At 37.5% G+C, this 144,179-nt stretch overlaps 1 protein-coding gene and 1 long non-coding RNA gene across 6 annotated transcripts; one reads left to right on the top strand and one right to left on the bottom strand.

The window, feature by feature from the left end:
* Window positions 1-31,707: 31,707 nt before the first annotated feature.
* Window positions 31,708-52,454, bottom strand: LOC124285008. The gene is made up of 3 exons (XR_006900701.1): window positions 52,245-52,454; window positions 49,593-49,752; window positions 31,708-34,357 (listed from the first exon to the last, which is right to left on the bottom strand). It is a non-coding gene; the product is annotated as an uncharacterized LOC124285008 (long non-coding RNA).
* On the top strand, window positions 46,888-104,401 carry LOC124285007 (homeobox protein Hox-D10-like). Of its 5 annotated transcripts, none has more exons than XM_046721149.1 (4): window positions 46,888-46,985; window positions 54,492-54,565; window positions 72,445-72,952; window positions 102,125-104,401. In XM_046721149.1, the coding sequence occupies exons 3-4, from the start codon at window positions 72,460-72,462 to the stop codon at window positions 102,406-102,408; spliced, it is 777 nt and encodes a 258-aa protein (XP_046577105.1). In that variant the 5' UTR covers window positions 46,888-46,985; window positions 54,492-54,565; window positions 72,445-72,459; the 3' UTR covers window positions 102,409-104,401. The 5 variants fall into 5 exon arrangements, with proteins under 5 accessions (XP_046577105.1, XP_046577107.1, XP_046577104.1 ...); XM_046721151.1 differs by lacking the exon at window positions 46,888-46,985 and adding an exon at window positions 52,716-52,737; XM_046721148.1 differs by lacking the exons at window positions 46,888-46,985; window positions 54,492-54,565 and adding an exon at window positions 71,783-71,943.
* The last annotated feature ends 39,778 nt before the right edge of the window (window positions 104,402-144,179 follow it).

The raw sequence follows: 144,179 nt of genomic DNA, 5'->3' as shown, positions 1-144,179 counted from the left end.
TACCTACATACATGGTCCATTGTACATTGTCCAGAGTATTGCTGCTACTGATGAAGATATTTCAAAAGCTCACTGGTGTTCCTATTGTGTCAACGATCACATCCCCTGGACATGGTTCCCCATCTATTACCTTTGAAATACTTCAACATTCACTAACGTGCCGATATATCAATACACTTTAATGTTCGGCAACACCTACTACACGTTCCAGTATGCCAAACACCCACTTGACCTACCCGTGACGATCCTGGTTAGAATTGGTCTTCAGTAACCCATGCTTGTCGTCAGAGGCGACCATACTTCAACATCAGCTGATCAAAAGGGATTCAAAATGGAGTTACACATTGAACTCTCATTGAACATGCGCTGGTATCCACTGCCATTGAACATCCCGAAACTCTCGCTATTGTTTAATATCTTGCACCCTTGTATCTTGTTATATGTTGTAACCTTCTAACGTGCTAAATAAAGTTCCTTGTGACACAAAGTCACAATTAAGACTCCTGTTCAAAGAACTGATATTCCTTACAATAACTTTCTTTTATACGTTAAGTTAGTTTTTTACAATTACCTTAAAAACATTTTTAAACGTTTGACCTTTGCACATGCTTTAATATTATAATATATACCTTTTACGGACTCATTTCATGGGCTATTGTTGACCATTCTTTAATGTCTAACATCCTTGCGAATGACTCTGTACCCCTCAGCTTCAGTATACAACTTGCACAACCCTCGAAGATGCTTCACTGTCTGATATACACGTACCAAAGATCCCCTAACCTTTGCATACGAATCATCTCCCACATTCCAAGCATCAGTTGCACCTAAACAGCCACTGCTTTGGAACATTTTCAAATACATCGACAGCTACGGCCATGCTATCAAGTTTACCTTCCTTGAAGGCCGTTTGAGTGTAGATATTTTCACTGATTACAATTTGAATAATGACTCTTAATGATTTTTGTGCGTATATGCTTCAACAGCTGACACTCTTGGGTATAATTAAGCATTAGCTGCCCTTGAGCGTACTGAAATATTGATGGCGCGTGAATATGCTTCAATGCCAATGCCGAAACACTCACTTACGTTGAATAAGACCTATTATTTTCTTACCCTTGTGCGTGAAATTTGACGAATCAGTGACAGAATAGATGTGTAAAGCAATTTCATTTTTTGACATGTGTCATTTGGTAATGAGGAATTGATTCTTTGATTTAAAACTGAGAATATTCAAATATTTTGAAAGATTGACGTTTGTGAATGTTCCATTCAGTTCCTACCTGACAGGTATAAATGTATATCTGGATAATGGTCATGTAAGTTAATTTCGGAATGTCGTTCGGAATCGGTTATCACTGATGGTAAGTAGTGATTTAGCAGTGTTTACTTTCTGTCAGTTGTTATGTATAAGCCTTGAGCAATCAGAACCCGTAAAGTGAAGAACAGATTCTAGTAATGTTGTTGGTTGAGTTCCTTCCGGGATTTAAACCAGTTTGAGAGACAGGCACCTATTCGCCAGCGCACAAATTCAGCTATCTAACCCACTCAGCCTAAATCTGTACTGAGAAAGTGTAATCCCTAATATAACATGTGTTACATTTATTTATTATATATTATTTGTTTTATACATATGCTACATTTAACCACTCTCCAGATGCCATTGTGTATCTTTGCGCCGTGATATCCGTCATTTTTTAAAACTTACCAGAGGGTGATCAAGACTACCAGTTGTCCGATTTCAGTTTTTCGCGGAAGCTGCGGTGGCTGAGTGGGTTAGATCGCTAGTTAGTGTGCTGGCAATTAGAGTGAGGGTGTGGGATTGAATCCTTGATGGGACTCAAATTACAGAGTTACTACAATATGTTCTTCAATGAAAATGTTCTGAAAATGTTCAATCCCAAATATAACATGTGCTACAATTGAGCACTTTTTAAATAACATTGTGTATTCAACAGTAAGTGACTTAGTCACATACGTACTACTTGTGTATTACATACGAACTCATTTAGCAAACAACCGATGTCATCGTATACGTTCTGGATTCTCATCAAATTGTTTACACCGAGCGAAATTTATTTCTAAGGATAGTCAAGACTGGGTATTCCTTTGCACAGACGTTCAATATTTATTTCACATATTCTAGACAATGATATAGCATATCGACTCTGAGGTATAGCACCCTTGAAGAAAGATCTTACTTTCTGAACACACCCACGGTGTCCATAACCGTTTAAGTACAATCATCAATGCTATCAAAGTTATGGAAGCCGTATAGTCTGACAAGCTATACAGGTTACCAATGTTATGTCAACACTATTCAAGGGTACACTAATTAGTCATCTGCGTACGGGCCATCTGACAAGGTATGCGTCTATGTACTCGCCGACAAATTGTTAAGACTGACTGACTGCCAAGTTATGTGAAAACCGATTCCTTTCCAAGCTATAAGAATAGTAACTGTCACCCAGGTTATTGGAACACTGACTCTCCGTTAAATCTTTCGGAATATGGACACTTTGAAAGTTATGTGAACATTGACTCAGTCATGTAAATAATGGCATCATGACAAAGTATCTATCCCCCACACCCTATAGTACCTCTCTCCCATCTGTCTCCCATCCATCTCTCTCTCTCTGCGACGTGGCTGTGGTCAGCCTAGCTTCCTAGAGTGAGTGAGTTTAGTTTTACGCCGTACTCAGCAATATTCCAGCTATATGGCGGCGGTCTGTAAATAATCGAGTCTGGACCAGACATTTCAGTGATCAACAGCATGAGCATCGATATACGCAATTGATATACGATAACATGTGTAAACCAAGTCAGCGAGCCTGACCACCCGATCCCGTTAGTCGTATCAACAAGCATGGGTTACTGATGATCAATTTTGACCTGGATCGTCACGGGTCAAATCATGATACTGATGTCCCTGCTAAGATATGATGTGATGAATCTCTGCTTACTGACTATGAAGCTACTGAGTACATGTTAAACTCTGTTGCTATTGGATATCTGATAGGTTTGGAGGTACACGCTCTCTAGCATATTAGGAGAATATTTAGTCTCAGGCACGTAATGGGGGCATTTTGATGGTGTTAGTTCTGTTATGTTACAAGAGAATTGAAATCCTAAGTTCTGATTGTACACGAGTCTCCATAGTCTGTCGTACAGACCCTGAAGTAAATATATCCAAGAAAGCCAACGCAAGTCTAGAAAATGTGGCAAGTCTAGATTTCCTCAGCTTCTGAAAATGAAGAAAATCTGAGGGCTCCTTTTCATTATATATTTTTTTTACTATGAACTTTTTTTCAGTAAATATGTTCATTTCAGAGACTAGTTGTTAGTCTAGAGACTCCACTAAGTTACGATTTACCCGAGTCTCTGCTGAGTTATCAGAACGCAGCTTCTCTGCTAAGCGTAATATAGTATTATGGCTCTCACATGTTAATCGTGTATCACGTCTCTGCTTGTTGATGTTGATATGTATAATCTCATCTAAGGTATGTCGATATTGTGTCCCAGCTCAACTATGATAGCGAGTATTCTCCGCGATGATGGTATTAGGTTATTGCTTCGTTATGAGAATATCTCAGCGTCGTCAAGTTAAAGAGTATTGGGTCTCTGCTATGTTGTGAGAGCATTGAGCCTCTGCGGAATGATGAGAATATGAAGTCTCTGCTTGTTTATGTTGAAATATGTAATCTCTCTAAGGTATGTCGATATTGTGTCCCAGCTCAACTAAGGATTCTCTGCGGTGAAGGAAGTGAAAGTTATGAAACCCCGGCTGAAGGATGAGAGTATTGAGTCTCTGCTGAAGGATGAGAGTAGCAATATTCCAGCAACTGACGGATTAGAATATTGAGTCTCTGCTGAAGGATGAGAGTATGGAGTCTCTGCTGAAGGATGAGAGTATGGAGTCTCTGCTGACGGATGAGAGTATTGTGTCTCTGCTGAAGGATGAGAGTATTGAACCTCTGCTGAAGGATGAGAGTATTGAGTCTCTGCTGAAGGAAGAGAGTATTGAACCTCTGCGGAAGGGTGAGAGTATGAAGTCTCTGCTGACGGATGAGAGTATTGTGTCTCTGCTGAAGGGTTAGAATATTGAATCTCTGCTGAAGGATGAGAGTATTGAGTCTCTACTGAAGGATGAGAGTATTGAATCTCTGCTGAAGGATGAGAGTATTGGAGTCTCTGCTGAAGGATGAGAGTATTGAGTCTCTGCTGACGGGTGAGAGTATTGAGTCTCTGCTGAAGGATGAGAGTATTGAGTCTCTGCTGAAGGGTGAGAGTATTGAGTCTCTGCTGAAGGATGAGAGTATTGGGTCTCTGCTGACGGATGAGAGTATTGAGTCTCTGCTGAAGGATGAGAGTATTGAGTCTCTGCTGAACGGGTGAGAGTATTGAGTCTCTGCTGAAGGATGAGAGTATGGAGTCTCTGCTGACGGATGAGAGTATTGAGTCTCTGCTGAAGGATGAGAGTATTGGGTCTCTGCTGAAGGATGAGAGTATTGGGTCTCTGCTGACGGGTGAGAGTATGGAGTCTCTGCTGAAGGATGAGAGTATTGAGTCTCTGCTGAAGGATGAGAGTATTGAGTCTCTGCTGACGGATGAGAGTATTGAGTCTCTGCTGAACAATGAGAGTATTGAGTCTCTGCTGAAGGATGAGAGTATTGAGTCTCTGCTGACGGATGAGAGTATGGAGTCTCTGCTGAAGGATGAGAGTATTGAGTCTCTGCTGAAGGATGAGAGTATTGAATCTCTGCTGAAGGATGAGAGTATTGAGACTCTGCTGAAGGATGAGAGTATTGAGACTCTGCTGAAGGATGAGAGTATTGAGTCTCTGCTGACGGGTGAGAGTATTGAGTCTCTGCTGAAGGATGAGAGTATTGAGTCTCTGCTGACGGGCGAGAGTATTGAGTCTCTGCTGAAGGATGAGAGTATTGAGTCTCTGCTGAAGGATGAGAGTATTGAGTCTCTGCTGAAGGATGAGAGTATTGGGTCTCTGCTGACGGATGAGAGTATTGAGTCTCTGCTGAAGGATGAGAGTATTGAGACTCTGCTGAAGGATGAGAGTATTGAGTCTCTGCTGACGGATGGGAGTATTGGGTCTCTGCTGAACAATGAAAGTATTGGGTCTCTGCTGACGGGCGAGAGTATGGAGTCTCTGCTGAAGGATGAGAGTATTGAGTCTCTGCTGAAGGATGAGAGTATTGAGTCTCTGCTGACGGGTGAGAGTATGGAGTCTCTGCTGAACAATGAGAGTATTGAGTCTCTGCTGAAGGATGAGAGTATTGAGTCTCTGCTGACGGGCGAGAGTATGGAGTCTCTGCTGAACAATGAGAGTATTGAGTCTCTGCTGAAGGATGAGAGTATTGAGTCTCTGCTGAAGGATGGAGTATTGGGTCTCTGCTGAAGGATGAGAGTATTGAGTCTCTGCTGAAGGATGAGAGTATTGAGACTCTGCTGAAGGATGAGAGTATTGAGTCTCTGCTGACGGATGAGAGTATTGGGTCTCTGCTGAAGGATGAGAGTATTGAATCTCTGCTGACGGGTGAGAGTATTGAGACTCTGCTGAACAATGAGAGTAATGGATCTCTGCTGACGGATGGGAGTATGGTCTTTGGTTGGTCATTGTATTGCGTTCCTGGTACGTTGTGAGCTTAATGACGCTGGTATAACTTTTGATGGTATCCAATCATAGTTAAGTAATGTGAATACTGAGTCTCATTTTTTAGGAATTTTTATATTTAATATATTACGATGTCACGTGAGTACTGATTCTTTGGTGAGCTATGAGTGTTTGAAAGGTCCTGTGAGTTATAGAAAAATTAGCCGTACTGCTGACTTAGCAACATATACGCTCTTGGTGTATTCCTGTACGGATACCTGAAAACCTAATGCTGACTATTTCTACGCCTCTTCAAATTCAATGTCCAGGATGTCCGATAAGCTATGAAAGCTACGAGTGAGAAGATACAATATTCTTTAAAAGTACTAAGCACTTACTGAGTGAACTAAGAGCCTACTGCTTGCACTACGGCGTTTCAATGTATCTGTGTACTGTTCCATTTATTGCTGTTGGTTCTGTGAAGACACTTGGGACTCTCTGCAGATACTCAAGACTACTACACCATGTAGGGTTTAGTACCATGTCAGACGCCTGTAGACCCTCATACACCTCCGCGACATCGTTACTTCTCTCCAGCATAACCTGTGAATATCGTCGAGAACATACCTGTATTGTACTTTTGTGTAGGTGTGTAAGTCTCCGATACTATTTTAGAATAATTAGGAAAGATTTGCCTAACGGGCTCCAGTACGAAATTCAGGTACCTATACCGATTGCTTTTAGTGTCGCAGCATTGTATGACGTTAAGACCTCAAGTAATATGATATATACCTGCTCTTCGTATGACTCTTGTTGTACTCCCATTCTCACTGAGTGGTTCCGTAAGTAGATGATACGACAAACTCAGTATCTCTGATCTATATCCAATAAACATTGATTTATGAAGCATTTGTTAATGATGTGGCCCTTCACTATCCTGCTCACGCGCCCAGCCTATCCATGTCCGAATGTGGTTCCATCTATGTCTCTACACTACAGAGATATACACTTTGTCAACAATCTCAAGATTAATCTACTTAACAAAAGCCATTGTACCACTGTCATGTGCACGTGTCTATCAAACACAATACAATAATGACGATGCCAAGTGTATCCTTTAAACAAACGCTTACAAAGGCAAGTCTAGTCCCACAGTCCCTGAACCACATTATTTTCACTACTGCCAAGCCCTCCCTGCAGTGCTGAAGCCCTAAATAAAGCAAGCTCAGGTTCTGAAAAGTCCTAAATAAAGCAATTTAAATGGGTTTACATTTACCTCAAAAGGTTCTGAGATCTAAGCATTGGTCTAAGGCCCAAGGGGCTCCTTTTCAATTTAAATGATTTGAATGATCGTTGTTATATTTTATCAGAATTTATATATTCGAACCGTTAAGAGACTAAGCATTAGAAGTGTCAAGGACAATGTCCAGTGCAGCGTCAATATGGAAAGCCTGTTGACCTAAACGTTTAAGGACATGTAAACACATCTGTTGGTGTATATCAGCCCTGTCCCCACGAGGTTGATTCTACCCCTGGAGATTCCATCCCCCATCAAGTCCAAAGCTATGGTTCCATTTTATATAAAGAAATCGTAGGACTGTCTCCATGATCATACTCGGACTCTGTTCCCTGTCCCAATTGAGTATCAGTGTGTCCCCAGTCCATCTAAAACGATCCAGTTCATATCACCCGTATGTGTCTCTTCCATCATCCCCCCCTCTATCTATTTAGTTCCAATACTTGTGTTCAAGTTCCTATTCCAATCCCGCTTACATAGCCCAAACCAAATTTCTACCAACCATATCTCGCCCTAGGTCTTTCTAAAAAGGGATCCAAGCTCTGTCCCCATCCTGCAAATGTCGGACCACCTCCATATATTTCCCCCTTTTCCCCACCCTCCGTAAGAAGCCCCTTAACCTCTCAGCGGGAATAGTTTGATACAGGAAGAGTGATTTTTGTCTCATCAGATCCGTTTGAAGCAACGTCACGCGACGACAGCGTTAACGCTATGAGATGGTACAACCTAGCGTCAGCGAGTAAGATTAATGATAACATATAACTCGATGATACATCGTAAGGCGTCCTCGTGACATCGGAAGCATCTTAAGTTTCACGGAATTCACCTTCTCTCGTGCGGAGCTCGCGACTCGTCGATTGGGGAAGTTTTTACCTTCCGGCATACTCGTGTGTGTCCATCGGCCATCGCAGTGATATATTATCAATTTCCTTCCAAATCAACAGAACCAGTTCATGACATCTTAAAATTATCAATCATCACACCATCTTATTTAAGGGGAAAGCAATCGAGCGATATGACTCAACGGAGACTTTCTTAGGAGCAATTTTCTTGAGAACAATTAGGGGGTTTCTAGTGTTTCAGCTACTCGGAGAGATACCCTTTGTCAATATGGCCTGGAAGTTCACAAGTTGACGCATTTTATAGCTATTTCAGTTAGTTTGCTTCTGTCATTAATCTTCCGAACTTTCCTTTCCCTTTTCACATTGTCTAGGCTAATTTTGACTTCACACGCCGGAGAGTTCCACTTCCCGCCCTGGTCGCGGCTAAATCACGCGAGACTTCTCGCGATCGATCATGGGCAGACGACACCTCACCTAGACTCCCGCATTGAACGGCTAAGGCGAGAGATGTTCATCAACGTTGACATGGTGGAATTACGGGGTCCTATAAGTTTGATATGGCCTACCACTTTACAGGCTCTCATCACGCTATCAACAGGAAAGAGGCGATTTTGACACAGGGGAAACTCCGCGGACTCACTACAACCGTTTCCGACAACTGACGAGATGGGCCATGTAGGCAAACGAGTAGCCACCATGCAGAAAACTAGAGTCGCACGATCGTCGAGTTCTCCTAAACAGGAGCTCATGTTATCATTAATACAGTTAAAGACCTGATTAAAAGAAGCATCTTCATGAAATCCCTTCTTCGAAATGGTCAACGTTGTCCAAATTAAAGACTGACCCTAAGCGCTACGCAGTTCTAAACCAGCATTGGCCCAATACCCATGGCCTCTTAAACAACAGTCCAGTTCATCTCGTAAACAGTTCGATACGTGATTCATATGTATAGACTTCATGAAAGTCATCTGTCTAAATGGTCAATGTTGTCCAAATAATAGATGACCTTAAGGTCTGAGAAAGACCTTGCCACTTACTAGTTCAGTCAGCCATTATGGATACAGTGAAACTACCCAGAGCGACCTTGTATCACGCATGGTTAGATGTATTATATGATGTGAATATATGAAAGAAAGAATTCATGCATCCGGTATAATTTTGAGCCACAGATGTTGAAAATTGCAAATATACCTATTGAATTACCAGAAGGAAACTGCAGTTGCACGTATAAGGGGTTGCTATGGGATTTTGCAAAGCTCAACAAGAAAGCGACCGGATCGTTATTTGTGTGTGTGAGTGGCTGAGTAAGTGAAAGGGAATAATGCATCTTAAACACATTTTGCCCAAGGATGACTTATCACATTTGCAGATAAAGACTTTGGACGGTGGACGGGAAAAAGGGATGCAATAAGGATGTGATATATTGGAAAGGAAACATTTCCATAATCATGAGAAATCCCATATCATATCACATAAAATATGAAATATCAAAGCAAGAAAAAACACGTCTTGGTTCCAGACATATGTCACCAGGGTGAAGGGTTATACATCTGAGAAAATTGTATGATAGATCACTGAAAATGACAGAAGGTGTTCACAAAAGGGTAAGGACGCCCTTCCATGCCTGTAGCGCCAGCAACTTCAAAATTTGCATTTAAAACGTACGTATTAAATGCATGAGGCAAAGAGTGTGTTTATGAATCAATATCAGTGGTATCCCACCCAACTGGTGGCACCTGTCACAAGCACAAATTGTTTACCTGAAAACAAAACACAGTAACATATGGGACAAGTCAATATAGGGAACTGTGCAGGACATCACCTTGGCTACCGATGCGTCAAATTTAGAACTTCACACCACGTGCCAATCATAAAAGCTTTTCGAAGCTTTACGAAGGCATTGAATTTTATACGATCCAAAACCATTTGAATACACAGCAATGCCTGTAATATAAAGCCGACTCGAATGCATATTACCTACACTGGAACATCAAGCAATGCATACAATTGTACGAGCAGTACAGTTTCAGAGCAGTTCTACTACATGGTGTACAAGGTTCTTGATACTCTAAGATTTAACAGAGCGTCTTGACCTTCTGAGCCTTCTAGAAGACTAATTCAATTTTCTTGGCATGCAAGGAGATGAAATTGCGCTTGCCTATGGACTTTAGAGTATCGTGAAGTCTCATTGGCCATCGCGGATTTAGGAACTATCATGTTATCTACGACGTTTAATATCTAATATCCCATGCCTGTGACATAGTTCACAATAACTCACAGATGTACAACCCATGGGGTCCTAACGTTTTGGAGGTCTAGAACCTTATCTTCTGTAGGTTATGTATCCTTTTAACAACCCAATGAATTATTGGAAGCCTCCCTTTTGCTATCGGAACCAGAATCCAACCCTCCTCTTCTCTGGCTTAAGTGGATTGTGATGTTCCATAACCATCTCTCGTACGTTGTAGGGCTGAGTCATCACTTCCCGATGGTTAAGCTCTATTACGAAGGTAAATGTCGGAACGGAAATGATTTAACTTATGCCCAGTCTTACAACGTTTTGTGTCGCTGACACCTTTTCAAGTAGATGACAAAATGAGAACCTTTTACTCAGGTATTTTCATGATTGGAAACACCTGTGGTGGTGATGATGGGATGTAATTGTTTAGATAGCCTTTGAAATACTTTTTTGTAAGCTTTTAACTCTAATATCCTTTCATGTCTTTTCAAGGCCGCGTGTTGGTAACGCTAGACTTGAACCCGTGATTTTCTATGTTTCATAATTTTACTGAACAGTGTTGTATCATTGAACTAATTAGAGTTTCCTTCTTTCTACATGGCTATTATAATTATTCTCTGAAGCATAACACTTAGCAATACCGGCACGGTTTTTGGATTGCTGTTAAGTTTTTTGTAAGGGTTGGGTAGTTTACAAATATTTGTCTGTTTATTCTGAAGTTGAATTTGAATTTTCACAACGAGTACATAGTTTGTTGGATCCGTGACAAGTAGATTCAGATTCAGTTTATTCGGTAATTCTGGCCTTAAGGCCTACATTGCAATTGTTGTTGTTACAAATTGCTATGCAAGTCACGTGAACATATGGTTACATTCATGGTTACATTTATGGCTACGCACAGTGAAAACATGTTTGAGATAAATTGCTACAGACTTAATGGTCATAATATTCTTAGAATTTAACAAATTTGACAGTGAATGTTTGTCTATTACAGTGTTTGAAAGAAATGGCACATACGTTTTTCGAAAACTTAGATACTTCGTGCTTACACACATGACATGGAACTCATCCTCTATAGCGCCTGTAGTACAATTAAAACAGATCAAATCATTTTAGTAATAATACCATGTTTACGTGCCCTATTTACGTGCCCGTGACAAGTACATGTTTGTTGAATGCTTGAAATTTAATGAAAATATATTGAACTTATGTATTTTTACAGTTTATACATAGTGAAGATGGTGGCATTATATAAAATGTAGATCAAATGGCTCACATTTGTGAAACGTCTTATAAAAATATGTGAAAGACGAATTGAGATACGTTTTCTTCTTGATGATACCTCGACATGGGCAGACTGCAATAGCATTATGCATTGAGCAATCATTATAAAAAATTCCCCCAAAGGCCGTCTATAACGAAAAAAATGTCCAATTTCCAACGGAAATGCAAATATCTCAATTCAGTGAAATCTCGGAACAGATAAAGTCAAATCATTTGTTAAGAATCATGAACGACGTCCGTTCTAAAACAAAATATTAAACCCGTCAATTTGAAATTCGTTCACGCAGCAAATTTATTTCCATTCTGTTGATTGGTTGGCTTTTAAAATGTGACCATGCATTTAACGTAATCACTGAATATGGACAGAAGTTTATAGTCTGGAACAAATACGGTGCTGGTGAGACTACCCACGACAAAGGACACGAAGGTTGCTTCGCTATAATTGTGCAAATAGCTATAATTTAGTCGTCAGAGAAATTAAAGGTCATGACCTTCTGATATGAAAAGGTCACACGTGCAGTCTCGCTCCGTCCTGAAATGAAGTGCTGTAAACGAGGTTTTACCTCTAATCGGTCCGTAGCTATCTACTTTTAAGTGTTATTTAATTTCATTCGGTGTTTAGGTATTCATGTAGGTGTATCGACCTTGACTGAAACTGGTTCGCTCATCTAACCTTCATACATTTTATTCATCAATACATGAGTGGTTATATGTACGCCGAAACAAAAATACTCATCGTTTAAAAATGAGCAGTTATTTAAAGGAATCTCTTTCCTAAGACCGGACACCTGATAATCCGGAATTTAATAAAAGTTTGATTTAACGAGGTTGTTGTTTATAAGATAAATATCTGAACATTTGCACACGAATCAACGATTTTAACTATATTTGAATTTAAATACACTAATATTTATCTAATATATTGCCGTGTAGTAAATACTTTTGTTCATATAAACATGTATGTAATTAGTGAATTATGCAAGACGTTATTTTACGTAAAATATCTGAAATATGGAAGAAGGGGAGTAACTCTTCTTTTCCTGCGCATTAAAGCCTCATTTTGTAGTATATCCCACAAAACTTTATGAGAGAAGTTTATTCGGCACAGACGCTCATTAAACCGACATATTCTCATAAAGAGCATACGATGTCAGTTTCAAACGAAACCTTTTATATTCGAGTAATTGTGCTTATTTTCTATTTTCATTGTCCGGGGACAAAGGTACAGAAGCATTTCTTCGTTTTTATTTTGCTCTAAAGCAAACAAAATAATGATAACAAATTACTAAACATATTCGATCGACTGGAGACCAAGGACCACTGAGGAGAAATGAACCCTCCCTCTGAAGAGCTCGATACAAAAGATGGTTTGTTCATGCCGTGAATCACAATAAAGATTCTTCGATGTTTCGTTTCATACCGGTTACAAAGCTTTACATTGGTAGAATATATAGCAAGGAGATGGTTGCTGTTACCATTCCTTTCATAGTCGAAATTGTACAATCGACTCTGCTTTTAGCGGCGATATCTTATCGATGTGGAAAGGATTTTTTGGCTTTTATTGAAAACATCGATGGATTAAAACGTTAACGTTTCTGTTAATTTCCACTCCGTTACTTTTTTCCAAAATGTTTCTGCAAAAGACAAAAGCGATGAAAGGAAATAGCGCACACGTGCAAGTCTAAATACGAAGATCACGTGACAGAAGAATTAAAAAATTCCAAGGATGTAAGAATGAATGGGTGGTCGAGGAGAGGCCATCGTAATGCTTAGATAATATTTCTCTTTTTACGTCCCCGTTTTCACTCTATTACGGAAAAGAGCTATTCCGGTTATTTATTCCCGCCAGCGTGAATCAACGTAACGAAATACGGGCGTCACGTGATTCTCATTCTGACGTTAAGACAGATAACTCCTGTCAGCACAACACATTTTCTTAATTTCTACCCATTTAGGTTTTAGGGTATGTAGTTTTGGGTTCGACTCCCCGCTATGCCTCCCCGTAACATTCGTGAAAGCCAGGACACATCTATCTTGTACTAGGACCTCCTGTCGTACCCACGTGAGCTGCCTGAATAATTCTATCAATTAGAGGCACGTGTTGGCAATTGATGAGATATTGACTAAATTATTCTCGAGTTACACAGTGTCGTTTGTTTTCTTCATGTCATACATGAAAGCTGAAATTTGGGGAAACTATTCTCTTGACAAAGATATAGAGGAACAGGGCATGGGAAAAAGTCCTTTAATTGAAATTGATGATCCCTCAATTGACATTCTAGCGTATGGATTAAGTTACTTTCGTAGTTTTATTGTAATTTATTAGTCTCTTAGAGATTTCACGTTTGGCTTTTCATATAGGTGATGTCTGGTGTTGATTTTGGTTTCAGTATTTGTTTTGGTTGTTTGAGTTTCTCAGATTATTGAGAGACTGTTCGGAGTTCATTACGTTTTCTGGTATATAAGGGACGGGGTACGTATTGGCATTTTCTTGATTCAATTTCTTTTCTATCCTTTGCACATGTATTTCAGAATGTGAACTAACTACAATTAATCACATGTACCAGTTCTGTGCTGAGATACCAGTATTTTAGTTCATGGTCAGTTATATTACAATGAACTTATATTATTTTCTTCCTTAAGTGGCATGTAGAAGCTGGTATGATAAAGCGGAACACTTTTGTGGATAAACGACTTCTTTATTGCAAAAGATGCGACGTTTCGGTGTAGTTCATTTGCTTGATAACAGTGTTAGGATATACACCGAAACGTTGCATCTTTTGCAATAAAGAAGTCGTTTATCCACAAAAGTGATCCGCTTCATCATACCAGCTTCTAAATGATCAACAAGTTACCAGTTTGTGGTTAGGTTTGTTTTCGATATCGTTTAACTAACTTTACAGTAACATTTCGTCACACAAAACATATTTGCTGACCAATTGCTTAGATAAACCATATCAGCTTTCAAAACACACAATTGGCACAATACGTTCAGTCTTTAAATGTAGATTCGTTGAAAGCGAGTATTTGTTCAGCAACCATATCCATTAGATGTGAACAGGATACAATATTTGCATACAGAAGTTATTCTCTGTAGTCATTAACTACAGAGAACGAATGCATTTTCAATATGATATTAAATCTTTTTTTTTACCCATTCATTGATCAAAATTTAAACAAGTGGATTATTGACCACATTAAAATGCTTTGGTTTATTGCATGCTCGGAAGATCAAGGAAAGGAAAATAGTAGTACAAAGGAATATAGATTTCGTCAATTTGACGTCCAGTGTGACCCCGGAAGCCCTTGCAATAAACTAATGTTTGCGCCAATAGGCAACACACATTAACGACAAATGAAGTACACAATAACATGGCAATGGCATGATGTAGAGGAACTTTTGTTTCGTCATCCTTGCGCGTCATCTTTGGATGCAAGTTTGAGGATACAATCAATATGCTTTTGTTTGATCCTTATCATCAAATCGATAAATAGGACGTTCTTTTAGCTTAATGTTTTAGTTATTGTCAGTGTAAGGCAATCCTGATGCTAATGTAGATAATGCATTGATAATCTATTCGTGTGTGTAATTTTATACTTTGACAGTTGTTCCAAATTGTTGAACCTATTTGCTATGTGCATTTTGAGTTCCAAATATTCTGCATTTGGCTGACGGAAAATCGAAAAAATAAAATATTTGATTTACGACAGCGAAATTAAATTCTATTCCAGGGGAATGATAAATTAACCAGACAGCTTGTTGAGATTTCTTCTTTCATTCCAATAGTTTCCATAGTTATTTTGCCCTTCACGCCAAATGAAATTTGTTTCGGTGAATGATCAAGACTTTCCCAGTTTATATTCCAATGACCATATAGAGATATGTTTAATCATTAATTAATTTGTTTGGAAATGTGTAATTTTCTACCATATCTGTGGCTGAAATTCCACAATATATGTAACAATGTAAAACAATTAATTTCTATACTATCCCATTTGTACACAAATTGTCGCTAAATCAAAGCATCAACTTGTTGCTTGTGCAAAACCAATCCTTCATTGTTCAAGCATACAAAGGAAATCACAGCCACAACTATGGATATTAAAAAGCAGTACTCCATTTTACATGCCGAAGTAAAATATCCACATTCCTCCTTTTTAATATTTAAAGGTATAATGTCAAACTATGTACAAGAAGTCCTGTTTTACAGTTGCATTTCAATTCCTTGTGTTGGCATAGAGGATTGCAATGAATTCGTTTTTTAATCAAATGAAGTATTGGTTTTAATGGTTGGTCTCTTTGCAGAGGTGAGGTTTGTGTACAGTGTACCGAGGGAATAACCTACCCACAGAACATTTTGTTTTGATATTAATTTATAATTGTGACTGTAAGGTGGTTCATTTATGAACATATTTCAATAAGACACTGCTTGTATTTTTGACAAAAAAGTATATGCAATCCGTAGTATTAAGGTTAGAGAGTGCGATGCTATGTCTACAATTATACACTGAGAACAGTGGTGTTGAGGTATTTTTATGTGTTTTTGTGATAGCAGCGACACTTATATGTCTCTATGGGACTTTATGCTTACCATTAAATTTTGATATGCTAATACATTATCAGCAGGATTATGTTTATAATGAAGAACAGTGTGTCTAATGCGATGAAACCTCCCCACTATCACCAGATGCCATCGCTCTAACAGGTGGGGCTCTCAAACGAGCTTTAAAAGTCCACTTCTTAAAATGTTAATAAAAGTTTAGTTTTTAGGATCCGAACTAAAGTTTCACAGGGTTCAATTGATGCACTTCTGGAGACATTTCCTTAACCCAATACACTGCAATCAACATATGTTTGCCCCAAATGTTATCTCAACTCTTTGAAATGGACATAAATGTCAAATTTTAACAACCTTGAAATGCTCTAGGGATATTTGATGGTACTAACTCTTTTGAAACCTTCAGACGCCCCTACATAGGTCATCTGGGGTTACAAAAAGTAATTTTGCAGTAGGAATGGTACATGGCCTTATAATGCTCAAGTAATTAAAAAAGTGGAAACATATAATGCGGACGATAAGCAATGGATAGATAATTGTTTTACAGCTTGTTGAAATGAACTTCCTGATTGAAGATTGCTGGAAACAAAAGGAAGGAAGTCGAGTGATAAATGAGTATTGATGAACATCGGTGTTTGAGAGATGGGTCGTAATCAAAGCGTACATAGCTGCATCAGGAAAGGAAGCGGGTGTCAAATAGAAGCACGAACCTGAAGAGAATTGTAGCCGGAATGAGGAAGATGGTGCTTCAGATGTTGAGATGTCGGTAGTACAAGTTAGGTACGAGCACATCTGTGTTGGATGGTTTGTTTTGTTGGCGTGAAGGATGTTTATTTCCAGGGGAATATCCACACAGATATTTGGGATTTTAGTCGTATTGACGGACAACAACGGGTTAACGAAATCCAATTACAACAACGTTACATGCAATGGTATTTCAACATGAAGAAAGAATATTATCAATACTACCATTACTGCCACATCTTCGACTCACACTACTTCTACTACTACTGCTTCTGCTGTTGCTACTACTACGTGGCCCTCAAGTCAAACTGTGCATTCCAAGGAATCTTGTCGGAGAATACAATGCATCTTTCACAAAGCGTGCTTTCACCAATACCACCATCACAAACACTACTATTTGTTCTTCTTGCTGTTTCTCTTTCGACTACTACTACTGCTGCTGCTGCTGCTGCTACTACTGCTGCTACTTTTGCTGCTGCTGTTTCTACTCATCTAATACTATTTTTAGCACTAACAGTAGATGTAGTAGTAGTAGTAGTAGTAGCAGTTGATGTAGTAGCAGTTATTGTAGCAAAGGGACCATCATCATCGGTAGTAGTAGCAGCGTTTAGTAGCAGTAGTACCGCTGCTTACAGCGCTCTATTACAATTATTTCTCATCATTGCATCCACCCCCACAAAACTACAATGGTTATTATCCTCCTCCAGATCCTAAGTTTAACAGATTAACAAGAATATATATTTACTAGGTCAAGAATCAATCTTCCTGCAAATGCACACGGGTGTGCTTCCTTATGTAAAAGGAAAATGGTTCGAATAGTTTCAAACTTCCCCAGATATTTATTACTTTATAAATCATGTTTTACAATAGCAAATCTTTTATGTCTCAGACGCCAACTACCATATTCCAGTCGAGAGTGCGTTAGGGCTTGCTTCGTTGGGCTGCTTCTGATTTCTCCGACTCACGTTGCTCAAAATGGACTTCTAATAGAGCCTCCTTATCGATTTTATTGCTACATTACCTAGTAAATCTTGTTTTATTTGGAAAGGCCAAACCCCAATAGAACACACTGGATATCCTACACTTGCCCTGCCATTCCCAGCCTAAACCTGACCAACAGGCTGGTATAAATGAGACACCGACTTGATAACTCCTTTGAAGCAACAAAGAGCTGTTCTGACGGGTCTGGGTGGTTGAAGGAAGAACGGATAAGGCAAAAACAAATTGGGACTGATATGCTTAGCTGGTGATTTCAAGGTCACAGCGGAGTAAGGGGTGTTCCGTGTTTGTTCCTCGATGGTTGTGCTTACATACGTTTACGAAATGTAACATGGCTCTGATAAATATGTGATGTATTTAGGATAATTAAGATGAGTTGTATCGGTGAATGCTTGTTAAGTAAAAATGTGACGAAGTGCTGTTTCTTTATGCTGTAGCAACATTAGTTGGGTAAGTCATGGTAGTAGTTCCTGTGGTAGTGATAGTGGTAGTATTTATGATAGTGGTAGTTCTAGTGGAGGTAGTTGCAGTAGTGTTTTTAGTATATGTGGTAATTGTAGTAGTTGTTTACTCGTAGTGACATTGAACGGGAACGAATTTTTATGGATAGACAACTTCTTTATTGCAAAGGATGCACGATTTTGTATTGATAGACAACTTCTTTACTGCAATGGATGCACGATGTTTTATGAACAGACAACTTCTTTTTGCAATGGATGCACGATTTTTTTATGGACAGACAACTTCTTTTTGCAATGGATGCCTGCTCATCATACCAGCTTCTAACTGCCACTCAAAGACGAAGTGATGTTATAATGATAATTATAATTGTAATTAGTAGTGGCAGCAGCAGCAGCAGCATTAGCATTAGCATTAGCAGCAGCAGCAGTAGCAGTAGCAGTAGTAGTAGTAGCAGCAGCAGCAGTAGTAGTAGTAGTAGTAGTAGTAGTAGTAGTAGTAGTAGTTGCGGCGCTTGCTTCTAGCTGACTGCTCTGTGACGGTCTATAAATAATTGAATCTGGAACAGACAATCCAGTGACAATCATCATAGGACCTCGATCGCAGTCAGTTGGGATACGATGAGGTGCAATAACCAAGTCAGTTAGCGGTATTAGGAGAGTAGTAATTATAGTAGTAGTAGTAGTAGTAGCAGTAGTAGTAGTAGCAGTATTAGTTATAGCATGATAGTAGTTTTTGTAGTTGTAGTAGTAGTAGTAGTTATAGTAGTAGTAGTAGTATTGGTGCTATCAGTATCAGTCGTAATGTATAGTAGAATGTATTGTAGCAGTATAGTAGTAGAAATAGTAGTAGTAGTAGTAGTAGTAGTAATAGTAGTAGTAGTAGTAGTAGTAGTAGTAGTAGTAGTAGTAGTAGTAGTAGTAGTAGTAGTAGTAGTAGTAGTAGTAGTAGTAGTAGTAGTAGTAGTAGTAGTAGTAGTAGTAGTAGTAGTAGTAGTAGTAGTGGTAGTCGAAAATGTAACAGCAAGAACAACAAATAGTAGCGTTTGCAGCAAGGGTGGTGGCATTGTTGAAAGCACGTTTTGTAAAAGAGGCATTGTAGTCTCCGACAAGATTCCTTGGAATGCACAGTTTGGCTTGAGGTCGAGGCGGAACGCGTATAACTTGTGTTGTTGATTCATAACGGCTGTCTCATAGTGTAACGTAAACAACGAGCAGAGAGGAACATGAACTATGAATACAGTTTAATTGTCATCATTTTACAAATACAGATTATTTTTTAAACGAGTGTCGTTTCACAAATATGTTTGATACGGACTGCTTCCATCGACATGAAAAACTCCAGCTTCTGTCTGGTTCATGACGCCGTCATGACGTCATGCTTGAACCGACTGTCAATTCCAGCAATTCAACAACAACCACTGGAAAAATATAATCATCATAGTCATAACATACAGAACGTGTATTAGTAAACAATGCACTTTCACGGCTCTTTTCATGACAACAATAGATTCAGGCAGGTGCTCGAATGTAAGTCCAAACGCGGAGAGTATGTCAGAATCCTAATGGAAAGAGAACATACGAATGGTTATCCACGGACAGGCGGAAAACGAGTTTGAAAATGTCTGGTTGCTTAGGGCAACAGCAGCTAACCACGCAAAAACGCCAAAATGTCAGACAATAATGTAAATATGCACAAACCATAGCCAAGCTTAGGTAAAAAAATTGACCAGTTTCATAACATAGAACCAAGAAAATATAGACATGCTCGCTTCCCCGGTGACTACCAAACTTAGGAAGGCGATGGCGATTTACTTTCTGTTTCACCCAGGGTTACGAGAACTTCATGAGTTAAACGAACCTTGTAAAACGGCCATTTGCACAAGTGCAAAGGGATTTGAAGAAACGCGTGGCTTTTATTCCGGTTTTTTTGCCTTCATGAAGCATGTCTTAAGTGTATCTCGAGTTATGGTATGAATACGTCCCGTTCGAATGCCATATGTTTGCTATTTTACGGGTTTTAATGCTTGGAGAGTCCATATTATTAAGGGGTCCAATCATATTTAAGGTAAAGCTATCTTGAAATATTACGAAAATGATGTGATATAGTGAGGCCAATATATCGACCGATCATCAAAGTTTAAAACATGTATATTTTCTTTGCCCTTTATCGAAGGGGGCTTTACACTAATTACCATAAATCAAGACAAAAAAGGGGCTTAATGTTAAATTTACTCGAGCTAAGCACATTGCTTTTCGCTCGAAAAGGGAAAACGAATAGAAGTGTCGCCAACTTTGCCCTCAAACGATAAATTACAACCCAACGCTAAGCCCAGCAAATCAAAATCATAAGCACTTTTGCGAGTGTCAATTTCCAGAAATGCTGGTCTTCTGAAATAAATCATTCCACAACAGGAAAGTAGTCATACCCGTCACTCACTAGCGCTAGGGGTGTACGTTCAACGATGAATCCAAGGATGGAAGAATATTAGCAATATATAACGGTAGTCCTCCTGCTATCCGATGCTTTACGCCCCACGCCAGTCTCTACTTGCCCTGCCGTCACTTCAAAGCACCGACAGAGAGTTATATATATGAATACGACAAATACTTTTCAATAGAGCTGCCATTTTTGAATTTTCAGAAATCCTATGAAGATTTCTCCAAGCCTGTTGCCTCGGTGTCTAGGTCGGAGCGCCATAAATCATTGCCCCATAGCCAGAAACACAAGTTTTCCGAGGCTATTATTCTCACCCCAAAAATGCCTATTGATATTTATCATAGTGTTAGACATTCGAATAAATAATACATAATTACCCACATACAGTAAGCGACCGTGAGACGACTTGTTACATTTTTGCCTCCGGGTAATCATGGTGTTCCTGAAAAAAAGTATCGGAAATCTGTGTTATCTCGGATCGGGTTTCTTTGGCGATCTCAACGTTTGGACGATGGAGTTACAAGCGCGTGGTTTCACCCCGTGTCCGACCTTGTGTTAGATGGGAAACCTTGCCAACAGAGGTATTAGTTCTAGTCAGGCCTGTTTATTTAACAACCTTCGGTAAATTCACTCGTGATACTAATGTTTGTTTATTATTCTATGTTTATCTTTAGATCCACAAATTTTGTCATCGACATAATGTCAGTGGAACAAGCTAAACGTAGATTCTTTGAACTAACGTGTGTTCTTGACAACTGACTTTTCAGAATATTCTCTAAAAATCCATCCATCCATCCATCCATCCATCCATCCATCCATACATACATACATACATACATACAGACAGAGATACATACATACATATATACATACAGACACACGCACGCACACACACGCTCATACATACATACATACAAACATACATACATATATACATACAGACGCACGCACGCACGCACACACACACATACATACATACATACATACGCACAGACGCACGCACACACACACGCTCATACATACATACATACATACATACAGACAGACAGAGATACATACATACATACATACATACATATACATACAGACACACACGCACGCACACACACGCTCATACATACATACATACATACAAACATACATACATATATACATACAGACGCACGCACGCACGCACGCTCATACATACATACATATATACATACAGACGCACGCACGCACACACACATACATACATACATACATACATACATACATACATACATACATACATACATACATACATACATACATACATACATACATACATACATACATACATATACTATACAGGCTAAACATCAAAGCCTTAATATGTCCATCAGTATATATACTCTTCATCTGATGTTTATTTACGCCCGTGACACAACTTTCAGGCTCCTTCTTATAAGTCCTACCACTAGTGTGTATATTATCCAGAAAGGCCAATCCCCACGTTTTGCTCAGCTAATTAAGTCCGCTTCCGTTTACTACTCTGTATCTAGCCAAAATATCTCATACGATTTTTCGCTTCAAGAACGTGATCATGGGAAGGCGCTATATGATGCTTCGACTCCCTAACACGTGTTGAATGTCGATACAGGTTGATATCTTTCCCACTCCCAGCCTTCAAAGGAACACGATGCCTGAACACAGTCTGAAAAACCTAGAAGCTTTCGCTGTAGCAATTGGTTTAGGCGCGTGTGCGTTCTTTTACCAAAAGACCAAAAATAATCTTCAAAGAGAAAATTCATTTCCGAAATTCGTCCATTCCAGCATTTAAGTAGTTTTGCATATTTTTCAGATAATAATATATTCCACCTCTACTGCCTTTGTGGTCTGGCATACTTGATGTAAAATAAAGTCATATATTTTCAATGACATCTTTTCTAGCCTGTACCATCTGGAGAATATGTCTAAATGTAATGGCATCCTATATTAAAGCAACATATTGGGTATCCATGCTTGTTTATTTCAAACCATGTTTACTTGTAAAACAAAACTATACCCCAGTTATATTTCCTTTCAAGTGGTGTTAAGAAAACGGAGAAATTGTAGGAAAACAAATAAAACTGCTTCCATGTAAAGCAACGTGCCCTTTGGAAAAAGAGGAAACACAAACGAGATGCTCCACTGTGGAACATATCGTGTATGAGTTTAAAATAAAGCAGGTTACATTTCTCAAACGTATGTTTGCTGTTCTGTAACATAAATAGTTGGTTTATAACGACCCGACTGTACATAACTCACAATTCACACACTTCTTATAACCTGTAGCGACAGAAATTATACGGTTGTTTGAAAATTAAAAAAGTTACATAATGTAATTTGCATATTCAGTCAGCAGAGTTCACCTGAAGCTTGACACTGGTTCAACAACAAACACAAACTTGTGGATTCATCACGTGTCGCTTCCTTACATTTGTTCATATTAATTTTAGAGCATTACTGAAAGTGGATAGAACGAATAATCAGAGGTGGTTTGATTTCAGAAGCAGGATATGATTACCAATTTCGCGAACACCCGGTGTCACCAATGAGTTTCAGTGATTCAGTCACATTTTCATAGCTGTTTAGCCTTCAAGGCCAAATGGAATCGTCTTCTGCAAATAGTTCATTATTCTCTGTCGTTTCATAATATCTCTGAATGTATATTTACTCGTTCGGACCAGGGCTATGAGCTGCGTTAGTGGACTTAACATATATTTTATGTATATGAAATTTGGAAAATGTAAGTTGACTCCGAGAAAAAATTGATTTTTCTTGAGTATAATGATTCTGCAAAATGGATTTTTTGTTATGGCCTTAATTTTCAGTTGTGTTGCATTATTCCCTATTCCTTTTAAATAAGAGCGACAAGAGCGTAAAGAGCCGCTTTCGTGGAGCGATTCCTACTATAATAGAAGCATGTGTTTATGAATCACAATCTAACCGATTACTCCAGTACTAACACTCAAAAAGCAATGTGTTCATTTGTCACCAAATTTATATCAAAATGATATTTTAAAGCACACGAAGAGCAGTTAATTTCCATCGTGTTATATGTTCCTGTTTCACTAAAATGTAAAAAAACAACGATATCGTTAAAGGATCCTCTTTCTTATTATTTCGTCACTCTTCGAATCTGTTCATAGACACTACGGTAATGAATACGAAATTTTCGTAACAAAGATGTTTCCCTTACAGAGTCCGACGTTATCAAATGTTTGAGATAAATGTGAATGGTTTGAATATTTGGTGTAAATACATGCATTTTGCTTAAGATTGACATCTCATGGCTCGACTATACTCGGTTCCTATCGATAACATCATATGGCTCGATCTGAAATCAGAGTTAGCTCACCGTGATTCCTATTTCATTGCTCATCATGCATGCAAAAACATATGTATGTAATAATCAACACTTGATTTTACGAGGTGTTTTATCTTCAAACGAAGATATTTTTAATAACAACGTTTATAGTCGTGTCGATTCATTATCGATTAATTATCTTTAAACCAGCTTGTTTTGCAACAGGTGTACAGCTGTAAGTTGCTTTTGAAAACATATTGGCACGCGTCACATCTGTCTAAAAGGAGACGGAAATAATTGATCATCCGCAGTGAAGCTCCCTGGCTAAAAATACCTGTAATAAACAACGATTCCTAAAAAACTATCCAAATACAACTAAATATACACAAACACCCACTAGAGTACCATCAACTGCAAGTTTTAATGTTTGAGCATCAGTTTTATGCCTGTTTGATCGGTGTTTTATTATTTCGCATGATAAAATGTAACATTTGGGTGTTAAGGAGCAATCAGCCACACATAGACTGTTATGACTGTAGTTTATTAGGAAATTGACAAGTTTTACTCGCTGTCAGTCAGTGCTGCTGACAGTGCCTCGGAGGGGTTTAAGCATTACCTTGGCTGAAATATACAACCTCAGCTCATTGTTTTCATTCTTCTTCTGAATAGGTCTTCTTTCTAAAGGCCATACAGCTGTAGGTGCCGTTGTTGATTGCTTTGTATTCTTGTCTTGAAACTGAGCCTTTGAAATAAACAAAAGAATGTCCAGCTGTTTCGACCTTGGGTAATTGTGTTTTTCAAGACGTTGATAAAGAGACGGCTGCATGAAGTCATTTGTATTTAACATTGAATATCTTGTTCAGTGTATCCAGCTATGATTTGTGAAAGAACAGAAAGTGTGTTCGCAGCATGATGGAGTTGTTCTTATCGTCTTCAGAAATGATGTCTTGATTCAAGGTGAAGCTATTCCTAAGAGCGAGTCGGGGGAAATATTTTTACTTGCTCCCTACCATTTTCACATTGGTTGGATAAGATATTCATGGTATAACTGAATTGTTGCATATTTGAGCAAGCTAGAGCCGTGTGTCTTGGCAGCAGGTTATGCCTGTGTTGGATGCAAATATGAGCCGTAATTGCAAGTCGTATTCGTCTATCTCAAAAGTGTCTATCTGTAAGTGTTGATGTTGTCTATTTGGTGTCTAGTTGAAGGTGTTGATGTTGGACTTCGTAGGTGTTGTGTCTAGTTGTAGGTGTTGATGTTGTTGGTGTTGGACTTCGTAGTGTCTAGTTGTAGGTGTTGATGTTTGACTTCATGGTGTCTAGTTTGTAGGTGTTGATGTTGGACTTCGTGGTGTCTAGTTGTAGGTGTTGACGTCGAAAGTCGTGAGTGTCTAGTTGTGGGTGTTGATGTTGGACTTCGTAGTGCCTAGTTGTAGGTGTTGATGTTGGACTTCGTAGTGTCTAGTTGTAGGTGCTGATGTTCGACTTCGTGGTGTCTAGTTGAAGGTGTTGATGTTGGACTTCGTTGTGCCTAGTTGTAGGTGTTGATGTTGGACTTCGTTGTGTCTAGTTGTGGGTGTTGATGTTGGACTTCGTTGTGTCTAGTTGAATGTGTAGTATGGCATGTGATGTTGGAGTGTCTAGTTGACTGTGGTGATGTTGGACTTCGTAGTGTCTAGTTGTAGGTGTTGATGTTGGACTTCGTAGTGTCTAGCTGTAGGTGTTGATGTTCGACTACGTAGTGTCTAGTTGTGGGTGTTGATGTTGGAAGTCGTAGTGTCTAGTTGTAGGTGTTGATGTTGGACTTCGTAGTGTCTAGTTGTAGGTGTTAATGTTGGACTTCGTAGTGTCTAGTTGTAGGTGTTGATGTTGGACTTCGTAGTGTCTAGTTGTAGGTGTTGACGTCGAAAGTCGCAGTGTCTAGTTGTGTGCCACTATCTTCCACCCGTTCGCCCCTGTGGTAATCATTGCTACGTCTGCACAAGATCCATCCTCCTGGGTTTCACAAACTTGTCATTTGCAAATTGCTATATCCTATAACACCAAGATACCAAGACATTATAACATACGTTTGTTCGAAGCAGCGTTTAACCACACTCACTAGCTCCACATATAATATATACTGTATTCATTTTAGATGCCTCAAACCCTCAACATGTTGTTATTACAACGGCAAAATGGATGCGTGTGCTCACGATTTTTACTCTCACCTCTTTAGGGAGCTGGAGAGTATTCAGCTCAAAACTCCCCGTGAAAGGCGAAAATGTACATAACATCAGGTACCACCGGGTACCCATTCAGTGCTGGGCGAAGAGAGTTATGTTTCTAACAAAGTAATAGCCCATCTACGTTCCGCGACTAATGTTAATTTGTGATCAATGCGTTGTACACAGAACTACAATGATAAATAGAAAGCTATAGAAATATAAGACGTCAATAATCCACAACTGACAAAAACTCACAAAAACATATCATTTGAACCAAAATACCTGCAAGAGACAGGAACAGCATACCGGATCAAACAGTCGCATCAGCCACGCTACATGCCGTCGGTCGAACACGCGGTGCAGTGTTAGGCGGGAGAATGTGCATGGCCTGGCTTCATGGCTTGGTATTGTGCTCTTACACGATCTATTTTCTCAATCGCTGTCGTAACACCTTTGATGTGAATTCCTTTTGCGAGCATTCCAGTTGGCATAAAAGCTCAACGTAGCGTGTACTTCTGGGCCGCGGTGTGGGTGTCGTTTGCCTTGACCTTGTCTCATTTAACCTTGACCTGATTTTGAATAGGGATGTTCGCTTCTTGAGACTGAGATGGCAGGTCTGACATTTCCGTTTTCATTGCAGCTGAGGAAATACTGATCAACGCCATTAGAATCGGGAAGCATAGTTTGATAATGACATTATGGACACGTAGTCAGATGAGATAAATTGAGCTATATATGCCAGTAATATAATAAAACTTCAAAAGGCGTGATGTTTTTTAACAGAAAAAAAGTCTTGACCAGCCACAGTAGTAAGCAGCACCTATGCTTTGTTCTGTTTGGTAATGAGAGGTTATCAAGCTATAAGGCGGTGGCCTGTAAATAATCCAGTCTGGACCTGACAACCCAGTGACCGACATCATAAGCATCTACGCAATTGCATACGGTGACATGCATGAACCAAGTCAACAGATAAGTACTAAAAGTCACCTCTATGTCCTTACATAATAGAGTGTTACATTATTTGAAATGGTTTCCGAATCGCGAAATTAAATATTGAAAAGAAAATCTTTAAAAATATTGTTAAAAGATATTGAATGTATTCGTATGACTGACAATCAAGTGTCAGATTTGGACGTGTCATGAAACTCTCTTACGTTTACTGGGGTGGTGGGGTAGCCTAGTGGTTAAGGCGTTCGCTAGTCACGCCGAAAACCCGGGTTCGATTCCCCACATTGGCACAATGTATTAAGTCCATTTCTGGTGTCCCTCGCCGTGATATTGCTAGAATAGTGTTAAAAGCGGCGTAAAACTAAACTCACTCACTCACTCTTACGTTTACTACCTTGGCTAAAAATAAAGTCTGAGTATGGTGCTAATAAACCAGGGATTCGAAATCACGGTAGGTTACTATCAATCCTAAGAGACACAACTCTCCAAAAGTAACATGGTCACACGCAATAAAAATTCTGACAAAATCCGGCCATAATGCAGTCAACAGGTATGTGCCAGAAGATGACTTGTAATGTTTTCATCTGCCTCTGACAGAAAACACAGTGGAGAGCTGCGTCCGCTTAGCACACCAGGATTCTATGAGAGTGTGTTCGAATCCCACGCAGCCCCATTTCTATTTCTAGGTTTTCTCAGCACAATTGACCAAATTCACCAAAGACCAGCAACTTCTAATACCTATATCACTTCATGCACTCCCACATTGAGCTCCCAGTGCCGTGATGTAACTGGGATACTGTTACAAGCGGCATTAATCATATCATTAAGCCTTCAAAAGGTTCTGTGGTAGATATTTGGGGGACATTTTAAAATTTATCTCTTCAGTGACCAAAATCATGATGTATTTTCCTACATGATTTTTACCGTAAGTCCTCGTGTCGCAATTGACATGCCTTTGCGTGTGTTTGTGATGTATGTAGTAGTCAACTTTTATCAGTTATTTTTTTACCATGGGAACGTTTTATAGCTCCTATTTCAATAATAAGATCAAATTGAAACGCATATGATGACCCTACATGTGTGACACAAAAGAAAAAGACTCAGAGTTTTGTTCACTATATCAACAAAGTTTATGAATATCTAAATATAGTAATGATGTAAATTTAAAAAGTATTGTATAATTGAACGGGTAAAGGTGCATCAGCTTGAGTCATGCCGTAAGCATTTGAACATGTATCGGTTTTGTCCGTTTAACAGGATTAGATTTCCACCTTCAGTAAACTCTCACTTAAACAAAATTGTTGTCTTCAATCTGGAAACAATGTTACAGTGTGGATCAGGGTTCACGTGTTAATCTCTGGAAGCCAGGGTACGCGTGTCCTGTTGTAAGATGTTAAGATGTAATGCTATGAACGAGTTGTCTGATGGACACACTGCGCGCACAGATCCCAGGGCTTCGACGAGTATGTGTGGAAGTCGCGAAGAACGGTATCCTTAGGGCTAAACTTGTTCTGTCTCAGGTTACAGAGCATGCTGTCCTCGTAGAACGACTTTCACACAGAATAACCGGTAGACGTGTATTTGAAACAAGTCTTTGTCTTTGTGACGACATCCCGTGATTAGTGGTTGCAATGATGAGGATCTGTCTACGAACACCGGGTGTCATTACAGATCGTTCATATTTTCAGTCTTAAACAAGCTGCAAAATAAACGTTTACCTTTCGGTTCAATGGTGAAATTGTTTTAACGCGGTTTGCATATCTGATTCTGTGTTTTTGAGAACACCTGGTGTCATCTCTGATTCTCACTGACTGTTTTGTTTAAATAATACCAGCATTTTGTATTTCATATAATCACGTCCAGTGAAATCGTGTCGGTGCGCAATCAAGGCTTTTTATTCTTTTGTTAATACTAAGAACGTTACAATTAATTTCCCTGTTCAATATGTTATTATGGTTGTTCTACAGAATTGTGGTTTCGTTTCGTACAAAGATATTTACATTTAAGATAAGCTTACGTTAACATTGCCGGATTATGTATTTGACTGATCGTATTGTGTTGGTCTCATAAACATCGACCCACGTGCCATTCAAAACTAAGTACAAGATACAATCACTTGCACCTGCCTCCCCATCTGATGATTTGTCGGGCAAACAAATTAACAAAAACGCTTACTGAAAGACAGTGTCTCCCCAAGATAGTCACTATCACTGGATCTCCTTTATTCTACCAAATATGGTTTCAAATAAAATTCTACCATGTGATTACGTTAAAACCATTACGAGAGATGATGAATCCTGGATAGACAGAGGGAGTGAAAACTTCCAACAATGGGGAGTTTTAACGCCAGACCATCGAAGATTTAAGATAGCCCATTTTCGGGTCTTTTTTCACTATGGGCCTTATAGCTGTCTTTGAGTTGATTATATAGATAACACCTTCTAGAAAGGAAGAGAACACAAACACGTGAATGGCTTCAGGATTGTAGGATACTTGCAATATGTCTTCAATCCAAGACCTCACACTAACAAATTGTGTCCAAAACGCTAACGTTATTTTATCACCAACGGGCAAGATCCGAGGAAGGCTAAATTAAAAGCAATAAAACTCCATTCTTAGTGTTAGTTCAAAGCCAAGAACTCGTTCTGCTTCGTAGTCAAACGACGTGCTATCCCCACCAGACGGTAAAATATCGGAAACCATTGTTCCCGACGCAAAGGGGTTCGGGAAGCGGCGGAAAATTTAACGCTAGGGATGCCCTCTTCTATATACCCCTGCTATGAGAAACACGGGTTGGGTATCACCTGGGGTGTAAGGCATATCTTCCACGTGGATGGAGAAATTTATTAGGGTCTTACAGGTGGATGAGGGTATATTGCAGTGTAGTCTATTGATGGGTATGATCCTTCAACGCTGGGCAATTTAAACCACACTAAAATGAACACTGTCGTATTTGCCATTAACATATTGTGACACTGATTGCATTGATGAATGGTCCCAGATTGACACATTGCCTCTCTCCCCATGTCCAAGCTGACCGCTGACAGAGTTACGTAGGCCATAAAACATTAATTCGGCCAGTAATTGACCCTAATTCCGTGTATATTGTGAAATAACGATAAAAAACAAATGGTTACTCATTTAATTGACGTAAATAGCTGGCATCGTAAGGTGTTTGCTATAAAATGACGCTCACCGAGTACTGTAATATTACAATTTCATCGTAGATTACTTGTGACAAGTTGATGGCCTACTGATTGTGCCAATCAGCTGGTCACGTTACGTAAAGGGTTAATACCAAAAAGTATACAATTAACAATAATAAAATGCATTTAAGTGATTGTAAAACTCGTTTCCCGATGTAGTCATTTCTCAAAACGAGTTTGGTATGGTACGTTAGCCCCACAATCACTTCAGTAAAACATCTGGTTTAAAGGATTTGTAGAACGATAAAGAACCCTTTGTCAATTTTCGCAATACGAAAAACTGACATGACATGCCTGTTATTCCGTATATTGAAATCGCTAACAGCCAACCATCTTACTTCTTACACTAGCAAGTGTATAGGTTTCGTTTTGGCATTTTCTTATAAAGGAACAGAAAATTCCCATTGTAACTTCTTCAAAAGGATTTCAAACTTCGATCACATAGATGACCCAAGAAAATGTTCATTCCTTGTTTCAACTACCATAATGTGCGTCTCATAAGACCATCAGCGGTTTCTTTGGCTGGCTCATGTTCAAATATTATATTAATTTTTTATATAAACTTCACATTTAACTTTTCAACGTAATTTAGCCTTACATTTAAGTCCTCACTAAAGCCTTCCAAAAGGTTTATGGTAGACACGTGGACGATCGTTATTTCCAAATCTGACGCATCAGTGACAAAATGATGCCCGATGCAATTTCCTTTTTTACTTGTACATGTTCCCATGAGTTTTCTCAGGTGAATAATTGACCAGCCTTTGCATGTATTGATGACAGCTGGCGCCAGTGGAGCAGGATACGCTCACCATTTCGGGAACACCCGGTGTCATCTCTGTTTCATAGTTATTGAGTAACACATACTCGTGATATACATGTAGTCAGAACTGACCAATCGGCTCAGTAGAGATTTCTTATGGATGTGGAAACCTTTTTGTCTCTTCTAATTACGTTTTAATGTAGGGTTCTTTTAAGTACAAGTACTCATATATGAGCACGGAGAATTGCTATTTCCTAAACATTTGCACATATCTGCCATCTAAAACATAAACAAACCCCAACAGTTTTGCTTAAGTGATTCTGAAATTGTGTAGATTCTGCGAGCTAATCACATCAACTGGAGTTATAAATACCGAGAATATAACTGTTACTGTTCTTCAAAGCACCAATCCACAGGAATGCTAGTTTTCATGCGGAATACATAGAATAAACTTTGAAGACGGACTGAAGCCGAAATCATTGGACACAATAATGCTGATTATTGCAACTGACTGAAAAACGTAGTTTTCAGTTTTTCAACCCGTCCTTCTTTAGTATCTGTTATTGAGATCGATTTATCCCTTTGATCTCTTGCTGACCAGTGAAGCGGTGAATGTAAGGCGATAAGGAAATATCTCTGCATTGAAATAATAAAATATGCGTGGTTTACGCATGCGCAGTAAATATTCATTTATGATAAAATCTGCGACCCCGCAAATGTACCAGCTCGAACAATGATCAAACTATCATAATATATTTCTGAATCTGATAACTCTCATAACGCATTGTCACATGGCCCCAAATCAATACTTGTCACACAATACGATTACTACTTTTATTGAATTTATTACAACATGCTTTGCGTCGAATTAAAGTACTCGCTTGGTAATGATTCAACCACATAATGTCTTATATTAAGAAAAGAAATCACACACCTCGTATATTCATGTGTAACATCTGTACGCACGTCTAACCTGAGATCTCATAAAGTTATAACAACTGAAACATGTTTCCTAATACAATACTATGTTCGTAAACAGAGTGTAAAATAAGAACTATATATCTATGAATCATCTACTATTTTTATGTACACGTTTATTGCAACGATTGAGGAGACTTAAAAATTGAACATACAAATGAGTTTTTTAACTAAGAAAAAATATAGTTACACTAAGAACATTTACAAAAGCATTCGAAACACAATGTACACGATATGTACAAACTGTGTATAATCATGTAAATTATATCAATATAATCGACGTTGATTTGGATAACTGTGAGTTTGCTATTTCCAGCTATGCTTCTCAAAGTTTCTTCCTCTGAGACAATTACTTTTATAGGCTGTACATCTCATAAAGCCGACTTGAAGGTTTATCAAAACGTCACGTGGGATGACCGCAAATGTCCCGTGGAATAGACCCCCGTAAAAGAGAAATATACTCCAACAATAAACCCATGTCTGAAAACATCTACATCTGCTACTTGAGACGTACCGATATTTTGTCATCTTTGTCGTTCATATGTGATTGATTTTAATGATTCTTTAAACCATTTCCATGTTGGAAATGCCTGCTTCCCACAGATCTCACCTTGACACCTTACTTGCCATTCCATGACCTTTATTAACTAGTAGAAAATTCAGAACCCATGGATAATAAAATCGACTTCCCTCTGCTTCTCAGTTGGGACCATTTTATGACTTCGTTCACTGTCCAGGTCTATTATCTTTATGCCCACAGGAATGGCTTTGTGCCGCGGGATAGCCGTTCCACAATTTGTAAATCAATTCAAGATTTATCATGTGCCATAGTTGACGACAATACCACTTTTGTTCGATATGGAAGTTCTATGTACAATGTCGGCTTATACTGAATATATAAAAGTTAAGATTTCTTTGACGCTTTTGTATTTTTCGTTTTTGAAACTTAATATTCAACGAAATCTTTTCCACGTTAATTTGGTCACAAATTGATATGTCATTTTTCAACAAATTAACTGTGTAATGTATTTTGTAAGTCCGATTTAGAACCAGCTGAGAGAAATGTTCTTTGGTATTAATGAATTACGTAACGCAGAGGTACATCTTAGTTATGATTCATTTTTGAATCAATGAATTTATTAACCTGAAATATGATACACGAGAAACAGCAGCAATGCATCTCATGTGCACTTAGACAGATATAACTTCATAATTACATGACGTTCATTTTCCTCGTGGCTTGTAAATCATGATCTAATTTCTAAATCTTGGGTCGTTCTACAGACCCGTCTTTATGTTAAAGTAATGGAAACTCCATCACCTTATTATAGGCATACTGCAGTCGTAATTATAAGATTGCTTTGTGGTACAGGATCCTGGTAATTTTGGAACGAAATGATAGCCAGTAAACACTCTCATTGAAAAGTCTAATCAAACTAATCATTAAAAACTGGTGGCACTATAAGACAATTGCACATTTCATATAATGTTCAGTTTATAAAAAGCAACCAGTGTAGTGTCCGTGATTATGAGAAGGCTTAATTATATATCTAACTGGTTATTTTCTTTTCTTGGAAAGAGGAATTCACGCCTATGAACTAAACAAACTCATGTGTCATGTTGTCAAATCAGTTATGCTGACCTACAGTGTGTATTCACATGTCTTTCCTTTCATAATTCGCTATGTATATTCCTAAAATACTGTTTCATTACATACACACATATGTGTGTTATTCTGCGAACCTGTTCATAGTTGTTACAGTATTTGCAGACAAAGTAGTCATGGCCTCTTTGATCTGCGGTACAGCTCCCTCTGGCTCCTCTGCCTCTTGCAGTGTACCTATATCGACATTAACTCACGTGACCATCTGTTCGATATATGCTGGTATATGTATTGCTGTAATCGATTTGTTCTTGAACCACTTCTGTCTGCGTAAAACATGTACTATAAAAACGTTTGATCTCCATACGTCATATCCGACAATTACAAGACAGTACAATGGTGGGTATAGGATTGTATATTATTTTCTTATATACAACGACAGGTCAGTCAATGAGTTGGTCTAGCGAGTTCTGGCGATTCAATTTACTTGTCTCTTCGTAATTTAGCACTGACTGGTAGCAGTATCTTTCGCCGACCAAGCTAGACGTCGATGGAAGGCTTGCCAGTCCAACCGTTCAACTGACTGCCCAGTTGGCCAGTCGGCTCTCTGCAGGCCAGCGGTCATTACTCATCTCTCCGTCGGCCCTCCGGCCACGGTTTTGTGGTCAAAGGGTCTCGTTTACATCGTGGCAGACCACAGCCGAAGCAAGATCTCATCATATTATTACGCCTCGTCTGTCATATTTCATCCTCTCCTTGGCAAATGATGGGACGGAGTGAAATCCATGGCACCACAAAGGCTAGCCAGTTTCTCGGACACGCCACGGCAAGCGTTGCCCGTCTCCATCTCACTTCTCCTTTAATGGTCCCGTTTCCTGAAACGAAACAAGAGTGCATGACTCGTTTGCTCCTAAGTGCTATAAAATCTTTTGAATAGTTTATTGAAAATGTTCATTTTTCGAGTGACACGATCACATACCATCGGGACAAACTGACCAAGTGACGAACATAAAATGGACGCATTTTAAGCCAATGCAAGAAGCATATATTTTAATTAAATGTGTCACTGTTGATCTCTGCATTTGAAGTAGTTGCAGTTTTCTTTTAAAATTATAGGGGCGTGTTAAAGTGAAATTGAGTGTTAGGATATTGCAATCACAAATTTCAGCTTAATTCATGCTTACTGTCATTTGATTGGGTTTAATGATGAAACATTCGCTCCGAGCATGGTCCCCAGTCCTTTCTTTGTTCACTCTAGCAAACATAACACGCTATTTATGTTATGAGGGCAAAGGACTTTTTTTTATAGACCCAACCTATTTTCAAACATTTGATGAAACGGCATACGGGTACATTGAACGAGTCACATATTTCTGTATCCCAATCATGGATGCTTACATAACAAAACTATTTTATTTCTTTGTTATTTTCTGTGTCATTATGTTAATACAAACTACACAAGATTTTTACTATGAAACCTACATTAAGTGCAATATTTTCATTTGTTTGTGTTATTTTGTGGAAAAAACCTCAATAAGCCACAAACAGCGAGCCGTTACAGAACATATGGGAACCACCGTTCTTATATTGGTCCGGTGTAGCGTTTTTATATTCTGACTCCGTGCTCCTTCAGTAGTAAACCCTGAATATGCTCGAGATAGTAAGTAGATCTTTGACACGAGACATAACTAGGTCTCATTTACAGTATGTGTGCAATGTCTCACCAGAGACAATACGGCAGATAAATTCAACCAGCCTTATAGTCTGAAGGAGTAATATAAATAATTCCGGGGATACAAATTCACTTTCATGAATGTGGATGCACCGCCGGCTTCAGTCTGTCATTCAGATAAGTCTCCGATCATAATTCAGATAAAATATGAATATTGAACAAAGCGAATCACTTGTTTCCAAGAGACAATAATGTGTACATAAGAAATGATTTCTTCTATTTTGATGGGGGTATTTTAGTATCCGATTAATGAAAGGTCTGGTTTCCCTGAAACGCTGAGATTATGTCAAGACGATTGTTGACTTGTTTACAATGGTTTTCTTTTATATTTACATTTCAAATGCACTAGAAACCAAGACAAACATATTGTGTATTGTGTACATTGTTACATATGATATTGTGCACAAGCAAGCTGAATGGTTCTATAGATTTTTCAAATGGAACGCCGTCAATTTGTTTGCTTGTGCGTTTGAAACTGAAATTCCTGAAATTGATTTTGGCCGCATGTCAGTTAAATTTCAACACCAGACAGGATGGTTTACCTATTGATAGCTGTAACATAGATGTAATAGTATCACTGACAGATAAAACCTGCAAATGAGCAGTTTGGAATCATAAAATATACATAAGAAAATAACAATTGAAGGTGTTCGAAAAGGATTTTATGACGAGATGTTTATGTTGCCTTCTGTCTATAGACACCATTATGCTAGTGTTAAACTATATAGGCACATAATACAATGCGATTTCTACGATATGTATGTGTATCTGATTTTGCAAAACAATTTCATAGCATCCATCACATTGTTATATGTAAAGTATGTTCTTTAGGGAACCAGTTCATCAATTACAGCAGCGGTCTATTTCCTAATTTCCACAAACAGTAGAACATGCTGCCACATATTTGAACGTAGTTTTTACTGAAAAACAAATCACTTTAGCTGTATATTACGTTTTGGTTCGTGGTTCCTAGCTACATTCTTGAACATACACTGTTGATAGAGATCTGAATGAGTATTAGGTCACCGACCTTGCCAGGTGTGCAGCCTCTGGGGCAATATACACAACTCCACAGATTATTAGGTTTGAAAATTCATTAATGTAAAGCCTTTATCAAATATGATTCTAGTTTCCGTGATGGCTGTATCATTTGTTTTAGAATGCAATGACTTTTGATCTGAAGATAGGAAACATACATCATAAAGATTGGCCCACACGGGGGCGTTGCAGCTTTCATGTTTTATCATCATTGCAACACCTGCATCTCTTAAGTTATGGTGAATACTTTTAAAAAGTTGCCATCAAAGTAATATAATTGTGGAGAAAATTATTACCCCTTTCTAAGTTATGACTTTGAAAAATGAGAAGTATTTTTTGAGAAAAATCCCAAACATATTGACATGTGTCGATTTGGATACACATCATAATTGCTCGGAGTCGTTTGTAGTTATTACATTTCATTCAGTCCTTTCAGGTGTCTTTTTAAAAAAATGTAATACAATATACCAATAAACAAGGCTGGATATCGTTTGTTGGGTGTGAATCGTTACAGGGTGGAACGACCTACTGAGCATTTCATAGACCTGGAGCAACTACAAACACATAATTAATGGGCCCCAACTGTAATTCTCTCTGCTGAATTGCTCAAGCCGTTAACCACTTTGTACAGCAGAACACCAACACCAAGCACTTCAAGGATAGGGACCCAAAGCAGACTCTACTCCATGGCTGCTCTAAATGCTATCCGCTAGAAATATCTTCGATCCTCTTGGCTTAGTCGAGTCCAGACTGCTGACCAGCTCAAAGAAAGTGTTCCTTCAGAGCTGTTATCTACCTTGTGGAGTGGTACTCATCAAAGAGCTGTGTCCAATGTGCAAACGTCATGGAATCAAATCCAAACTACTACCCAATTCAAACCAAATGGTAAACCACCTCATGGAGCGGCACATCCAATACTGCATACATCTTAGAGTTGAGTCCAGTCTCCAAACAAACTTCACGGAATCAAATCCAAAGTCCTAACCAATTTAAAAGACGTGGACCAAATGGTAAACCACCTCATGGAGCGGCACATCCAATACTGCATACAACATAGAGTTTAGCCCAGTCTCCAAACAAACTTCATGGAATCAAATCCAAAGTCCTAACCAATTTAAAAGACGTGGACCAAATGCTAAACCACCTCATGGAGCGGCACATCCAATACTGCATACATCTTAGAGTTGAGACCAGTCTCCAAACATCTTCACGGAATCAAATCCAAAGTCCTAACCAATTTAAAAGACGTGGACCAAATGGTAAACCGCCTCATGGAGCGGCACATCCAATACTGCATACAACATAGAGTTTAGCCCAGTCTCCAAACAAACTTCATGGAATCAAATCCAAACTACTAACCAGTTCAATGGACCAAATGGTAAACCACCTCATGGAGTGGCACATCCAATTCTACCCACATCACAGAGTGGGGTTCCAAACAAAATACGATGCGTAACTGCTAATCAATTCGAAGAATGCCGTTGAAACTTCTAACCAGCGGGGTATTACATGCTTAGACCTGTATACAGCTCTGTCTAGACCAGCAAACCACGTCAAAGTGTGCATCTTTACATTGTGTATGTTACCGTCGAATGTGTGTCTGTGATCTAAAACGAAGGTTTTCAATTGAATTGGTCGCTTACACGCAAAAGGGTTAACCTGCGTGGCACATATCCAGAGAAATTCATGAACCGTAATTCGTACCACATCCTTTCGCATTTCTTTGCTTTGCTTTTGGTACCTAATCCATTATAGTGTTGACTCGGTAAGGACCCACCTTAGGATACACATCTGTACAGAAAATGTTATTAAGCTCAGTACGGATGTTCGTGAGCTGCACGAAAGAGGTAAGCGTAAATGAACTGTATCAGTTCTGGTTTTACTAAATTATATAGTTGACAGGCCGTGATATAATTGAAATATTGCTCAAAGCGGCCTTAAACCTTGTTCACTCTCTGACTCTTGAAGTCTCCTTAATGATGTACTACAACAATCTCTAATGCCCTCTACGCAACTCTCTCAAATTGCACTAATAATCGATAGGCCGTATTAGACGATGTTCAAACCTCAGACAAAGGCACTTATTTTAAAACCATAACGTGAGTTCCGACAGAAACGTTGTTTACATGTTGTTGTTTGTGTAGGTGAAATGGTATTAACGTGATTCTTATCAAACAGTATTTACCCTGAATACAGGTTTATGAAAAAAGCATGAATGTCGAAATGGGTTCTTATTACTTCTATAAACGTCAGTTTCGATCACAAGACCAGTCAGTCGTTTGTCCCATTGCAAAATCTAAATTCGACTGTAGCCATGTAGGGATTCAGGGCTAGATTCGGATCCAAACAAAGAAGGTTTGCCGTGCCAGTCAACTTAATACATCCATTCGGTGATATACGTCACTCATCCCAACTGCTTGGTTGTTGTTCATGATATCAATCACTGGTTTGTCTTGTGCAGACCGACTGTTACAGACCTCACAGACAGATAGCTTTAAATATCAAAACATGAACTTTTCATGAAACATTTATGTTTGAGATAACACATAAGTTTTTATTTTCATGATTATCATATAACAAAACTATAACATGTAAATAAAATGTAAAACTCGTGTTATATGACGTACGTGCATAGTAAGTAATATTATACATCACATTTTGTGTCCTTTCATGGTACTGTCAACTCAACCAATTCACATGGCATGAATAATTAGCCAAATGCAGTGCTGTGTCAACCACCATGGTTCAAACCTCATGGAAATGCTCTTATTTTAGAACATCAAATGATCTTAAACAATGTTAATATTTTGTTGTTTTCTTCTTGAAGAAATACTAAATAGGAACTGGTTATCAAATTCACACAAGTTCAAGCAAACGCGTCACTATAGGAGAAAACGCGTTTAGTTAATTTAATTTCAGACATACAACATGGAAATAAATGTACAATCGTTTAAAACATAGGCAGGTTAGTTTCTAATTAATCCCAACACTTGTTCCAGGAAGTAAAATTTGCTGTAGATTCAGAAAATTGATACACTACCGGTGTCTGACATTAGACAGACCATGACACAAGGGACAGTACGTTCATGGCTCACTCTGCCCTGTGAATTTTACACACTGCGTTGTGGGGAACACTTTTGACCGTAATTAGATATTATTGATTAGCAAGGACATGGTGGAAGAAACCTTGAGTTAGATGGATCTAACCAACTATGTACAACAGTCAGCAATACGAATATTATGTTTAGCTGCTTTTGGATATTGTCCTCATATGAATCCACGTGGGATTAACACATGTAATATTTATTATTCTGTTAATGCTTTGTTACGTTCCGTTTAAACTGGTTCGCATGCTTGACTGTCTGTGGATCGGGCGATGGTAGCATCGTGTAGCAGAGGTCTCAAGGTTCTGGCGGTGTGCTTAGTTCTGGCACTGTGTTTACTCAGTGCCTATCGTGCTTATGTCCAAATACAATTCTGAAGAAAGAAATGACTTTTAGATATTCCTTTAGGAAAATGAGAGGACATCTTGTTTATTTTGCATAGTCTGATAACATCACATTAAGTACTTTTAATGCTTGACGCTTCAGAAATAGTGAAGTCTCCTTCTATTTGCTGAGTACAAAGTGTGAACATACGTGAGGATCGCCACAGAGCGTTAAATCTTGCAACAGAGATTTAAGTGTAGTCTTCATTTCTTTTTTGGTGGTATCAGTTGTAACGTATATTATGTCACCTACTGATGCCATTAACTGAATCACAAATACAATACCTGACACAAACGTAAATCCCCTATCCCCTGTGTCCACAAAACTGGGATCATAGTGTTATGTTGCGTATCATTTTTCACAATAAACAAATCCATTCAGTTGTCTACAATATGTTTTTGTTTTCTCGCGGTTAAATTGCTCCTTTTAAGTTGCTTTAAATCACTGAAATTCAGCTATGCCAGCATATCACAAAAGTCCCTATTCAAAACGTCAAACAATAGTTCTTGCAGATATAATTGGTTTCTTAAGTCCTAAATATGAACATAAATGTCGACAATGCGCTCTTTGTGAGGTTTAGTGTTTAAATTCGTGCATATCTGATTTGAGTTGATTGCGTTTAAACACATAATAATATGTCATGATCATAATAGGAGTTTATATGTGTGGTGGAAATACGTATGACATGCCTGAACGTTTAGCAGGTTGTATGAAACAGATCTATGCTGGTACATGTAGAGACAATGGAGGTTTCCATTTGCTAACCACCATCCAAGCTGTAATTGTCTCGGGGTATGGTTTGTCCATTCCCCATTACTCGTGTTCCACAAGGGAGTTTGTCAATCAGGTGATTTAATAAAACGTGTTTTCCTTCAAAATACCTTATATAACAAGATCGTGTCAGAGCATCATCTGCTAAGGCTCTGTACCCAACTGTAATTCGGTGCCTTCGTTCAAGTGTTCTCATTGATTCGTATTGTTTATAACAACATCATGTTTGTACATATCTCGAAGGATGACATGTCAGGTTGGTCTGACCCTGGCGTTTACACAATCCTCGTGGTTCATATATACACCACTTGGAACATTGATTGTCATGCATTGTTTAAATGATTTTCCGTTTGCCTAAGGCACTGCAATACTGATACGGAACCCGTATCTCGTGCCAGACAAGAGTGCAGGAACTCTCTTTGACATATCTTCCATTAGAATGTGCACCGTTGGGATCTATGTTACTGTTTCCAGACTTCCTTTTGTCTGCTTTTAGGAAAATTTCCCTTATCTTCAGGGTCTACTGCAGGCGTGATAGGTTTCATATCATGACTTCTGTCAATTTTGTTAACACAACAAAGCGTTACTCCGAAACAAATCATGTTAGGATTCTTGGTATATTTTAAAATTATCGAACGCTTTGTACTTCAATACCAAATGTGAGGTTAATTAGCATATAGGTTGATATTTTGTTCATAATATCAGACAATATAATTCAAAACATATAGTGGAGATACACTTAACCTATATATCTTCCATAAGTCCAATTATTGATGGTACTGAGTTCATAGTGAACGCAACATTGATAACAGCTGCTTTTCCATAACCTGAATGAATGTGTATTTTATCAACGGTTCTGTCATGTGAAGATGTTTCATATTTTCCGGCTAGTTTCGAGGCAGTAAGTGGAATTCTTATTGATTGATCATCAGCATTTTAATTCATAGTTGCGGCTATCCTTGTATCGCTTCCTTGAACAAACTTCACGAATGGTTTGCATGTGGATAGATACGAGCTGATGGAATCTCATCATTTAGGGGTCGTTGCCTACATGCGCTATTTCTACTAATCGTAATGAGTACACTGGTGTAAGGTTTAACTGTGTGTTCTTCGTGTATTTAACGGATTAAAATTATGATTACAAAAACAAACTTTTGGCAGCTGTGTAGAAGTATTCGTTCAGAAAAACAAAACAAAAAACGCATACACGTATTTGGCTGAAGAATACAGCTGAGTTGGAAACTTATAAAAATAGTGGCCAGCTGTGTTGCAGATATAGCAGCTGTTTCATAGCAATAGTTGAACTGTGTTGCTTACATTTCTAATGCATGTGGTGATTGTAAAACCCAATCGTATATCATATCCAGTACATTCACAACAACTGTCGGACGTTAGGGATCATACTAGAAGAATAACCTTTCTGCAACTTCAGGTCTAAATGCATGTGTATATTCATAGGATGTATTTGGGAATACATGAAGAAACTGCTCATAACTGATTGTCATTCAATTTGCATTGAGAGGGAGAGAAAATACATAATTTTACCTTGTGTTATGTTAAATAAGCACAACACGAATGTGAAGTATGTAATGAACAAAATGTGCACGTTTAGATAACCATGACATCTTGTAATGAATGCACACCAACTGCAGCAAGTGTATTAGGTTATGATTACAATCATTGACGATGCATGGATGACTCGAAATATGATTCTACAAATGATGAAAGACCCTTACTTCCTTGTCGTAATTCATTCTGAGGAGAATTCTAGACAAGCAGTTTGCACAGTGCCTTATTTCTATAAACAAGCCTTGAGTAGTATACTTAGCTGAGCTCAGCCAGATACCAACCAGACATGCCCACACAATAAACAGATCTTGTAAGGATTGTTAACCTACTGGTTCATTTTGATAGCAAGCTTGAAGCTAACCTGCAATTTAAAGCTTGGTTCTTAAACTATGCGCATGCCGGTGTGGTCTTAAAGGATGACATGGTTTGTGAACTCAGCCGCACAAATGCGAAATTGCATGCTTTAAATGATACCACAGCTTGGCGGTTTTTGTCGTTAAGTCATCAGTACTGTTTACGGCAGTGTGACACCTAATTTCGGCGAGTGATCAACAATAGCGATATATGAATAGGTTTGAGGTACAAATAATACATTCTTTACATCAGTGAAACTGAATGTATCTTTTGCGAAACAAATTCATGTACTAAATTGAATCATGATTTATTACATGAATGCATGATGACTGCCATAATATATGTTATTATTTTGTAAGAAATGAGAAAAAGTGTAATATATGTTTCCAAATCGTTGCATTTGGTGTAATTATTTTCAAGATTAAAATAGTGATTGAGTGAGTACGGTTTTACGCTGCTTTTAGCAATATTCCAGCAAAATCACGGTGGGAAATAATAAAATAAAAAAAAACATTGACAAATGAAGTTAAGCATCTGTATATTCACTTAATGATGCTATAGATCTACTTCATCCCAACGTCCACTCCACGACAACACATTCCACACCCCTGTAAACCCAAACAATCCAATGGAAGACTTGCTGTTAGAACCACTGTGAGTTATTGATTTACCTACATATTTATAAATGATCACTTCGTAACATATAAATATAAGCTTTAATCAATAATTTTCCCACCTTCGATGCAATAAAGCTGGCCACATCTGGTGGTAAGTATTGTTCTCTTTCTCTGCCTGGTTGTGATGCAATCACGCGGAAGTGCGACAGATCTCAAGATAGCTGAGCTGCGCGTTCAGGTATGTGATGGCGAGGCTTATCCAATAACCGAAGTTTAATTGTTCACCTGACTAATCTCCTTTCCACAACTCTATCAGTTGAACGGAAACCCACGTGGACTTGTAAAGAATAAAGAAACTATGCCCGCAAATAAAAAGGATTTTGTTGTTTGAAAAAGTATCTCGCAATTTTTAAAGTTTCATTACAGGTTTTAACTAAAATGTCATCAGAGATGCTACGATTTGTGATTATAATACTGACCAAAGAATTATTATCATAATACTGACCAACAATGTATGATTACTGTAATAATAACCAACAATTTTCATTTTCATTTTGACCAAATCTGCATTACCACATGTATTAGCAAATGTATTTTAAAACATTGAAGCGTATAACATGATTTGTGAATTTTGATAAATTATAGAATCTTTCTATTCTTTGATATTGTTATCCCTAAGTTATGTAATTAATCGCGCGATGAGTTTTTGCCGGACTTGTCATATTGAAAATATTTATGTTTTAAAAATCAATGAAGTACCTACACTGGCATTGTTGATAAATATACACAACAATAATACAACCGTCTTCAGAGGGTAAAAACCAAAATTCTTCAAGACAAAACCAGTCACAGTGGGCAGCTTCTGTCACCTGTCACATATAAACTGCGACAATGTTGACGAAGAAGCAAACACGCCACATAGGTAATACATTTCCTGAGTGCAAATACATTTCATTGTTTACACGTAAATAATATTTTTGACAGACAAGTCCTGTAATTAATCACATAGGTTTCTCAACATATGCATTCGGGGTTGCCAAAACGTAGAAACGCTAATTACTTTCGTTGACAAAATAGCGATATATTTCATGTTTATTGCTCCCGAAGAGAAATATATGTACGCGGTATCCTGAACATAATAGGAAAATGTTAGCTTGGTCCATGATGGGAAACATGGGTGTGATATTAAAATAAATAGTAACGATGATGAAACAATTAATTCATTGATATAACAAAGTTTTGACTATTCTTGCTATTCATTTGAGAAGTGTCGCGAACATGTTTTTGTTCACATGCAAACTGATAAAGTATTTTTACAATAATTCCGAACAGATGTCTGAAGTCACAATGACATATGTACATATAAAAATTACAAATACTGTATCTGCAATTAAAATTGAATTATGTGTCATCTGACTTATAACTTTGGAGTGATATGTTATTCGTTTCCTCCACATTGTACGGAAATCATCCCTTATATAGAAATCCGATTTAACAGTTAAGAAATATTACCATTTACTGAAGAATATGAAATATTTACACGTGCAAGTAACTACTCCAGAAGTCTGCTTCTTTGGATGCCTTTAATGCTGGTACTAGATCCCGATTATGTGAATTCGATACTGAGAATAAAATATATACATATATGTTTGGACTTTCTCTTGTTAAGAGTAATTAACAAGCCTTTCCTTGATAGTCCGGGTTTAGATATGGCAAATAAAACGTATCCTTTGCGAAGCGCTGTTCTTCTGCACTAAAATATGTCAATTTCGTACACACTTGGATGTATTTAATTAAATTTATTTAATTACATAGGTAACGTGTGTAAACATCTATTAACCAAACGTCTATTCCATATAAAGTTACGAATATAAAACAGTTCTCTTTCAAATGGAGGTACAAATAGGGGCGATAGAATTTAAATCCTTAAAAAACGAATTTCCATTCCGGTTTTAATTTGATAAAAGATTTCTGATTTGTATTATTTGTGATGACACGACGTGAAAATTTAAAAGACAGTCGTGATATTAATTTGACATATTGACAATAATTTTACTCCAGATCACTCAAGAAATCTAATTAACCGACAACAATTTCCCCCCACCTGACATGCAAGGCTAACTAGATTTCTTCCTCTGGTAATCCCATGCTAAATAAGACAAATAGAAGTTCAAATTGACAGATGGACGCTTGGAATTGGAATTGTGAAAATGGCATTGGAAATAATATGAAATGCACACAAACTGTAAACTGTCATAATTCAATAACTGTATTCAGTGAAATAAACACTTTTGAGTTGTAAATCAAGGAAAATATAAGTTCTCTTAGAATAGCATTTCTCACAAATTCTGTTAAAATTACAGTTAGGTTAGATTAGCGAGTTTTACAGAAACCCTTATTTTCAAAATGGGATAGATAATATTAAACTTCTGGGCTTTTAATTCAATTGATCGTCGCTTCCCTTGTGCCGTAACAATCGTGAATGATAATTATGTTTCCCAATCCCTAAGCCCTATATTAAAATTTTACTCAATCAGCATTAAATTGATTTATTATAATACTAATTGATAGGCACGGAGAAATTGCCTAAATGATACATTTTCCTTTCTATGAACGAACCACATGTTATCTACACATTTCTTGCAAACAAACATACAATCGGTTAGTCTTAAAGGGACCAATATTTAATCATTTTCAAATCTTTTTCATTAATATCTTATATATGTCACATAGAAGAGAACAGATTCTTAGGAAGTGCGACAAAAGCGTTCAACATATCTATGTTACCTACATGCTTCCTAGAAAGATATATAAAACGTTTTTCAGTATTTCGTTATAATTAGAAAACAAGGCAATTTTACAAGCACAAAACTGAATAGGAATCATATATATGTATAATTTTTACGAATGTGTTTCAGTTTGAAAAAGTTTCATACTTTGAATACACAAACAATTATCATCTCGTTAAGATAACAAAGCATTATTAAGAAATGGCAGTTTCGGCATTCATGAAATCAGGGGTCGTTCTTACCGATCATTACTTACCTGCGTGTCTCCATATTTTGCACAGATGATACAAACTCTCTTATTTTATCTCAAAATCAAACAATGTCCCCACGCTTGCCTGGAGAATGTACACAAAATGACAGGAAAGCGAGGAGAGGGTCCCTAGTCTGTTTTTAGTTCCGCAAGCTAGGCTTCTACGCCGCGCTCTATCATTTAGGATGGGTTGTGTGTTTTGTACCCTAGGTTGAGTTGAAATATGATACGGGCACCGATGACTTAAAGCGCATTGTAAAATGAGAAACTGTGGAAAACAAGTACAACAAAAAGCGAGGTATTTTGTCCGAAGATTTAAGGATCTATATTCTATTGCGGTAGCATCAGTCGTGATTCAGATTCACTGCGTATTAGTTTCTGTGAGAGGTGGGCCGACTGATAGAAAATTCGGCCCGGCTGTGTTATTGTTTGTGAATATACCTCCATGTTTCGTAGAATTGTCTCCCGCGCGAGTCCTGTCTATGTAAATCCTGTCCCCCCGACGCTGTCCCTCAACGCTATGAATCACGTTTGTCGTAAATCAGAGTCCCTTAACCGCTGACCACTGTCGGAGAAAAGACCGTTGTCATCCTGCATCGCGACTCCATCTTTCTCTCTATCCCCCACTGTCTTCTATTCTAATTCAAAGACGTTGTCAAAAACGCATAGCGCCGAGGGGAAGCCATTTTGTTGATGTTATTATCTCAGGAGCTCGGTGGGCGTGCCGCATTCGTAAACTCCACCCCCTCTGACCTATGTTCGGCTCTGGCACAACCAGAGGTTCGAGACTGCTGTTCGCTTAGACCGTTTGATCTGGTAACCGAGGAAAGTGGGTAACTTGTCTCACTACAACACAAGAAACTACAACTAGAGGATTCGCTTTTTACTTCGGCCGGTAAGTGGTGACAATTTTCACAATGTCAGGACGATTAATTGCTTTGTCTTTGCGCCCAGTCGGATAACTCAGCTCCTGTGTTATGCTTCGATTTTTGACATTCATATTCCGAAGCCAGTTTATGGTAGCTTTTATGTGTCGTTTATGTACGCTTTTCGACAATTCCGGGGCTATACGTCCCGCTCTGAGGAATTTCATTGCACCCTCAGTAACTACAGAGTCCTGTTAAAGGACGGTCTCCTGTGATATCCCGAGCAATGTTTATACTCACCAAGTACTTAATAATTTTTTAACATCATTTCATGCTAATTTTAATTTTGCGATAATTCTGCGTTAGTGTTTTATTACTTATCTTAGGTATTCTGTTAGTGAGCTCGAAGCAGTGTTATTACTTTATATTATCTTTATAATTTGTAGTAACACTGCCATAATACAGTTTTACTAGACCGGTCCTGTACCACGTGGTCTTTCGGGAACCATATAGCTATGGGAATTTCATAGCTAATGAGGTCTGTTTACGTTTATCGGGTTTCAGATTTAGTATCATGTTTACTGTTGATATAAAACTTTAGTGTATGTTTACAGCACTTTATTTCATTCAAACATCCCATGTATTGGACACTGCTGTGATAGTGTGCTTGTGGTGATTATTTATATATTTGTAAACAAATAATTTCATATTGTCGATGGACATGAGAATAAAGTACTGTTACAAATACTTAAATAATTTGATGATAGTTTGAGACAGAAATTAATTAAAATGTTTACATAACATTTAATCATATATGATAACGATGAAGTAGGATAGGATATGTATATTCCCCGTTGTGTTTATGCATATTTTACTAACTTAATATTTCATTAATAAATCATTATGTATTTTTCATGTTTTGAAACACCAGTGACATTATCATAAAAACAAACAAAATAACAATAAAAGCTATCTAGCTTGCTGACATAACACTGTTTTAAAATTACAAGTACGCGATTTTCATGAAGACAATATTTAATAAATATGTAAGTATTCATTCCAAAACACTACCGACGTAAATAATGAAACTCTGCGTTGTCTGTCATGAACGATCAGAAATAATGTGATGTATGCAGAAGCTACTAAAGGCGAAAGAAAAATCATATTTCATCATATTCACACATACACGACCGGCAGACATGCAAGGGTTAAACTGCTTAATGAATTTGACATTTAATTTGTCACTTCCTGGATCTTGTCAATTTCACTTGCGCGGTGTATGTAGCTAACTCTCCTTGTAAATTTCATGCCAAACTCCACGTAACATTTGCACATTACAGCTGTTAGAAAAACCCTTTTCCGGAAACCCAAAGCAAATCTCAGAGAAAGTGTGTAATCAGAATAAGCTATCTTATAATCTCTGATAACCTCAATGTTATTTCTTCGCAAAAAGTACCGTGTGAGAAAAACACGTTTTTCCTCAACTTTACTAAACTGTATCATATAGAGCACGTGGGATGTTATGCGATACAGTTAAAACGTAATCTTCAGATCTTAAAAGAAAATAGCTGATATATTATAAAAAGGTTAATTTTCCCCATTTCAGATTTGAATATTGGGCATATCTAGGGTACAGTATACACAACGTCCTATATCTGAAATGCTGTATGTCTGTAGAATTTCAAGACAGATTTATCAAATTTGAATATGTCTCTGAATGAAGATGGGGTTTACATGCTATGGATCAATTTGTATATTTTGGACTTGAGTCCTGGGGAGTAACGAGATTTGAGATTCATCGTGGCAAATCTCCAATCACACGTTGCTTTTTCACCCCGGGGTATACCCGAAGTATGTCGTCACAATTGTTTGAAACCAAACACTAGTTTTCTGTCTCCCCATCTGATTGGTGAAATTGATTAGATTGTTTTGACATATAATATTCCACTAATACAACTGATAGCATGACCCGCAGCGCGATTCCGAGTCTTTCAATTCATTTAAGAAATTGTGTCTAATATCGGAACATTACTCATACAAAAAAATGTGAAATCTAAGCAGGCCTGTATCAAAAACGACGATACGTAGCATCATATTCATCATAACTTTGGATGATTGCGATCGGTTGTCAACGACTGACTATCTGTCCCACACGACCCGACAGGGATTTAATTCTTGCATACAATTACATAATCAGTACCATATAATAGAAAATGAAACATTTTAAGATTCAGATATAATCACTACTCTAAACGTAGTTTGAATATGGCATGCGCATTTTCAATATGGCACATGACCTGGCTTCGAAAACCATGAAATATTATCAAACTCTTAAGAACATGCTCTTGAGAAAACATTGACAATAAAAACACAAAATCAACGTTACCCTTTTCGCATTTTGTGACGAGAATTGTGGAGCCCTCAGATGACTTTATCGATATATTTATCTCTATCTAAATGTCTATATTTGAAAACTCTCCCTTCGGCTATACATTTTCGAACACACACGAATCATAGTTTATAAACAGGACGGTGATGACAATAAATCCCAGCCTCTGTATACAATGCGCTTTCAAGTACAAAAACCATCAGTCCTCGAGCCAATAACAGGAGAAAATAATGCACGATGTACTTACAGCAAGGAGAAAATAATTCGTTAAGGCATCCCGTTTCTGCATTTCCAATGAGACAGATTGTTTTTCACTGCTAATAGAAAAACCGTTGACAGAGGCCTTCGATTCAGTGCATTCTGTTCGTCATTTGTCATGTTCCAAGTCTCCAATAAGACAATATTTCCTGTGTAAATTAGAAAATCCTAATTAATAAACTGGACACGTGAAATGAATGACCTCGTATATTTGTTGTTGATTTCGGTTGTCGATTTCTCATCCGCTGAGCACCGGAATCACCTCTGTTTCATTACACTTTATACACCATCACCAATCCATCGGTTTCTATATTTCATCCTTGTTCAACTTCATTATTGTAGAAGACAGATTGTCCCGCATAGATAATCCATGAAAGAGAGCATCACCTCAATATAACGCGTTTGTTTCTAGTCGTTAATACAATACCAAATCGCCTTATCCAAACTACGACATATTACAACTACCTAGTCCATTAAAATATGTTCATATATATGAAACAATAATACATTTTGCAACGAATTTATGAAGTTATACAATGTACGCGTTATTGCGAGGGTGGTGTGTGCATTTAATTAAGTCACTGCACATGCATGATGGAGAATCGTCTACACAGTTCCTCCAATTAGAAGAAAGAAATGACACAGGGAATATCTGCGCTAGGTCCTAAAACGTCGCATCTGCTGGGATCAAATGAATTAAGTCAGCGAATCAGGCGCGGGACCGAAAAGATAAAAACAGTCGTTTTTATTTGAATTACTTAACCCCCTTCATTAGCTTGCATGGACGATTCTCTTAAAATATGGCCAAGACTTCATTTATTTTGCAAAAGTGTCCCATCCGGAATTTTCTTTGTTTAGATTAATAAAGATATTTGATACGTGGCCAAGGCTTGAGCTGGGCTAGGAGGCGGGGCGATCCGAGTCTAATCCCAACTTGATTGCAGTCAAACTACTATGACTTCTGCCCAAGGTTCATAGCTCAAACAGCATTAGTACCCATAGAAAATACACGAAAAATATGCTAATCTGTTTTCATGGTATTTTTTATACAATGATCATCATTTATATAAATCATAAAAGTGCATAATAACATTAACCAAGTCAATGTATTAATGTAACGTGCCATAATAATGATAAATTGATAACATATCAGTTGTAAAAAACTAATAAAAATAACTAAAATGATTGATAAAACTTACCCTATGTTTCTTCTGACTCTTTTGACAACGACTTTTTTGGTTTTTATTGTAAAGTGGGCAGTTGAGGCAAAAAGGACGCCACAAAACACATCATAATAAGGCGGCATTTTTATGACTGAGAACCAAACGAGACCAATGAATGACTAACGAACTAAATAGATGACTCCTCAAACGGATTTTGAAATTAATATCTTAAATAATTTATGTGAACACTATCGGACAATGGAAATCGTTCCCTCTCACCAGAATGACATTATTTTGTTACTAGATTTAGATAGGCTCCCAAAGAATTTTATTGGCCAGTGTATTTAACATATAAACTTACCGAAAATGATATGGCTATTTAAATTGAAATAATTCTGTTACTTGTACTAATGTCATTTTCAGCGACACGATCGAATGGCACATTAACAAAATGACAATAAAAATACTTGAAAATTTTATTAAGAGTTTTATGACTTTTTAAGTGCCCCAAATGAATTGGTCACAATTCGAATCATATTTAGCAGAATGCGTGGACAACTAAGAACAATACTTGATTGATATTTTTCTAAATTGATAAAAAGGTTTTCCTTTTGTTGATAATTCTTAAATCCTGTATTCTATCCTGCATATAAAATTATATTGTATGGATACTTTATGATATGGTGATATCAGTTCGTGCATATTGGTTATGATTAAATATTCCCCGTTCACGACTGACGTGTTTCAGAGTCGTTGTTAGTTCAGGCGCTGTGTCATTAGTCCTAGAGGAATATTTCAATGATCAAGTCATGTGAGGATGAATTTTATTTAACGAAGCTCCAATATACACAAACACAAACACACTTATACATTTATGATAATTTCCTAGGTGCTGAAACAGCATGAACTGTTTAACTCATTTGCAGGATCATGCTGCATGTACTATGAATTACAAAATATGTGAATTTAAAATAACCCACTGAATGAATAAACGACAATGATACACATTATATTGTTTGGGTGCGAAAACGAAAAGAGCGACTCCGCGCCAGCCATTGTAATTTGTATTTAAAAAGTTTTAGTTATTTGTATTTATCTACGGTTTAATGAATAATTACAAGACAGACATTCTAATGGACACAGCATTTTATCTCGTGCAACCGTCCATGTGGCAATTTCAAATACGTTATTACCAAACGAGTTCTGTTTAATGGAGACACATAAGTAGGCGGTTTTCGTTGGGGTTTAAATATCACATTTTCAGCCTCAATAAGCAGTACAAAAATATTTCTGAATGACTATCCTTATATCGTCTTATGTCTAACCTACTTTTATTTCATGGGTAGTTGTGAATGGGATTTTTACGGTCGACAAATTTCAATACAAATATATGATATATACTTTAATATACCGAGAATGCAGAGGTCATCATGTAGAAACGGAATATATCATACAATGTAAAACGAGCAAGAGGTTACCTTTTTTTCCTTGATGTTCGACCAAATGATAATTGCCCATTTAAAAAAAATATGGTGTGTAGAATTCCCAGAGCCAAAGTGCTATTATTTCTCTTGAAGCTGAGCCAACCCAACGCTTCTCGTTTCACTTTTCACATTGATATGAACTGCTCGGCTACCAAATGATGTTAGACCTTGCTATTGTGTCTACGGCGAAATACGCGGGCTGCCCTGCCCTGGGACTTCGCCGTGTGAATCACGAGTTTTATTGTCGGTAGCCTAATTACTTGACCTGTTGAACCGCAGTTAATAGACATAATGTTTATGTAATCAGAGAGGACCATGTCACGTGACCCTATGCTGTAACATGTGCGCATGTCTGCATCGAAATCAGAGACTGGAGAGTTAAACGTAGGGGAGGTAATCGAAGCGAGACTATCAGCGCTTGCGAGCAAGAAATATGACAGGAAGATAATGCGGTGCTTATTTGAGACCAGCGTTTGTCGTTGCCATGGTGATTATACATTAATGATGCCACGTGATTCAATGGTCTGCTATGCATTGTGTGGATTATCATTTTAGTGTTTAGATGAGGACTTCTCGTGTCTGTTCGACGTAGTCGAAGGTATATTAGGGAAACACGGCTATAGATAGCTTCGTTGTGCTTTCAAGTCATTGATTAAATCTTTCATGTTTATTTCATTCACTAAGATGTTTATTGTTCAAATTTACAAGTAAGATAGGCAGCGTAATACGTTTGTGTCGCTAGGACTTAACCTCACAATACACAAACTCAACCATAGGAGTCACATGTATTAAACAATTTAAATCAATTAGTCAATAAATACCAACATAACAGTAATGTTTTGTAACAGATTGTGATATTTCCTGAAACATCTAGTGTGTTTAAATATGGTCCTAGGTAAAAATAGTAATGCATATAAATACGCGATAAAATATACATCATAATCATAAAATAATCGACTAAATGAAATATATTGTATGATATTGACTTAAACATGAGCATGTTTGTGAATCACCAACAAACAGAGATGTAACTAGGAGTTCGCGAAGAGTTTAACACCTTTTACAATCAACTACTACGGTTAATTTAAAACAGCTTCAAATAAAATAATTGAACCATATTGCATTGCAAAAGCAACAAAACAAATATGGCAAAATAATTGTATCTTTTTTACTAGGCAAACAAAACCAACATAAACGTGCAAATAAGACATATAATTTTTTTGTAAATTGTAAATATACGTCTGAAGCTATTGATTATGTGCCAGTTGCCCCAAGTCATTATACGTAGTGAACTCATGAGTGAACGCTCTGAATATACCTAACCAATGAGTGATGTGAATTATTCAGTTGAACACTTAGAATTGGTTGGGTGGTTAGGCAATAGCTTCGCCACGTCAAGAAAACCATCGACATGGAAGAAATGTTTTGTTTCGAACAAAAGAAAATTTTGCTCGTGAAATTATCGACGTTTAATTACGAGTATATGCGGTATAGAGATATGCCTACTATTTTAATAATAAACACATCACAGTATTACGTATTATAGCTTCACAGCATACTTTGCATGCCTACTATTTTAATAATAAACACATCACAGTATTACGTATTATAGCTTCACAGCATACTTTGCATGCCTACTATTTTAATAATAAGCACATCACAGCATTACGTATTATAGCTTTACAGCACACTTTGCATACTAATGAGCAATGCCAAAACATATTGAAGCATGATCAAATATGACTTGGTTATGTAAGTTAATATAACAAAGATAAAATGTCTATATTATAAAAAACATATGGTACCATAAATATGCCAATCGAACCAGACGAAAAAACAAAAACAACAACAAACAAACCAACACGACACAAGATACACAGAAAACACAACATGCCAAACAATTTTAATAAACATTGGATCGAAACGTAATACATGTAAATATAACACATTCAACATGAACACATAACATAAAATCCATTAATAACCTAAAGTAATAGAAGTTAATACAACAATATATTTTTGTTGTTAGATTTGTTGTATTGATACGATAGAATGTAAACAATAAACAACATAAGACACTAAACATGACTCAATGATAAGACGAACACAAAATTAATGGATACAACACAAGAATAGGTTTCATAACCATTTCATATTCATTTGGAAAATCTTCTTATTCGTGTTGTACTACCTAATGTTTTACTCTTCCTTGGACTAAATTCGAATCCAATTTCGTTTCAGAAGCCCAGGGCCAACCTTGGTATTAGCCTCACGACAACTCATCTACAAACCACGTGATCAGGAAAAGGTGTCAGGTAGAATATTTCATTATCTTTATTTGCCGACAATGAGCAAAAATGCTATCAACGTGGGGCTCGAGGGATCATAAGAAGCGAAAGCAGCAATTTCTACTTTTACAATGATCTTTTGAAAAATCCAATCACCATAACCTTGCGAGGAGTTCAGAGTGATGTGGAAAAGTAAGCCTAACAAACTTTTTGTTAGATCACATTAAGTTGTGTTTTTTTAACTTGATAATTTATCCTTCCTGAACACGTGGAATGGCTGAAAATTACGTAAATAAAACCAACGAGTTGAAATATGGTCTCACTGAAGCCTTCTCCTCCAAATACAACTGTTTGGTCACACGTTTAAAAACGCCATTGACTGTGTGCCGAATATGAAGAAAGACTGATGACGTAATTGACAAGGGCATCAATTTTAGTTTCAGTTTAAAAACGTAGCAAACATTGATGTACCCTAATGATAATAAACAACTGAAATCCTGTATAATCATAACAATAAACAATGCAAAATAACCTGACATAAAATTGCATACATTGTGTCAGCTTAACTGGTTTCCTAATGTTACAGCTTTAAACTGGTCTTAATTAATTCCTGGTATAGTTGTATAGAAATATATAGCGGTTGCACTGTTGCGCATGGCAGTATGTTCCTACAGTGTCCGAATCGCCATGAACACTGTCTTTGCAATTCAAGGTGTTCCACTCATCTGTTCCAGTTGACCATCTATGTACATTCTTTGTAAAATTAGACACTACCTGGTGACACCTTATCCAGTAATCTTGTACTCCGTGTAAATACGGTCTTGTGCCGGAACAACCAGTCTTTTGTCAAGGCTATGTTTTATTGCCTGAGTAAAACTCTACACCGGTGGCGCGTTTTGGTCACCGGACCAGACAAACGGGAACGCGGGGAAACGTTTTAAGAAACAATTATTGAACTTTCGAAATAAATAAAATGAAAGTGTTGGGTTTTCTTGAAATGTAGAGCATAATGTTCTCGAACAGTTTTCTCGTCACGCAGAAGACCCGGGTTCGATTCCCCACATGGGCACAATGTGTGAAGTCCATTTCTGGTGTACCCCGCCGTGAGATTGCTGGAATATTGCTAAAAGCGCGTAAAACCATACTCACTCACTTTTCTTCATTATCATATTACCTTGTCACGCAACAGATACAATGTGGTGGTGCTTTTTAAGTATGGTGTAATGATAGAATTATTATAAACATTATGTTTTACTTACTAAGATAAAAAATAATAACAGGCAATGCCTTTCACAGAGTGGTCAAATGTAACATGTTATACTTTTTCAGGAAAGTACAGATTATACTAATTTTTAGAGTGGAGTCTCCCAATTTGCCACCCAAAGAAGCGAATGAATTTGAAGTTGGCTACGAAAGTGCAACCCCAGCTATAACAAATGTGAATATCAATAATAGTAATTTAAAATCAGTATATCATTTAAACATTGACGTAAATATTTTTTTAAATAATATTGTTGTATAAATTGGTAATAGTGGTAATAATACATTATAAACACATTATACAAAATAGAAGTCATTACAGAAACTGAACCAATTAATCTGTGTCATAGAAACTTTCATATTATGTATTGTGTTTAATGTGATTTCATCTTATGTATTAGGCAATAAACATTCAATATATTACGGTAGTGCAAACAACGGCGACGTGGGCGACGATAGGAACTTCAAAACAACGTCAACATTGGTCGCCATGAATACATGGCCTTACGAGAATTGAAATTGATTTTTAAAAAGCAGCATTAGCGCTAACATAGCGCCAAAACACTTCGGTGTTGTCTATGAGTGCCGTACAACATAACTGGGAGGATTGCACAGGGGTTAAACGTAACATGGAGACGGTTGTGTTTGTCAGTTGGAAGGCAGCCGGCTGTAAAACAAGGTGAATTTGGACTCCCCTTGTTGGAATCGGAGACAAAGCGCCTCTGTGAGATTGTGGCTATGATAGTGTTCTCACACAAAAACCATCACGATCGAGTCGAGTTTCACCACACAAGGGTAGAAACTAACACGGTTTGAAGCGCATTGTAAAACTTAAGATCTATGTCTTTAGCAAAAAAGGCAAACACCTGTTAGTTGTATTTCAATACCAGAATGTCTTTGCAGTGTCTAACTGACAAAACAGAAAGGCAAGCACACCGGGAGTTGTTATTTTTGTAAATATAATGAAACAAACAATTTGTAATTTAAGTTATATTGAATAGACATAATTAGAAATATGTAAGCGATGGCTTTTTGTATTTTGATTTGTCAGTTAACCTGGAATGCTTTGCATATATAGAACGTGGTTTTGACAGAATAATTGATAAATATTGTTTTAATGAATCAACTGTCCAATATTTACACGACACAATGAATCGTAAGGCGTCTATGACTAATCAGCTAGTAGCTTAACTTTACATGTTTAAAGTAATCTATCTCAAGGTCATATAAAATATGATCTCTTCTGTACTTTAACAGCGAGGACAAGTACATATGAAACGTACTCATTAATACATTTAGCATAAAACAAACCAAGAATTGTTAAATGAAACAAATACATGCTTATCATAAACACTCAGGTAATTGGGACTGTTTTGTAACGAGTTAAGCATTATAAGCCCAGCCTTAATGTCACCAAGGTCAAATCAACCACGTAGGGCTGTCATATGATCTATTCTTTAACACTGTCTCATGGTGATTTCAAGTATACATCGCCATTAGAGTACACATAGCCCAACGTAGGTCTATAATAACACGCCCAAGTCTATCCTTAATATGTACTTGTCACTCAATCATGAAATGTACAGTTGTCGTTTATTCACCGCCATTAGTGACGGTTTTCAAAAGGGCTCAGATTCGTGGTTTGGTAACATTAGCGGAATATCGAATATCTTTGATGTCTTTAAGCATGACAAATGTCAACAAACGCGACTTTATCCTGCGTATTCAATTTACCATTGAGTACGCAGCTTGTCCACTTTGAAGTTTTCCATAGTAACATTTTCCAACAAAGGTCCTTTCAAAAGATTCACGCCGTAGCACATCGATAGAGAAAGACTTGTTGAATGATTGTAAGGCGATACAACCGTTTTGTATGTATATTCTATGACAGTCAAGAGTACCCAGTTGGACAGTCTTGTGATCGTTTCTTCCCCTCTTCACCCCCTCGTTCTTCTATAGACAAGTTCAATTGGAATCAAAAAGCCATTCTGGCTATAGAAGCCCCAATCCAAGGGAGTTAATCAGCATCATAGGTTGACTCGACGGTTACTTTGGGCTCGTTGAATGTGTGTCTCAATAGTAAAAACCCAAACGGCCATGACAGTAACGCACACGTATTGTGCTACCTCATACCTTTTCAGACGCGACAGCTTAGCCGTACTTCTATCTCTGTGTTCCAAGAAAGCGCAAAACGGGAGCGTTTATTCAAATGTTCATAGCCCCAAACAGATTTCAAAAGCACGATTTGCTGACGTTATGGGTCGTTCGGTGCTTTTCCGGCCGAGGGCGAACATTTCCCTCACCTTACAGAGCGGCCCCTTTGATGTTCGTGGGCCTTGTTGTAGGTAGACTTATCGAACGGTCACCAATATGCTTGACCGAGCTTGATGCGTGTCGGAGTGGACATGGCGTGATGAAATGACCAGATAGACACCACTGGACATGCAATATAGCACCAGCGAGCCGGTCACACTGGTCTGTCGGATCGCCTCAACTGGACACAGGGTTTAATGCGTGGCCGTAGCAACAAATCTCCCCTTTGCATATAATAAAAGAAAGTGACAGTTGATTTACACCAGATGCAAATTATTGTCTTAATGAAATGATATAATAATGCTAATTGAATCTGATCACACACAACCAGATGTTCATATCGTTAACATGACACAACTGCAGTTTTTTTCTCACAAATATATTTAAAAAAACCATCCAGCTTACAAGCATAAACTTCTAGTATCTTCTGCTATTTTGTTTCAGCCTAGGTAGTGAATAATAGATAAAATCGATAGCCGTAATGTCTGTTTTATCACTTAATTACGATATTAAAAGAGTTAAAAATGTTTTAAAAGTATTTTTTGTGTATAAGGGTAATGCATATCGATGTACATTTTACAATGATACGTACATTAAAAATATAAGTAAACAAAAGATCACCTCATACAAAAATATTCAATGTATCAAAGCGTTTCAGATGTAACTACTGTTGATGGAAAGTGATAGGATCATGGAGTGCACGTGATGATGAACCTAGGAGTCTGCAGTATCAACCTTTGTTGTGTGGACATACTTTGTAAATTACTTCGATTATGTCAAAATTAAACAAATGATGTTTCAATGTGAACAAAGGTTTCAATGCTGTATCGAAAGTCGTTCAGGTAATTAAGCTATACAGTTTGCTCATTGTTGAAACAAAAACATATTAACAAATTAGTTTGACTAAGATATCATTGTTCCAATTTCCCAGGTGGCTTGACCCAGAGTAAGATTCATGTTAGTTAGATCCTGACACGGCCTCAAATGTACAAGGCACCATGTGATCCTTTGAACTTCAACAAAAGTTAACCTCTAATAAAGTATTGTTGAAGTGCATTGTCATGTCCACTATAGCGCAACGGTTATTCAACCATATGTCCAAACTGCCCCTCCAATTTAAGCCATCGAAGGTCAGGTAAAATGTTTATGTCCGAAACATCAAAGGACTGTCCACTACAAATGTCGTATCATTTGCGTAATCTGTAAGCTTAACGCTATGTCACAGCGGAGTAATATTGTCCAATGAATACCCCACACCTCTGAATAGCTCACCCTAATTGAGATAGCGATACCTCACGGATACCTTAATTATTAGGCGGCGTCTTATAGGTAGCATAAACTTCTTTGAAAAATTATTTTATGGTCTACGTCTTGACCATTGTCCAGCCGCACCTGAGGACCCTAAACTGACCACATTAGAGTGACCAATTACCCCACGAGGCTTCTTGTACACCCCGCTGGTACATGTCATTGACCCTAATTGGTGGAGTACAATTGGAGTTGTAAATGACCATGGATACATATAACAGCAATTGTATCGCTATTCAACTAATGGCTATCCCATTGGCCGCTGCATACTGGACCGCAATTTTGGACAGATTGACCGCCACGAGGTTCATTGTTGTTTAAATTACTGGGCGGGAAACTTTTCATTAAAGAAGAAAAGGTCTATAAAATTCAACAGAACTTTAAGAAAGAAAAATCCAGAGAGAAACATTCTATATTGTAATCAAGATCTCCCCTGTGAATACATGGCGGTGGTATCTTTGAAAAAAGATTAAGGGTCCCGTATCATGTATTTGTTTTTATTTGAAACACGTGCGCAGCGTATTGAATGACGTTGTCAATTCAATCACTGATGTTCGTGATTGAATTAGGCCATTGCACTGATAAATGTAACCAACAGCTTGAGCTTATAGGTTTCTGTACCTTTCGTTTTTCATCGATCAGTTGTTTAAATTGATCAAGAATAAATATCATGCTCGTTTGGAACGAAATAAGACGTTACATGGCATGTGTGTAAAAACGTGTTTATTGGGAGAACTGCTTATTTGCGTGCTCACCCCAGGGTTGAAACGGTGTTTCTTACGACATAGAACGATAGCATGCCCAGTTGTAGAAGAAATATGTTCTTCTGTAACAAATTGCTGGTCAAGAAAATGCTCAATTTAGAAAACTGGTCAATCGGAAAAGGACAGAGCAAGGAATCGTCAAACAGTATATATTCGGCTCGTGTTAATATTGTTTAACGACCCACTTAGCAAAATTCAAACCAGTGAAACCGGCCTGTAAAAAACGGTCGGGGCCAGACAATCGAGTGAGCGATATTGAGAGCATCGATCCACGTTGAGATTTTAGGGCTTACTATTAACCATATGTGTTCGAAGAGCAGGCGTTCGTAGAATGGGCAAGCACATCTTGCCCTAACGGCACCAACCGCTGCGGGGCAACTGAAGCGACAATGGAAGGTGGCGGTTGCAGTTGTTAATTAACCTTAAATAACTGATATGGATTTGAAAAAGGGTCTAAACATGTGCAGTATGATATCTGCATGCACACACGATTACAGTCAAAGAAGAAACATTATACCCGAAACATTGTGTAAACCTGAGTCTATTCCCAAGGACAGGGAGTTTATCATTGTCTACTAGATACTCCAGTTCAAAGCGGAAGATATCATATTGATGATATACAAGAAAGCAAACATTATCAGTCTTTGGAATGACTTTGGATGGCATGTGTTCTGTTTGTCCTTACCTTAAATCAGTCTCCAACAATTATCGACTGGGTTCCTCGCCTGCTGACCAGACAGATAAAACACCCAGAAGCATTGCCCTCGTAAAGAATTTGTATCCAAATAAACATTCACGTTGTAAGAAGTCCTTCAATGTGCTCCAAATATTCCCCAGAATGTTAACCATCTGCTTGGGCTCCAACTTCCGAAGCCTTCAGTACATCTCCTAACCCACGGTAGGTTGGAAGAAGAATACCGCTTGGATTATATAGGACACGTTTTAACCGTGCGTTTCGCCCATAAGATATACGTCGCAATTTTCATGTTCTTCCAAGTATTTTTCACAAGCGTTGAAAGACAATAAAATTCTCATATTCGACACAATGAATCGCTTGCAATGGCCAATTTATACCATAGTTCATAGTCGTTTTATACCAGTCTAAAACCAAGGCTCATAACTGTGAAACCTGACTTACTGTCAATTTATTAGGGTAGTTTGGTATTTGAGTATGGTGTGCCGACTCCCTCGCTATACCTGGTCGCGAACAAACCAGCCTAGCGTTAATAATTGTCATGTTTTACCATGACTCTTAAGTCATAAATGTGCTATATGATCAGGTCATTTCCCACATTTTGTCTGCAAAGCAAGCAGCCCACGTTTCTTGTGTGGCCTCATTTGTCTCTCTGTTATGTAAACGTCATATTCTTGATGGAATTTACTAATGTACTTGCAGCGTCCAGCTTTCATATTGCGTGTGGCTTTAATCTTAACATAAACCGCATAGCTGTCTGGCGTATCTGTGCGATAAGTCAACCAGTCTGAAAACACTACCGGTAATGTTGTCATACACATCAAGCTGTTTGTTTGAATTATTGTCATACAGTATGATATGTGTTGACGGTTTGTGTGTATATGTGATATAGTAACCGTAGAAGATGAGGAGCGTTCATAAGTCATCCTAAGTCAAGAGACTATCTCGCTAGGGCTAGTGGTCATATGGACAAAGTTGGAATAATAGACGACAAATGGGAAATTGGAACAAACAAGCAGCCTTACAAAGACATTGAATACAGTCTAAGACAGATTTGTTGATATATCTAAGTGGGGTGAGCTAAGGAGGTCCTTCAGATAACCAAAAGTTTACCATGGGATTTGTTATGTTTTAGAATGCTGATCCTGAATCTTAATTCGAAGAACACACTATTTCGAGATAACGGATTCGGGACAACGGGTTGATCGAATAACGTTTTATACATATCCTACGTAGATATATGTATATCAATTCAGTCCAGCATATACGTAGTACTTTTGAGGTGATTTTAACAAACCGTGTCCCAAGACAATCACTTCATAACAAAAGGGACCAATTTCGCGAGAGGTTGAGTCAATACTGGTCGTATTTTATGATATGACGGAGATCTTAATTTTCGCAACTTGTGACCGAAATATTGACTATCTGTCGAAATCAATTTTCACTATTATGGTAAATTTGAATAAAACACATGATGAAATATAACACCCGACTAAAGCAAGCAAAGAAAATCATTATCTGTCATGATTTGTATGTGAACTATTGTGTTCACACTAGAATGATTTAAATTTTGCTTCACGTGGTTTATATTTTTTAACAGTACATATATAAAATGTTATCAAGATGAAGCCGATGTTTCTAGTAACTTATGCCCCACATTCCCTGTCAGTGGAGCATTATATTGGCTACATATCACAGTGTTTCGCCACTAGTTTCCCAGTAGTCCTTGTCAATAAAGATCTCTATCGGTCGGACAGGCAAGCTAGCGGGTTTGATTGCAGTCTACAGGGGGTATGTGGGTTGTATATCACTCGGCAGTCAGTCTGACCGGAATGGCTTGAGTAATGCTGGACGTTGGTCAGTCGTAAACTCGTCTCCCTCTGTGCTGTGGAGAGAGAGAGAGAGGTCAAAGTGTTATTACAACGCTTAGGGTATTAGCTATACCCCATAGACAAACAATATTAATGAAATAAACATGGGTTGTCAATTGCATATACGGAAGTAGAGATTTGCTATTTACATTTCCGGAAGTACAAAGTAGCTATGTTTCTCTACTTGTCGATTACAGATATTGTATTGAAATGTAATGTTTTCCTGATGTAAATACATGACCAACATCTCAACCGAAGAATCTCCTCACATGTTGGCCTACTGGATAAGCAATGCATATTTATGAGTTATGAATATGCAAATTTATCAAGTTTATCTGATAATGATCGTTTTGTATATTACAACAGTCGTATAAATCATATCATAGAAGTACGGTCTGCTTATTTCACGTTTGTTGATGAATTGATTGGCGTCAGAGGGAGTTACAATATTACTGAATCATGACACTACGAATAATTAATATACAAAATGAACGAATAGTTACATTAATATATGCAAAACGTACACACAAAAATGGAAAATTCATACAAATCTCACTGGTACCGTTTCCCTAAATAGACTTTTCAACCATGGCTACTGTCGTTTGTACTATCAGTCCCATCACTGAGCTCTCATATCTAATTTTACAAATATGAACACTATCTCTGTAGGACTTAATCATATATTACTGATGGGCGGGTACTGCTTAAGATTTAGCGATTAGTACTGCCTTTGTGGAGACGCGGTGTGATTTACTGAAAAAATATGGCCTATTATTTAGTAGACTTAAGGAATACCGAGGCCTAGAATTACAGCAGTTTTAAGGATTCCGTATTTTGCTTCAGTATCCTTAATAAACCAGCTTTCCTTAAAGTACCATTTAACTGAATACGAAACGATGGGGACATTTTGCGGAACTTTATGGCGTTAGGGCCTCATAAAAGCTGCGAAGATGAACTTTTCAGAGCACATTGTCATAGGAATTGGTTCCCATCCCTTTGAAATTGACAAAAGTAGAGATATTCTTCACAAATAATCAATATTATGATGCTCATGTTTCAAATATTCCGTTTATATTCTTCAGATTTATATTTGCTTAAAAACTAAATGACAAAATGCTAAATAGCTGAGTGAAAGTGTGTGTCCAACGAGAGCTGAAATGAAAGGACAGAGAGGACGTTTTACTATGAAATGATGAAAGGAAGTGTTTTAACATTCATTCATGTTTGACTTCGTTTGAAATTGACAAGGCCAATGGGATGAAGTAATGGCCACTTCTCAATAATGACATTTGTAAATTTCAAGTATAGGGTTTCTGAAAATTCGGTTCGCGAATATGAACATTGATAAGAACTTGATGTTTGGAAATGACGTAATATTTGTAAGCTTAATTACATTAATCAGTTTTAAAATGTCTTTTTGAATATGAATCAATTCCAACATTAATAAATGAAATTTCATTTGAAATAGTTTTCTATCCGAAACAAGTAATAGTTCCAAAGGCAATGTTACTTTTTGGCTGACATAAATCAAAGTATTTCTGGGTTTGGATACAGAATGTCAGTTAATGTCATTTGTCAATCACTCATTTCAGCATATGTCAATTTCATTAAAGTTACTCATAACACTAGATGACTATTGCTTGCATGGTTTAATGAGGAACTTTTAAGTGTCAATTACTTAAAACCCCTCTCCCCCAAAACTTACCGGCGTTAAGTTTTAATAACAATTTAATTATAGTTTAACTTTAATCTAAAAGCTTTCGTACCCACTATTCTGAGAATCTAATCATCGAAATTCATAAATCTTCCATTTCTGTACTAAAGGGACAAAGAAGTCGGTAAAAGTTGTGAAGTTCCTCCGAATAGGGACTTGAGACTTCGTTTGAAGACTTGATTTAATGGGAAAACCTACATAAAACTCTGTCTCTAATGTTCAAAGGAATAATGGTAAGAGACAATTAAAATCTGTCCGTACTTTTCCAAACGAAGACAGTTTGTTCTTTCGCCTTTGAGGACGACGAAGGATATTTTGATGATTTTATGACGAAATATGGCTATTTCACAAAGAGAAAGACGGTCCACCTTACACAAGGAAGACCTATGTCTTGGTCTGATGAAATGGCCACATTAAATTTGGAATAGTCCTTTCTTTCGCTATGGTCCCTTCTCTGCTGGCTTTAGCAGGAAGCGACTGTCTAATAAAGAATAGCAATTTCAGACAAAATTAGGCGGAACGATGATATTGACAGAAAAATTCTACCGTAATGATAAGACAAAGTTGGCTTCAATCTCGATATTACGGCGAATAAGGAACAAGGTTTATATTCTAGCAAATCAGTTGACGCCGCTTATAAGCGAAACGGTGAAACACCATTCTCTCGCGACCGTCATAGGAGATCAAAAGAGCCGTCAAGAAACGCCAACCCATTTGGGCTCATTTATGAGAAGAGTAGAGTTGGCTGTTACGCATTTTGCTTCTAGGCCCTCCTTCGGCCACTGAGCACGTTTAGGCCTAGTCTTGGCCGCTGAATATAATTGGATTTACCTTTAAAATTGCTTATATTTTCGTTGAGGTAAGTGTTATTCTGTCATTGTTTTATGACTATATAAGTCTTCTTGATTTGTCGGTGACATTTGTGGCAAGTTATATTTTATGAATGTTAATGACGGATGTATATGATGTTGTAGTCGCATGTGTATATCGATAGTTTTCGATAACCGTTAAGATCAGGCATTTGGGTGCATTCCGTACCAAGTATATAGGATAACTCCTGATTTATTATGCAAATGGAGTAAAATGTAGGTATTGATTTTACGAGTATTATTGTGTCTTTTACCGTTTTTATTTCGTTCAGTGCAGTGGACCGATTACAGTTTCTAAATTACACTGACAAGCACAGAAAACTTGTGTAAGTGACACATTAAAAACATTCTTTTATTATACTATAGGCACATAAGTTATTCATGGGCTAGGTATATGCATTAAGGAAATTAACCTAATGAAATGAAATTGTACATTACAAATTTGTCATTTAGGTTGATTTGAGATGACAACTCATCTAAAATTGATTTTTTAAACAACATTTGCTTGCGCAGTGTTCTACATGGGGGTTCCAACAATTTAACTTCGCGTCAATGCACTTAAGATTCGAGCGTTTGTTTTGACAGGGCAACTGACCGCGATACAGCAACTTAGAGAATTTTCTTTGAAATTCCTACTCCTAAATCACAATTTCGGGCACAAAGACTTGTCGACATCAAAATCCGGCACGGGTCATATGGAGACGAAATCTGGTATATCTTTACCCGCTAATGACTTCTGTATTGAAAGAGCCATGTTGATATAGCGGCACACTCGCGTGTTACTCTATGTGTGTGGCGAGCAGTATTCGCTGGGTAGATTTACCGCCCTTTGAACGCTCTTCGCTCTCCAGAAAACAAATCGGGGCTAGTTCCGTTGCACTTCAATTGCATTTTGGAAGATGCTTTTTTACCTTTTGTGTTACAATTTAATGCTCCACGTCAAGTAAGATTAAGAATTTCGAATATTGTCAACAATGATATTTCAATATCAATGCCATTGTCAACTGGGAATTCCTAATCGCGTGTTATTTGTCGAATTTTTCAAAATATAGTATGGGCCGCATCGATATAATTTGTTAGACATAGAAATATCTATGTTTTAGCAGTCTGTACATCTTAATCGTCAGTTTATATTCATATATGCATTAAATATAATACAATGAAGAGCGTATTGTGAAGACACGCATCTTCCACTTAATCAAAAATGTATTCAGGTTAAAAAAGACTGGAATAAAAAAGAAATATCTTGTACATAGAAACTATTTCTTTCACGAAAATATTCCGCGGAGCATACAAATGCCGGATTTCGTGTGATAAGTAGAAAGAAAGGTTCACCTGTCTTCTTTTTTATGCTATATTGCCCAACAAGCAGAGATATTGAAATACTTGCGCTGCATTTGATATTCACCATTGAACTTTAATATTACAATCGCACATAAAAAAATCTTAAGAAGTCACTTTAGTGCCCTCATTTCTACAGCTGCTACTGACCAATTTCGGCGATGAAAATTAAAAAAAAGAGGTTAATTAAACGACTTTGCATCATAATTTGACTTGGATTAGCTCTGTGTTTATGTATTCTGATGTCTCGACAGACAAGCAAAGTTTAACAAATTTGGTCTGATGATATCTGAATAAGAACACCCGGTAATTAAGGGTGATATTGATGATAGTAATAAAATATGCAAATTCGAGTTACCACATATTTATCCCCGCCTGGCAACTTCATGACATTTCTAATTTCACGCACTAACCTTTCGTTCAAGATTTAAAATTTTCGAACGTTTTGAAATGTAACCTTCTCATTATTTTCTGTTCTGTTGACATGTGAGAAAATTCTTTTATTACAACAAGCAAAGGCTCTCTTTGAAACAAAGATCAAATTTCAACTAAACATCATACGTACGGGTTGAGTTTGAAAGCGCCAAGTTTGGTCCGGACCGTAATCATTTGCGCAACTTTATTCAAATATCTGAAAATTACATGTATCGCATTTTCAAGTTCCCGGCGCGTCCTGTGTAATCTTTAGGTCATTTGTACATATCTGTCCCCGCGCCTGTTGCCTGTTGTCATAATTCAACGACTCCCTAATCACGGATGGGTTAATTGAATGACAATTTGCCCAGCGTTAGGTCCCTTACTGGTTAAAGATAGCGATTTCTATAGCAGAACAATGCAAATGGACAAAATCTGTAAGGGTACTTAGTGATTAAGTACGTATATATCAAACCACTGACCATAAATGCCTCGTAGACTAAATTACAAGTTAGAGTATGTTCATTTCATCAGTGTTTTCCCCTCAGGATACGCCAGTCCTGTAGAGTAGCGCGACATGAATGTCACGTGATATAATATGATTGACACTTTACTATTGTCAATTACATGTAGTTTATGGCCATAACGTTTCATTTCATTGTTATTTTATACGTGTGACAACCGTGATGCGATGTCTATTGCCGCTATACAGTGATCTCTGGTAGAATACAAATGGTCTACAATCAATATACATATATATCAGGTTAGTACTCTGGGCTTTGAGGTACTTACGTGTCCCATCATATTCACCTTTTACTGTCTTGTTTAAAAAGTTACAATTGTCAACTATATACTTCTATGATCCTTAATAAATGACAGATCTTTTTCGGCGATAAAATACCAAACTCGTTTAATTGTTAAGCGGTATTAAAGAATTCTCTTTAACAATATAAAGCATACAAATCTAATGAATTTTGAAAATTATTAGTACAATTATGTTCCAATGTGTATGATGTAAACATAAAATACGGGTTTTGGTATGAAACGTTTCAAAGATTCCTGATGTTTAGGAAATTGAGCAGTCACCTTCAAACTCACAGCGCATGTTTAGCATTAACTTTTAATTCTATTGAAACCGCGTATTTAAATCTCCCGTTATCAAAACCACCTCAATGAGTGATGCCGAGAGTTTCTTTTACATGTGTACATGGTTTTACATACATACCCGGCTGATTTTGACATCGTTCATGACGGGTTAACCGTTATATAAATAGTTCTGTATTCTTGGACATCCTATAAACGAGGCATATATGATACACTGTGGTGCCCATCCGTTCGTACATTATAATTAGTTTCTCTAATTATATGTAATGAGTCCGAGAGCAGTTTGGTTACAGTGCCAATTAGCGTAAAGAAAATTATAACGATATTTTAAAGTACTGTTGAAGAATCCCGTGTTTCATTTTCTGGGCTCGTGTGCTACTACATCATTCTTCGGAGTGACATCTCATCCCTTTCATATTGTCACGTGATAATATTTTGGGTCAAAGTTTATTTCTTCAACGTCATTTAAACTTATTATTTGTATAATTCGCATCGACTGCTGAGATTTATATTTTAGTATTTAATGGCTTCGTTTCTTAGGTTGGCCACGAAGGTAATAATCGTCATCATTAGTGTATATATTTGTTACTTCAAAGACAATAAAATATCTCGTAACTGTATAATAAAATATTCTGTGTTTTGTGAGACATCATTGGCTTTGTTTAATGAAATGATACATCGTGTAGATTTTCGATTTTTTCTCGGCAATGATTTCTGTTGCAGTTAACATATTTTGCAGCCTCGTAGATTTGATTTATGACCGATGCGCAAAATTAATCGATGGATTTGGATAGACACGGTCCATATTTAGGACAACGTTGCCTTCTTTGACCATTGAAAACCCCTTGGATAAGTTCATCAGCGAATTTTGTTGTGTCTGTGTTCACAGTTTTATCTGTGATTTTTCGACAAAATATGGTTTGAGAAAAATGAAACGATAAGTCTTGTTTCGAAAACATCTGTGACAAGAAAGTATCTTGACCCTCGTAATAATTCAGCGGATTTATTCCTAATTCTCATAAACATTATACTAAATTGAACAAGATGCGTATCTTTGATGGAAATATGTCGCTGTACTGACCCTCGATTACCATCGATGGCAAGTTAACGTTTTCGCGCCATACTCTCTACTGACACAAATGAACTTAGGAGCCTTGTGATAAATCATTCTGCAATCTATTTGTTTTGTTTTGAAACGAGCACTCTTTTGTCAATATGAGCGAGCTGTCAATGTATTTAATAATTGATATAACCTCACAATCGATGCTGATTTCGCTTTTTCTTTTAAATGTCTAAAACCGTAACATTAACAACACTTCGGTTCTATATCAACTATAACAACAAAAAAGACGCCACTTTCATGTTATTTATGATATTCATCGTTGATAACACGGAGTTAGCTCCCTTTGGTCGTCTAACAACAGAGGGCGCGATTTCAAAATTTATGATATTGCACGAATTGTGAAATGTAATGTACAGTTTATGCTCCTTGAGACAAGACCAGGCCTTGTAAACGACGTTATAAAGATTTACGAGTGATTATGGTATTTACTTTCAACAATACGCGACCTTCTTGGTCTACTCATAATTTATGATACTTTATCTTCATAACCTATGATTATTTACGTTTAACTAAACAAATATTAATTAAATTCAGTTTATGTATTCCAACAGTTAGTGGAAAAATCTACATTATGTGATATTTTCATATCAAATGCATTGCTGTTAAAACGATCGAATAGTTTGTTTTTAAATTCAAGAACAAATGTTTGTTTTATAAATGAAACAAAAGATACGGAACTAAATCACCATTGAATACATAGCAATGAATCATTGAATACATAGCAATGACAAATGAATCCTATTTTTCTAACGGGTCGTGAATGATATAAGCGTTTATAGTGATGAACGGGCGCATGTGATATCATATAAACAAGGTTGATTTGACATGTTTATTGCACGTGAGTGTAACATACGAATCAATTAAACATAGTGATGAAAATATAACAATGGGTTTCAGATTTCGTAACAATAATGTTTGACTTGTGTATTTAAATATTCGTTGTCAAATGTTAAATTTATACTATTATTGTATTGGTATTTTGTTCAGACCAGCACATCCTTGTCAATCGATTTGAAACCTGATATCATTTCTTGGTTGTTGCTGCATTCAAATATTCGTGGTTGGCTGTAAAGTTTGGACCTTTGATCTGACAGTAATATGATGCCTTCAACATAAATTTAACTTGTTTTTTAGAAGACATGTTTACTTTTTGGGTGGTTGAGATGCAGATTGGGGTGTACGTTTTATCATCATCTGTTCAGAAGATCGCTTAATGTAAAGTTAATACTTTTCATATTTGCGTCGGAATCAATATTTTCGTCTTGTTGATAAAATACTTGTTTTTCTTGATACACATGAACAGATCAACATGGTTGACGAACAAGTACAAAGACCCACAACACCTGATGGGCTTCTACTCAAACTGATGAACTGGGTTATAGTTCCTTTCACACACACAAATAAAAAACACACAATCAAAAATGTCATTTGACATGCATTCCGCCTTGATTTGCTTCTGCAACGGTAGGGTAAAATTCACGATCTAGCATATTTCACAGTCCGTCACTGGCTCGTTACAAATTTCCGAATATAAACGAATGATAAAAACCCAGTGAAGTGATATTTTAGACAAATGTCCTATCTTATTAAATAGTTAGTAGGGTATAAATTGCACACAGCCCACAATAGGTGTTGAGCGAATAAAATAAAACTTGAACCAGTGAGTGAATTGTTAGCCGTTTATATGCAGTAAATGCGGAGATAACTTGTAGTCGCGAGCCAATAAAATAAGCCAACGCATGGCCGAGGGATCGCCCCTCCGCCAAACAAGAAATGCCTTTCTTTTGGAATTTTTTAGGGTTAAATGCCCCACTATGAGATATCTATTAAGCTTTTCTCTTTCATAGGAAAATGTGAAATGACATCAAATGAAATTTAATGTGGCTTTTTCACTATTTTTTACCCCATAGTTATGTGCCCCGAGCTGTGTATCGTCTCTCTGGAGTATTTCAAACACTTAGGGTTACGGTAGTGCGCCAGTCATTAATGAACCAGTTATCAGTTTCAACGAATGTTTGCCATTCAGACATCAAATGTTGATGTTTATACCGTAATTTTATTCAAGCGATCACGGATCACATGCTTGTACTTAAGTCTATGACCTGTGCTTTCCTCTCGGTACCCTAGAAAGCGAAATAAGCTCAGTGTCGGGAGTCACATCGTGACAACTCAGTATGCAATTTCATTGGCTTAGAGCTCCACTACCGACCCGGTTGTTTAATTAGCTGGCTCGCACGATTCGGCACGTACTGCAGGTCTATTCTCTCTCAAGTGCGCTATTTTAATAGGAAATTTTGTTTCGTTCATAAGCTCTTTTAGATTCCCCTAGTTCGATTATTCTTTCACAAATGCCTGTGAGTTCTACTGCTTTTTAATCGCGGCTGATGTTGTTTACAGGAAATCGGTGAGCGCTCCTACACTGCTATTGAAATAGACACCGCGTTTCATTGGCTACTTGACGTCACATGGTACTCGCCGTCTAATGCATATGAGATAGCACAGCTCTCCGTCCTATAGTTGCTTTGGTGATATAAAGAGTCTGTCGTTCTGAATGTTCATCGTATAATAGGATATATACAGCACGTGTTTTCCAATGCTATCTTCAGCTTTCGGTACGAGACCGATACAGAGTAGGTATGATGTTCATTTCATGTTGTAGGTTGCATATTATTGTCAATTTCTTATTTGGGATGTCTGTTTCTATCATGTCAGTTTCAATGTAAGGGAGACGACTGGGGAGGCCTTTGCTGGGAGCTCTCCAGTGATAAAGGATAATTAGTTGCTTACAAATTAACATCGTTTTAGTTTTGATTTGCGGTTCTGTGATATTATTTATTGTATGAAATGCGTTATAAATGACTTGATCGGCATCTTAAAATGTCAAAACTAAACCAGTTTGCTTCCATGTATATTATGGGACACTGTTTTGAGTATCTTACATCACGGTTATGACCTTTGTGCATAATGAATGTGATTAATGGTAATTAAACAAGTTCCTTCATTCCGCCTTGACACAGATGACGTGTAGCATGTCTATTTCAGTTGTACATTGCGCACTTCATGTCAGTTTCAGCGCGATTTCGACTGTTTGCACCGTGACTAAAAATGTCGTAATATGTTGTCGATTGCAGGTGGAATGAACTAGGATGGAGCCAGCCAATAACATCCTGGCGCACTCGGGGCTGTCGTTTTACCCCTCGAGTGTGACTTCGAGTGGGATCCTCCCCACAAGCCCCGGGACACAAGACTCTGTACCGCGATCAGCTCTTACCGTGTCGGGCCAAAACGGATGGGGAAATTACTCCAACGACGCCGCTCTTGCTCATAATTCTTGCGCTATGTCGACCTACCAGCTAGGAGCATCTTTTTCAATGAACAGTGCCAAAGGACCGTACAATTCCTTCTCCAGTCAAGATTATCTGAACAATTGTCGTCAGATGCAGATATCATCTCTTGGATCTATGAACTCGCTCCCCATGAGAAACTATGCCCCATTATACGGCGATGTTTATCAACCGGGCCACCCGCCCAGCTATACAAACGGGGGTTTCTACCCCGAAATGACGCCGGGCCTTCCCCCTTTACCCGGCCGGGATCCTCTAAGCTGTCCTAGCGGGCAGTCCGATTCCTCAGTTCAAGGTAGGCATATACAGAACTATATCGTTCTTTGTGTTAGTTGAGATTAAGTCACGCCAGCTCTAATTAACCATAAATGATACATGGGAAAAGTTATACCTAAGCACAGAATATGAAAAAAATGGACATTTTCCCTCTTAACCATACACTTGAAATAAAGTTTTAGTATAATTTTTCACTCGGTTAATACTTGAATGAGCACCCAATTATCCTTGTCGTATTGTAGTTCATATTGTTTATAGTATTGTCAATGCATCTGTAGTCAGATTGAGGTCAAAGCAAATCCTAACAATGCTAAAACCGAGCTATACAAAAGAAGTATAACCGTGTACATTTTGAAATGGACGCCATTCTTTTCTGGGAGATCTATGGTCATAACCTGAACCCCATAAGAATCATTAGTTTTATTTGAGTGCGTTTATCGTTTCCCACCTGTCCCTTCAATCTCACCTGCCTTGAGGGACAGTGATTGAACAGGCCATGTACATTTCAGTCTAAATCATGTCAATTACAAAGGCAAAAAAGCATTATTATCCAAAGTACGTTTGCAAACAGCATCTAACTCTTGATACTATTTTTTAATAATATAATAGTTGTGCATTCACATTTTGTAAATGAGATCTTACATGAATGATTAAAATGTCAATTTCAGTCTGCCTGTATATAAACATGTGGCATAGGACAAGCTCATTTCATATATCCTTACTCGAATGAAATTGACACATAAAGTTTTCATTGAGTCTATTATAAAAAAGAGGTGTTATTTAATGTCAATAAACTTCATGAGTGAACAGTAAATGACATATGATATATGACATGTTGGTGTATTTCACAGTGTCAATTTCAGTTATTGATTACATTTCTAAACTCTTAGTTACAACAGGAAATTAATACCACATTTTTCAAACTGTAAAAACTTGTTTCTTTAACAAAAACTCTGGTATGCTGCAGTTATGTAACTAAGGATTGCCTTCAGATAAACATCTAGAATCGCACTCAGAAGTAATACATCAGTCGAGATGTAGATTTCAAAACTCGAGGGTTAACGTTAACAGTTAAACATATTTATTATCTGTCTATATCCACGGGCTACTAAACGCCTCTAAAGTCGTTTTTTTATTGATGGGATTTTAGTAGAATCCTAAATATGAGGACACATCACATCAACATTTATGGCACTTTCATAGCATGTTTAATGATAACAAGGAATCAAACTATCATAACTTATGACTGGGTGTAAAATAGAAAGCAAACAGTGATTACTTACAGCAAACCAGTTGTCTATTTTATGTAAGTAATACGGGCAGAATTCTTACTCAAACATCTTACCGATTTCATGATTGTGATTACCGTGATGTAAAAAGTCTGTTTAAAATATTAACTGAAGTGCTGTAATGGGTTTATTTATGTGTACCAAAATTCGTACAATGTAATATCAAATATATGTTTTTGAGTTGAAGTAAATTGATAATTCAACGTATAGTTTAAATATGAGTTCAAAATACACCTATTGAAATCCAGGAGTTTAATGTAGTTTCAAATTTCAAATAATTACAGATGTTTTTATAACTGTTCAATTAAATTATTGATCACACGTATAAATGTGCGGCAGGTTTGCTAATGTAACCACGTGTTTTCCTATCTTATGAAAAACACCATTATTATGTATAATAACAAACATATGGTTTAATGATGAGATATATTAATATTTAAAATATTCCTATGAAAGAAAGATACTCATAATGTATTCATGATCATGCATTTTTCATTTCATTATATACTATCGTAATACAGGGCATTAGGTTACCGACACTTACATTTCTGTATGAATTAATATGCAATAAAATTACATTGATTTACATACCCTTGTTCAGGTAGCCATTTTAGAGTAACTTGGGATTTTTAAAAATCTAATAAGTGTTTACTAGATGTCTTTTTCTTCGTGAACGTCCAAACGTTGAATTCAGAAATGAGTAATTGTACCAAAAGGAGTAATGTTTCACAGCAAAGAAATGGAATTTAGTTCTCCGTTCACGTTTGTATTAGTGTGCCTTTGGTGTGGATTTTGTCGAGTCGAATTTCGTCAGAAAAAAGTCATTTTTTACTCCCCTGAGAAATAAGATAAACAGGAAAAAATGCAGAAAGTTGAAAACATCACGAGGATTTTGCCAACATGAATCAATTTCAGTGACAAAACCGATGGCCCTTCCGAGTAAACTTGTCGTTTTCACTTAAGCCAGGGTCATTACTGTGTTAATAAAATTTCCCTTTTGATTTGTTTATGTCTCAATTGTATTTGAAATGGAACAAGAGGCAAATGTACGCAAATGAGATAGAGAAAGTTGGAATGGAAACGTAAAAACCAATTCAAACTAGCTTTTCGTATAGTTTCGACACTGTGTTAATGCTCACAAATCAAATAAGGCTAAATAGATTTCGTTCAATAAATGTAGTTGAGCAGTGCAATCGTTGTTAAAGCATTCATGTTAAATATGTTACAAAATGGTGTCATGGTAGGGTTATTTCGTGAAGGCATGTTCAATTGCGAAACACATGTTTACCTGTGTTCGATATAACCGACATAGGTGACCGCTGGTATATGGGGCATGTATCGACGAATAATTAGTGTTTTGGAGCATGGGGTTGCCTTTTTCCTCCACAAAACGTATGGTATAAAAAGTGTCTCACCTATTTTATGATAATTCACAACAAAGACTGATATGTTTGTGACATAAGATATCCTCAGTTGACGAATGCGCGGGCATATTGACATGTGTTATCCGTGTATATTACATATCACATATGAATCTGACTTGTTTTCTGACAGCCGATACCATTATTATAGTAAATGTAACTATCCGTTCCCGTTTCATGCACATTTCTTGTTTTTCAGTTACAACACCAATCATAGAACAAAATTGTATCTCCATAAACTATGTATCTAAATCATTACATATTAAATTCATTCTAGTAATGGGATATATATCCAAAGGTTTACGAAACTAACTACTAGTTTTCGTATTGATTGTATTGGAACATGCTTAAAGCGTCGAATCATGTCTCTCAACAGAAAGGAAATTACAAGTATTTCACGAACACAATTGAGACAATTTTGCCCTGTCGAGATCCTTCGCGATGATAGGTCTACACCCTTGTGCTATTGACAACACAATAATGAAATTGACAAGTCTAATCCAATACCACGTATGTATTAGTATGATGAATAGTTATCGGGGAAGTGGGCTCATTATGGCGTCCTTAGTAAGTGAGCTGGCACTTTAGGTGGACATCTCGGCCAATTGAGGTAAACAGGATTGCTATTGACATCTCGCCGTGTTCATTTCACTGATAGAGACACAGTCTCGTCAAATGTAGTGTACATTTCACGGGGGTGTTTATTGCATTTCTAAGCCTCAGTTCACTTCAGTGGAATTAAGCTCTCTTTGCATCTAAACCAGTTTACGCTTAATTAAAACACACAAGTTAATATTGTTAGGAAAAACTTTGCATAATTATCACACATGAACCAAAAATGACAATTTAGTCTTTTTACAAACTCATCGGAAACATACGCAACATTTTGTAAACACATCTTCCTTCAACATCACAGTACATGCGATCATACGTCACACCTGGAAAGTACAAAAATCGTACCTTACATAAATCTATTTTCACACGTTGTCTTAGGTGCATCTTCATTCCCAATTACACAGCCTATTACCACTGCCCAGCCTAAAATAAGATATTCATATAACTTCTATATCAAAGGCGGCATATTACTGGCATTAACAGGAAGGCCAACACAGACATAAGCACACGATGAGATGTCGGTTATTTATGAGAAGATGGCACAAAAGACAACGTCGAACAACAAAGCCCATGGGCTTGTCATACCCAGAACAAAAGCCCCAGCGCTAATGGAATCCCCCCTCGCTCACAACAGTCCCCGTTCCTGATTAAGCCAGCTCGGAAGGGCCCTGTTTGGATTAAAACGCCATGGACATCCCCAACTAATTCGAATCTCCTCGCTCATTAAGGGAATGAAGTAATAAGCTCACTCGTCGCCAGAAATTGGCCGGCGTATGAAGCCTTTCGTTTAGCTTTGATTTCAAAATTGTTAATTTTGTTCCATAATTTATTTCAGCGGTTTACGACACTAACGAAACCCGTACAACTTCACTGCTTTTGAGCTATACGTGCCTGGCGCATAGTTTGGAAGTACTAATTCTATTGTTTGTCTTGAAATTTAGGCCTTTACCTAAACATTACCAATGTTTCATTGACACCGGTATTTGCTCACTAAACAAGTTGAACACACTTTTCTTTATCGGACTTTTATGATACCTGTATACTGTTGTAGAACATCCCGGCAAGGTAATAATGAAGAATATGTTCTAAACCTAGTTACTAGTATTCATTATAAACAAGATAAGACCAACAATTTTAAACCATTACAAAATGTTTATTCGTGTAATTAACTTTGACAACTATTATTTAGTTGAAGCATTGCACCATTAATGCCCAATTTGAGATACCAAATGAATACATTTATACCATAGTCTGGACGCAAACTTGAAACATTTCAAACCAGATAAGGCCTGAATCGTTGAATTCATTGAATAAAGTAACGAAGGCGGGTTGACCCGTAGGTTAAATCCAGTCTGTAATTATAATTGTAATCCCAGAATGTAATGAGATAATTAGCAATACCATCAGTGGAATGACTGGAGTCACAAGGACAGAAAGACAATCCAATAACCAACTTTAAATATACAAGACTACTGATCATTAAAGCAAGCACATCTTTACATTTTACATTATTTGTGAAGGAAGGAATCAATTTTCATATTTTCTGCACGAAAAATATGCAATGTTTACAAATCAAACATGATAATGATACCCATATATCACATCCATAACTACAATGTATCAAATACCAATATAATAATGAGACATTCGTTCATTTGTTGTTATCATGTTTGCAACCATGATAAATTAAGATCCCAAATTGTTGTAAGTTCATGAAATGAGACGAATTACGATTGTCACCTCGGCGAACAGACGTAACACCAAACATGCAAAAAAAGTAGATAACTCCATCAAAAATATGACAGAGAAAAACGACCCGTGTTGCCTATTAACCCTTAGACGTATCAGAAAAAAACAAATGGTTGTGAAAAACAGTGGATCAAAGGAATGATTTATATTTAAATTTAGAACTGTCCCTTTCACCTTACAACAACTTTGACCCCAGTGCGTGGAACAGACATGTCAGGTGACAGCGTGTTTGAAGTAGAGACAGTGACCAGTCACAGGGCTGGGGCTAGACAGCTGTCATTGGTGTGACTGGAGGGTCTGAGTCGCACGTGACCCTCGCTCAATGCTATCACAGAGGGGACGGGATTCGCGCTTTGTGGTCAGGCCCCAGTTGTATCATTCAAATAAGGCGGTTTTGAGCTTGGAAGATTCACGCCTTGAACGAAATGACGGCATTTGCTGGTCTTATAAACACAACCTTGTAATCAAGAAACAATTCTTGACAAAACTCATTTCCAACAAGTATAGAAATCAAATAGTCTCAAATCACTATTTCAAACATGCTTGTCGGTCTTTGATTAGGAAGTTCCATTGTAAAGCATCTGACCATTATATGGAAGGTCCTGTTGTGTCCGTAGAACATGACAGTCATCGATTGAAGAAATGGGACCATCAGTATGTACAAATATAGATACCGTCATCTTGTACATGTCGAGATCGATGCAATGAGACTAGTGTGAACCCTTGGTCTTCTAGTACAGGTCATGTACGTTTGGCTTGATACAATGTTTGGCCAGTTGTTGGCACTGACTCCAAAGTCATTAGGTCGACATCAATTTAGGCCCAACCGTTTCTCAGCATTTCGTCCCACTCCTAAGTTGGAAATTGTACAGGGAATCGTCCGACGTTGTGTGGATCAATAATCTAGTCCCCCGCGACATTACTAAGTTCCACTCGGCCCAAGAGGTTCTAATTAGTTTATAGTATTACGGAAATGAATAGATAATTTTGCAAACAGTCTTCTCATTCTCTTGGTACACAGAAAACCAATTGAGAATATTGAAGACGAGTCCTGATCAAGCTGTAGTCTCTCGGGATTTGTAGCAGTTCTTTGTGTCGCTGTGTACAAACTTAGATGATCTAAGCGACTTTGTTAAGCCCCGTTATCACCAGTGTCAGCTTTGTCTTAATGAATGACGTCTAATATGATTTGTAAATGTTTACAGTTTAAATCTGCTGAAATCATTTAGAAAGGAATGGTAAATGTTCATTGAAGTTAAATAAGCTGGTTAGCGTACCCTTTTAGGTGTTTAACCTGGAACCCAATGTTTATTGTCTCGGAGAAACGTAAGGTTTTTTATGAGCTGTCGCAATGAATGTGGAAAAACAGCTATCGTTAAGCACTATGGTGACTAAATCGTTGTTTTACCGTATATAAGCTGATGATAAGAAGGTATATATTCATTGCTGTCGTCAAAAATAAGAATGTCTCATGTTCATTGTTGAATTCATGGTTTTATTCGATTATGGTTTATATAGGTTGTAGAACGTACATTTTACTGCAGTGAAAGCTCATAAAAGTCGAGGTATTAGAATCATTTCGATCCGTGTTACTTCATATGATAACTTGATGGTAAATGTTGACATCTATATATTTGAGTTATCATTTTCGCTGACTATGATAGCTTCATGCATTTTAACATGCCTTGGACGTCACATCAGTACTGACACAACAGAATAGAAGATTGATGATGTGCATATGTGTACAAGACCAATTCCTTTATGGCTAGAGCAGGGCAAAACAGCCACCCATGGTATGAGATTCGACAGAAACCGAAAAGCATCTTCACACGAAAACTCAAAGGTTACGATAAGGTCTTGATACTCTCGCCAACGAAAACCTGTTCGTATCGTCTTAATTCCCCCATTTAACTCTTTATCAAGTACTTAGGCGTGTAACCTTTTACTAATAACTTTTCTCCTCTTTCTGTAATCAAACCATAGTATCGTCATGTTGGGGAAGAACTAACCGTATCTGGCCACTGACACTAAGACCCAGTGTGTGTTTGCAGTGGGGCAACATCGGGCGTAGCAACTACATGTATATGGTAGTTTTATTAGCATGTGAGAGAGATTTATCGTCCCCTATTATGGCCAAAGGTAATAAAAACAAAAGACATTGTGTTTCGCTTGTTAACCTTCGATAAAATGGCAGTGAAATTTCGGAACCTTTTCGTTGACTCTGAGAAAGATTTAATTAATTTGAATTTGTCTATTGTGAAACAGCGATACTTCTATGTAGGGTATTGGCTGATATGAATATTTTGGTGTACATTGGGGTTTACGGTTTGTTTAGGATTTCTATTAAACCTATGAACCCATGTTAACACATTCCATTTTTTGACGGCTCTTAGTTGGACAGTGTTCAACCGAACATACTTTTTGTACATTTGAAAGTACTTTTGTTGTCTTGATTGGACATTCCAAAGCACATCGAACAATAAGTACTTTATGAAGATCGAAAGTTCAACCAGTATGAAATAATTGAAATTAAGTTTAAAGTAAAGATCAACAAAATCATTATTTTCACTTAATCCAGTTTAAGGACGGCATGTTTTTGTATTGCATGAAAAGAGGATATCAGCATAATCTAAAAAAATCTAGTAAATGCCGTAACGCATATCTTTATTATAAAAAACCTATTAAATATGGTATATCTGTGTGTGTTTTTGCCTTAAACTATAGCTGAACTGAAACGACCTCTTCTGTGCCTTAGAGAAATAATTTAAATGCGATAGCCTGTAAGATATAATGGCGTAGATAGCTACATCGGTATAACGGTACACTAAACAAATGACCCCGTAGTACATGTCGTTGTGTCTTTAGTCGGAGCGTTGACTCCGAATGTCGGACCGGCACACTGTCAACCCAAACCTCTGACATGCCGGCTTGAACGAAGTACACCATTTATTCTAGGAGGGAAATTCTACTTCCCTTTCGCTGTCAGTATGATTGATAGACAACGTGAAACATGTTGATTACAAGTTCAAAATGGCGGCGCACGTGGCACGCCACTGATACTGCTTTCTTATATTCAGAGTTATCTCCCTTGAATATAGATGATGTTTACCCCAGTTTCTAAGAGAGAAAATATTATATATAATTGTTTTTACCAGATAATGCTTTGGATATTTTGAAATGTTTCTATCAGTGAACGATTTGACGTTAGGAAAGGATATCTTTTCATATATTAGTGCATATTAGATTTAAATGGTCAATGTTAATATATAAAGGTGCATTTTCGGAAAAGAATATTGAAACAATCAACAACCAAAACAAAATAAATGATAAGTGTGAAAGTTTAAAAGACCGATTAAGTCATGTAAAGTACTGAAGGCTCTGAAGGTGATTACTGGTGGATTAAGTTATTCAAGAACAAACGCCACTTACTTAGAATATTTCTTTTGCACACACATTACTTCTTGATATATAAACTGTAGTAATCATACGAGCTAGAGATTCATTCTGAAACATTACTAAATCATTTTGACAAATTGTGTTGGACAGTGTTTCCGACTTTGTTACGCACATCAGTATTGAATCATACCACAAACGTGACATGCGTTCTTCATGTCACCCTCACGTGCCCGACTCTGGAGAAATAGCAAGCATGATTATTTCATGGACAAAGTAAATTTCTAAAGAAGAAGCCTTCTTAAAAATCATTTTAAACCTCCTATCAAAACCTAATAATGCAAGTGATACTGTGATGATCAATCTTCAGAATTTGATACAAAATGCATTATTTTGTGTCTCATCTTTAATATTATTAACTTAAGGTGCAATTCTATAAAAATTAGGCTTTCTAATTTTGTGAGAAAAAACTATCTTCATTACATTGATTAGCTTGAATTCGTTTATTCGACACTTCAAACGTTTTTATCAGACGCGTCATTCATTTTGCAACGTTTTGAAAAGAACTCAAACGTTCATAATGGATTGCATTGCGAATTTCAAATGTTGTATATGCTAGCTTATGTCTTAATCATTACGATTTATGCTTTCGATTGAGATTGTTTGTATACAGCTAAAACAAAGATGACACTCCAAGTAACATAAATGCCTAAGGTAAAATTAATAAGCATTTTAATCGAAATTTATTTCTTTAAAAAAAACCGCAAAATATATTAATATACCATCGTTCAAAATCACCAACATACAGCATACAAATACTATTATACTGATGTACCTTACCAATGCAGGTATTTCGGTTCTTTTGTATATTATTAAAGCAGTGTCACTTTTCAACACTTCATCAAGGATACGTCTATGGAATGTAGGCAACGATATGTCTATGCCAGTGACCTCAGTTCGATTAGCCTTGAGTGTTTTGTACCGCATGACAGAGACCCGGGCTCAGCTTATATTCATAAGGTTCGACAAGATTGTAGAAAGATGGGCAGAAAATGATAATGTGTGGAAACCCTGACAGCATGATCTTCTGTTATTCTGTTGTGTTAGGCTAACTTTTATTTGAAGGTATGTGGGGGTCAGTCTTGATACTGTAGCAAAGACGTTTGGCTACAGCATAACATTATTGAAAACGCTGAATATTTTGAAAATATATATCACCCAAGAACCGTTTTGGGACGAAGTCACATTTCTGACATACATATATATATTTATTTAGACATATTCTCCTGATGCGGTATTGGAGACCTTACACAGAAATAACATATGATATTTATTGCACATAACGTAAGGTCTAGTAAAGTTTTATTTGATTGCATAAAAGACTTAAATGGTAGTTATTGAAATTAAATTATTCGATTATGAAAATGTGTCTTAAAGAAAGGGTATGTTAGGCATTGCAACAGGGATTACATTTACGTGTACACACTCAATTTCCTTGATGTTCCGGTATAGGAGGCAATGTATGTCAAATATACATTAATGATATTTGTTCTGAAAACATGCCTCACTTTGAACTGAAAAACGCTGCAGTAAAGTTGATATATTTTGTATTGGATTTAATAATGTTGAAATGGTACATGCAATGAAATGTGTAAGGATATGTTAGAAATATGTCATTTCTGTTCATGAAGTATACTCAAATGTTATATAGTGCAGTATTGCGTTAAAGGAATGACGAGGAAGGTACATGTATATGTAAGAGATTCTCATCACAGGGCGCTCAGGTTAAGTAAATACTCACGGTTTAGTTGAAATGTATGTTCGGAACATCATATCCGTTTCATATACATAACAGAGTGAGGAGTCATGTCTCAGAACATCTAGTAATGGAAAGGAATATAACCAATATTCACGTTAAAACTATAACAAACTACACTCTAACACCATTGTGTCGAATAAATTTTGGTATGTCGAACGTTCACTTTTCTCGAAGTAAAGTTTGGTTTCTGTTCATTCCTTAATCGCATGTTTTGGTTGTGGTCAAGTTCGAATAAACCGCAGTATTTATGTACGTCATCTTTACATCGACATAACGGTGTTTGACTCCACATTCGAGTTATACATATCATTTGAATGCATTGTTTGCCCGAAGATGAAAAGGGGCCGGGAAGAGTATGGACAATGTGTGACGTGAAGTAACCTGTACTATACCAAGGTTTCAATACCTTTGTGACGTCATTCGAACAGGTAGATGTATTTGGGAAGAGAGGAAAATAGTGATGATGCTGAAAATACACTGTATAGACCATCTTAATAAAATTCTGTCTGTACATAGAAGGTAATCAGGTATATCTCTCTATTGAAAAAAACGCAAATTAACAACAGTTACTGAAAGAACCTTTGACAATACCATGAGACAATGAATTGTTGTGCATTCTGCATATTTAGTCAGTTACATCAACATCAATACATCTTACTGAGTGTGCTAGTTTTCTATGTGCTGATAATTCGTACTCTCTGAAACTATATGTCACTATTGACATATACAAATGTAACAATCATAGATCAATGAGTATGGCAAGGTATCGCATGGGCTGTCAAGAATGACTATTGGAAATGCACTCCTATCGATTGCAGGTAAACATAATCACATTAGCCTCAACAGAACGTATGCGTCTCTTCCGTATTGTTTGAGGAACACACAAAGAGATTGGTATCATGTAACCTAAATTATTTAACACCATTGCAATTGCACGTACGGATCGTTTGTTAAAGGTGTGTGTTTTTCGTCTTTGTTAGCTCATCTTGATTGCTAAAACTTACAACTCTCAATAGTAAGCATCTGGTAATAAGCCTATGCTGTTGGGGACCCTTCTCAAGCATAATTCTCCCTTGTGAAAACATTATGACTTATTCATATTAATGCAATGCGTTACATTATTGTCACAAAGGCGTCTATTACTTATTAACTATGCTTCATTTCACGTAATTAATTTTACTGCATTCGCTTTTGTAGGTAGACAGAAGGGGTTTAAAACGATTTAAATCAATGCATTGGTAACTGGTATTTCATTAAGTATTATGATCAGCTGATATTTGAGAAGTGGACTGAACAAGAAGGGATTTCAACAGTTTGAGAACATATGTCAGCAGTATGCGAAATTCATTTCAGAATCCTAATGACATAAATGACATTTAGTTGTAAAAGTGGCTCAGTCCTTAAATAGCAAAATTGTACATTGTATGTGAGAATAGATAGCAGATATCACTTACCACAAATGATAATAACTCCAGACCCCAATCCACATCTATGGGCTTTGCAAATGTTTGACAATTTGACAGATTTACCTCCTAGTGTACCCCTGTTTGTACCAAGGTACCCCTCAAGAAGCATTATTGGGCTTGAATAACGATTATGGTGTGGAGACATATGTTCAATATTGTCTGCCAAATCTGCGATTAGTCCTACTGATGTGTATTTAGTTCATGGGGGTAATTATCAGACATTTTAACTTTACTCCTCAATGTCTACAATAATTCAACCATGACACACTCAAATAAATATAAAATTTTCTGACATTTTACGCAATTAAAGTTTGTACTGCCTACACACGCGGATTAGAGAAATAATGGGGAACAACGGTGGAATTGTATGGAGACGGGAGCGGTTAAGTGCTGAATTTATATCCATTCTAGTGTTTTCACATGCATGGCCTGTTATGACCTTTGTGAAAAGCTGCGATGATGTCTCATGATAGTTTGATGGGAGAATCATACTATATTCAAAAATCTGATTGCAAGTGTCAACGTTTAAATCACTCCATGACAATACTCCTTTGGTGTTTTAATTCCAAACAAGAAAACATTTGTGTACGTTTGATAATCGGCAGGGGGCGTGTCATACGTTCAGGTATGTCTTTTTTGCCCGCAATTAGTGCTATAAGTGTTAGCATTTTTATGAGTTGCACATTGTATGTGTGCCATAGCATTTAAATAGTTTATAGCCTGAAATACATTTGCATTAACTTGCTCAACGCACGTAGGCCTCAAACGATATGTACCTGACTAAGCTCGGGTGGTTTTGTATACGATCAGTAGGACGACGTAAGCTTCAGTAACATGTAGTGTGTTTGAAATTCGTTCACAGTCTTTTCTACGAAAAGTTCCTTTAGTGCAAGGATTTCATCTTTCTGTTTGAGGTAGGGATCGTGTGTAAAACGTATGTACTATACCGTGTCAGTAGGTACATGTCATTGATCATTTAAATTGTCACCAAAATATGATATATTTGCTCATCCAGGTTTATTTATGTCGTCGACAATAGTCTCGGAATGTCGTTCCGCCTTTGAAAGTATATCCACTTTTACTTCACGAAATGTGTTTAAATGAATAAATGGGTAGGCTGCATATGGCCATTAATGTTTTGGAGTGTAAGTTATCAAGCGAATGTTTAACAGTATGAAATATACAAGAGACTTATGTATGCATTGTCGGTTTAAGAAGCAGTGATATGACAATATTGCATCTCCTTAACCGTATCTGCCTGTGTCATCCAAAAGTCTCGACCCTGCGTCGAGGTAGCATATTTTCACAAAAAACTAAAAGCATCCATTAAAATATAATTAGCATCAGGTGAAGTAATTTATGTCTTTGATGTCATATATTACATTGATTGATTTGATCTGTTTAAACCTGCGTGATAGAAGATGTAATATTACAAAAAAGTAAATGTGTTTTTATTGCTAATGATTTCACTCTTGCTTTGGGCAACGTGCACATTTCAAACTTGAATTGGTCATACATTGCATATTCGTGTAATAAATCATGGCTTATATCACCGAACACAGAGGAAGGTTGAAATGCATGGGGAGACACGTTTGATTATTATACATAATGATGACTTCCATAAGAAACCAGTGCGATGAATCAGCTTGATATGATAATGGATACGAGGAGAGAAATGAAATATATGTGGGCTTGAACACCGCCATTGCTGTACATTTCATTTCGTTGTACAATGACTCATTGCATCCAAACGGATGAATAGTAAATGGGAATATGTGAATTTCTGAGAAAGTAAAGTTGTGAAAACAGCCTTGTTATAGTTGATAAAACAATAGAACAATTGAGTAGGTTGGATTTGATTTTGTTGAACGGTGAGTTAAGTGAAATTTTAAAATGATATCCTCATCACTGGTCCCATAATCATCATCATCATCATCATCATCATCATCATCATCCTTATCAATACCATTCGGGGAATTCTGGTACAAAGCTCACAACAGGTCGACTTTCATTGTTCTGTGAATCATATTGAAAATGAGCTTGAAAGCAAATCCAAATTTTTCTTTCCTCATTGTTTATTACAAATTAATCCAGAAAGTGATAAAAGATTAATTCATCTCTTCACCCCCTCACCTTTACATTTCACACCTTCTGCCCGTCATATCTCATGGGATTATCCCAATACATTAATCTTCAGTTGACAGGATATGAGTGGTAACGGCTAACTTCAAAGGGATTGCTAATTTTCCTCGTTATAACACACATGTGCTATAAGGCGGACATACAAGATATAGAAACAATGAAATGTAGGAAAATGAATTTAAGATTCTAATGTGATACACTGAGGAGTTTCTTGTACACGCATGCCTTGGTTTACTAGGGTTATTTACGAACACAAACTACCTCGTTGTTACGTACATTGGGAACGAAGCATGGGCAAGTGCACAGTAGACAAGCGATATACGTACGAAAATCGTTTTATTTCTATTTTCACTTTCACCTCAAGGTACGCAGTTGTTAGGGAAATACCATCTTTGGTATGTGACCCACCTTAGTCTTTGTGAATATACATCACACCAACTTTTGTTCTTAATTAATGATGATATGCGCAATTGCAAACAATGGTCCTGTATACTTCACGCCAGACATTGTAGTGTTGACAAAATGAAATCTACAAAAGAATACAAGCAGTTCAGGCTGCCCACCCAGGTCGGTCTATAAATCAAATATGGCCGCCAAATTGAAAACGAATCCAGAAACTGGATATTTCTTGGCACAAGCATCAATGATGAAGTCTGCAGCTCATGTAACACGCATTCTTATACAGATATCGAGTCGGCAGTTTCATTGAAATATGATAGTCTATAGTAGGCTAAGAGTAGGTTTAACACAGCTCCGACGGTAAAGCTGGAGTTTCCTTATAAGACTACCCCAACTAATTTATGGGATCTTCTTTATTCAGGACAAACGTGAGGTTCCCAAGTATCAACTTATGTACAAAACTTACAAGTAACCGGATACATCTATTAGAACCGTTCTTGTAAAAGGCTGTTTTAATTCCAAATTATAGTCAGATTGGATGATGTTAAGCAATACTTTCTCATCTTACACACACGGAAGGCAAAAAACTAACTCTTCCTAAGTAGTGGTTATGTTTGATCTTGGCCAAATCGCTCTAGATATGATTACATGTTTTTAATAAACATCCCATCTATCCGTAAACGAAACTAGGTTTACTTTAAACAGTTTTTGTATGCTAAAGACCTAATTGATTTGTGTATCTTGAAAGGAAACAGATGCATGCAGAGCCATTGACAAGTTTAAGAAGAACGATAGCTCCGTCTGAGTACAAAGGATGTTTTTAACCAAATGTACTCTTAAATATAGGAATTGATTTGTCATTGCATGAAGAGACGCTATTCACAGGCGTTCAGTTCGATTTCTCGGGTATGTTTTTATAATGAAACTTGGTATATACAGGCTGTTCCCTACAGGATCTGAACATCAAGCGGAACGTTTTGAATTAATTTGAACAGGAGGAACACCGTAGAATCTGTCTTAAACTTGCTCTGTTCATTACGTTTTGGAGGATTAATCACCATAATATTTATGGATGGCATTCTCTGTGATATTAAACTCCACGATGTTGATTGCAAGGAAATATCCCCATTGAAATACAACCATACACAATATATCCCCAGCAGCGATTCCAAATGAAACAGACAGCAGCTGTTATAGATTATTAGCTATGAAAACATCTCCATCAATCGACCATATGAAGATGGGTAATATTGTGGTGGATAGTGATCTATCCATGAAAAAAGAAGATTATTTTTATTAATCGGACATATTAGTATAAAATGTCTCGTTATTTTTTGTTGCTTTTAATGTTTATACACTTTTATGTATGTTTATGTATGTAAAACAGAAAGAAATACAAAAGAACTCAATATGTATATCAGAAAAAACCCATCCACGTCCAAAGCAGTAATGGTAAAGGCAGCATGTCAGTTTGACACAGAGTTCCTGTATCCTGTTGAAGAACAGATTCGTCAGATACACAGTAACATTTAGAACACTTATCTTAATTCCGAAAGCAATCTGCCCTTTAAAGATAAAAAGTGGAATAGCTGAGGATTTTGTTTCTTAACGAAATTTTCCATTTCGTTACCAATTTTCGTGATTTTTGGAAAAAATATCAAACAATGTGTAAAAAAGGCAGAGTATCTGTTTAAGCTTCCGGGCAGATATCAGTACGAAAATGGAATATGCAGATGTCGGTGACGATTCAAAAGAAAATATTTGATGCTATAGCTTTATGAAAGACGAATTATGAGAAACACAACTCGGGATCAAAGCAGAAGATAATTTCATCCATTGGTCTAATGGTAAAAGTTCTCCTGATACTTTCTGAAAATGTCGGCGCGAGAGTCTGGAGTTTCCATTCTCTCCCTCGCTTTCCCTTTATGTCGCTGTGTGGTATATCCCCGGATCCTTTATTATGGGATACGGTTGAATGAATCACCGTGTGTGTGATCTAAACGAGGGTTTCAAAGAGAATTCGTCAGCGCGTAAATGGAAACATCCAACGACCGTTCTTTTCATATAGTTTGGAAAAACATCGTTTACCTTTTTTTTAGGAATTTCTCTCCGCCTTTTTTTCGGCCAGCTAGAACTTAGATATGCATATTTATTATTTCATGTCAGAATGGGGGGCTTTCGAATGATGTTTTAAAAGCAAAATCGACGCTTACAACCTTTATTAGTTTGGTCATTTTGTCGTATTTTGAAAACACAAACTGTGAAAAATACTATGACATCACGTTAAGGAACTCATCAAATGTGACTCAAGATAAATAAAGTCACCCAGGACGAAAAAGTATATGTTTTGAAATTCCGGAACAATAATGAGAATTGAAACAACAAACATGTAAATATTTTACGTGTTTTCCATCTTTCTGACAACTTTTGACTCCCGTAATTACATACGCCGCAGGCTGTTTTAAATTATGCATTACTTTTTTAACTTTGAAACTTATGCACAGTAGGGGTGGTAGCGAGCTATGTTATCAGCTAATCAATATTTCAAGGCATTCTTGACTTCTAAATATCTGTGTATGAAATGAGATATTCGGTTGATGAATTCTAATTCAAAGCTGAATGCTTGCTAAGAAAAAAAGTCCATTGAAGGCGTGCTGCACGGCATTTTACCATACTCCATTCGTTTCGTTTTAAAGAATTTTTCAAAATACTTTAATTCAATATTTGGCAAGGGAAAAAACGTTGGTTTTAAGTCACTGATGTAGAAAATGACTTTAGAATAACAATGATGAAGTAAACCTGGATAATTGTGAAAAGTGTTCAATAGAACGACAGTGTGTTCCCTGGAGGTTTTTGTTTAAATAAGGAAGTAAATATAATTATTGAAAATAATTCAAAGCCGTTATTTTAATTTAAAAGAGAGAAAATACTAACATCATACGTCTACCCTAGGGTAATAATAACATTGTGCAAGAACTCCTTACAGTGCATGGATCTGACGTTCTTCTATCAAGTATTGAGGAGATAACCGCCCTTTGTGTCGCTCCGCGGGTACAGCAGTTGCCAAGTCGCTGCAATGGCCTTGCTGAGATAACTCCATACAGCCTTTGAGTTATCATTTAACAAACATTCTCCATACACAACACGAAGGCTGAAAAACTCTGCGTCTTTGCCAGACTAGCTGAATGTCTTGGGGATGTTTAGCCACTTTCAAGACTATCACATTACAAATGTCGTAATTGGATGATTACAGAGTTGGCAATATCGGCCTAAACTCGCTACCAAGCTGTTTTCCCTTGAAACGAGAGAATCCCTTCCCCCAGCAGTTACTCCCCTTGTTCGTAGAAAATACCAAAGGTGCGAAACGGTTTGAATTTTATCGCGCTTGAATTAAATAGGCCATTATGGTAATATATGAATATCGTTTACGATGAACATGTAGATATATTATGATAATACTTTCTCTTAGCAAATATGAATCTAAGCTGATTGATATTGTACAAAAGAGAACATAACGGTAATAAGAAAATTGCTGTTACTTTATTTACTAGATTACATCTCCTTCCGGCTGCGTGATGCTCTACAGATATATTACCGTTACGGAGATGGAAGTATCATTTTTGGGTAGTAATGGTGTCCTCCCGTAGAGTTTCAATGGTTGGTCTTTTCTGGTGTATTCCTTCACACATGCTTTGCCTTAGCATTGATGATGGGTTCCAATTCAAACTTTTTAAAATAGAAAATATAAAGAAATAACTAGGGAACATTACGTCATTTACTTTTTACGTTGACGTCATTAACCCTGTATATAACATTACAGATGTGTGTCAAGATATGCCTAAGTTGTAAGGCACACCTCAAATGTGCAATTTCCAACGCCAAAGGATTACGGTAAATTATGTATTTTATTATTTTCATATGGGGCTCACCTTTGTTATAAAATCGGCATGACACATGTCAGTGACGCATGTCAAACGTGTTTGGTCCAGCCCAAATCCAGTGTGATTTGCAGATCTTGATGTCCATAACATGATAATCCGTAGGCATTATCAAGATCAACATGAGATTATCATTTCAATCCGTCAAAACGGGAGATGTACATGACAGAACTTCAAAGACCTAAAGACTACTGCCGACAATGTGTCTAAGATTGGGATTACAAACAGCAGTGTATTCACTGACAGATGACAGTTGCAAGGGGGTCACAGAATAAGACATGAAGAAAGTGACAAGTTTCACACATGGGAAAGGATTTGCCTTATATTTCCTCGATTGAGAACAAATACAATTGTACGCACTTACACAATGAGACTATATTCGGATCATGCCCCATTTTCCTGTATTTTTGCTTAATATTACTATATTTATAACCACTACTTTGTGTATAGCTTTAGTGTTTACAGATAATGTGTTTGTGTCAATCTGCTTCTCATGGACATATTTAAAAGTGAAGATTTGTAAGTTCCCCAAACTGCAGAAATGGTATTTTGTTTCTGAGAATGAAGATTCTTACTTCTCTATGATATATTAAGGATTGAGAGATAATGGTAAGTTGGAACCGCGTACAATGGCATGGCCAATATAAATAAAGTATGGCCATAGTTTTGAATCTAAAATTTACATTATTCATATTTCACTTAAAAGTTGAAGGTAATGACTGAGAATAAACGTTGCAAGTAGAAAGATAACGAACAACAAAATGTGTAATTTAGCAGATTTGCATTAAATTTAATTAAAAACGCAGCTGCATAACCCCTTATGTGGTTTGTCAGTTTAATGTCGCGAGATCAATCCATGTATACTACCGTTTATCCAAAAGTCACTAGATGGATTACAAAGCTCTCGGCTTAAGACGCCCATGTCCCCCAAAGATCACACTGTCCCACCCCTTTGCTCCAGGGGGCGAGCCACCCCGCCCACAAATAATGGGATAACAGCTAAGCTTACTAAGGAGAGACAGTTCCTCTTGAAGTCCAGTGAATTATTGGGCAGATTGTCAAGAGTCTTGTTTATCGCAGGGAATGACTTGGAGACACAGCTTTCTGGGTGGCTGGTTATCGGATAGCGTTGAAGTTTGTTTTGTCACTTCTACTATGAGATTATTTATTGATTGATACTTCTGTTAGTGGTTATCCAGGATGCTTGGTCCTTATCAGTTTCTGTGCAGGTTCTGTTTCGTCAAAGTTTTGTTTATCTTGATGTTAAAAAAACGGAGATGTAATCTAATAAATAAAGTAACAGCAATTTTCTTATTACCGTAATGTTCTCTATTGTACAATGTATATTTTACATTTCATTCAGCTTATTTATTATGGATGGGAGAAAGAGGAAATGGAGTCCTTATGATACACTGTGCCCATATTCTTTGAGTCAGTATTTCAAAACATTTGAAATCAGTCATACTTGTGAACGTCATTTTACTGACGTTATATAAACGTGACGCTGATGATAAACGTTGACCTTGATGTTTCTGATATTGTTAGGATTAACTTGGAACACACCAATAGATTTACATGATGATGATGATGATGATGATAATTTCGGTAATATTGTCGATGTTATCAATACTTATCATCATAATCACGTGTTTACACAGAACCCGGGATTCTTATTACCCGTGATTCCTGAGCACTCCTCCTATTCGGATGAGTGAAAACAGAGCACAGAAACACTACGTGTGTTCAAAGCGGTCCCCGAATAGTTTTAATGACCCCAGACATGTTCCACATTCACCGGTAACTGCCCGGCTGTTTCCTTGACGAACACGTGTTCGGAATCCCAAAAGCTACTTGAAGACCGCTAGTAAATCACTTCTCTCGTACAACAATACACTAGTCAGACCTCAAGAAAGATTCGTCGTGTTTCCCAGTCAACGGAATATCTGTTTTGAGACTGAAGTCTCTACTGAACTGTCGTTTCGGGCTATAAAGTAATCGCAATATTCTAAATATAAATATTATTTCAAACAATTTGGCGTTTTCTTATAAACTGTTCTCTCATACCTTTTGCATAACGTTTTCAGCTACCTTTCACAATAAATAAATAAATAAATAATGGATGGATGGATGGATGGATGAATGAATGAATGAATGAATGAATGGATGGATGGATGGATGGATGGATGGATGGATGAATGAATGAATGAATGAATGAATGAATGAATGAATGAATGAATGAATGAATAATAAATAAATAAATAAATAAATAAATAAACAAGAAGCCAACTTTCCCAGAAACATAAATACTTAACGCTAATACGAGTAACATAGGAATTCTATTGTTAACCGCAAATACATTAAGCCCCGTCTTGATTACATATTATTAACGCATAGAGTGTAAATCTGTATCTGTTTATTCAAATCCAACTATGTGCATTAATCTGTCATAATCAGTGGCCTATAAACCGTATTTATTACTCACGTCATAAAACGTCAATTATTGGAGCATTTATGTCTTTTAGAGTGCATATACGTTGCGCAGTCGTGTTTAAGTCTAACCCTTTATAATCCTTTGTGTTTATGAATTAGGTATGCAAGTACTTCCCTACAGGCACAGTTTGATATATCTATACCTTGTCACACACTACCTTGATATACGTCAGATTCAAAGGGTTCTATATTTGAACACGAAATGACCCGTGAAATCTCCAGATAATTGGTTAATGCGAGTAAAAACCGTTAATGGAAGAAATAGGAACGAGCAGAGTATGGTTGGGTAGAACAAATTAGTCAAATATTAAAACATTTAACACCTTTTGTGAACACATATTTTTTTCATACGTGCAACATTTCATTACTTGGGACTATTATGACGTTATAGATTACTTTTATTTGTACATAAACCATACATTAAAATTACATGAAGTCATATTCATGTTTTCCGTTTCTTGATTGAGCCGTTATAGAATATCCAGATACTTTTTATGTTTAAATCAGAACAAAGTGGCTTTATTAGTATGTATATCTCGATCTGGTGATTTAATTCATATCTATTTATATTGGACCATATATATTTCAAGTTCGAGGAACGTGAAATGACTTTTCTAGTTGGTGGTTTACCATTAGGGTTAGTTGATGTTCTCAACTAATGGTTCTTTGTTAAATAACTTGTCTATCAAACAGACTATAATATGATTTACGTGCATCTGTATCTAAACAAAACCTATCCCTCCTCTATGCAATATTACCACGGTTCTGTTTGAAGGTATGGGGACAAATTGTGTGATCATAACTTTATTTATAAATATTTCTATTTGTAATATTACAGTACAAATTCAGGAGCTACGGTTTACATTTACTTGCCTTTGCGTGTGTTTGTGATGCAGTATGGAACAGCATCTTACCTTTTCATGAACACTTTTTACACGGGACAGACTCGTACAGTGAACTCAGCTTTTAGCAGAGATTGCTTCCGAATACAGAAAACATTTTACACGACACATAGTTTTACGTTTTACGTGTATTACCTTTTCAGCATTATTAACATGTCATACAAATGTTTTGAATGTGAGTTAATAAATCATCAGATTGATTGATAGTACAAACCCTAAGCAACTATTTTGCAAATGAAACACAAAAATTTGTAAAATATGAACGTTTCATCAGAAATACCAATTGTAAGTGGTATCTGCCAATCAGACAACAAATTGTAAAACATACAGACATTATCGGGTATGAAAAACTAAAAAAAACAAATGGGCTATCATCAAAATAATACCACGTTATGTATTTCTACTGAATTCAACAGATAATATTGACATCAACTGAAATATAATGAAACATCAATCATATTCATTAATACACCAGTATACGAGTTTCAATTGTCAGTGGTATGTATATTACAGTTTGAAGTTTGCAAATATAAAATTATCCCACGATCAGAGTACATATTCCCGTATGACAGGTGTCAATGGCAGGTATCTTTCACCTAGCGCACATTTAAGTATTATAATCCACTCATGCGTCCTTCGCTGTCTATTGCTATGAACACGTCCCCTCGCAGCGACGTTGTCTATAGCTGTCTATTTCACACGCCGCACACACACGGCTATCTAGAGACAATATAGGCAGTTCGTGTCTATTGCAAGTCTCGTGAGTTTGAGTACCTGCTAATTTCATTGTGCTCTAAGTCCACATCAAAGGCGCCGGTCAGTCACTTGGAATCATAGCGTAGGGCCATGTGCTCCAGCGCTTTGAGAAATTATTCTACGATACATTAAATTTCAGTCATGCGTTTAGAAAAATTGACGGAACAATTTAGCACACGGCTGATGAATTGTGTGTAAAAGGTCTGCATATCTCTCGTATATAAATCAGTTGGCTAGAATCCGCGTGGAACAATTGAATTACAAACGTAGTATAGCATAGGGTTATCGATGGGAAAGGCCGACGCTGCCTTACTCGACTACTAGACGACTAAAGCTATTACTTAACCCTAGGGACAATAAAGCTGAATAGCCAAACATCATTTTAAACATTGACAATTATATTGACTTCAAAACTGTCATCTTATAGGTTGATCGTTCAGTTCCTTATGACCACGACTCCTTTCAAAACTGAATAAAACTTGAACGCTATTTGAAATTATATTTATCGCTTTTGTTATCTACAACAAAATGATTAAAACTTCAAAAGTAGGAAGCGTTTTTAATGCCAGTCGTTTATTAAAGACTCTATGGACATGAAGACTTCTACAGAAATTCATAATCTCTTTTAAGCTTCCAACCATTTTAAAAAAACTACCTCAAATGTTCATCCCGAAATTGGTGTTTTTTATGCATGACATGACCTTTAACACGATGGGACTTTTCTAGTTTGCTATTAAATCGCACGGGTGAAATTTACAAATCCCATCAAATTGTAGCTTATTTACTCGACTTTGTGCGCTGTAAATTCAGCCCTAATCGTCACTATAACTCTCTCTGACCGCCGAAACATTGATCTTAATGTTTCAGCCTCTGAAAACTATTGATTTTCCTGCTCCTAACACAACATCAAAGGAGTGGCCTCGACAAGGGGTGATTTCTAGTTATATGGATACTCCTGCCGAGCTCACAGTGATGTTGTAGGTTTCTCGCCTATCCAAATGGAATGAAATCGACTTCTCGATATTCAACTTGGGGATAGGCGAATTATCCGGGCTGTTATTTCAGGGAAAAAAGAGCCGGCTATATGGCCTTTGACCCTAAAAAATCAAATTGAAGAGTGTTGTGTGATTTTTTTTCTCTTTGGAGTCGATCTTCGTGGATTTTGATTTCGTAATTCGTAATAATTGAAAAACGTGAATTTTATATTTAATAATCTTATTCATATCGATTGTTTATGCTCAGGGGTGATATAAACTCCACATGATGAAATTCATATTTTTTGTTGGGACAATGACACGTATTTTTTCTCCTGATATTTATCTTTAAAATCTTGCAAAGAGTTATTTTGTTGGGAAATATTACTTTAAAAATATGTCTGTTGATCTAAAAACATGAATGTAGGTTGAGCAAGCAAGAGCTGAAAAAACAACCTAAAGCAGATAAGGAAGCGGTTCTTTAAGGTACCGATGAACGTGTAAATGGATTATCAGAGATGGGACGCGAAGGAGATTGTTATAGGGGAGTTTTTATGGCCTCTGCAGTAATCTGGGGAGGCTTCAGACAATACCAATTGTGTCATCGATTTTCTATTGAGAAATTGAAATGTCACAGTTTTAGTTCCGTGTCTATGAGTGGCATGATTTGGGATATCACAGACAGAAATAGGCTACACTCATTATGCTATAGACCTGAAATTGATTACAGGCCCGTATACGTAAGTTCTTCCTATCAAACGTTCATTTCAGGAAGCAATCCTTTGATTTCTCTTGCGTGGAAGTTAAACTTGCTCTGTGTGTACATCGCGATTTAAGTGCGTTTATAAATCAGCGAATTAGTAAGACGGGAAAAAAGAGAATTCTTGATGTCAATTTCAAGAAAGGAGTTGATGATGAGTGCGCCACTTGAAAGCTGATGAAATCAACATCGTGGAAATGAATGAGAGAAATAAACCACCTTGCGTGCTGAAGCTTGTCATCACAAAATGTTAACTATAGGATTTGACGTAGTAGATTTTCGCGTGATATCGACACATTACCACCTGTGTAGATAGCTTTACTTAACTCGAATCCAACGTGTCCTTCTTCTCTGCTACATGGGGTCATGTCTATGTTCAGTCGTGTCAATTGCCTGTTACGTTTGCCTGACGGGTTTTCAAGCGTATTCACTATGTGGGAAGAATCGAGTAAATCACACCTGGTCTTTGATCTTCCCCGTGTTTGGTGCTCAATTTCACCGTCGTCTGACATTGACATACGCCAATCTAACCTGAAAGAAATATACCTGCTAAGTAGTGACCTGTATAAAGCAGGGCATAGATGAGTCGTGAATTATTAATGCTGATATCATTATAATATCTCGCATGCTTTAATTCTAATACACCGAGCACTTTCAGTGACGTTAATTGGTTTGGTGAGCCTTGTCGTTATCTCCTTGGTAACATTATACATATAAAACATGGAAATATCCAGAAAAATAACACTACTATTTTCCGCCTTATCTGAACTTATGAATTGATAAAAGCAGTTGAATTTTTCAGATGCATTAACGCACATCAAATACAACACATTTATCATGATTGGTGGGTATCTGTATCTATGTAATGTTAAAAACAACTCAGTGCTAAGAAAAAAATAATTTGTTTGGCGATATGTGAGAATGAGTTTCTGTACGTCAGCACGTATTGCCTTCTAAATTCGGAAACCTAAAACTGAATTGGACATTTAGCCGACAATATTTACCCCTCTGAATAGTACAACTGATTTATGCACTGTACGTGTATTCTCGAGTTTCCAAACTCTGGGGTATCGCGTGAGATGGAACGGAATTGAATTAAACTTAAAAGAGCATTGCAGGTGATATTTCACTGCTTATCGCAACCTCCGTCAACTCGACTCACCAGACACATATATAACCCATCTTTAAGACAGAACATCCTATTTCCAGCATCATTATTTTCAATTTATATTTTCATAAATTATGTCTAATATTTCATATATTATAACCTAAGTGATGAACCGAATGTGTGGTCAGATAGAACAATGTGATGTATGTATTTGGGATGCATTAAAGGACAAAATCATATAATAAAAATAGATCGCAAATAGTAAACCTCATTTGCACCATTTTCTCACATTTTGCTGCGTCAGCAAAACAGCCAAAGACCTGCAAATGGGATATATACTTTTAATATTCATGTCTGATTTGGTTAAGTGGCATTAATGTTTTTTGTCACTTTGTGAAATTCCGGAACTTTGGCTTGTCCGGCCCGGGCAAAGGTCTCACGATTGCGTGTAGCTCGAGTGCGGCTACACAATCGTGCAATGCATTTATATTTTAATGAAATGTAGCTTGGAAACTATGCCCTACGTGTCTAAACGTTGGAGATATGACACGTGACATTGTGTTAACTTTTGTAACCGACATATCAGTGGCAGTGAACAAAATTGCTATCCTGCTATGAGAAAAAGAATCTAAATGGATTTTGGCAAGTAAAATACAATTTAAAGGCAATCAAAACACGTTTTATTGTCTTTGTTTAACATTTAGCTTCCGTTGAGGGCTAAAAGTTGTCGCTAAGCTCGTTAATATGTTCCCAAATCTCCAATGCCTCGTTACTTTCGCTAATTTTACAATTTACCTAAAAAAGATCAAAAACAGTTTTGGTGCCATAGACTTGGGAAATACTGGTGTTTTTACACAGACGAATGATCTGGGATTGTTACAGTATCCAACCCATCAAATCATTAGCGATGGGCGATCTGAACACTCGTATAGTCTTTTCCACGTTGTGCCACTTAGAAAAGACGAAATGGGCTGTAACCCGTTATTTGTTTAATGCCCAACAATCAAAAGGTCTGGACACCATAGTAATTGAAGACTCGCTCGAGAATAATTTGCAATTTTGCACCATCACTAGGAGTGTGGAGATTCTCTGATATGAAATGCCACTCTCATTACGACATTTCAGAGTAGGCCTTTTAGAATCCACACATTGGGAATTCATCCTCATAGCGCATGCCTATTAAAGAACCGTGCTTCGTTTTTTGTTCATAACCTTGCAGTGCTCAATTTTTTATCGAAAGCATAAAAAATCAATGAATAAGGAAGCGGTGTGTCACCTACATATGCTTACGACTTATGAACGTTTTATCCCTGATTAGAAAAAGTCATTTGAAAATATGCTCCAACGCATTTTGTAATTATCTAAATTTTGCATTTCGGTCTCAGAAGAAGAAAAAAATAACCTCGTCGTGCTACTGATTAGGATCAGTCGTTAAACAGATTTCGATTAATATCCCTCTGCATTTTAAAACATATAAACTTGCATCCATTTCCAGTTCGCAGGACAATTGTGATGCTGACAGTGATTGGGGCAATGATCGATACTTTAACGATGCTTCTCTGACCCGTCTAATCGCGAAATTGACACGCTAAAACATTTCATTAATACAGGGATCACAACCAAACAATATGTAAATGAATCTTGTATATCCGTATAAACGCTCGTAATTGATCAAAGTGCTGATAACAGTTTCATGCTCCTATCCTTAATTTCACTATTACTCATTTTAAATTATACATAAAGCAGCGTTTTGGAACTGAAGAGGGACACTCGTGATCGGGATCTGACACCAAGCCACTATTACATGCACTGCTATGAAGTCGATTGATTTCGAAATTGATTGCAATGTACAAGCTGAAATGTGCAACATGTTTTCATATACACGTGCTTCTAATCACTTTGCCTCCTACCGGGCCTTGCTGCTGTTTTAGCGCATATTGCCGGAATTTATTGCCTCTGGGTGAAACAAATATGAAATAATAATCACCAATCCGAACAGTATCGTTGACCCCTGTCGGGATGAAAGAATAATAATGCATTAATGGTTCTGAAATCGGCATAAAGTGAAATCAGCAAGGCTATTTTTATTGCATGTACATTATGAAATGTATTACGATGTGGCAGGGGTTCCCACCCTACCTGCCACCTGGGCTAGACTGTTTGATAATGTAATTAAACAAGGTCAGGGGTTGAACGTTCACAGTATCAACGGAGGTACATTTTATATTACTTGAAACTGATCATAGCAATTAATATCAGGTATAAATGATTAACGGGATCTTAACAGTCGAGCATTTAGTAAATTACTGTTCCTAGGTTTATTGTTCCTAGTTATATGATGTACAGTAGCACAGCCACTGCACTCACAGCCCCTAATAAACTCTCTTTATACAAAACTTACCATCATATATATTTCATATAACGAAATATACGTTAATGACCTTCAATGGGTGGGGCTAAAGATGGTATGTATATGCTTATATACATCAATAATGTTTCGGTGTTATAAATATGCTATTGTTCTATTAACATGGATTATATTAATACATATTTTTACAACTTCAGAACAATTTATTTTTTATGCCCATTCATGACATGCACAGTTCGAATGGTAGATTTCAAAGCAGGGGCACCTTACGTTTGTAACAAGAACTTACGAAACATATATCACATTTCATTCCCCGCGTGTCGACAGGCAAAAAAAGATCATTTTTCAATCCTTTTTCCCATGGGTGAACCGGATCGCATATTTCATGGGGAGATTTGTCAACGAAACCTGTGTTTTCTACAACAAAGGGCACAGCGACGTTCCACTGGTCTTACTTTTGTCAGCATATGTCATAAACGAGGAAACAAGATTAATTATGAGCTTATATGTGGCCCATTTGTCATCGGTCCCGGTCGGTGGGTGCTTGCAGCGTCACTTGACAAGTCTTGGTTACAGCCCGGATTATCTCCCTTGATGACTGGGCTTAACATGGCACTGGGAAGAGAACGTTAATTTGTTTGTCTGTTAGCTCAAATATTATGACGCATATCACTCGGGAAATTACCTGTAACCTTAGTTACCATAATTGCAATGTAGCACTAATAGTTAACAGATCGTTAAACATAGATCTGGTTAAAAACAGCAAATGAATTAATTTGCTTGTAAATTTCATACATTTGTTTCACCCACTTTACGAGGAAGGTTAAATCTACTAAGTACAACAAGCTGTCAGCGAAATATTTATTGTTGTTTAACAATAAGAAAGAAATACTGACAATGAAAATAAATATTAAAAACAGTAATATCAAAGTGACCCAGAAAATGAGAATCAGGAATGATACGTCTTTTTCTACATGGTTATACATTCCAATATGCTTTTCACAAAAAATATACCCCCGCAGTTTTTTAAGCGCAACGTTGACAAAAAATATGAAATCACGTGAACTATGTTTGAATAATTACCATCAGCGTCATGGCAATTACCTAGCAAATTCTAAAAAACGATGTTTGCCTGTTGATCGAAACATTGTCAACGGTAATTGGACTGAGAAATTTAATGATGGGTGTCTTGAATTGCGCCACAGCGTTCAGTAGGCCACGGTGCAATTAAAGTAGTTTCGCCTATGGCATGCATGCATTACAATGAAAGGGAACGACAATTTGATTTTGATATCAGTCATCATAGTATCCGTTCATAACATAAAATGTATTATTTGGACTTTTAAAAATCTGAGCTATCTTACACATGGCTGAACATCCTGCAGAAAGTATTCGTGTTCATGCTATGAACACATAGGTAGTGTTCACTGCTCTTTTTACAAAATATTGTCGACCTTTTTTCAAATTTGAATTAGTGGGGCAGCTAAGACAGTAAACACTCATTGTAAAATTGTTTTTTTTTTATTCTTCACAGACTCTATTAACATTATTAAGTGAGTTATGTTTGTGACATTTGCTAATGGTTCGTTTTTTATATTTCAGAAACAAAGGGAAGAAAAAAACGGAAGCCATACACTCGCTATCAGACGATGGTTTTGGAAAATGAATTTTTAAACAGCTCATATATAACACGGCAAAAGCGATGGGAAATTTCTTGTAAGTTACAGTTATCTGAAAGACAAGTTAAAGTTTGGTTTCAAAATCGACGAATGAAACGGAAGAAATTAAACGAAAGAAATAAAGCACGTGTACGAGAAGATCAAGAAAATAAAGACACTCTCCAAACACATTCAGCTCAGGGGGATACACTATCTGCGCAGGCGTAGGGATAACAAACACTTCCGGATGAGCTATTCTATAGGAGCGTACACAGAGCTCCATTTGCCAGAGGAGTTCAGCCATTGATCGACTGAATTATCTCCCTTTGCTTGGCAACACGGGTGTTTATCATGTTGTTCTGTGACATAACGGATGTACACTGATGCCGCTGTGCATGCCGGGAAGAGACGAACGCCACAAGGTCGAACAGATGTCCAAGACCACAGCATAAGTACTTACAGACATTCTGTGTTACGACAACGTGGCAACCGGAAACAGAACGGCACCGGCGCAGAACCAATGCGTGCTGGTATTGGTGACATAATACGAAACTGTAGTGAGTGGCTCAGTTCATCTTTATTATATGAGTAGCCCTAACTTGTGAATGTCCCGAAGTGAGACAAGAAGATGTAGATATTAGTTGTGAAAGAGTCAATGTTCTTCAAGAAACTCAGTGGACATTGACATTATATGGTAACGAAAAGTGGACGTATTGAATATGCGCGAGATTGTGATCTCATCTGTTGACATTTTCCAGTGAAAACAAACTTTAGTCCACATAGCCAATAACACAAAGCCTCAAAGGTCACGTGGTCTGTTTTTTGAGGCAAGAAAACGAACATTTCCCCTAAATATTAGGTTTGGCCTGAGTGTAGAAACAGTCGAAGTATCATAAACTGCATTTGACGTCATCTCATCTCACTGCATACCACTTTACGGCAGTTTCCAAGACTGAGTACGGATTGTCGTAAATATCATGCCGGTTTACGACAGGCTAATTGTTATTGTAACATTACTCTCTCTGTCCTTTCTGTGTGTTATGATTGTGTAAGTGCGTGAGATTATCCTCGTTTCATCACAGTTTTACCAAGACAACACGCTCATTTATTTCCATTGGTGTTTTTATGAGGCGGTAAGACATCTGATAGGTCTGTAGAAATAACAAAGTGTCCGGTTACGTAAAAGTTTTCATTTTGTACCACATGACATGTCTCAGATTACTTTTATTGGTCAGTTCAACATTTTTTTGTGTTCTCGTTTAGCGGAGTCTACTTAAACACTGTTTCCAACTTTTGACATAACCTTCTTTAAAAGAGAAATTTGTTTTTTAATTTTCAAACAATATTTTAAACGTCACCCTCTGAACATATTTAAAATCATAAAATTACTATTTTGATATATTTATATTAAAAAATCCATGCGTACCATCTTCCTTAACAAACATGTTCCTTTAAGGAAATATTCTCTTCATGTATTTAGTGTTAAACGCATTCATTCCTCTTGGTCAGGCAGCTTTATCCGTGAATTCAAATTAAGGAGAGGGTCAAAATGCTGATTATCTCGCCTTGGCTGGTATACTTCTCTAACATATGTATCAGTAAAATCATTTAATTTGTATCGTTTTTAAATTTCTGGTATTTTGCAAATATCTAAGTGCTGAATGATAGTGCTATAGCCATAACTGTACATTGATTTTTAAAAAAGAAAATTTTAAAATGTTGAAAAGAAATTTCTTTTCTCACATATTCTAAAATGTCTAACTGAAGATAACATTTGAAACCTATCGCCACATAGAATGTCACGGTACTCAAAACTACACATTTTACTTTCGTTGGTGAGTGTTTCTTACATAATTCTGTTGCTGTACGTCACGAAACTTGATTAAAGGTGATTGTATTACTTTAGAGACAAGTGTTTTTCAGTAGCGACATTTTGTCTCAGACAACGTGTTTTATAAAATAACAATCGACGTAGAAACACATTATATTCATGGCGGTATAATTACTGCAATGAAGGTTTTAATTACTTAGTCTTCGTCAGTTCCCGTAACTTAAGTTTATGAAGTTGTTTTGTCTGTCTTGAAATGTTTCGCCTATTATTGTCTTTACGTTATAAGTGCGCCTCACGACATCAAGACTACATCATTATTACGTCATTATTACGTCATAACATGTGACCTCGCCAAGTTTAAAATGAGGAAAAAATAAATGTGTTGTTGTATTTGCATATTCTGTTATTTGTTCAGCTGTAAGGTTCTTTTTGATAATGACTGTATGCTGCGTCATAATTGTTTGTTTCATCCTAGCGTTGAATGAGTGAGTGAGTTTAGTTTTATGCCGCACTCAGTAATATTCCAGCTATATGGCGGCGGTCTGTAAACAATCGGGTGTCAACCAGACAATCTAGTGATCAACAGCATGATCATCGATCTACGCAATTGCGATACGATGACATGTGTCAACCAAGTAAGCGAGCCTGATCCACCGATCCCGTTAGTCGCCTCTTACAAGCATGGGTTACTGAAGATCAATTCTAACCCGGATCCTCACGCGTCCCTTAGCGTTGAATGTCTCTGGGATTTCACCATTCAACCTCCAAATTTAACTGACATGTTGTTGAAACATCATTTAGCGGCGATGAAACAAACAATGAATCTCATAAGCAGGAAAATGAGACAATGGCGATGAAACAAAAAATGAATCTCACAAGCAGGAAAAGAGGACAATGGCATAATAAACCAATGGAATATTCTTAACGCATAAGGACCAAATGAATCCTGGCATGAGATAATTTCATGATATTAATGGCCACTTCTACTACTACTACAACTACTACTACTACTACTACTACTACTGGCCACTTCTACTACTACAACAACTACTACTACTACTACTACTACTACTACTTCTACTACTACTACTACTACTACTCCTACTACTACTACTACTACTACTACCACTGCTACTACTACTTCTACTTGTACTACTCCATCTACTACTACTGCTACTACTACAACTACAGCTACTACAACTACAACTACTACTACTACTACTACTACTACCACAACAACTATGACTACTGCTGCTGGCACTGTTACTACTAAAGTCGCAAATAAAACTATTACATCTATTAGCACATAAGGCTTTATTTAACCAAGCCATTCTCGTCTCATTCTGAAACATGTCACCATTGCAGTTTAATCTGAATAGGTTTATAAGACAGTGACATGTTTGTGAATCCCCAAATACCATTGACGTTCTGTTGTTCAGTGTCAAGAATATTAACCACACGAGTGCAACAAATACCATATTCTTCTCCAGCATCATCGTTTTACTATTATGTAATGACTGATCGTCATTTTCATTGGTAGCGGTAGGGTAGCCTAGTGGTTACATCGTTCGCTCGACACGGGTTCGATTCCCACATGGGTCCAATGTGTGAAGCCCATTTCTGGTGTCCCCCTCCGTGAATTTGATGGTACATTGCTAAAAGCGGCGTAAAACCATACTCACTCATTTTTATTGGTATATTCTGTATGTAAGCGGAATATGGTGAAATAACACCACAAACATAAAACAACAAACCCTCTCTCGGCTACTAGGTTTTAGAAAAGGTGGACTTTTGTCCAACATTTATCAAAAACTTTGAAATGATGATGCTAACATGTAACATCTTGCAAAGTCAGCATTGTACAATACATTTGGTGCACCCTTAAAAATAGAATGACTGAGTGGGAATCGAACTTCTCTTCCCATGCAATGTTCTACTTAAAATATCTAATTCATGGCTTGGCTGTCAGATTCCAGCTGAAAAAGAAAGAAATGTCTTGCAATGCAGCAACGACTGCAAATTTATTCTTTCTCAGAAAAAGCATTTTTGCTGTCTATTTCTATCATATGGGTTAAACCAGAAGGTAAATGAAATTTGATGTTCATGAATGATGCGAATTGATGTGAACATTTTCATTATTAGTTTCATCTCAATAACACACCTTTGTTAAGACTTACATGTCCGTAAAAAATCTGAACTGAAATTATTTGGCTATTTAGAATTGGTAATTAATATATATATATATATATAGTGTAAATTTTGCAAATAGTTAAAATATTTTCTTGCGAAATCAATCTTTCCATGACCAGTTGCTGTTGACATACAAGTATTAAAAGCATGTCATGTGACAATACCTGATAACCATGGGGATATAATATGGTTGGATAGGTATATTCTATCTTCAGTGCAAATATGAATGCTCTTTCTTCAGAAAAAACATGTTTTTACAGGGTTTAGGGTTTTGCCTATGCTTGCATCGAACTTAAAGAATCTGATCACAAACTTACAAGACTCTTGTCAATTAATATTCGGCTTTGCTCTCAGATAGAGTGGAGGAGACAGTTTTCATCTAAATTAATCCATATTTAAATAATAAACGATGTATTAAAGAGGTTTCACTAATGACGAAGCCCATTCCAAAGTGCATCCAAATCCTTTAACTTACGAAAGACAACAAGCCATCTTGGGGTTTTATGAACTTTCTCGACAACTCCACACTGAAAATGACATTATCTAAAATCTTCTTCCAAGAAAGCTACATCTGGTCGGTTGCAGGGTGTTTTGAAGGATCAAGTGATTGTGACCTTGACCTTCTCGCAGGCATGACCGGACAGTTGTTCAAGAGAGTAAAGGTGGCTTTATCAAGATTGTGAGTGACGGATTCTTTAAATAGCTGATTTCCATTCTGTTTTAGGTATGTGTTATTACTCTCACTCTCACTATCTGAATTTGCTACCGGAAAAATCTTACTCCCGCTCTCCGGTCCTCCACTCACTCACTCACCCACTCACCCACCCAAACGCACTCCACTCACTCAACTAACCCACCCACCATCCACTCCACTCCACCCACCCACCCAAACGCACACTCACTCAACAAGCCACCCATCCACCCACCCACCCACCCACCCACTCACTCACTCACTCACTCACTCACTCACTCACCCAAGCACATTGTTGAGATAAGAAAGGACTTGCCAATTCCCTCACTATCTGGTATGAGCAGTAGAAGTACAAGCAGTCACACAAACACGTCCCTATCCGTGTGTATTTCACTGAATGAAGCCCATTTCTGGTGTCCCCCGCCGTGATCTTGCTGGAATATTGCTAAAAGTGGCGTAAAACTATACCCACTCACTCACTCTATTTCACTGAAATAATTGCGAACGCAACGTTAAAGCCAATTCCTTCTCCGTCCCTCTATCTTTCTTCTAATGAATCAAGAGTAGCTGAGTGGTTAAAGCGTTCGCTCGTCACGCCGGAGATCCCGGTTCGAATCCCCACATGGGTACAATGTGTAAAACCAATTTCTTGTGCCCCTGCCGTGATAGTGCTGGTATATTGCTTAAAGCGGCATAAACCTAAACCGATTCAATATATTATTACCCTACATTTGTTAAACAGCCCTTCATCAATCGATTAATCTAACGTGAAAACTTTAAAGGCAAAACACTCACTTTCACTCTAATGGATCGGCCATTAGAACAGTTTCAAAAACAACTTGCCATCGGTCTTTAAATTCAGCAGACACCCAGCCTTTCCCCGTCACTATTAAATGGTCTTCTTAAAATTGTAATTTTATTCAAAGAACCGTCAAGTACCAACCATCACGTCCATTAGTTCCAGTGTCCTTAAGATATGACATCTGTACACAGTTTATCTTTCCGTATACATATTGTGTGCACGTAATATCTTTTGCATAATCCTTGTTTCTTTTGAAGTAATAAACTTAGGGTTTAACATGTACATAAGACACACGCAATTAAATATTTGATGTTTACAATATATTTGGTATGAATTTCCCATAACTTGAGACATACGAGTACATAGAAGTGTCTTATTTGGAACTTTAGGTGTGATAAATAGATTATTCACGAGCCATGTAAAGAGCGTTTATTGTCTTGGGCGTTATATATTTCCAACAAATCTAAGAAATATATCATGGCAAGGAGTACGTGACCCTGTATGTTACCTGGTACGTTTGTCTTTGGGGTGACGAAATTAGGGGTCGTAGACTAGGCTATCCATTAGTTCAGTGATCCGCGGATCATTGTTCGAATCTCCGAATTCTTTGGTCCGTTGGCACTATATCATATTGGTTTGGGTTCGATGTTGTTTTACGCCGCACTCAGCAATCGAATCTGGACCAGACAATCAAGTGATTAACCATGCCAGCGAGTCTGACCATGCATTAACCATGTCAGAGAGTCTGACCACCCGATCCCGTTAGTCGCCTCTTACTACAAGCATGGGTTACTGAAGACCAATTCTAACTCGGATCTTCAAGGGTCGGTAGCACTATATCACAATGGTGGGTTTCACCAAAGTGAACTCGTCCACGAGTTTCGTCTACCCGTGAAGGTCCGGGTTAGAATATTGGCCTTCAGTAACCCATGCTTGTCGTAAGAGGCGACTTACGGGATCGGGTGGTCAGGCTCGCTGACTTGTTTGACACACGTCATCGGTTCCCAATTGCGCAGATCGATGTTCATGTTGTTGATCACTGGATTGTCTGGTCCATACTCGATTATTTACAGACCACCGCCATATAGCTGGAATATTGCTGGGTGCGGCGTAAAACTAAACTCACTCACGAGTTTCGTCAAAAAGGGATCACATGTACTTTTTGAAGCGAGTCAGCTGTTCATCATACCTCAAATGACACCTCACTCACTCTCTCTTGTTGACGCAAGGCAAGATGTTATCATACAAAAATTGAACGTTCACTCAACCTCTCTTGTTGACGCAAGTCAGCATTTTATCATAGTAAAAATGAAAGCTCAGTCAACCTCACTTATTGAAGGAGTCAGCTTTTTATAATACAACAAATGACACCTAACTCATCCCCTTGATGCAGAGTGTCAGCTTTTAATCACAATGTTAATGACACCACCCTCACTCACTCATTTGTTGGAGCGAGTCAGCTTTTTATCATACTGTATATCCAGTAATTAAAAGACACCTCATCCACTAATTACTACTACTACTACTACTACTACTACTATTGCTACTACTACTACTACTACTACTACTACTACTACTACTACTACTACTACTTCTATTACCGCCATTCCATTATGCGGTTCCAACATCACGAGCGTGCGTTTATGTATTACGAGTCCCACACCCAAGATAATTGATTTAACACGAGTCCAAATCAAACCTACAAAACTCTAGATTGCCCCAGTTCCCTGAAATGAAGAATCGTTTACTCCTATATTTCGCTTTTTGTAGATAGATATTATCCAATAGTTTAGCTATATTGCTGGGAATTATAATTTTCTGGGCTATGTTTGGATTTCTGTATATATGTTGTCAAAAAAACGTGCATTTCTTATAGGAGTTCTGAACGTCAAACGGTTGATCTGATCAACTTTGGGTAACATATGGCTTTAAGCATTTCGAGTCGAGTCACGGGTTTGTCTTTTTGAGACTGGACTGTTTGCTGTTGGGTGTTAGGCGACAAACAAACCTTTTAATGCAAATTGTTTGAGTGGCGGATGCAGTCGGTAGAACAGAATGTGATTATCATTTTTGTGAAAGCCCGGTGTCATCACTTATCTTCAGTGAATTACCGTCATCTGTTTCCGTTGATAATCTAGACTGATTATTCTCTGGCGTTGCTGTTGAATATTTACAATTTCATCAAATATATCTTTTTCAACCACATTCTAAAATTAGGCATCAATAGTACACAATATCTAATATCAAGTTTATACCATTTAACATAAAACCGTCTTATACATTTTATCTGCATGACGCAGGGTTTTACCTAGAATTACAAACATTGGGGTCCCGGGGACCTAATTATTAGTTTTAAGGGTCCTTGCAGGCAGTGTGAGGGTTGTGTGAAGTAACGGTGTAGAGAACTGTATGTTTTGATAATTTCTTTAAAGCTTGGAATGAATCATTGATCATGTGAACTGATGGATGAAATGATGCACGTAACATGCTCTGAAAGAAACAACCAAACACCAGATGGTTTGTCGGTACAATGAAACACACTGTGCTTCCCTCTGGACCAGTGAATGTCTTTCTGGGTCCATTCTCTTCACGAGTCTTGTGTGTACCGGACTTACATTGGCGCGTCGCGCAAACTCTGAATTGGCGCATCGAACTGATTAATACTACTTAATTGAACAGTTGTGCAATTGAAGGTATAGTGTTTATATCATTGACACGTTTTACATGTACAAAGTGCACAGATTATAGCACAGAATAGCCCTTTTGACTCTTTGATTTCACATGGCATGTTGTACGTATGTGGTATTCGCAAGTCTACTCACAGAGGCAGGTGTGATCTCTACGTATACTAACCTGAAACTGAATCACAGACCAGTCGGCTAAATGATAGCGTCGAGGGTATTATACTATACCTACCGATACAAATGATGCTAATGCAGAGCCATTTCTGTCATTGAACCATACCTTACACTTACACTTTGTGAAGGAATCGATATTGCTGTGTTTGGAGTGCGATATTTCCAGATTGTAATAGATGCTAGAAATCAGATGAAGCAAATCCCTTAACGGGAATGCTAAGGTAACGGGTAAAATAGACACATCTGGCAGCAAAAGGTTTGCATGTCAAGTATCGTTTAGTTGCTCAACGAGTCACGCGTATTTTTCTGTTTCTTCAGCTATTTTCATCTTAAACTGTCTTTCCCTTTTGCAGTCAAAATTTCTAAGTCGCTTCAATCTTTGAGGCGTTCATTTGACAAAATAGTCTCAAAATCTCAAAAGGCCGTTTAATTAAGATCCGATATATTTCATTAAGAGTGTGGAAATATAACATAAAATAAAATTTTCGTCAAAATATAATCATTCAAATATTATTCACTATAGTAATTTATAATTGGAAGAATATATTGCTCTTATGTTGACAATACCTCAGTGGTTTAATTATGACTTAATAATCTCAAAGGTGAACCGGTTTCTTTACTTTTAGAGAACGCTGCACTCAGCAATATTCCAGTTATATGACGGCGTTAAATAATCTAGTGTTGACCAGACAATTCAGTGATCAACAGCATGAGCATCGATCTACGTAATTGGGTTACGTTGACAAGGATCAACCAAGGCAGCAAGCCTGACTACCCGATCCCGTTAGTCGCCTCCTACATCAAGAATGGGTTACTGAAGGCCAAGTCTTCACCGAGATCTTCACGGGTGCTTTACTTTTAGAGAAAAACATTGATTTGATCATGTCTAGGGTGCGAATCATCAATCATTTGATGTCTAAATTTCAAAATTCTTTCCAATTTCGTTTAATGAAATTAAGCTAAAATGGTCGTTGTGAGATGTTTGGTGTAAATGAACCCATTTCAAATGAACAAATTGATTACTACACACTTCAGTTACGTTATTTACCCAACAATAAATCATGCGTCCTAATTCACTTTAACTTGGGCATAACATGCTTCTCCTTTTCGCGAACACCTGGTGTCATCACAGATTTGTAGTCATTCATTCATATATCCTTGATATTGCCCCGAATGGATTCCTGTATGAGTAGTCGAGGCTGAGATATTGTGTGTAGTGAATATTTTGACTGACCTGTTAGTTTACAACAAGGCTGTATATTTAGCCCTCTGTTGTTCTCATTCTCTATCAAAGAACTCTGTCGGGATAATTTAGATAATTGTAAACATGGACTGCAATTCTGCCCTGATGTACTTGAGATATTGTTGATAATGTTTGTAGATGTAACAGTTATACTTATATCAGATGTAGTATCTGGGTTATAGAAACAACATAATACTTTAGAATCTTATGTGGATGCATGTTGTAAATCTAGACAAGACAAATATTGTAGTATTTAGAATAGATGGGCGTCTATCGAGAAGTGGAAAATCGTTTTATGTAGATAAAGAGGTTACAAAATGCATATATCTATATAAAAGTTTCTCATCTACAGGTCAAATGAATATATGTATTCAAAATCTCTCATTAAGAGGCAAACTAACGTCGATCGAACCCATCCGTCATTTGTATAAACGGGTAAAGTTTACCAATCCGTGTTTTGTAAGATATTTAACACACAGATACAGACCTTTCTATCATATGACTCTTAACTGTGAGGGATAAACAGATTTGACAAGGCTGAAACTGTTCATTTAACTGCTTGGAAAACCTTTCTCACCTTTGGTCTCCACGTATTTGTATTTGGTGATTGTAGCCCAAATCCTTCATACATACACACAGTTTGTCGCTACAAATACTGGTTTAAACTTGTCGTATGTTCTAATAACCATAAATGTTCTGTGATAACTGTGGATATCAAACATATATATCTGATGTACGCACTTCATTGTTTTCACATAGATGTGGACTGCCCAGTGTTTCGGCGATACAGTTACCTTCTTAAACGTTAATGGTTGGTACTGATATGTATAAATGAAGCTTGAAACAGTACAACAGTAGAACAGATCGAGATACAACATATAGAGAGAAGTATCTCACTCTTCTGTTGATAGGACTGAGGACGGAGGTATTAAGATTAACGAAGTTTACGGTTGTGTCCTTTTTTGTATTTTGGGTTTGAAGCTGAATATATTTTTATGTTAATGTGCAATTCCCACAAGAACATAAGGCTACCGAATATGTATAAATTCAAAATGCTTCTAAGTCTTCTTCGAACGATGTGAGGTTACTGAGAAAACTATGTAAATATCTATTTCAAATTTATGAAATGACAAACACTTTTATACACGCTGGCATAAATTAATGTACATACGGAGTACTGTAATGCTGTAGTAGGTAGATATGCACGTTCACGATGTATGCGCCAGTGGTCCTCATGCGAGTAAATGATTTGACTTTGACTACAGACAACCTCTAAAATATTGGTATGGTAAGGCAGAAACAAAAGGACTTCTTTATTTTAGGAAAACATGCATTTACTGGGGCCAAAGGTAGGGTAGGTCACCTTTTCAATGAACACTTGGTATCATCATTTAGAACTTCATGAACACACGAAAGAGCAAGAGAAGTGTTCCTCTGATACAAAATGCATAAAACAACAAACAAAACAACAAAACAAAACAAAATCACAAAACCTATTTGCTCTGATTACAGCAAATATTCTTCAGTCAGAAGTGAAAACTTGAAATTGTTTGCTGTAATATTTTACTTGAACAGAGTTACGGTAGTCGTAATTACGGTAGTCGTAATTACGGTAGTCAGAATTAACAACTGTAATTCTCTGGTCACATTTGCGGCAAAGTGTGTGAATGATGGTGCTGCCAAAGGGATGGACATGCTTACCCTTTTCGCCAACACCTGGTGTCCAAACCGAATTTGTGTTGTCCATTGATTTTCTGAGCGGTTTTGCCAACAACAAACAGAATATATGTCTGATGATAGTCAAATTGGGTATTCTTTTGCACTGACGTTTGTCATAGTATGACTCTGCAAAAGGTATTTGGTCTTTCACAGCTCCTCTGTCTTGGTTCCCGGGCATGAGAAGGCTGGAGTGGCCCACCCTTGGCGGGGCGCGATGACTTGGTAGATCGTGGTATATATGATGACTCACGCTCTCGACGAACCATTTATAATCTGAAACACACCTTTCCGTCTTCACTTCCATGCTAACATGGATGGGTTCGTCAAGTTGCTGCATTTGAATGACGAGTATGTGGTCGATTCCATTAATGATTCAAACCCATTTTAAAAACATAGATGGTTGCAAGGTAACCTGTATGCATCACACAAGTCACAAATCTGTTGACGTCAAGCAACGTTGTTCGGTGAGTGAGTTACTTTAGTTTTACGCCACACTCAACAATATTCCAGAACGTTCTTCGGAGTTTAGTTGGATGGGTGACCGAAGTTCGGAAACACGACACCTGAGAGTCTCATGAGCTTTTGCCATACCCACACTAAAGTCGGATGATTAAAACGCGATGTCAACTCTGGCGGTAGATGGGTACCCGGTAGGGTGATAATGATAATGTGACTATTGACCTTCTAGCGCCTCATAGGCAGCATGGATTGTATATTCCCCAGGGAGTTATAAATGAAAAATCGAGTTCACACTGATATGTTGATCGGGGTAGTAATGAACGCTGATTTATGATGTGGATTTGGCGCATTGTAAGTATTATTACCACATATGTACCAGTAAAGCTCTTAGAGATTCCCTAATCAGATTGACCGGAGCCTTTAAGTCTTTAACTAAGACCAACTTCCACCAGATGGTGTAGCTAACTCAGCAAGAGGTATTGTGTCTTCTTTCGAGGTCATTTCGCTTGAATGTTAACCTTGTAAGTGTAATTCCGTTTAATTGTAGCATGTTTGAAAAATATGAAAAAATTAAATGTAGTTTTACTTACGACAAATATTTTTTAAAGTTAAGATTTATCCATACGACAATTTATATTGGCCGATAAAGAACGAAAATCCTTCATCAGAGGCACCGGTCTCCATCTGTGTTGTCACAAGGTGTCTGAACCTTCGGTAACACCGTCTTTGTGGCGTCATGGTAGATTATATATAGTCTTAGTTCTCTTCAAATGTCAGATATTTTAGTTGCTTTTATTTATTAGAATATACTTGGTGATACTCGCAGAATTTTTCAATTGACAGTCACAAAGGTTAGCACAGCATGTTCGTTAGATTCGTTCATATTAATTCAATTTATAACGTATTCAGTTTCAGAATGGAACAATATTTCTTCGTTGGACACAAAATGCATATGGACGTAAGGATGTTGTTCGGAAATATCATAAGCATGATGTGTTTCAACGTATGTTTAGGATATGCCCTCTAAATATGTAATATCTATAGTGACATTTTACAGAAGTACGACAAATGTTTATTATTAAATTCTCCAGTTATATTTACAACTGATTGCCATACCTAGTTTTCATTGCATGAAAGTAGCATCATGTACAAGTCGCCCTGATCAAAGGTTTACCCGATGAACACGATGCGATCAAAACTGACATGTACAGGAATTTATCACAAGCTATTATGTACGAAGCCATGGTGGATAATGAATACAAATTCTAATTTCTAAATCTTCAAACGAATCATCATGAGTTTATTGACATTATACAATTCTAAATTGAAAACAAATTCGAACTTTGAACAATAGGTTTATTGGTATAGCTTCACCGTAAATGATGCTCCTAAATATTTACAAGATTCGTGGTTCCATCATTGACCTCCCGAAGCACTGGCCAATGTCCAGTATATATTACTTGTTACAGATCTTGGGTCTCAGATGTTTCGATGTGTTTATGGCTCTCACGGGCATTGGTTCGAATGAGAGTAGATCTCTAAACCCCCGCGTCAGTTATAAATATTTCTTTGTTGCCTTGTCCCGACGCTGCCTACATACAAACTGGCTGCTCAAGTGATTTGCTATCTAGTCGTCGTCTTTATGACGGTCAGTTGTTTATAAATACAGTACTAATTACTCTAACTGACCAGCTGATAAAAGATTTGCAACGTCCAGCATCCTCGCGGCCGTAGCGATGAGGTTCGAAATCTGGGGAATGTCAATTGTGGCTAATTACTGACCCTGTGACCCGTCAAAAATGCATAAATTACGTATGCGCGTCTGTGGTGAACTTCGAGCGGAATCCCATGGTTAGCGTGTATCGAGATTTCAGCAAGCGGCATTAGGAGTTTGTAACTGTGAGAAATAAATCAATATTTTCTAATAGGGTAAGAAAACGCACGGACACTTTCTACTCAAACTGTCCAATATACAACTGCGAACTATTCATAAGGTCGAAAAGTGCACAAATGGTGTTTTGGGGTGCCTTTGTGTTGGTGAAACGTCTCACAAACTCAGCTGGTGAACATGTAGGCAGGTATTATTCTGAAATGGAAAAGACTTGTATATTTTGCTTCACAAAGCGCGGGACCACTGTCCCTGAAACTCATTTGCCCAGATGGTTCCATTCCGAAACATACTGCAGCGTCCCTTACATCCTCCGAATGTACTGTTACTTGTCTGAATATCGTAAAGTACTCAAGCAGGACCGAAGGCAACTGCCACAAGTGCATCGTCATTCTGATGGCGATGTTGTACGGACGTGTTGGTAAGTATACCGAAAACAACGTGGAAGAACGTTGTTGTCGCCGACGTCAGCAGTGTTCCATCAGATGCGGACTGTGGATGATCGATTCTGTTCCAGAGATGCAGTGACTGATATATGTGTCGCTTTTGGGGTTGAGAGAGAGAGAGAGAGAGAGAGAGAGAGAGAGAGAGAGAGAGAGAGAGAGAGAGAGAGAGAGAGAGAGAGAGAGAGAGAGAGAGAGAGAGAGAGAGAGAGAGAGAGAGAGAGAGAGAGAGAGAGAGAGAGAGAGAGAGAGAGGCCCTGTTCAACTGATTGTCTTAGGTTTCCATATTTTGTCATCTTTGTGCTTATTTCAAATTTCCGCGATCTCGAAATTCTTTTGTAGTCCCATATGCACATACAAGAAGAAATCCAAATATCTGAACCAACCGTATCTGAACATACATGTTAAAACACTTTCCCTAAGTATCGCATTTGTCGTACACACGAACAAGTCGTTTCTTTTGGTCGACATATCTGTGAGTGAGTGAAACGCCGCGGCCAACAGAGTGTTAGCTTCAGATGGAGAGTCCGAATAGCTTCGGATGGTGCGGAATTGCGCAGCAAATTTCAACGCCATGGCTTCTGTCATTCGTACCTCAAGAAACGTACTTGGTTACAAATAACGAGGTTCACGTACTTGTCATTGTTGTGACAAACATATCATATCGTTAAAGCTAAAACAGTTCTGAAAACGTATTACCCCAAACAAAATTGTTCTTTCATTTCGACTTAATCTTCCGCTCTAGTTTATGCAGAATAAACATTTCTATTATAGCTTCCTGACAGACTTACCTTAACATTAAACTTAAAATGTCGGGTTAATAATCTATTTAGCATACGCAAAGTTGTGAAAAAGACACTTATATGTACACATATGCCTTATTATGGTAAATTCATATATGATATATTATATACAACAAACGTTTCATTGTTTGTGTGTTAAACCCTCTTTATATATATATTAATTCAGGCGAAAGAGCGATTATGCAGTTGAGGTTACGAGTACGCAATATGTATTATTTCAAATCAATTTTAAAGAATTTAAGAGAGGAGGTCGGCTATATCATAGTTGCGAGAATTGTTGTAACGGATGTAGGTTGGGGTGGAGTAGAGGAGGCGGATCGCCTGGATCAGTCAATGTTATGTTCTATGAATAAATATTTATGTTTGTAAAATTCACGGCAAAGTGATGTTTTTCCCACTATAACCTGCACAAAATTTAACAAGTGGGTCCAATATATAATTGGATGAGTGAGTTGGGTTTTAGGCCGCTTTTAGCAATATTCCAGCAATATCACCGCGGGGACGCCAGAAATGGGCTTCACTCATTGCACACATGTAGAGAATCGAACTCGATCCTACGGCCTGACGACCGAACGCTTTCACCACTGAACTATTTGATCGCTCCCACCTCGTTTTATAACGGCGCGCCAACGTTGTAGTAGTAAGTGGGTTCATCTGCCTGGTTGTTCTTGCCGTCACGCGTATGGTGCGAAGAACGAAGAATGATAATCAAGGAAATGTTGGATTGGAAGAATGATAATCAGAGGAAATGTTGGATTGGAAGAATGATAATCAGAGGAAATGTTGGATTGGAAGAATGATAATTAGAGGAAATGTTGGATTCGAAGAATGATAATCAGAGGAAATATTGGATTCGAACCTGATACCATTGCAAATAATGATAATCAGAGGAAATTCATGTTGATGCTATCCATGGATTAATTTTTTCATTATGTAGCTGGCTAGGGAAACTGTGACTACAATGATGCGGCTTAAAGTAAACTTCACTCCCTCACTTGCTAAAGTTCCAAGAACGGACAAGAAGATCTTGGGTTCTTTTGTTTAGATTTTTAGAGCTTCGACCTCGCTTTCTTTGAGAACATGCTAACCGCTGCTGTCCCAGAGTTAAGGCAGTCAAATAGTGATCTGAATTTCAAAGTCACAAACAGTTCATTACGAGCGCAAAGATCCACATACATGAAAATTGCCCACTCCAAAATTGATTAATATTGTCTTGTTAAAACAGGTGTTTGCGGAATATTATGTACATATTCAGTGCCGAGTGTGACTGACATAAATGGTACCACCTGAACACCCTAATAAAAGAATGAAAGAACGTCTCTTAAGAGACATGACTTATATGATGCTCTTTAAAGAAGGGGAACACCGATGATTATCAATTTAATTCCTCATGATCACTCGACACCAGCAAATGTATTAGAACACTCACTCACTCACACTGATAGACATTGCGCTGCGCTTAATTCAAAACAGTCACGATTTTTAGAAGCGTGTCAGCTTTTATCACGCCAAAGATGACACCTTTCGTTTCGCCGAATCTATTAACACTGCCTTCTTTGACAAGGATACAAACATTCCACTTTTGAAGAATAGTTACAAGCAATTATACAGTCATTAGCATATATTCAAATGATGCATAAGTTACTTTTTAGTACAGCAGTCAGTGGCTCATGATATAGTCGGAATCAGCAGAAATTTCTTATGGATGTGGAAATTGTTTAGTCGCTTCTATTTTCACAAAGCAATGTACATGATTATATGTGGAATTGCTTCAGCGTACTTTCGTGCAAATATAATATAAAACGACATTTATTTTAATGAAAGAAATCAATGACATGACAACAGCTGTTCGCCAAAAGGGTAAGCATGTCCTGCCCTATCTTGAATGTGCCACTTACCTGAATGTACATTCAATGTAACAGTTTTATACTTGACACCCCAAAGCAGTGATTACGTTAATCATTTCAAGACCCGCGAAGTTCCGCGAAGATCTTCAGCAACCCGTAAGAGATGCTTGTTGTAAGAGGCGACTAGCGGGATCGGGTGGCCAGACACGCTGACTTGGTTGACACATGTCATCGTATCCCAATTGCGTAGATCGATGCCCATGCTGTTGATCGCTGGATTGTCTGGTCCAGACCAAAACCCAACCCCCCTACCTTTAATCTTGATACTATTACAGCTACATCACAACAGGTAATACCAATGAGGGACCTTACATATCGTATCTGAGAGAAAAGGACAGTGAACTATCAATATGGGCGAACACTTTTCCCACTAGGCTATACCCTCAAAAAGTCTCAAATAGTCAACTCAATTTCGAAAAAATGAAATTAATACCATTTTTTCTTCAAGTTTTTCTGATGTATTAATTTAAAAACAAAACAAAAACAAACCAAATCAGACTATGCTCAGGAGAGCGTTTACATAGAATCATACACGCCGAGCGGCATAACGTTTGTAATTTAGTGAGTGAGTGAGTTTAGTTTTAGGCCGCACTCAGCAATACTCCAGCCAAAAGGCGGTGATCTGTAATAATCGAGTCTGGGCCCAGACAACCTTGTAATTAAGAAACAGGTGTCGGACTTGCGCACTTCCCAACGAATATCCCACGCTAATAAGAAAAGCTCATTATTTTGAGGTTTTGTTTTCAGAACCAAGTTGCGTATGGGTTAGAAAAATGGTTATTTCATTCAACTATTTTTGAATTTTGAGCAAACTCGCCAATTTCGTTCAAGCGTTTTTCGTGATGTATGTAGCCTCCCTTGACACGTGACGTCCTTGGCAGTAGCAACATAGTGTAGCATGAGCGTGTTCATGCTCTAAACGTTAGATTGTTTTGGTGTTGGTGGCACAATAACGGTGTGGGGTATGATCGCTGTGACTGGCAGAACACCTTTACATCTCATTTCCGCCAGTGTTGGTCTGTGACAACATCCTGGAGGACCACGTGCTGCCATTTGCGTGCCGACACGGACGTCGTTTTGTGTTCCAGGATGACGACGTAAGAGGACACTGGGCTCCTGCTGTTACTGGGTGCCTCCATCAGTAGAACATGACCACCTTACCGCACCCTGCACTCAGTCACCTATGGCGCGTGTTTTGGATACCATCTTCAATAACCACTGACCACTCTCAACGAACTTGGCGCTGCATTGCAGGAAGAATGGCATGGACAAATGAAGCTTACATTGGAAGGGATTGGTTTGCATTGAAAACAGAAGCGGATATTGGCGAGGCTGGCTTTTCTTGGTAAATGGCGTAATGGACAGAAGGGTGCTCCAACCATCAACCATCTAACACAATCTGTGGTCATCTGTCCTTAAACCAACAATATGTCAGATGTCCCTGTTAAACTATTGATGTCATTAACGATACACAATATCAATAGTTGTGACACGTTTTAGTGAATATCCCGTACCTGTTTTAATAGTATATACAAACTGTATTCACGAACTGTTGTGGGATTTTGTTTTATCAAATCCGAATGAAAGTCTTGGTACATGCACGAGGTTAACTATTGAGCACGAGATACAAACATCAAATGACTAAATGTGGACGTTGATTAACACATCTTGACAACTGCCATGAACAGCAACGTGGAGAAACTGCGAGTTTGTTGGCAGTATGGTGTGAAGGTTCACGGAAGTTGAGATTAGCGATTGAAACATGCCATGTGCACCCAAAGAAGGTTGTGTCGACGAGTCATCAAACTTGTGTGACTATTTGAATTTTCGTCACTTATATGTAACAACGACGAATGCTGTAACTGTGAGTGAGTTACGATTTTATGTTACTCAGGAAGTGTTTCAGCCATATCGTGACTAAAACAAGTTATATTTTATAAAAAAAACTATCAAGGTGGGACAGTAAAACAACTGAAGTATCACAGATATAGATGTTTTTAGCTATTGAAGGCAATACAATAATGTCACTGAAACAGATACAACTCAACTGTCCATACAGGTAACCAGATATAACATCGGATTTGAATGTACACTTGAAGAATTAGGAGAATCAGAATTGCGTCATGGAAACAGGAACATATACCCCTCAGAGAGTAGCAGCATTTGCCTTTTTCACAATCTGATAAGGTATTACTGTCTGTGCAAATTGTAACATTGAAGTATTGCAAGTAAATAGCGAGTTGAACAACATATACAGTGAAACAACGTTTCACTTCGGCAGTTGGTGCAAGCTCCAATTTCACTGGTTGCCTCAGTAGAGTGAATGAATGGGTATAGTTTTACGCCTCTTTCAGCAGTATTCCAACCATATCACGGTGGGTGACACGTAAACTGGGTTTCACGTTTTGCACCCATGTGGGGAATCGAAATGGGGTCTTGGGGTGGACGAGCGAACACTTTAACCACAAGGCTACCCCACCGCCCAGTACCAGTGGTGTGAAGTAAAGGACCCTGCTGCGTTTTCAGCCACACAAAACCCAGAGGTCTTTGGTTCGAATCCTAACGTTGGTGTGTCAGCAACATACCGGTTGCTCTACTCTCTATGAAAGGTGTATGACCCGCATCACACGCACACACACACACACACACACACCTCCCTCGTGATTAACATTTGGAAATATACCGGACAAAACCGGGATTTTGGTATTTTTATGATTGATATTATTTCAGTGTGTGAATGAATAAATAGATAATTATTCACAACTTCAAAATTTACATATATCCCTAACTATTTTTGTCCAGTATAATTGCAACACTGTTCAAAGTGGCAATAAACCGAACTCCCTCATTGAATGTGTGAACTGTACACTGCAACACACTACATCGCAGGCTCAGGGGCTAAAGAGTGAGTGAGTGTGTGAATTTAGTTTTACGCCGCACTCAGCAGTATTCCAGCTATATGGCGGCGGTCTGTAAACTAGACTGGACCAGACAATCCGGTGATCAACAGCATGCGCATGATCCACGCAATTGGGAAACGATGACATGTGTCAACCAAGTCAGCCAGCCTGACCACCTAATCCCGTTAGTTGCCGCTTATGGCAAGAAGGGTCACTGAAGATAAATTCTAACCCTGATCTTCGCGGGTAAGTACTTTAGTAAGCGAGTTTTGAGACTTCGCCAGGACAACGCCGATATATGATTCATATATTTTTCGTAAGTTTTCAGAAACTTCACGGTCTTACGCTAAGAATATCAACACAACAGTGTCGATATTTGTAGAGCATATGAACTGTAGCGTTCTTGTCAATAAGCTATTAGACGTTTTGTCTACAGACCAAGTTCAAATCGTTCTGTAGAGAAAGGTTATTCATAGTTAAGTAACGGTGTATTTTTATGTAATGCAGATATATACTCATGCCAATAATGGTTGTCACCCCTCCCCCCACAACTCCACCCCCTGCCCAATTAAAAGAATTGAAGGGGGTGACAACCATTATTGGCATGAGTATATAAGGAACAAACCAATTCAAAGTATACTAAAAAGAAAGGTTATTTAAAAGTTATTCACTGAAAAAGGTTATCTCAAACGACGACAAACCGTGTTTTGCACAAATAAAAACAACCCCAGCAATTGCATAATCATAAAAATACGTTGTTAAAAGCACTCCAAATGTATCATAAGCAGGTTATTGGTAATTACTATATAGAATTGATGATAGGCGAGCTTATGATAATCCACTCAGCGGTCAGACTTTCGTGCTAAACCCACGCAAAGGCATGTCAAGTTTTTACCTACTTTTGGGAACATATTGCTGCTTGGTGATACTTAGCATCACTGCCACTGTCACCGTGTCAACACTCAGTATTCTCACATTGGACAATGTGGACATCTAATGTATTTGTCTGATCCAAATTTCTTGTCTCTGGTACCGGTGGAATCGCATGCTGATTGTCATGTGAGCTCACATCTCATCTCAACTAACCGTTTCCATCTGTTGTGTGCCCCAACCATTGTTCAGTCTGGTCAATAGTAAACGAAGGCCTGACACAATTTTTTTATAATTAATTTTCATAATTTACTTTACATGTTTTTTATGCAATTGAACTCAAGCGTAATAAAGTTCCTAGGTGATTTAATGATATGAACAAATCTAAATGGATTAGGAGAAATAGTATTACGAATAAACAAAAATACAGATATACTATCCCAAAAAAGAAACGCATAGGCCAGAAATCTTTTGCGAAAACGTTGTATTTTCTAACATGTATTACTCGTCCACAAATAGACTTTTGTGCATGAATTTTTACATCAGTTTAGAAGAAGGAAATGTCTATACTGGATAAGTGGATAATTTTAGATAACGGATACGCTGAGCGCGATGGTGACGACGTAGCACGGGCCCGACGTCGGATCTCCTGGCTCTCAGTCCAATCTCTCTCAACCTGTTCCGTACAGGATATCCTCCGAAGTCCAGGCACCCTGGCTGCTGTGCTGTCACCCGTTGCAGTACGGTCACGCAAATGTAGTACCCGGATCTACCAATCTTGGGCTGCAGTGGTGACTTAAGGTCTACCTGTACGGGGAGGGTAATTTGTTATACCTGTTTGGTTGTAACGAGCTGCAAGCCGGGATATCGTGCTCAGACTAATATTCAAAGGCCTGGCAACAGAACATTGGTAATCTCCAGCGTGCATTCTTTCAACGGCGATGTTCCGTGTCGCAGCGTCAAGACGTGGCTAGTGATTTGACCTTGAAACTCCTTCAAAACGAATGCCGATTTCCGAAAGTAATCTGGATTTTTATAGCCAGACACTGCATGTTCTTTGCTGCACAATTTCAACTGGAAGGTGATTTTTGTTACGTTGTGGCGATGCGTTTTTAATCCTTGTAGGAAATCTCATCAATATCAACATTTTCAGGTAATGTCGATTTGTTTACTTGTGCAATTGTGTAAAATCATGTTATCAACACTTTTGGTGCATATTTTGATGACTGTTTGAACACAAAAGGTAATTAATGGATTGTTAAAAAATACAAAACACCTATGCGTTTCTTTTTTGGGATAGTATACATATTTATGAGATCGAGCTCCAAGCCTGGTCTAAACTGTAAATAATAACATACATTAGCTCACTTATAAGCTTTCAGCTTCTATTAGTACTGAAAGTATACCTTCATTATGAGTAATGGACATTTAATGCAACAACCGATACAGTGGTTATTAGAATTAACGGTCAGTAGAATTCTAACATATAATTACGATCAGATAAAAGTCGCTTATTTGCCAAACCACTGACGCGAATAGAACGTCTAAGATACGTGCTAACCGGTCAATACCCGTTTGAGTCTATTTGAAAATCTGGGGGCGGTTTTGAGGCCAAATTGGTGGAAAGGCATCTTAAACGTATAAATCATCATAATTCATAGCATAAAGCCCCTTTTCACAGTGCTTTGTAATCGATACAATTCTTGAAACACCTTCTAAGCAGCGGGCACTTGTTCGTCATGTCAGCAAGAAACGTGTTGCCTATTTCATTCAAATGCAACGACTTGTCAATATTGTCTCATCAATACCACACGTCAATTTCACTATCAGCTGCTACCGCCAACCCCTTTCTTTGTACAACAGTAAGGTAAGAGCTACCATCTGGTGTTCTTTTCTTTGAAATATTAGAACTGTCTCGACATAAATTATTTTCACCTGACATGTTTCCTTAAGGAATTTTTTACGAACAACTTGTCACTCGCGCCACGTTGCATGTTCCTCTCAACATCTGATGAGAAATTGACGACACAATATATGATTAATATCAGAATGAAATTCTCATATAGAGGTAAATGTGCATTTCGGGGAAATATGAACTATGAAATTACATTTAGGCATTTCGCACTGAAATGTGTGTTTGATATCTTAGGAATCGTAAAAAGTAATGTTAATATAAAGATATATGACTACAACAATCAATGGAGAGAGCCAGGATATGAATCGTATCGCAAAATATCTTATGCTTATGATGACAAAAAGCATTAATGACATTTCAAATTTAATATACTTAAAAGCACCCATTTAAAAATACTTGCTCGTATGTTAGGATCAAAGAAAATCGCTTTGGAGGTTTTCAAACGTCTCCGTATTTTATAATTTTCTAACTACCGACAGATGGTTTTAAAATTACCAAATCGCTGGATAAATGACAGACAAAATTATCTCTGTGGACACTCCCCTCACACCCCAACATCGCCCCACACGGATTTATCACTTGCAATCATCTCCAGTCACTGGAACTGCAACGAAAATTATTCTGTCAAATGTCACACCCAAAACCCAATTTTCAGGGCTTAACAATATATACACCCCCTAGCTCTATAATATATAAAACAAACTGTTTTTGGAAGTTTTAACCATATGAAAGGGCACGTTAGAAGAAATTGTGGTATGTTACTACAGAATCTACTGTATTAACAGTATTAACTTCCATTCCCAAGTGGAATTTCAAAGAACTTTTTGAACAGGATGTGTTTTAGTGCCATAAAAATATCAAGTTTGGCTCCGCAAAAAGGACCGACCACACACGTTAGTTATTGGGGGAAACGGCATGATAAAAGGTACCCGTGTTTCAGTCTGCAGTCCAGATAGGACGATTTTGTGCTATTAGCATATTGCTCGTCCAGAAACCGGCTAAACATCAAAGGCACCGTGGATAATAAATAACAGAAGCACATAATGAATTCTGCACCTGCGCAGGTTAATACCACTGCGCATATGTATGCGCAGCTTCCTGAAGTTGTATGTATTGCCCTATATATTTACATGACTATTAAAATGTCAATATTGCAGCAAATATTTTTAAAGTGTTTTTTTAGAACAGGACAAGAAAACCCACAGACAACACACATCATATTCACAGCTGACTGCATGTACAATGGCTCGTTTATGGTTTGTGAAGATCTATCTTGATCAAGATAAAACTCTCAACTTTAAAGACATTTCTGATTGTGTCAGAATTCCCTTCTTACGTATGAATGAGTCATGTCTTCACGTTTTCTTGACGTTGCAACAAAGATCTAAATGGTCAGTGATTCACCCTATCCAGCGGTCAAGCAGTCTCTCTGTTGGTATAAAACGATGACATCAGTATATCATGTCCATTGCATCACATCCTTAATATGGACATTGCAGTTTCATCAAATTATGAACAAACAATATTGTGACAGGGAGTGAGAAAATCCGTAGTTTTAACACGCTTCTCCCGAGGTGTTTCTTATAAATGTACACAGGCATTTGATTAAATATTTACATATAATAGTTCCCCTCCAAACTCCATATCTTCATCTTTAAAACCAAAAAAGGGTTTCAAAAAGGTCAAACCTAAATTTACCCTTTTTCAGCGCCCAAATGTATGTTTATGTAAACGTCATTACACGAAGCTGCAAGTCAAGAAAAACGTGACCTATTTCTGCGCAAGCAATCAGGGAAATGATTAAATCACAAATATGTTTGCACCGAAAACATCAGAGAAAAAAACGACCCAAAATGACATATATACAGGCAGTTATGCCGAATTTCATTTAACATTACGGCATCCGAAGCAACTGAACCCATCCAATAGAAATGTACTACTGTTATTGACAATTTCCTTCCGATTACTCGATTGCCTTTGATGTTGAGATTTCGTCGAGAAAAAAAGTACCCTTTGACCCGAAGAGGTCGCCAAATGCCAGTTCTTTTGGTCAGCAAGCTTGGTAAAAGACATTGTAATTTTCTGCATGTATGCCTCAGCGTTGAACGAGAGAGTTTCTGAAATATTAAAATATTCCTGTCTTTGTTAGTTCGGCGTGAAAATCGGCGCCTTGTCGCCTAATCAGGGGTGGTAGTAGAACTCCTTTCCTTCAGAGGAGAGGCAAAAACATCTGCAGAAAATTGCAAGTCATCATTCATGTGCCTGTTCCGGCGCCGTTTTATGACCAAGGAGGGGATGAGTCCAATTGGCATGCGTCTTTATCAAAGAACCTCCTTCCTAATCATTCTAAAAGTTGCTCGGTTTTATTCATCGGATGTGCAATTTTCTTAGCACTAGGTATTAGTTTACATAGAAGGAAATATTATTTTTCGGTATTATCATACAGTTTTTCTGATACGAGGGCGTACATTTTCCTGAAATGGGTAAAGTACAGGTTTGGGGAGTTTAAACATAACACTTGCTTTGATGGAGAACCCCATTACCTCTAGCTATGGGATAATTTTCACAGATATTCAGTACCATATGAATTTTTTACTCGTAGTGAATGCCTTTATCGGCCAAGACGTGATAAAAACTATATGCATATGACTCAGTCAAGTTTCAATACGACCAATCGATGACGTAATGACACTCTAAGGAATAATGCATCAAATGATATTATAGAGTTACATTCAGTATGCAAAAACTGTGTTGAGGTATATTTGTGCAAGTGGAAAAGAAAGAATATATTTCTATGCTCTGAGTGTAGGAGTTGCCTTGATTTGTCTGCATATGTGTCGTACTCATTTGGCGCTGTTTCATATATATTTGATATTTTGAGAAGTTTCCGAATATTGAAAATATTTGTTCGTGTGATTAAATCAATACTGAGAAATAAAATGAAATGCATCCTAATATATTTCATTCAAGAGTATCATGAAAGCAAGCAAGTAAACATCTCACCCTTATATTTAGATATTTTAGAATCAAGTTAAATTTAATGAATGCTGAGGTTATATTTGTGACGTCTGCAAAGCATTTTAAAAAATTGCTTTAAGGTTTTGCAAACATCATATGTATTCCTAAGCAATAAAATGATTACCATCAGAACTGGTGGGGTCACGGTGACCAGTCAATGTCATGAAGACCGACCAAAACGCCCAGTGTATTAAATCAAAATTAACACTGTCCAATAACATATATCCTTTAATATCTAAATATGACTCACCTGTGAAGATCGGGGTTAGAATTGGTCTTCAGTAACTCATGCTTGTCGTAAGAGGCGACTAACGGGAGCGGGTGGTCAGACTCGCTGACTTGGTTGACACATGTCATCGTATCCCAATTGCGTTGATGTTGATCACTGGATTTTCTGGTCCTGACTCGATTATTTACAAACCGCCGCTAACTAGCTTGAATATTCCTGAGTGCGGCGTTAAACAACAAACCAAAACCTTTAATCTTGATAAATCTGACTCTCACAGCAGGTATCCCATTGTTGATATCAAACGATGTCCCCCTGGACCTCTCATTTCACTTAAATCGTTCCACATTAGTTTGCATGTCATTATGACGTCATCGGTTTCATCGTCGTCACAATTAAATGACATCACAATGACATGTCTTCACTGAAGCTAATGAGCTGTACTGTTCACGCTCAAACAGGTCAATAAAACTGTTCACACACTGAAGTATTTGGAAGAAGGATTTGGGTGATACATAGTCTCTTAACCATGTGTCGTTTGATATCTAACGTATCAAATTCTTCACTGAAAGTCTAAAATTCCAGAGCAAACTTCGGTTTTTGTTGCCTTGTGTACATTTGCTTGATACCCAAGGACAATCGGCTGAAGTTCACATTTAATTCATGGACTCTTGATACAACTTATGCCAGTATAATTCGGAATAAATACCTCCCACTTTGGGATTTCCATTTACAATTCGACAACGATGTTTCCAAATTTGGAAATAATTGTATTTAGCGACTAGGATTCATATCTTAAACAGAAATTGCACATTTGAAGTTATTTGTTTCTGCGTCTGCTGATGTCTATATGTGCCCTTTTTACAATGATCATTCATTCATTCATTCATTCAATCATTCATTCATTCATTCATTCATTCGCTAGTCATGCCTTTAGGCAAAATAGTCAATGGTACCGCTATGATATTGATAAAGATGTATTCCTTTGCACAATTTACATGTTTGTATACTTTGATTTTCATGTGATAAATGTCATGCCAAACAAGGGTAAATGCTTTGATGTCATTTCTCGAATTTCCAATAATGAGTGGATTTCCTATTATGTGTTATCGATAAAATAAGTGTAAAACTTAACTCATGACTTTGAACATGAAACTTGGCATTTAATTTGATGTATGTGGTGCCTGAAGGTTTATGCATAGTGGTGTCAGTTAAGTTGAAATCTATTCCCATACATTATCGTGCATTATTGCATAAAATGCAGTATATGACAAAGGTAAGATAAAATGGACTGATATAAGTTGACACTATACAATCAATCCGTTTTTCTTGATTTGTGTTTGTACATTCATGGAGAGTTTTCGTTACCATGAAAAGCGAAATCTGCATTCCAAACTACCACCAAATACATATTAACAGCATAATCATCTTCACAATACTGGGTGAATCAATTCGTTTCTAGTTAGGTATTTAATGGACATTCAATGAAAACATGATACGACATGGACAGCAGTTTGAATCCAAGTATCACACAGTTGAGAGTGAATATGAATATGCAAATATGCAAATCATGTACCCTTTACACGTTGATCATCTGTTTCAAATTCACTCTCACCTTGTCTTCATATTTTCTGAGTTATGTTACCTTTCCAGGCACCAAGTGAGAAATATGATGGCAAGCAAACTCCTAATGACGAGGAGGCGGTGGTGTAGCCAAGTGGGTAAAGCGTTCGCTCGTCACGCCGAAGACCCGGGTTCGATTCCCCACATGGGTACAATGTGTGAAGCCCATTTCTGGTGTCCCCCGCCGTGATGTTGCTGGAATATTGCTAAAAGCGGCGTAAAACCAAACTCGCTCGCCCTAATGACGAGTGAATACCTGAAGTACTGATAAGGCAAAGACGGTGTATACAAGTACCGAATCCCTTTCGAAATCTTTGTTAGCAGTTTCGTTTGTACTATTCTGTCCATATCATGAGCATGTATTTTATGAAAACAGTACAGCAAGAATATCAAAAGAGGATCCAGACACTAGATCAACGGGAAATGACAATAGAGATAAGTCGATACATTATATTCACACTTGGAAGCCATTTTGACCATTCAGTGCTGAATCGAAATTAATACACACATGTCCAGTCCCATTACATAAGTAGAGAGTCTGAAAATGAATACATAGGTTCAAGAACCTTGTCATGTAAATGGATCTCGATGAAGTATATTTATACATAGCATAACAATATCATATTTGTACGCTAAAGCAAACGTTAATCTATTTTTTCAAAAATACAAAACGGATAATCTATTAAATTGTGAATTACCATGACTGTGTTTTTCACATGTGCAATGTATATTGTGAATGTGCTTATCTCGCATAACTTAACACTGCTGTGAAGTGATACCTTATTTATATATCCAAGACCGGTATAATGCATTAAAAGGTACTGGTCACTGACTGCAGAATTATACTGTTATTTATGCCCACTGGCCTCATTGCAAAATTAAGATTTCATAGTAAACATACAGATGTTGTCATAAAGTGTAAGGAATACCACATGTTTCAGAAGTTACAACAGCGTTTATTGCATGCATACATTGAGGTATACACGACATACAATACAAACTTGTCAGAGAATTCCCAATATTGAACTTACTTTGCAATAAAACTTTCGGTTATAGTGGTATCACGTTATTCCGTGACGATTCATTTCTAATTTGATCATAATGTTCAACCCGAATATGCTAAAATTAAATCACATTTCATTGTTACATTGTAGCTTCAACTAAAATGTAGACCATGTTTAAATGGTACCGAAGTTCCTGTAATACGAGTCTTGACGTAAATGAGGTATTTGTGTTTAAACATGTGCATGCTTGTATGTATGTGTACACGCTTTTATGCATATATATATATCCAATGTATAAAGGTTTAATTCATTTTTTCCTTCTCCAATATGTCCATTGAAGATAGCTGCGTAGTTTTTGCTGTAAGACATGAATAATGTAAAGTGTTTGGTTTCCTCAATGATCTCATGTTGAAGTCATTAACATAAAATACGTATTTCTGTTTATCAGATCCTGCTACTGACTTCAGTGAAAATAAACCATAAATCATTTGCCATCATATCATTCCATTTTTTATTCCGTGGAATTAGACATAATTCAATATGCGATTAATATCTGATTCATTTCATGCTAAGATATTAACACAAAGCTTTGAATTCGTAAGGTCTCGCCAGTAGCAGCCGGAGGTCATAGGAGGTCGTCGGAGGTCGCTGGATGTATGTTCGCAACACGTATATGGAGATTTTGAAATGTTAAACGGTAGAACGTTTAGCTACGGTATTCCACTTGGCGATTTTATCGTGTCTCCAACTGTGACCATAATCGCAAAGTGGTTATGGAAATTAGCATCGATCAATTTCATGTATCATATGTTTACCGCTTTTCATATTTCGTGTTTATGGTGGTTTTATTGCAGCGCTGCCATTGATTATAACACCTGATACCGCACTGGCTAAACGTGTCAATATCACAAGTCAATATTCTTTCAACTTATCAAACGCCAATGAGCAAGTGCTTGATTTCACCCAAACATGCAAATAAATTGACAGAAATGTTTCGAAAGTTTGTATGTCACGTCACTTCTTTTTATTGACGTGAATAGTTTCCAGCCGATACGTCCGCATTGCAATATTTAACTTACAACACTGGATCTGCGATACCTGCCACGGTAAAGATCAGCTGAGGTAAAACTGGATGCTACAAAGCATAATAAAATATGACTTGTATCGATCAAATGACGGGTATAGATAATATATTTCCTGACATGCTCTCTAACAGCTTCGCAATCTTCTCTCTTTTCTGTGAAACGAAAATTGATACTTACTTTGGCACACTCATAAATATTTCTATAAACCAAGAATAAAAGGTACAGTTAAGAGGCTCAGATTATAAGTGTGGATAAAAAAAAATGAGGATAAAAAAATTTAGCGTCGTTTCGGTGTGATTTCACTGCCACTACAAATGTAACAAAAGCTGAAAACATATCGCCATTACTTGCATATCAAAGATATAAATGTCAGTCCTAGGTAACCTCATACAATAGACCTCATGCAATAACTTAAATATGACGCTACTCGTGTTCAATAAAAAAAACCCGTTTAATGACTAATATATAGGCAATTATAGATAGCTCTGAAATGAAATGTGTGAGGTTGCCTTATGGCGCTGACGATCAAGGTTAAATACCCAACAAGTGATAAACCCAATGATTTCTTCCTAAATTGACATTAAGGGTGCTTAAATATTACTAAATGTGGCTTAAACCATAGTCATTCACATAAGTGATGATGTTTGAAGTGTCAATTATAAACATCAGTAAATTATTGAACTGTTCATTGTATTATTGTTTGACAAGAAGATATCACAATCAAGGAAATGCATTTATTATCTATGATTGACAGGTTATCTATTACAATATTCTGTTTCAGGCTTCTCGTTCTAATTTACAAAGAAATTGTTTGACTGAAAATCGTTTTTATCAATCGTATTATATTTTATGTTTCTTTCTTTAGCTGTTTGGATGCGTTAAATCATTCGGTGAGTGAGGTTTAGTTTGCATCGGTTCAAACTCTTCTTTAGTGCAAGACCGATGGTGACAATGTATTAATATTAAAACCATTTTGAAACCACGTAGGTTACGTGTATATCACTGGAGTGTTGAGAATCCTGATAAAAATTCACGAAGAATATGCCCACTGAGCTAAAATCTAATGTAAGAGGTTCTCGGAAGGTTTTTTCCTTATGCAAGCCAATTTCATTATCATCACTGACATTCCTGTGCAATGAAATAGTTATTTTGGTTAGCAACTATTCACCAACCAGAGAATATGCCCACTGAGAGAAGCCCTAATGTAAGAGGTTATCGGAAGGTTGTTTCCTTATGCAAGCAAATTTCATTTATCAAAGCTGACATTCCTGTGTGATGAAATAGTTATGTTGGTTAGCAAAGACATGTATATCACTGGAATGTTTAGAATCCTGATAACAATTCACCAACCAGAGAATATGCCCACTGAGAGAAGCCCTAAGGCTAGAGGTTCTCGGAAGGTTTTTTCCTTATACGAGCCAAACTTTTATCAAGGCTGACATTCCTGTGTGATGAAATAGTTATGTTGGTTAGCAAAGACATGTATATCACTGGAATGTTTAGAATCCTGATAACAATTCACCAACCAGAGAATATGCCCACTGAGAGAAGCCCTAATGTAAGAGGTTCCCGGAAGGTTTTTTCCTTATACGAGCCAAACCGTTATCAAGGCTGACATTCCTGTATGATGAAATAGTTATGTTGGTTAGCAAAGCCTACCCAGAGTTACATTTGGCCAAACACCGACCGTTATCATTTATTTTGCTGTTTCTTGATCATGTGAACAAATATATTTAATCTCGTTGATAGTTGTAAAACATCCCCGAAAGTTTCCTGATAGGTTCAGACTGTGACGATTAGTTCTCACTAATCGATACTCACGATATCCATTATTTGCAGAACACAGCCATATAGCTGGAATGTTGCTTAGAGCGGTGTAAACATATATATATATAAAAATAAATAAATAAATAAATAAAATAAAATAAAAATAACACCAAACAAACTAATAAAGTCTGTTGAGTTCTCTCCAAATGTTTGTGTTTAATTTCAAAATGACCATATTGTCCACAGAAACAGAATGCGCGACCCTTCGTTTGAAATACCCCACGCGGTTACCCTTACCGTGCTTCTGAAGGAAGGTGCCAAGAATAAATACAGTTGTGTGTAGCGTTACCAAAAATTCTATTGACAATGAAAAGAACAAGGCATTTATTATTCCTCTTCATGAGTGTTTTTGGCCTACTCCTGTATAAGGCGACAGGTCATATATAACCCAATCCGTTCTGGTCACGCGTCAATTCTCCAGAAAGAGCTCACCATTTATATTTAATACGTAACACAGAAATACATTTGTTTCGTTGGGATCAGATGTTTGTATGGCAGAAATACTACTAGGTATTTTAGGAGTATCAGCATGGGAACCCCTTGGACATGCAGACAAATGCAGGAAATGTAATAAGCTAAAACGTCAAAACCGCATGTATTGATAAATCACAATGCAGGTGAACGTCAAGTTTAATTTATCGCATTTTAATCGAGGCACTGCACGTTCTCGTTGATCAATGGCTTTAAGAGAAAGTTGTAACAATACTCAATGTAGGACGTGTTAAAGCATCAATAATGCAACACAATATCGGGTAGTTTCCTGTTGACAGTCACTTTGTAACATTTTGACAACTTCCGAAAGTAATGAACAACACGGGCTTACCTATATAAGGTCATTTAAGAAGGAATTACCATAACAATTAAATCGTGCAGCGTGAGATTCGCATTTTCATTGTGGTCATCTGTGTCGTGTTGAAATAATTATTTACATTATGTAACAGTTGGCTTAGGTAACAGGTTTGGAATACTATTTATTTGTGCAACATTTGTCGAATACAACACCTTGATCGAATTCACCTGTCATTTGACTATTTCATTAATCCACGTTACTCCACCTACTTCTGACACATTTGCTGTCAAGTCTTTTTAATTTGACTTGACAAGCTATCCATTGTTCCATAAGTCCATTCACCACGCATATTGATACAGCGATTCTTCATCTCAAACATTCAGTCATTCACTCATCGATTCTGTGTCAACTCATAGTTGATTTCGTCCATTCACGTCTATCAACGTTCAAATTCCCCTGACAATATTGCCACCAGTCACCAGTCCGTATATCGTTTGTGCATACCAAACACCAACTTCTTACATGCGCTGCAACATGCATCTGAAGAGATCGTCTAAATGTATCAGACCTCTCTGTATATTATTTCATCACGTCGTTATTTGACATCCCTAATTTTACACATCAGCATGTTACATTTAATTTCTGATTGACAACGAATATAAACTCCCCTCCATTTTTCAGGTTTATTCATCAATCCTCACATCATTTCTTCGAAAATACCATCAGTTCCTCATACCAGGAACACGTTACCCATGTCCCATGTCTTCGGAAACAAATTCCAGAAAAATGCCAACTAAGAGTCACGTGTAAATAAAAGCGATTAAACACTTTCCATGTATAAACAAATCACCTCCAGACGCGGTGTCAATTGTACGATGAACCGAGTATATCATGATCGTGTATTTAGGAGTCACTATCAAATAGTAATGATCCCAGTGATAAGAATTCTTCATTTTAATCAAACACGTTTCACAGAACTTTGATTCCACACCTGACTGTCTAGGTCATTTAGAAATGATCCACATAAGGAAGAGAGGTTTTATGGATGTCAACTTCTTTATTATGAAGAACACAACGTTTCAAAGTATATCCTCACTACTTCATCAGTTGACATTCATAAAAACTGTCTGTCTGTCTTGTAATCATTTTGCTTGTTTTATATTTGGTTTGTTAAACGGCGCGCTCACCAATATTCTTACTAACAACACCAGACTGAACAACCAAGTGACTGACTCGCGACATGTATCAGCCAAACCACCCATTCCCCTAAGACCGACGCTTTTAGTTTTCCGCCGCAGCAATATGACGGCGGGGGACACCAGAAATGGGCTTCACTCATTGTACCCATGTGGGGATTCGAACCCGGGTCTTCGGCGTGACGAGCCAACGCTTTAACCACTAGACTACCCAACCGCCCCCCATTCCCCTAAGAAGACTATACGAGCACTATGATGAGCACTGGTTGATGAGGTCAAGTTCAAATCCAGATCCACTAACTTGGACACGTTATCAGACACAGTGGATGCAACAGCACCAGCACAAAATACGAAAGAAGCTTCGAGATTGTGTAATCAATCAGAATACCACAATACACCTCGTTAACTCGAACAAAATCGATATCTGTAATGGTTCTGCTTATGGATTCGAAAGAATCCGTGTCGGTTCTATTCTGACTGTCTCGAACAACGGATAGCATGAAACGTTATAAATTGTTCCATACACCAACCATACGAAGTCCAATAAATCAACACTGAATGTTATATATAAGAATTGTATGCTGCGCCAAGTGATAACTTTTAAGTATTATAATGGCTCTCGTTTGTCTTGAATACGGGGTAATAAGGTAATATTCAGATTTAACTTGACTTAACGAGGTGTTACAATAAATAGGTCATGTTTGAAGCACTTGTGGGTTGCAAGATGTGCCTATTGTCTTAACGAGTAACACTGTCCCTGTGTAACACTCTGTGTAAGATACGGACAATATGAATAGTTTATTCAAGATCAAAGAAACCTTGCTTCCTCTGGTTTTGTCTGGACGCGTGTGAGAGAGTGTGGCGTTTTTAGAAGCGGTAATTACCCATATAACCTACTGACGAAATGTTACCGATGAATGGAATGGAAATGAATATATTAACCCCAGTCTATTAACAATGGTAGAGATCAAAGGCTGCGTGTTGAAAGCGACATTTCCAATAGTGTATTCACTTGTGACAGACATCGACGACAGGGTAACCCATAAAGTGTCTTGACTGGTGCAGATATCGAATATTCCCAACAATATAAATAGAGTGAAAGTGTTTCATTTGACCTTCCCTCAATCAATGTACGACCCAGGTTTGATTTTCATCACAAATCGAGAATAGGTTTCCTGGACAAAAGGTACAGAAAGATCTAACTTGATGCTTATTTTATAACCAACAGATGGATATGACAGTTGCCGACAACAAGTACGTACTGGTGTGAAGTATACACTTATCAACCTTTCCTCTTCTCGTAGATTACATTATGTGTTTATATGAATGTTTACTTATATTACTTTTATTTGTTTTTCAAAATAAACAGAATGTTCATACTTAAAATCAGACACCTTATTTTATCGGTAATATCTGTCAAAAAGCTTTCTATCGATATTCTGTCATACTAAACGTTATCTTCCATCCTTGTATCGATCAGTATTCAATTTGTCCACCCAATTTCCTGTTATTGTCACCTATAGTAAATCTATACCCACATATTTATCCATAAACACAATATGGATCCCATCCGAATATATTCCATATGATTATTAATGACCAATGGTGTTGAATGAACTTATCCATTTACACATACAAATCTCCATCCATTGCGGACAATCATAGTTTGTAAATCGATAAATCAACCAAATATGTCAATGCATCTTTGTAATCTTATCTAAACACGTTTTCTTAGTCTACTGTCTACTGCGTTTGATCATTTCTAAATGAACTGTCCTTACAAATCCACTATTGCATTTAAATATATTTTTTGAATTTATCCATACCATCCACTAGCAAGTGGAACAATCATTCTTTATGACCTTGGGCCAGCACAGCACCGATCCACAGTGAATGCAGTTAATCATGCCAAATGAACAAAATTGTACACATGTACATCTATTACCAGTTCGGCAAATCAATTCTTTATTTTATTATCTATATACACATACATCAATCCACTCAAACGGCTTTAATATTTCCTGTGAAGGGATAAGTACCCACATATCAATGCGAATTTCATGAAAGCATGGAATGATACTGTGACATCAAGGCGACATTACGTCATATACGTCAACGTGATATGACGTCATATCTTTTACAAGGTGGAGTAACGTTTAAACTGGTCTATAACTATAGTATATGACCAGAAATTATTGAGAATTTTAGGAATATGTTTAATTGGATTTCTAGTATAAACAACCTTGACCAGCTATCAAGTGCTTGGTTTCATTCACGAGAGACAACTCCGTTAATCCTTTTTCATTAGTTTGTGAAGAGTTATCACCCTTTGTTTACTTGCTAGCAGACGACATTTTCAGTGATCCTCAGTATGGATGATTTAGAGAAGAGGAAGTTGATTTTAGAGTATTATAACAAGGACATCAGATCAGCTAAAGTGATTTCAAGTAGAACAGGCATCCGTTTGTCCACTGTTTATCGTGTTTTGAAAAATATTGCAAATGGATATGGCATTGAGCACCAGGGAAGCGCAGGTAGGCCCAGAAAATTGACTGTCGGTGACAGGAGGCGGCTTGGTATTCTTGTTTCTAAAAACAAACGAAGGAGTTTAGAAAACTTAAGGCTTGATATGATTGATAGAGGAACTGTGGCTGTCTGTAAGGAGACAATTAGAACTGAGCTGCATGCAATGGGTTGGCAGAAAAGTCGAGGAATTCCATCACTGATCATGAAACCTGAACAAAAGGAGCGAAGGTTGAACTGGTGCTTACAGCATCGAAATTTTAACTGGGACAATATGATTTTCTCAGATGAAAGTTCTGTGTGGCTGTTTCCTAATACACTGAAATTCTGGACCAAACAAACTGAAGAACCTTTGTATCAGCGAAGTACAGTCCGAAATTTTACGTGTGGGGCGGCATATCTGTGTTAGGGGCTACGCCCCTCTGTGTATTTGAAGGGAATATGAACAGTGAGCGGTACACAGATATTCTCGAGGGACATTTACTTCCATCTGCTCACGTGTTCTATGGAAATGTTTGGATTTTCCAGCAGGACAACGACCCAAAAAGCGTTCAAAGCATTCACAGGCCTGGTTTCGGACCCAAAATATGACATTATTAGTTTGGCCAAGCTATAGCCCTGACCTAAATCCAATAGAAAATGTCTGGGGACTTATGAAGGAAAGTGCCAATAAGAAAAATCTGACAAATATTGCTGAAATGAAAGAAGAGGTGGTCCGATATTGGGACAGCATGGACCACGACTTTCTAACTTCTTTGATCAGTAGTATGCCCCGCCGCATTGAAGCCTGCATTGCTGCCCATGTTGACTTGACAAAATACTAACTGTTCGCCTGTCTTTGAATCTGGAGTTATGTTCTGCTAATATTCATATTTAATACGTGAGTAATGAGTGAAAAAAAAAAAATTCACAATCTTTAAATTCTCAATAATTTCTGGTTGTACTGTACATAATTTACCAATAACCAGGTGAGACAAGGAATCTTTTATTCAACTTATTTGTCACAGTTTCAAAGGTAAAAATACTCGTATGCAAAAGTTTCACATTGGCCGAAAAGGCTGACATCTAGCTTTTTCTGTCTGCCATATGATTAATTAACATGTATGAAAAGAGTGAAAAAAGAAGAAACCGAATTTGAGAAATCCAGGTGCAAATTTTAATACGTGTAAGACCGAGGTATAAAATGAACTGAACAAAAAGCATCATACTGTTTTAAATCTTAAACATGCAAGGTTCATTCACATCAACAGACCTACTAACTTCCATACCAACTTATTAAGTTTGTGACCTGGTAATATGTCTTATGTTACCTCGGTCGTTTTCAGCATACATTGATATATGCACATATACTGGTGACAAATTAAATATAAAGTGTTCATGATAATTTCAACAACAGGAAATTCAAACCAACCACAGGCTGTATTGTTCCTAGCAATGCTGAGCAGAAGGTTCAGGCTGGACGCACCTGCTCACTTCCTAAGCACTAAACGTGGCTTTTAAAACGCATTCGGTATCATCTCGATCCACTAAATCAAACATGAATTTTAAATGACAAAATGACATCGCCCGAGGCTCGAAAGCCAGCGTTGCTCTCTTTCGTAAATCAAAACTATAACAACAAGACAACACATTAGACTTGCAAACTGGTGTCAACAAAATATGTCAGATTAGCTTATTTACACTACATAACCCTTGCTGGAATATTAAAGCGACAGCATTTAAAACCATTATTGAAATCCAAATAGCATCTTATAAATATAAACAGTCTCATATATATCATTAAATGATTACTGTTTCCTTTACGTTACATAGTGTATGTAAACTCTGTCAAAAAAAGAAACGCAACCCCTGTCCTCAGATATGAAAAATTCGTTTGAATGAAGTTATTGCTTCCAAACTAAATTTTATTCGAATGTATTGAAATGATACACGTAATTAATGAAGATTACCATCCAAACAACTGCATTTGTACGCATAAGTGTATTTTATTGCTTATTCCGTCACAACGCATGAAATGACCCTCATGGTGACTTCGCACAAAAAAAACACATGCAAATCATGAAAATGGCAGTTAATGTAGGGGTGTATAAAAGCCCATGTGCTTCCGTATTATATTCATTCATTTGTCGCCGAAAAGCTGTGTTAAAAATGCCACGATTGAGTGCTGCCGACCGAAATATCGCCATTGGTCGTGTTCAAGCCGGAGAAAGTTTTGGAACTGTTGCACGGTACCTAAATGTTCACAAAACAACGATATCCCGACTTTGGAGCAGCTACAACAACTTCAATTTGACCAACGATCGCCCGAGAAGTGGAAGGCCAAGAATCACGACCCCCCTTCAAGATCGGTACATCCGGGTCCATCACCTGCGTAATCGGCATGCCCTACCAACCGTGACTGCCACACAAATACCAGGTTTGAGGAGAGTGTCAGCTCAAACGATTAGGAACCGTCTGAAAGAAGCGGGTTTACGTGCCTGTAGACCAGTTGTTGGACCTGTACTACGCCCCCTACATCGACGCCGACGACTCAGGTGGTGCAACAACGTAAGGATACGGACTTTACAAAACTGGAGGCGAATCTGGTTTTCTGATGAATCACGTTTCTTTTGCAACGTCACGACGGAAGACAGCGTCTGTATAGGAGACGTCATAAACGTTTAGCGCCCATCTGCGTCCGACAGGTGGACAGATTTGGCGGAGAAAGCGTCATGGTTTGGGGAACCATCTCATACAACCAGAAATCTGACTTGGTGATCGTTCCAGGAACCTGACAGCCCAACGTTACATCAACCACGTGTTAGAGCTTCACCTTCTCCCGATTATTGACCAACAGACACAGATTTTTCAACGGACAACGCCCGGCCTCATACTGCACGTGCAACAATGAACTTTCTGCAGAATTCCAACGTCAATGTCTTGCCATGACCCTCTAAATCACCAGACCTCAACCCTATTGAACACCTGTGGATACTCTGGATCGACGCGTACGTCAACGTCAGCCGCCGCCACAGACGCTGCAACAGCTCGCCGTTGCACTGCAGGAGGAGTGGAGAGCCATTCCCCAGGAAAGAATCCGGCGTCTTATCCGTTCTTGTCCAAGGAGATGCCGTGCAGTGATTGCAGCGCGTGGTGCTCATACGAGATACTGAGACAGACGCCCCCCTGGTGACAAACTGGTGTCTGTGAGATGACTTTTGAAATGACAATTTTAAACATGCCCATCTGGGTTATTATTCTGCCAAATTTCAGACTTCTGTCTTAAATAATAAAAATGCCGTGTCGTCCTAAAACTTCAGATCAAAATCTCTAAAATACAGGGGTTGCGTTTCTTTTTTGACAGAGTTTATAATGATGCATAAAAGACTGATGCATAAAACATGTACTTTGACAAAGTGGACTATATATATATGTATGTATTTGTTGTGAAGCAGTGCACCGATCAGTAAGTCATCATATAAAGGTCATCAAGGGTTTTGTGGTTCGTTGAACTACAGTCGATTTATCCGTTGTTCGATACAAACGATTCCATCTTGTCTTTGAAGCAACCGCTATCAGAAATAATATAACGAGACTCCAAACAACCCACTTCTTCTCTTTACATACATCTAACAGTCACTAGTACTACTACTACTACTACTACTACTACTACTACTACTACTACTACTACTACCACGACCACCGATGTTCGATATATACGAGATATAGCACAGTCTTAATCGACTAATTTTACTACCACTACTACTACTACTACTACTACTACTACTACTACTACTACCACTACTACTACTACTACTACTACTACTACTACTACTACCACTACCACCACCAGCACCACCACCACTACTACTACTACTACTACTACTTATTATTATTATGTGACTATAGCTACTACTACAACGACCACGACAACGACTATGACCGGCACCACTACGACTGTAAGTACCATTTCTAGCTTTACTCCTACTACAACTCCTAAGTTTGCCACTACCACTACAACGGAAACTGCCCCTACTATTACTTCTATTACTACCACTTTTGCTCCACTACTACTACTACTACTACTACTACTACTACTACTACTACTACTACTACTACTACTACTACTACTACTACTACTACTACTACTACCACTACCCCCACCACCACCACCGCCACCACTACCACTACCACCTCCGCTACTACTACTACTGTTACTACTACTGTTGCTACTACTACTACAACTGTTGCTACTACTACTACTACTACTACTATTACTGTTGCTACTACTACTACTACCCCAGCCACCACCACCTCCACTACTACTACTACTGCTACAACTGTTGCTACTACTACTACAACTGTTGCTACTACTACTACTACTACTACCACCACCGCCACCACCAACTCCACGACTACTACTACTACTACAACTGTTGCTACTACTACTACTACTACTACTACTACCCCAGCCACCACCACCTCCACTACTACCACTACTACTACTACAACTGTTGCTACTACTACTACTAGTACTACTGCTGTTGCTACTACTACTACTACAACTGTTGCTACTACTACTACGACCACGACCGGCACCACTACTCGTATTACAGTTTCTATAGATTACTATTACAACTAGTTCAACAATTACGTCCATTTCCAGTTCTGCTTTTACTAATACCACTCATTTTACCACAACCACTATATCGGAAACAACCACTACTATTACTACTACTAGGACGACTACAACTACTATTACTACCACTACTGCTACTTCTCCCACTATTACTTCTACTACTACTACTACTACTATTACTACTACTACTACTCCTCCTCCTACTACTACTACTACTAACCCGTGAAGGTCCAGGTTAGAATATTGGCCTTCAGTAACCCATGCTTGTCGTAAGAGGCGACTAACGGGATCGGGTGGTCAGGCTCGCTAGCTTGGTTGACACATATCATCGGTTCATGATAGCGCATATTGATGCTCATGATGTTGAACACTGGATTGTTTGGTCCAGACCCGATTATTTACAGACCACCGCCATATAGCTGGAATATTGCTGAGTAGTAGTACTACTACTACTACTACTTCTTCTACTACTGCTACTTCTTATACTACTACTATTACTTCTTCTTCTTCCTTCTACCACTACCACTTCTACTACTACCACTACCACTACCACTACCACTACCACTACCACCACTGCTACTTCCTACTACTACTACTACCTTCTTCTCTACTGCTACTTCCCACTCACTACTACCACTTCCTGCCACTCCACTACTCTACCACTACTTCTTCTACTACTACTACCACTACTTCTTCTTCTACTCACTGCTACTTTACTACTACTACTACTTCTTCTTCTTCTACTACTACTACTACTTCTTCTACTACTACTACTACTACTACTTCTTCTACTACTACTACTACTACTTCTTCTACTACTACTACTACTTCTTCTTCTACTACTACTGGGGCGGTGGGGTAGCCTAATGGTTAAAGCGTTGGCTCGTCACGCCGAAGACCCGGGTTCGAATCCCCACATAGGTACAATGTGTGAAGCCCATTTCTGGTGTCCCCCGCCGTGATGTTGCTGGAATATTGCTAAAAGCGGCGTAAAACCAAACTCAGTCAGTCAGTCTACTACTACTCCTACTACTTCTTCTACTACTGCTACTTATTCCACTACTACTACTACTACTACTACCACGACCACCGATGTTCGATATATACGACATAAAACAAGCCACGGGCGGCTCGCGGCCAGTGTGATGCAGTGTGTCTGAGTATCTCTGTTAAACGGCCGTGTCATATTTCAGTGAAGTAACCCTGGCCTAGCGCAAGTAGCAGCGCACGCGCACACACGCATGCACATTCCTGCAGGCCCATGCGTGTTGCTGTATTAATCGTGTAACGTCTGTGATGTGGTGCCCATTTGTTCATATAGTATTCCATGTTCCAATAGTAGTAATTGCTTTTAGGATGTCTTCCCGGATTAACGGTGTCCGGCCTGAACAGGTCGCGCAGTTCAGGCTAAAGCCAAATACGTACCGAGTGAGTGAATTTTTAACATATCCTCGCAATGGTCTAACAATGTTTTATTGGGAACACTATCAAAGATATCTACATATTTATATCCAGTAGGGTTTCGGATGCTTGTGAAAGCTTTAACTTCTCAGCCATGCAACCGCCTCGC

This window comes from Haliotis rubra, unplaced genomic scaffold, assembly GCF_003918875.1.
Source record: "Haliotis rubra isolate DU_JTF1 unplaced genomic scaffold, ASM391887v1 Scf35, whole genome shotgun sequence".
Classification (NCBI taxonomy): domain Eukaryota; kingdom Metazoa; phylum Mollusca; class Gastropoda; order Lepetellida; family Haliotidae; genus Haliotis; species Haliotis rubra.
This window is presented reverse-complemented; position numbering and strand designations above follow the sequence as displayed.

Bases quoted from the DNA above. Each gene is read 5' to 3' on its own strand.
- LOC124285007 (XM_046721149.1), top strand. From the start codon at position 72,460: ATGGAGCCAGCCAATAACATCCTGGCGCACTCGGGGCTGTCGTTTTAC. The intron at 72,953-102,124 runs GTAGGCATATAC...TTTATATTTCAG, and splicing joins GTCCGATTCCTCAGTTCAAG to AAACAAAGGGAAGAAAAAAA.